The sequence below is a fragment of the Canis lupus genome, chromosome X (assembly GCF_048164855.1).
Source record: "Canis lupus baileyi chromosome X, mCanLup2.hap1, whole genome shotgun sequence".
In the NCBI taxonomy this organism is placed as follows: Eukaryota; Metazoa; Chordata; class Mammalia; order Carnivora; family Canidae; genus Canis; species Canis lupus.
The window spans coordinates 31,599,862-31,723,041 of NC_132876.1; the positions used below are offsets into that span (position 1 = coordinate 31,599,862).

At 43.2% G+C, this 123,180-nt stretch overlaps 2 protein-coding genes, 1 long non-coding RNA gene and 1 pseudogene across 7 annotated transcripts; 2 read left to right on the forward strand and 2 right to left on the reverse strand.

The window, feature by feature from the left end:
- Positions 1-8,691: 8,691 nt before the first annotated feature.
- On the reverse strand, positions 8,692-19,544 carry LOC140627748 (uncharacterized). Of its 2 annotated transcripts, none has more exons than XR_012026351.1 (3): positions 19,392-19,544; positions 16,414-16,595; positions 8,692-9,390 (listed from the first exon to the last, which is right to left on the reverse strand). It is a non-coding gene; the product is annotated as an uncharacterized lncRNA (long non-coding RNA). The 2 variants fall into 2 exon arrangements; XR_012026350.1 differs by lacking the exon at positions 8,692-9,390 and adding an exon at positions 14,841-15,285.
- A 1,645-nt stretch (positions 19,545-21,189) lies between these two features.
- On the forward strand, positions 21,190-22,164 carry LOC140627860 (eukaryotic translation initiation factor 4E type 2 pseudogene; annotated as a pseudogene).
- A 507-nt stretch (positions 22,165-22,671) lies between these two features.
- LAMP2 (lysosomal associated membrane protein 2) lies at positions 22,672-60,161 on the forward strand. Of its 3 annotated transcripts, none has more exons than XM_072816417.1 (9): positions 22,672-22,891; positions 33,664-33,782; positions 34,435-34,648; positions 38,827-38,985; positions 40,353-40,540; positions 41,717-41,839; positions 46,074-46,137; positions 46,651-46,815; positions 59,105-60,161. In XM_072816417.1, exons 1-9 carry the CDS (start codon positions 22,828-22,830, stop codon positions 59,245-59,247), a joined length of 1,239 nt encoding a protein of 412 aa, XP_072672518.1. In that variant the 5' UTR covers positions 22,672-22,827; the 3' UTR covers positions 59,248-60,161. The 3 variants fall into 3 exon arrangements, with proteins under 3 accessions (XP_072672518.1, XP_072672519.1, XP_072672520.1); XM_072816418.1 differs by lacking the exon at positions 59,105-60,161 and adding an exon at positions 56,301-56,812; XM_072816419.1 differs by lacking the exon at positions 59,105-60,161 and adding an exon at positions 49,364-51,905 and having other exon boundaries at positions 46,651-46,809.
- A 38,972-nt stretch (positions 60,162-99,133) lies between these two features.
- On the reverse strand, positions 99,134-119,989 carry ATP1B4 (ATPase Na+/K+ transporting family member beta 4). 2 transcript variants are annotated; one of them, XM_072815340.1, is made up of 8 exons: positions 119,533-119,989; positions 115,056-115,332; positions 110,456-110,584; positions 110,089-110,193; positions 106,378-106,574; positions 105,678-105,734; positions 103,130-103,225; positions 99,134-102,390 (listed from the first exon to the last, which is right to left on the reverse strand). In XM_072815340.1, exons 1-8 carry the CDS (start codon positions 119,593-119,595, stop codon positions 102,229-102,231), a joined length of 1,086 nt encoding a protein of 361 aa, XP_072671441.1. In that variant the 5' UTR covers positions 119,596-119,989; the 3' UTR covers positions 99,134-102,228. The 2 variants fall into 2 exon arrangements, with proteins under 2 accessions (XP_072671441.1, XP_072671440.1); XM_072815339.1 differs by having other exon boundaries at positions 115,044-115,332.
- Between the last annotated feature and the right edge of the window lie 3,191 nt (positions 119,990-123,180).

A 123,180-nucleotide genomic window follows, 5' to 3' on the forward strand; every position in this document is an offset into this window, starting at 1 on the left:
ACGGGCTAGTTAGTATACCAAGTAGCAGGCAGTTGGACAGTGTCAAATACTTCCTCCACTACTCTCTGAGACCTGAGCTTGTTAGGCGTCCATAGCTGCTGTTACCCGGGCACATTTTCTTTCATCATGAGCTCCCTGCCTGCTTTTCCTGATGAGGATGTTAAGAAAGATGGTGAAGAAAGAAATGCATTATCACTGGTTGTCTATCAAATTTAATCATGTGAGAACCAAAGTAAGAACTCTGTAGAAACTGGAAGTTCGGGCAGCCCCTGTGGTGCAGCGGTTTAGCTCTGCGGTTTAGATCCTGGAGACCCAGGATCAAGTCCCATGTCAGGCTCCCTGCATGGAGCCTGCTTCTCCCTTTGCCTGTGTCTCTCTGCCTCTGTGTGTGTGTGTGTGTGTGTGTCTCTATGAATAAATAAAATCTTAAAAAAAAAAAGAAACTGGAAGTTCAAAGGGGAAATCTATTAAACCCAAACCAAATTATTTGGGCACAGCTATTAATTATAATACCCAAATCAAAGATGAAAACTGTGAGACAAACCTCACACCCATCAGAATGGCTAGAATAAAATAGACAAGAAACAACAAGTGTTGGCGAGGATGTAGAGAAAAGAGAAGCCTTGTGCCCTGTGGGTGGGAATGTGAGCTGGTGCAGTCACTGTGGAACACAGTATGGAGGTTCCTCAAAAGCTTAAAAATAGAAATGCCATATGATCCAGTAGTCCCACGTCTGGGTATTTGAAGAAAATGAAAACACAAATTGGAAAAGACATATGCACCCCTAAGTTTTTGTTTTTATTATTTTAAGACTTTATTCATTCATGAGAGACATAGAGGGAGAAGTGGGCTCCATGCAAGACTTGATCCCAGGACCCCGGGATCACGCCCTGAGCCGAAGGCGATGCTCAACTGCTGAGCCATCCAGACATCTCTGATGTTTTTATTTTTTTTAAGATTTTATTTAAGAGTAATCTCTACATCCAACATGGGGCTTGAACCCACAACCCTGAGATTGAGAGTTGCATGCTCCATCAAATGAGCCAGCCAGGTGCCCTGCACCCCTATGTTTATTGAAGCATTGTTTACAGCAGCCAAGGCATGGAAGCAACCCAAGTGTCCATCAATAGATGCATGGATAAAAAAGATGTGGGACACACACACACAAACACACACACACACAAGACTATTACTCAGCCATAAAAAAAAGTGAAATCTTGCTATTTCTGACAACATGGGTGGATCTAGAGGGTATTATGCTAAGTGAAATAAGTCAGACAGAGAGGGACGCCTGGGTGGCTCAGCAGTTGAACGTCTGCCTTAGGCTCAGGGCGTGATCCCATGTCCCGGGATTGAGTCCCGCATCGGGCTCCCTGCATGGAGCCTGCTTCTCCCTCTGCCTCTGTCTCTGTCTTCTCTCTGTGTGTCTCTCATGAATAAATAAAATCTTTAAAAATAAATAAATAAATCAGACAAAGAAAGACAAATACCATATGATTTCTCTTAAATGTGGAAACAAGAAAACAAGATAAATGGACAAACAAAAAATCAGGAACACATATAAATACAGAGAACAAACTGATGGTTGCCAGAGGTGGATGGGCAAATAGATAAGAGATTAGTAGGTACAAACTTCCAGTTATAAAATAAATAAGTCACAGGGATGAAAAGTACAGCATAGGGGATATAGTCAATAATACTGTAATAACTTTGTATGGTGACAGGGCAACTACGCTTATTGTGCTAAGCATTTTGTCATGTATAGAATTGTCAAATAACTCTACTGTATCCCTGAAACTAATATAATATTGTATGTCAACTATACTTCAATTTAAAATAAGAATTTTTTTTAAAAGTATGAGACAAATGCTAAATTGGATGAGATGCAGGACAACGGGTGTAAACTAAGACCGTCCCAGACGAACTGAGAACGCGTGGTCATCCTGGTTACACTACTTCTCGGCTGATTATCCTTTCCTAAATTGGGTCCCCTTTAGTAACTCCACATGGTCTTAATCAAGGTCCTAGAGTAATAACATCATGCTGCTGTTGCTGCTGAACTTTCGACTCAGTCGATTACATGATTACACGAGCCTTAAAATGTCCTTCTCTCTCGTGGCTTCTGAGGAGTTGCATCTGAATTCTGATGTTCCTCTTTCTCCACCCAAGCTCTAAATGTTAGAGGGCTTCAGGGCTCGCTCCTGGGCCTACCTCTCTTCTCTATCTGCCCTCTCTTCCCAGGGGATCTTCATCTAGGTCCGTGGCTTTAAAAAAACAATTCTGTGCTGCTGGCTCCTGAATCTATACCTACAACTTTGAGGGTTTTCCCTCATACCCAGACTCATATCCTCACTCTCCTATTCAACATATCCATTTTTTTTTATTTATTTATTTATTTATTTATTTATTTATTTATTTATTTATATTTTTATTTATTTTTTAACATATTTTTTTAACTAGAATTCAATTTGCCAACATATAGCATAACACCCAGTGGTCATCCCATCAAGTGCTCCCCTCAGTGCCCGTCACCCAGTCACCCCCACCCCCCGCACATATCCATTTGAATGTTTTAGAGACATTTCAAAATTAACATGTCTAAAAAGGAACTGTTGCCAGGGTTTGAATCTTAGCTCTGAAATTTACTAGCTATGTATTGTTGGTTGTTTTTATGTAGCTTAAGTTCCTTATCTCTAAAATGGGGATATTAAACCTCTGGGGATCTTGTAGAGTTGTGTTAGTCAATGCAAAGCTTAGAACAGTATCTGGCACATATTAAACATTCCACTCAATAAATGCTGGCTGTGGGCAGCCCGGGTGGCTCAGCAGTTTAGTGCCGCCTTCGGCCCAGGGCCTGATCCTGGAGTCCTGGGATCGAGTCCCACGTCGGGCTCCCTGCATGGAGCCAGGTTCTTCCTCTGCCTGTGTCTCTGTGCCTCTCTCTCTGTATGTGTCTCTCATGAATAAATAAATAAAATATTAAAAAAATAAATACTGGCTGTTATTATCTCTATCCTCTGTTTTTTTCATGAAGCAATAACATTTGAGATTAGTTTGTCTTGATCTTCACTAGTCTCCCCTACTAGAATGTAAACTCCTTGAGAAAAGAGACAATATTTGTCTTATTCGTCACTGTAGCCTCAGTACCCACCATAGTTAGTCCTTGGCTCATAATAGGTGCTCAATAAATACTTGTTGGAATGAATAAGTAAATGAATGAATGAGTGAATAAAATAACTGCATGACCCAACTTAAAGGTCCTGAAGCAGAGTTTTCCGTCTCTCTCTCTTTCTAATGTGTCTTATTTGGGAAATAATGGGGAGCAATGTTGGGAGTAGTTGTTTTGTACGGGGTTGGGGGATGGCTTGCATGTAAACTACCTAATGTAAGTGACCACTAGCTATGTAGACTTTTCTACTACAGGTCTTCTTAATGTGTTTTGTGCCATGCACCTCTTTAAGAATTTGATGAAGCTTATGATCCCTGACATGGAATAATGTTTTAAATGTAATAACATTAAAAAAATAAATGAAATAAAATAACATACATAAAGATTACAAAGGAAACCAATTATATCAAAATATTTAATACTATGTGTTAAAAATGTGTGTGCTTCTCTATTAACACATTAAATATCAAGATCTAGAGATGCAAAAAGTAACAATGTTGAAATACTGATGAGCGTAAACCACGGGTCAAGATACCTACAACAATAGTGATGTGATATAAAACATATCCACGGTTTCTATTGGTGACTAAGTCAAAAGTATTGCTAATTTTACTGTGGGTTGTTTCTATATCCATGGTTTAAGGAAATCCTCAATTTCAGTAAAAGGCTGGTTCAGATAAAGACGCTATGTTTTTTCCCATCCCAGTTCATGAGCCCCTCTGAACTCTATGTACAGAACCTAGGTTAAGGACTCCTGGCTTAGAGTCAGGAAGTTCAGGGCACTGACTAGGAGGAAACCCACACTATTTCTGTAACTTAGGATCCCACTGGGATTGCCCTTTGTTTACCACATCTCCTTGGTATGTGTTACTGTTACTTGTTGGTTTACCCCCCAGTGTGGTAGTCACAGAGAATATACCATCCTGATCACCGTCGGAGGAAGGACCTGCTGCCCAACCTTGGAATGTGTGCTCGGACACCAGCTGTCAGCCACTTCACGGTCTGCCTCCACTTCATGTCATGAGGTAATGCCCCTCCTGGGACAGCCCACATCTCATGATTGAAAGACGGAGGGGGATAAAGGCCTGGTCTTGTTAGCCTGTTGTGGGACACTCTGATGGGCCATACTTGTTCCAGACCTCTCTGTGAAGTTGGCCAAGGCTTTGTTAGGCTGGCATCACTGTTCAACTTTTCCCTCTTCCCAATCCTGCTTCCCACCCATTTCCTTTACAGATATTGATCTCTAAACATCTTGCACCCAAAATTCCACTTCAGCACCTGCTTCTGGAAAACCCAATCTGTCACACCCCACTTCTTGCCCTTATAGCAACTAAAGTCCACAAATTTTAGGGCAACACTTTGGTGCAAACTGAGATGCTGCTCGTCCTGACCTCCGTGCCAGGTGACCCAACCTAGCTTTCCCACCCTGTGCTTGCCCAAGATGTGCTCCTTTGGCACACAGATTATTTCAAGCTGAAAACAAGGCCCCTAAGACTCAAGAATAAACTTTGACCTCTCTGCCTAATTGCCTAAAAGACTTTGGATAGAGGACCTGCTCCAGGAAGAGAGTGACCACCACAGATAACTACATTATACTATGAATTAGGGGCTGCAGACAAAATAATTTAGAAAAGTCTATGAAGATTCCTCTCTGTGTCCCATTGTTTCTGGATGGCCCAGCAAACATTTGTTGACCAAACACCTACTTTTTCATCTTCCTGTGAGTTGCTTTCCTTTCCTTTGTAGTCCCAGAATCCTACTCTGCTTTTCTTTAGTTCAAGAGGACAGGCCTCATTTTGCCTGTGTTTGGAATCTCATGTTTATGTGGACTCCCCATACGTACTTAATCACATTTTATTTTCTCCTCTTAGCCTGTCTGGTGTCAATTTAATTTTTAGGCCAGCCAGAAGAACTCTGAAGGCTAGAGGAAAATCCACCACCCCAACACCTACATCCTGCCCCATAGCCACAGGAAAGGCTCCCCATGTTAGGCCAGGGGACACAAAGTAGGGAAAGCTTCATGGAGTGGGCTGAGTTTGAGGTGAACATTTCAAAGTAAGGAGAGAGAAAGCGGAAGAGAACAAATACCCACTAAGTTTACCTCTAAATATCTCAGGCTGTCTGCCAGGAACTTGACTTGTTGATTTCATTAATGCTCTGCTCACAAGGATACTATGGGGTAGGTGGTTCCACCACAAACAATAACAAAATAAAAATAAGTCAATTGATCAAATGCAGTACTTACTATCTGTACGGTACTGTTCAGAGCCTTCACACTCATTATTATCTCATTTATTCCTTAAAGGTCCCCAAGGCCTGGGAAGCTTTCAGATTTTGGAGACATTCACCAACTCCCACCCCTTAATAGCAGAGTTCCATGGACTTCACTTAGGATCAACGTTTGTGATAACCATTCTACCAGCAATTCCACAAAAGTTTACTACTACCCAGCAGCCCAGATTGGAGGCCCTCCTAGAATAAGGGTCAAATGATCCCTCTTTCTGCTCCTCCTCTGTGGACCCTGATTCTCTCGGGACTCTGTGAGGAAGCTAAGGCTCAGAGAAAACACTAAGGGTATGAGTTCAGACCTGGGTGGCCCTGACTCCTTAGGCTGCTTCCTGACATTGGTGATGCATTACCTCTACTGGACAGTGATGTTTCTTTGTTTTTTTTTTAATATTTTATTTATTTATTTATTTATTTATTTATTTATTTATTTATTTATTTGAAAAAGAAAGTACAAGCTGTGAGAGGGGAAGGGCAAGGGAAGAGGAAGAAGCAGACTCCCTTCTGAGCTGGACCCTTGGCTTTCAGCTCCCAACCTGAGCTGAAAGCACAGGCTTAACCAACTGAGCCACCCAGGTGCCCCCCTTCTGTTTTTGAGGTCTGATAGCATTGTTTTCTTAGATGTCACAGCCATAGTAAATAAAGTACTAATGAAATGTCCTCATTTAGGAAAAACTTCGCAGGTAAAACCGTGTGCCTATATTTACAGAAATTCAAAACTTTAAAATAAATAACAGTTTACTCATGAAGAAAAGGCAGTAGATCATGATTTTTTTCACTACTCAGTGACAAAGATAAAAGAAATATATTTTTGTTAACTTTTTAAAGATTTTATTTGAGAGAGAGAGCCGCACAGTAGGAGAGGGAGAAGCCGACTCCCCACTGAGCAGAGAGCTTTGGTGGGGGGGCTCAATCCTAGGACCCTGAAATCATGACCTGAGCCACACAGGCGCCCTTTTTTTTTTCGTATTTTATCAGTCCCTCAATTTTGATTACCATTGATTACTTCTCTGAATGTATTTCTTTTTGAAAGGTTTGTTGAGGTATTGTTGACATTCAATACACTGTACGCATTTATTTATTTATTTTTAAAGAGTTTATTTATTCGAGAGAGAGAGAGAGACACACACACACACCCAGAGAGAGGCAGAGACACAGGCAGAGGGAGAAGCAGGCTCCATGCAGGGAGCCCGACGTGGGACTCGATCCCGGGACTCCAGGATCACACCCCGAGCCCAAGGCAGACGCTCAACCGCTGCGCCACCCGGGCGTCCCCACTACACGTATTTAAAGTGTACAATGTGATGAGCTTTGACATGTGTATATGCGCGCCACAGCCGGGCGTCGGGCGGTTCCTGCGCTCATAAAGGCTCCCCGGGGCGTGCGCACGCTGAGTAAAAGACGTCAAAGCACCCACCGCACTGAGCCCAGAAGTGGCTCCCTTGGCCACGAAGGGCCGCACTTGCCTGTGCTTTCCTCCCGGAGCCATAATCCGCCGGTAAGGACCGCACTGCACTCTCGGCGCCAGCCTCGCCCGGCAAAAACAAGCTGCATTTAGAAGCTAGGCCTCCAGGGGGAGAGCTCCCCTGCAGAAGTGCCTGGAAAGCGGCCGAGCCGCCGGAGTCACCCGCTCAAAGTGCAAGAGTCGCTCGGCCGAGCAAGGTCCCCAAACGGGCCCAACGCCGGAGACGCGCAAAGCCGCTGTCTCGGCGGGTCGGATCGACGCGCTGCGGTTCCCCACACGCGCACCCACCAGCGCCGAGGCGCGCCCGCCGCCCAGAGCCCCTCCTCCCGCCGCGCCTTGGGCTCCGGCCCGCGGGGGGCGCGGGGGGCAGCGGAGGAGCCGCAGCACGCATTACCCACGCTCCCCGCGCCTGTGACCATACTACGAGGGGGTGGGGGGGAGCTCCCCACTTTTGGTTTAGTTTCGTTTTTATTAAAAACTTCACGTGATTGCCCGACTCTTGACTCAGCGATTTCTGCAAACGGCCTCCTTTAATTTATTGGTTTGTCATCACCGCCTCCACCTCTTCTCGTACAGCCCTACCTACCAGTCTTGAGCCTTTAAGCGGAATTCTCCCGTTGGATTCAAAGAACAAATCAGCTGTGACCCCCATTGAACCAATTCCTTTCCAGCCCGCAAAATGCCAGGGGTTTGAAATAATCGCGTAAGTGATTCCCCTCATTCTCCACGGAAGCAACTGCCACGCGTTTTCTTAAAAGGATCGTCGACTTTTTTTTTTTTCCACTCTTCTGCCTTAGTTCTGGACATTACAGATCCATTCTTAAGTAAATGGGAGAATTAGATAAAGATTTAATAAGCAGTTGTCCCAGAACTTTTTCTCCCTCCCCCACATCCCCCAATAAGGACAATTCAGATAAGTTTTGTGCGAACTGAATTTTTAGGATACAAAGGTGGATTTTTGTTTTTAAAGGTTTATTTTAATCTTTATTTTTGTATTGTTTTATTTATTTATTTATTTTAGTTTATTTTAGTCATCCCTACACCCAATGTGGGGCTCGAACTCACAACCCGGAGATGAAGAGTTGCATGCTTCTCAGACTGGCACCCCTTATTTTAATCTTCATAATGAAAATGATAGTATAGAAAACGTGGGCAAACAATTCAAAAGACAAAAGATAGTATTTGCAATCTCAGTGCTCGGGAACAATTCCTGTTAATAATTTGGTTGGTGTTTTTCCAGTCTCTTTATTATGGAATTTAAAAGACCATTTTAATTGTTGAAAAGTACAGGTTTTCTCTGCCATTCAAGGATATTTTGGCTGGTCTAAGAATTAAATTGACAAGAGACAGATTTAAAGGAAAAAGTGAGACATCAGACAGGTTAACCTGAGACAGGTTAACAGGAGGGGGCTCCGCAAAAATATGAGGCTCCCAGGCAGTTATGCAGTTGAAGTTTCTATGCTGTCTAGAGGTAAGGAGAAGGGATTAGGGTTCTGGATCTTCCAAAGAAAGAAGACAATTCCTAGGAAGATGAAAAAAGAGTAAATGTTTAGCAAACAAACGTTTGCTGGATCATATAGAAACAATGGGACATAGAGAGGAATTTTAACAGATTTTGCTCACTTCCTTCTTGTCCACCAGCCCTGGTTCATATCATAATGTAGATATCCAGGGTGACTGTTTATTCCCTTCCTGAAACAGGTCCTCTAAATTCTTTTAGGCACTTAGAGAAGAGGCAGAAAAGAAAAACTTGAGTCTTCTATTTCTTAAATATAATCAGCTTAAAATAATCCACATGCCAAAGAAACACATTTTAGGTTGGCAAATATTCCTCCCCTACGTAATTATACAATTTCCTTTCTAACTCTCCCCCTCATTACAACATTACCACCTTCCCATTATATTAGGGACACAGCTTTTAATAACCGTTTAATAGTCCACCGTAGGAATGTAACATGCATCACTTAATCCTCCATTTTGTGACATTCAGGCTCAAAATTTTCAATTGAGCAAACCCTTTAAAATAACCCTGCAGTAAATTCTTTCCGTGAAGTGAAGCATCCTTTGAAATGCAAATTGCCACTCTCAGACCCAATCTGGTTTTATAAGCGTAGGAGAGAAACACTTGTCCTTTTGGCACTTCTCTGATTCTTTGGCTGGCCTAATAATCAAATTGACATGAGACAGAATAACAGGAGAAAAACAAACAAATAAAAATATGTGACTCCCAGGCAATCAGATACCAGAGGGTTCCGTGTCATCCTGGGCTGAGGAGAACAGGGTAGCGGTCTGGGGCTTCAAAGGGGAAGAGGGCAAGTCCTTCGAAGATGAGAAGAGCAAATGTTGGGTAAACAAATATTTACCATGCCAGGCAGGTACATCTTTCTGATATGAAAAGTTATCTCTCCGAGCGCCCGGGTGGTGCGGGCGGTTAAGCATCCAACTCTTGATTTCCGATCAGGTGGTGATCCTAGGGGGGTGAGATGGGGCCCCACATCAGGCTCCATGCCGAGTGCAGCACCTGCTTGAGATTCTCTCTCCTCCCCCCTGGCCCCTCCCCACCTCTTTTTCCTCTAAAAAAAAAGTGATCTCTGGCAATAGCTGTCTTCCTGGTACAGGCATCCTATCTAAATTCGTTTAAGCGGTTACGGGGGAGATAGAAAGCTTTTCCTGAGCTTGTTGGGTTTTAATTGTCTTCAGCTCAAAACATTCCACATGCCAAAGTGACACACACTTTGGGGTATTGTATTCTGCTCCCCTTCATAAGTCTTTGAGCTCTCCTGTATTGGGTTTATGGAAGGCAAAGCACACCTGAACTTTTGTTGAAGTCTGGGAGTCGTTTGAGGTTTCCCTACAAATGTATGTTGGACAACCCCCAAAACTATTGTTCTAAACATCTTCTGTGCTTTTCTCAAAGCACTTTAATGCATCTATAAGAACCTAGATCTGTGGAAAGGAGTGATTTAACTCCCTTTGCACTCATTCCTTTCCACTGAATAGAGGAGAGAAATGTGGGCGAATGGGCAACACTAGAACAGCAATGTGTTGAGGAGTGGGGGAACGGGGCTGAGTACCTGGGGACTGGCTGGAAGTAAGAAAGTGGACGTGCCCCCAAGTGTTTACAGCTTAGCCGAAGTGAAATCGAACCTGTGTGCGGTACTGGTGGGCAGATCATAAGTCATGCAAGCTCGTATTCTTCTATGGCTATTCCCCAGGACCTGGCCTAGCATGAGCACAGAGGAGAATTAATTCATTCATTCAACGGAGTATCTACTATGTTCCAGGAATTATTCTTGGTGCTTAGGCTCTATTGGGGAACATAAAAGATACAAATTCCAGCACTTTGTGTCCTTAGCATTTTAATGGGGGGAAGACAGACCCTAAACAATAAACATAATAGAGAAGTCGTATTTTATGTTAGGAGAAGACAGGTGTTGTGAAAAAATGGGCAAGAAAAGGGAGTGTGTGTGTGTGTGTGTGTGTGTGTGTGAATATTTGAGTGTGTGTGTGTGTGTGAATATTAAGTAGGGTAGTCACGGTAGGGTCCGTTAAGAAAGTGGCAGACAGGGACGCCTGGGTGGCTCAGCGGTTAAGTGTCTGCCTTTGGCTCAGGTCATGATCCCGGGGTCACGGGATCAAGGGATCAACTCTCACATTAGGGCTCCCCATGGGGAGCCTGCTTCGCCCTCTTCCTGTGTCTCTGCCTCTCTCTCTCTCTCTCATGAATAAATAAATAAATAAATAAATCTAAAAAAAAAGTAAGTGGCAGATAAGCAAAGACTTGGAGGAAATAAGAGAGTTCATCATCCGGATATCTGAGGAAAGAACGTTCTGGAGCAAACAGCCAGGATAAAGTCCTGGAGTGGGACTGTATCCAAACAGCAATCAGCTAACGTGCATGGAGAGGAGCAAAGTTTATTGCTTAAATGAGTAAATGGCTAGATACCCCATTACAAAGCAAGGTGTTAGCAAGGATGAAAAAGAACTCTACCCACGTGGCAGATCGAAGGTATGAGCAGCTGCTGAGTTAGAAAGTTATCAGATGGAGGTTCCCGGTGGGCTTCCCAGAACTTGAGGGGTGCAAGGTGTGGGGAGGGTGGACAGGGCACATGAAACAGAGCCGCGCCCTCAAACTGCCCCACGATCGTTGTCAAGACTTGCAGGTTTCTGGAGGGCCAGATAAGAAAGCTGTCTGGAGACCATCGAAAACTGGCATCTGCTCTTCTTATTCCGGGATTTTTAAGTGGCAAAGGAAGCCAATGAACCAACCCAAACCCCCAAACGACAAACTACATTTCCCCAAAAAATCTTATAAATGCCAACTTCAGTGGCCAAATGCCCAGGGACCCACCTCTCCTTCCCTAAAATCTGCTGGTCTTTCATACGGAGGTGGTTTTATTAGTTTTCTTTTTGTTGTTGGTTTTTTTTTTTTTTTTTAGATTTTTGTTTATTTATCCATGAAAGACACAGAGCCAGAGAGGCAGAGACACAGGCAGAGAGAGGAGCAGGCTCCATGCAGGGAGCCCGACGCGGGACTCCATCCCGGGTCTCCAGGATCACGCCCTGGGCCCAAGGCAGCACTAAACCGCTGAGCCACCCGCGCTGCCCTTTTATTAGTTTTCTATCGCTGCTCTGACAGATCACCACAAACTTGGCGTACAACCACACGTCTTTATTATTTTACAGATCTGGAGGCCAGAAGTCCCCAAATCAAAGCGTCAGCAGGATTGCATTGCCTCTGGGGGCTCTGCGGAAGAAGAGGTTTCCCTGCCCTTTCTAGTTCTGCAGGCTGCCCGCATTCCTTACCCTGTGGTCCCTTTCCTTTATGATACCACCGTCCTCTGCATTTCCGTTTATTCTAAGTTCCCTACCCTAACAACTCCCGAGGCACCAAGGTATTTCTGCAAGCTGCAGCATCCAGTTGATGGAGCGCTGAGAGGTCATCTTATCTAATTTTTCTTCGAGTGCTGAAACTCATTCAGCATTTTCTGGACCAATGCTCATTCAGCTTCTCTTTTTTAAACTCGGACGGCAGCTCAAAACAAGTCATTAGGAGTTGGTACTTATTAAAGTCTTACTGTTAGAAAGTCTTCCTACTGAACCGGCTCCTCGTTAACTCCAAACTAACCTTCCCATTTTCCCTCTGCAGCTCCAGAGAACCGTCTGTCTCCTCCCGTGTCTGCCCCGTAGGTATTTGAAGACTAACCCAGAAGACTTCTGTCGTCCAGCCTGAGTGCATGTGGCCATGGGATTTCCCGGTTCCTCTCCACGCTGGTCTCCCTTCGCTGGAGACTCCCTAGTGTCCTGAAACTGTGGTATCCAGAACCGAATATATGACTCTGGGCCAGGATCCACTGGGATGGGACGCCTGGGTGGCCCAGTCAGTTGGGCATCTGCCTTGAGCTCAGGTCATGATCTCGGGTTCCTGGGACGAATCCTGCATCCAGCTCCCTGCTTAGCGGGGAGCCTGCCTCTCCCTCTGCCCTGCTTGCATTGGGTGCTCTTTCTCTCTCTCATAAATAAACAAAATCTTAGAAAAAAAAAAAAGAATCCACTGGGCTATCACTTTCTTTGACTTGAGCTTTCTCTCTCCTTTTTTTTTTTAAAGATTATTTTATTTATTTGAGAGAGAGGGAGAGCAAGAGAGCATGTGCTGAGCACAAAGCCCAAGGTGGGGCTTGATCCCAGGATCCTGGGGTCCTGACCTGAGATGAAATCAAGGGTCAGATGCTCAACCGACTGAGCCATCCAGGAGCTCCTTCCCCTATCTGATTTATAACAGCTACAGATAAATATTCTGTTAAAAGTGTACTTTTAAGCAAGTAAAAAATGGGCCACAGAATTTTCTGATTATAAAATGTAGCCCACAAACCACATACATCTGACTCACCTGGCTATTTTCTCCAAATGCAGACCCCTGGGCCCAACTCAGACTCAGATTCTCCAGTTGTGAGGCTTAGGAATCCTCATTTGACATTAAACCAGAGGTCATTCTTATGGACACTAGAGTTTAAGCACCCTGCTTTAGGACTTCAACACAGCCATCTACAGCAGTGGGTCTCAACTCTTAAAACCTCTCCTGCCCAGATCACACCTCCTATGAAGTCAGAATCTCTGGGTTGGGACCCTGGTATCTGTGTGTTTAAAAAAGTTCCCCAGGTGGTTCTAATGTACAGCCATTTCAGAGAGACACCAATTTCTAGGTTCTACAGTATAGATTTGAGAGTCAAATAATCTTTAAGAACTTGTCAAATCTCAAGAAAATGCCCTGAGCTCATAAAATGTCACCCGTTTACTTTGGACTTGAGTTACTTGTCCTAGAGTAAAAGTGAACTTATCGTGAGGAGAGACACGAGGTGCCTCTTAGTGCTAAAAATTTCGATAATTATTGCCATCATTTTTATTCAGACAAAGAAGTTTGATGACTACCATATGTACAGCACAGTGTTAGGTACTGCTGGCAGTGCTGGTGATAAATAAGCTAGCAGAAGGCACATTCCTCAAGGAACTTAGTCTAGTTGGAGAGTCAAAATGAACCTGAGAGAAACTGGAGTGAAAAGTTTCACAAAACCTCATCGTAATGAAATACTGAACTGTAGGACACATGGTAAACACTAATTCAGAACCTCAACAGAAAGAGGTTGATGAGGTCTGCAGATAGGGTTTGAGCTACATCTCGAAAACATTTCAAGACCTGGATTGATGGTGAAACAGAAGGACAGTTTCCTGGATGAAGGATACTAATTTAGATGACTTCAACTCAAGCAATTAAATTCCCCAACTAAGAGTGACTTAAGCTTATATGGACATTTATTATCCCACTTAACAAGAAGTTGGGAGGAGGGCAGTCCCAGAGGGGATTGTGTAGCAACTCAACGATATTAAAAATATTTTTGTCTTGGAGCACCTGGGTGGCTCAGTGGTTGAGTGTCTGCCTTCAGCTCAGGGTGTCATCCCAGAATTTGGGATCAAGTCCTGCATCAGTCTCCTTGTGGGGATCCTGCTTCAACGTCTGCCTATGTCTCTGCCTCTCTCTGTGTGTGTCTCTCATGAATAAATAAATAAAACCTTAAAAAAACATTTTTGTCTTTTTTGCTCTGACATCCACAGTATAAGAATGTCTTCCCTCATGGTTCAGAGATGGCTGCCACTGCACCATTCATTGCTTCCTAACCCTTGTATCTCAAGGAATAGGTTGGTGCAGGCCTTTCTCATATGCGTCTCTTTTTCAGAGAGGAAAAATCTCTTTCAGAAGTTCCTTGAGGGTCCTCCTCATGTGCCGTTAGTCAAAACTAGGTCACTGGCCACCTTTATATCCATCACTAGCAAAGGCTTGCATGGCTGGCGTAAAGCAATTGTGATTCATCTCTTACAGCTGAACACACTGTCACCTGTAATGTAATCAGGTTGTGTCACTAAGGAAGTAGGGAGAATGACTCTTTGATAGGCAGCAAGCCGAGTCTGCCATAGACATAATGAACATTTGTACTAAATGAATGAAAACTTATGATAACTCAGTATAGCAATTCAAACTGACAAAGATGTGCAAGTTATTTAAACTTTCTGTGCTTCAGTTTCCTCGTCTGTAAAACAGAGATAACAGTGCTTACTCTATAGAGTTGCCATGAGAACAACACGAGATAGTAAATGTATCACACATGTTAGTACATCACAACAGTCCCTGGCATACAGGATGGGCCAGCATCCTTTGGGTGTCACCAGCTTAGAGATGATTCTAGAGGAGTGCCATGGATGTGCTCTTTGAGTGTTCTCATTTGAGCTTCTATGTTTAGAACAAAACCCACCAGAATCTTTCATTATAAGACAGGTGCATTTTGGAAACTGGGAAAGAACCTAGGATTTTATACTATTACAACTGAAAGTGAACATGACAGTTTTCTCGTCCAATGTTTCTTGTAATTTTGTAGCCACCGAGCCACAAAAATTTATGCTCTAAAACAAAGAAAACCGAAGCCATTGTCTTCCCTACTCACTCTGAGATCCTTCCCCTGAACCCAAGGACTCCATGGAACACACTTTGAGAAACACTGACGTAGTTTAAACACTCAGACAGTAAAGTGTGATTAAGTGGCCACAGAGATTAAGTGGCCCAAAAGGCCACAGAGTGAGTAGTGGCCAAACTGGGATCAGAAACCAGCTTTCCTGGTTTGTATGCTGAGCAGAGTGAGCGAAGTTTCGGTGTGAGCAGGGGGCCAGCTGTGACATTATGGTTAAACCTCAGCGGGGGCTGAAGCCCATCATTTAGGCTTTATCTGGAGGGCTGGCATCTTCATCCTGCTCTACAGGTCTTCAGGTAGACGCGTCTACCCCAGGAAGCCACCCTGGCTCACAGGAACCACTGTGTCTGGGAAGAAAGGATGGAGAAATGCAGATGGAAAGAAAGGGATGGAATCAAGTGACGCTCATTATTATTCTCGGCTTCTGTTAGAGCCCTAATGAAGGGGCTGGCCAATGGACTGTCTTCCTTAAAGCCTCACCATAAAGCCAGCCAGTGCTTAGGTGGACAGTCAGCTGGAAAACATCTGGAAGAGTGCAGTTTCTGGGAAACGCACACAGTGCAGACCCTAAGAGTGCTAAGCTCTATCTGATTAATTCCGTAGCCGCACCGACCGGCGCCCTCCGTGTGTTCCTGGCCTCTCTCACTGTCAGGACACTTTCGTGAATGGGGCCTTTTAGAGCACAGGGTGGGAGCTAACCGAGAATAGAGCCCCAGACAAGAAGAACAGAGGTGAGAGCTCTGGTGCCTGTTTGGCTGCAGACTTGGGCAAGTAACTTGAGCTCCCTGGGCAAAAAGAAAAGGTTGAAGCGGACAAGGGCTCTTTGATTTGAAAACATCCATCGTTCCAAAGCAGGAGTCTGCAGCAAGAGGCCGCCCTCTTTGCAGAAGAGCTGGCCGAGGCCTTCCCAGCTATATGGGCAGAGTCAGGCTATCAACATCACGGAGACACAAAGTGGGGTTAAGGATTTCTGAATGTGAAGCCCCTCCTCCAAACCCCTCCTGCAAAGGAAGGGAAATGTGACATGATCTGCTAAGCGATACATCATTTCACAGTTTTTTGGGTTGTTCTGTCCTGGGACTACTGGCCTGCGTGATCTGTTGGTTGAAAGAGAATGTGGAGATCACGGGAGAGATAGAAATAAGGCTGACATAAGTGTGTGTGTGTGTGTGTGTGTGTGTGTGAGAGAGAGAGAGAGAGAGAGAGAGAGACAAAGAGACAAAGAGACAAAGAGAAAGTGGTGGAAGTGGAAGCCAGACATTTGCCAATGGTCAGCAGGTCAGTCTAGGGGAAAGAAGGCACACAGCCTGTCACTTTCCCTGATGTGACTCAGATGGAAAAACCTGGGGAAATATTCTGCCGAGGAGACCATTCCTCCAGCTCAGCACTTAGATCACATAGTCTCCAAAAGCCGAAACCTATTCTTAGATCTGTCATTCATTCATTAATTCAATATACATTTTCCGAGCACTTACTATGAGAAGAGATTGATGGAAAACATGGCCTGGTCTTTGCCCTCAGGAAGCTCACAGCCACTGTGTGGCAATTGCAGCGTGGTGAAGGAAGTCCAGGGTATTGGGGGAGCACGTTGGTGACCCCCCCGCCAATTCCGCTGTGGCTGATTAAAAGAAGGTTTCTTTGGAGAAAGTCATGTCACCTGAAGGAGAAGCAGAAGCCAGCCTGATGTTGGAGGAAGTGGGAAGAGAAGGAATGTTCTCGGCAGAAGGAGGACTATAGGCTTTCTAAACGTTTTTCTTCATGCTTAGCAGTGTTGTACAGATATTCATTACTGGACATATATTACGTTTATATAAAAGGGATTTTAGGATTTGAAGGATAGCAATGGCCCTCCCTCAATCAGAGAGCACCAGTGAGAACTTCCTTAGGTCTGTGACAGCCTGACAGGGAGGGAAGGGAACACAATAATGACCACTACTAATCCCGGTATTGGAAATGTTTGTTAGTTCCTTTCTATATGTGAGCGTTTCCCACATACCTCACACTTAGTCCTTACGATGATTCTATGTAATAGATACTACTGTTATCACCCCCTTTTTATGGATGAGGAAACTGAGGCCCAGAAGTCACACGACTGGGAGGAGGGAGAAGCGGGAGTCAGAGGCAGTCCAAAGGCCAGAGCCCCGCTTCATCACCACCAATTAGGCTTTGCCGCGCTTCTCTAACAGAGTAAAGCGATACACACAGGGGATCAGCTAGTGTTCTAACCTCACCCTCTTCTAAGAAGCAACTTCTTGCCATCAGCTGACTGTGTTCTTGTCTCCTCCAAGTCGGGGTGAGGGGCACAGGGGAGATGCTTCATTTGGGCGTGGAGAGGGATAACGGGTGCGCAAAGCAAGAACTATTGTCCGAAGGTTGCATGACAATGTAATGAGTGGATGGGTCCCAAAAAACCACATCAGCATCACAGCTGCTGGACTCCACTTTGCTCTGGCCATACCAGCAATATTTACCTTGTGCTAAGTTTCCGAGTTTCAAAACAGCGACTTCAGTCTAAATGGTTTATTAAAATTCCCTTGGGACGCCTGGGTGGTTTGTCTGGTGGTTGCGCGTCTGCCTTCGGTTCAGGGCGTGATCCCAGGGTCCTCCCTCTCTCTGTGTCTCTCATGAATAAATAAATAAAATATTAAAAAAGAAAAGAAAATTCCCTTATATTGATGTTGTTCTGTGATGCAATTCCTAGGTGAACCACAAGGTGATGCTGCAGACAGATCTAGGGATTTGTTTGAAAGGAGAGGTTTAAGCATGTTTGTATTTTATGAATTACGATATAGCTACACAAATATTAAGCAGCCACTTGAAAGTATGAAGTAAAGCTGTATGGCTTTTAATAAATATCTTTTTAAAAAAGATTTTATGTATTTATTCATGATGGACACAGACATAGACCAAGGGAGAAGCAGGTTTCCTGTGGAAAGCCCCATGTGGGACCCGATTCTGGGACTCCAGGATCACACCCTGAGCCGGAGGCAGACGCTCAACCTCTGAGCCACCCAGGTGCCCCTCCCCTATATTTCATAAACGCTTATCACTTTCCCATTCTAAATCTCTATATCTTTACATCCATTTCCTTCCTCTGACCTGCACATTTCATTATCTATCATCTATCAAATCTGACAGGACCATTATTTCTCACACCATTCAGTGTTCACACGTAGGGATGTGTTTGCCAGCGATTCCCTGCTCCCTGGCCAAAAAGTCATGAGCTCTCAAAGCTGTTCAAATAAGTCATAGGGACACCTGGCTGGCTCAGTCTGAGGAGTGTGCGACTCCTGATCTCAGAGTTGTGTGTTTGAGCTCCACATTGGACATAGAGATTACTTAAAAATAAAATCTTTTATTTATTTTATTTTTTTAAGGATTTTATTTATTCACTAATGAGAGACACACAGAGAGAGACACAGAGACACAGGCAGAGGGAGAAGCAGGCTCCACGCAGGGAACACAACATGGGACTCAAACCCGGGACTCCAGGATCACGCCCTGGGCCGAAGGCAGGCGCCAAACCGCTGAGCCACCCAGGGATCCCCAAAATAAAATCTTTAAAAAAAAGTCATAGGGTGCCTGGGTGGCTCAGTCTGTTAAGTGTCTGCATTCGACTCAGGACATGATTTCAGGGTCCTGGGATCGAGCCCCACGTCAGGTTCCCTGCTCAGGAGAGGAGTCTGCTTTCTTCTTCTCCCTCTGCACCTCTCCTGCTTGCTTGCACACGTGCGCGCGCTCTCTCTCTCAAATAAATAAAAAAAAAAAAAAATCATCTTAAAAAAAAAGGAGTCATAAACAGGCTGGCTCAGTTGACAGTCAGGGTCGTGAGTTCAAGCCCCATGTTGGATGTAAAGATTACTTAATGGAATAAATAAATAAAACCTTTTTATTTTTATTTATTTATTCATCATGAGAGACAGAGAGAGAGGCAGAGGGAGAAGCAGGCTCCATGCCAGGAGCCCGACACGGGACTCGATCCTGGGACTCCAGGGTCACGCCCTGGGCCAAAGGCAGGCGCTAAACCGCTGAGCCTCCCAGGGATCCCCAATAAAAACTTTTTAAGAAGAGTCATAAACTACCTATGGGGGTAGAGGGTGGGGAGTGGGTGAGCTGAGAATTTTTGTACATGGGGGAGGTATGCAGGATGGCAGGAGAGGAAGTGCACATAAAAGTACTCTGGATGCAGCTGTAGCAACTCAAGTCACCGGATGTGAAGCTCAGAGGGGAGGGGGCCTCACAGAGTTTCTCAGACATGCATGCTAGTCCCCCATACAGATCTGCCTTCAATACAGAAGAGTTTGGGGTAAGCTCCTTCAGCTGGGCTGGGGTCCTGGGATGCTGCCTACAGAAGGGAGTCATTTTCAGTATTTCACACAAACAATTGTGAGTGTGGAAGCTCAGACCAAAGACTTGAGAATGTTTAATCTATTCATTCTAACAAGATACTCACCAATTGATTTACCACTTCAAAACATCACTCTGTCTCAGGAGTTCCAGTCAGGGAATCCGTGTTTGTTTTTGGTCAGGGGAAAAGGTTGTGATGAGGAGGTTTAGCTTATCAGGCTGTTTATGTCTCACTGTGTTCCATTTTTTTAATTTGATGACATCTGCAGAATGTTAAGGGCAACAATTGAGTAAACTGGATGTTTGACTAATTGCAACAGTTTCCTTATCTTTGAAATAAGTGAGCATTTATTCTTAGAGAATCTTAGCTGGAACCACCTTAGAGATTGTCTGTGGCCCATGAACATTGCCTTGGAGAGTTTTGAGAAAAATCCAATGCCCAGGTCCCGCATCATACCAACTGAATCAGAGTCTCCAGAGATAGGATCAAGGGGCAACACTAGTTTTAAAATCCCACAAGTTATTCTAATGCAGCCAGGACTGAGAAACAGCCGTAGTCTCACAATACAGAAGTTGAAGAGATGAAGTGACTTGTGCTCACTTTGGCAGCATATATATGAAGAGACAAAGTGATTTGCCCAAGGTCACAGTGCTAGTAAGTGGTATCTTACCCCTAACTTCCCTGACAGCCCAGCCAGTGTTCTTTCCACTATGCTCTTTTGTGTCTTCTAGAATTTAGGGTTTTGCTGAACATCATAGTTAGGTGGTTTACAGTTGAGGGAGAAGGGACAGGGTCCATCAGAAAGGGTGGGTGGGGAAACTTTTAAGGACTCAATGCAATCAAGGATTCTCCAGAACATGGTTTCCGTCAAGTCAGCCTGGTGGGAGGACAGTCAAATGACCTTTTGCTGAAAGCAGTGCCTAATACTGTAGTGTATATTTAGTTCCTCATAGAGCAAGTCAGCTGCTCATGACTCAGTTCCACCCATGAAGACATTCATGAATAAGTGTTCTCACTTTCAGGAATTAATCACATTAAAGTAAATGACATGGTATATCAGTGATTCTTAATATTTGGGGTGGGTGTTGGGGAAAACTAACAGGTTCCATTTGAGAACTAATAAAAGCTATAACTCCTCCCCCCCTGCTGAAAAATACACATACATAAATGTTGCGTGTAATTTCTGGAGATTCACAGACTGTCCCCTACTCCCCAACTGCACCCCCCTCAAATTCATCCTTTGACATCGTATTAAGATCTCCTGGATTAGATGCTTTTGGAGCTCTGTTTTTTAGTGTTTCTCAAAGTGTAGTCCAGGAACCAGAGAAATTAGAATTATCAGGGGTGTTTGTTCAAAAAACAATTTCCAAGGACAGCCATAGACCTACCGTTTCCGAATCTCTGTGGGATGAAGTATAGGAGTCTGTATGATATTAAAACTCGGGGATGCCTGAGTGGCTCAGCAGTTAAGCACCTGCCCCTGGCTCAGGATGTGACCCGTGGTCTCAGGATCGAGTCCCACATCGGGCTCCCTGCCTGGAGCCTGCTTCTCTCTCTGCCTATGTCTCTGTCTTTGTCTCTGTCTTTCTCTCTCTCTCCTCTCTCTCTCTCTCTGTGTGTGTCTTTCATAAATAAATAAAATCTTAAAAAAATATATTAAAACTCCCTAGATGATTCTTTCGGACACTAACATTTGAGAATTAGTGCTTTATCCCAACTTGAGATTTTTATAGTTTTTGAATGCTTTCATTTGTTGACTGAGGTTTCATCTGTTCACCTGTCAAGCATACCAAATAGTATGTCTAGTATGAGTTCATTAAAGCATATTCACATGTGGATATGCACAGGAAAAACAAGTGGAAGGATAGATTTTCTTTCTGTGTTTAAAGAAGATTCTGGGCAGTGGCGACGGCGGCGGTGAGAGGATGAACAACAAGTTCGACGCATTGAAAGATGATGACAGTGGGGACCATGATCAGAATGAAGAAAACAGCACACAGAAAGATGGTGAGAAGGAAAAAACGGAACGAGACCAAAGTCAGGGCAGCAGTAAGAGGAAGGCTGTTGTCCCTGGGCCAGCAGAGCATCCCCTGCAGTACAACTATACTTTCTGGTACTCCAGAAGAACCCCTGGCCGTCCCACCAGCTCACAGAGCTATGAACAGAATATCAAACAGATCGGCACCTTTGCCTCTGTGGAACAGTTCTGGAGGTTTTATAGCCACATGGTACGTCCTGGGGACCTGACAGGCCACAGTGACTTCCATCTCTTCAAAGAAGGAATTAAGCCCATGTGGGAGGATGATGCAAATAAAAATGGTGGCAAGTGGATTATTCGACTGCGGAAGGGCTTGGCATCCCGTTGCTGGGAGAATCTCATCCTGGCCATGTTGGGGGAACAGTTCATGGTTGGGGAGGAGATCTGTGGGGCTGTGGGTCTCTGTCCGGTTTCAGGAGGACATTATTTCAATATGGAATAAGACTGCCAGTGACCAAGCAACCACAGCCCGCATCCGGGATACCCTTCGGCGAGTGCTTAACCTACCTCCCAACACCATTATGGAGTACAAAACCCACACCGACAGCATCAAAATGCCAGGCAGGCTGGGCCCCCAAAGGCTCCTTTTTCAAAACCTCTGGAAGCCGCGGTTGAATGTGCCATGACCCTCTCCCTCTCTGGATGGCACCATCATTGAAGCTGGCATCATCGGAGTCTCTTGTTCTGTTGGCGTGCTACCTGGAAGATCCTTCTGTCCTGGACAAGAGGAATTGGAAGAGCATTTTATGTTTTAAGAACAGGCTGATATACAGCAGCTACAACAACAGCTGAGATCACTTAATAAATGGTGCTAAACTAAAAAAAAAAAAAAATAAAGAAGATTCTTCCTCTTTCTGAGTTGAATTCCTCCATCTGAAAAATAGGGTATTGCAATTAGGCGAACCTCAAGGCCGTCCTGCTCTGGCTGTCCGCGACACCAGGCTACCCACCCGCTCCCTTGTCCATTTAATCACATGAACTGCAGGGGCATATGAAACACGTCTTATGGAACAGGCGTTCGTAGAATAATTCCGTGTTATTAGTGTTCATATTACGTTATGATGCTTAGCAATCTTTTTAATCCAGCAGAATTATTCTCTTCTTCCTCAATGAGTTGGAACTGAAATAAACTCTACTACCTACACCCCGCGAAAAGTTAATCCTCTCTCTTATTAAGCCTTAGAAAGAGCCGTCCGCACCTATCTCTTGGGCGCAGAAGAAGGACTGTGAACCAAAAAGCCAGGGCGTGGTCGCCCCGCCCACCGACTCCTACATCACCTCCCCTCGCGCCGCTTTCCAGCGAGGCGATTGGCTAAGCGCAAGAAAGGGCCCCGCCCCAAGTCTTATGACCCGCACCGAGGCGGCGCGTCCTGGCGTTTGCAGTGCCGCGCTCGGTGGTCCGCGGTCCTCCCGCCCGGTGTCGGCGAGCCCCTTCCCGGGTGTTGCTGTGCCGTTGCCACCGCCCCCTCCCGCCCCGCCGCCGCCCCCCCGCTTGGCGGAATCATGGTGTGCTTCCGCCTGTCCCCGGCTCCGGGCTCGGGGCTCGTTCTGCTCTGCCTTGTCCTGGGTGAGTTGTCGGGCCCTCCTGCTCCGTCCGTCAGCCTGGGCCCGGGGAGCCCAGTGCCAAGGCCACAGGCCGCAAGCCTGGTCCGGGGGAAGGGAGCGTGGGGCAGGCCGCGCGGCTGACCCTGGGCGGCGGCGCTTGGCCCGGGGAGGCGAGCCGTGACCTACGGAAGGCCTGACCGAGAGATGGCGGGGAAGAAGGGCCCGTGAGAGGGGGACGGGGCAAGCCAGCCGGGTGGGCGCCCAGGGAGTAGGGGGGGAAGAGTGGGGAGTGGAGCAGCCCTGGGGAGGAAGAGTAACTTGGGGAAGAGACTAAAAAGAGTGAGTCTAGGAGGGACGTACGGGCGATTCTGGGGTGGCAGAGACCATTGGGAGACTCCTGGTTTCTTAGGATCTGGGTAGAGTTTTGAAGATGGTGGAAAATTATGGGGTGGGAGCGAAAATTGGGGAGAGAAGGGAACCGCCTTCGCCTGCGCGCAGAGCCTTGGGGGAATGGTGGGGAGTTAGGGGCGCTTATGACCGTAGAGTCTGGGGGACAGTGAGAGGGCCGGGGGGCGTTGTGTGGGTGGAAATTTGAGGCCGTGGAGGAAGGGTGATGAGAGAGATGAGGACCGCTGCCGGATTTGAGTTTGGTGGTTGGGAGTTTTGAGGGGTAGGGACCTAAGGTGACCCCGGGGCAATTAACAGGCGAGAAAACTCGGACCTAACCTCTGGAGACTAAAGGGATGAGGGGGAACTTTGGCGGGGAGTGATCTGACTTGGAGGTGCTGAAGATGTCGCTTTTCTACCAGTTTTGCTACTTCCTCCCAGCCAGATACTGATTAAGAACAAGCAGGCAAACCAACTTAAAGCCTTAAAAAACAAAAAAACAAAAAAACCAAAAACCAGAAACCTCCGGGTATTTCAGCTGGGAGGGCCTCCCAGATGTGCGGTTTTGGGGGTGGAGTATTGAGTCGTGTATACTGCCTCTGCCTTCCGAAGCTCGTTTTCTTCTCAGTGACACAACTGGCCTTTTACTTCATTTTTGGAGGAGGAGGATAGGTGACTTGCCAAAGACTGGGTTGTTACCAAGTCATAAGAAAGGCTGGATGAATGTTGGCTGATTGTATTATCCCCCCCTCCCCCAAAGATCACTGGGTCCCTGAGGGCTGTAATGCCTGAAAGGTGAACTTTGACCAGAGTGTCTCTTCCTGACCTGATTCATCCTGTGCTTGTTGCTATCCACCAGCTTGCTGTTTGTGACCAAATAAAAGAAAGGGGGAACAAACCCAGGTGGTGGGGGTGGTGGTGGAGGGAGGGGAGGGAGTAGGCTTATTAAGGGTCCGAAAGGGCAGTGAGAGGTACACAGTCTGTAATTCTCATTTCAGTAGAATAAAATCAGCACCCTAAAATAGTGGATTCTCAAACTGGGAACATTTGGCACTATCTGGAGACATTTTTGGTTGTCGCAACAGGAGATTGCTTTTGGCATCTAGCGGGTAGAGGCTGGGGATGCTGCTAAACATCCTACGGGGCATAGCATAGTGCCCCCATCCCCCAACAAAGAATTTTACACCTCAAAATGTCAGAAGTGCTAGAGTTGAGCAATCTTGCCCCAGAGTGAGAGTGCTGGAAGGGTGGGTTCTTGATGATCTAATCTAGTGCTTCTCAAGGATCTTTTTGAGGAGGTACCTGTCAGATAAAAACTTATTTCTAAAATAATACTAAGAAGTTATTTGTTTCTTTCACTCACACTCTCACCAGTGTACAGTGGAGTTTTCCAGAGGCTACACAATGTGTGATGACATCACCACCACTCTCATGGCTCTGATGTTGTATTTTAGTCACTTCTTATTTTTTATTTCGAATATGGCAAATACCGACAGATATAACGCACGTAAACCAATGTGAATAAGAGAGTAAAGGGTCCTGACACCAGACGTTTCAGACTCCCCAATCTAGTGCAGCTGTGCACATAGGGCAGGAGACACCCCTGTAGCCCTTCTGAAAGGAAGCCTTGGAGACTTTGCTCAAACACAGTTCGAAGCTGTTGTTAACACTGCTGCCAGGCACTTACTGAGGGGCCAGCGACCCTAAGAGAGGATTGTTTACAACGAAAAGCACCTTATCAGTGGCTAGAACTCATCTGACCAACGCATCTGTTAATCAGTAGTTCACTGCCAATTGAATCTGCACAAACAACCCGGTTATTGTTCAGAGAAAGTGAAAAAAAAAATAATAATTGTCCTACTTGTTGGCTTTCGTGTCATTAGATTTTTTTTGTTGTTTCTTTTTTTATGAAAGCTTTTTTGTTTTGTTTTTACAAAAGCTATGCTTGCTCATTGCAGAAAATAAACAAGCAAGAAGAAGCACATGAAAGAACCCGTCAGCTCATCTGCTAGTTTGCCATTTATTGATCTGGACTAACTAGATTCGTCTTCTTGGAAGAGTTCCAAGATCGATTTCCTCCACTTCCAGGTTTAGAACAGGGTTTGGGGGGAGTAAAAGTTCATAATGTACCTAGATTAGATTTTTAGAAGGTATCAGTGAACTAGAAATCCTCTCTTCTCCTGGGCTGCTTTTCCTGACAGTTGTTGGTTCAGTGCGGAACTCAGGTTCCTTCCATGTGGTTTTCTCTCTTAAGAATCGAGCTGGTCTTCAGTTGCCTGGTGGGGTTGGCACGTCACTTTTCATATATCAAAATACCAAGAATGGGTTTTTAAAAACTCAATAAATATTTGTAAAGTACCTGTTGTGAATCTTGTGCTGCTGTTCTGGGTACCAGTGAAGAGGGATCTGCCCTGGATTTATAGTCTCATTAGCTTGAGTGCTCAAGCTGTGCCAGTTTCACTTTGTAACTTTATAACTATCCTAGCTCCACGGAAACTTTTTAAAAATAGCTACTTTAGGGCAAGTATAGGAAAGAGTTCTTAGGAGTTATGTATTGGTCCTTTTCACAGAGATTAAGTCATGCTCCTCATTTGAATGAATTATAACTGACTAGAGAACTTTCTGAAGAAAAGCGATACGATTTTTCCAAAGCTCTACAGATGCATTATAAAGAGAGTAGTGGATAAAAACCATTTCCTAGCATCATCGTCTAAGTGTTTTTTCTTTGTGACATCATAGATTTCAGAATTCTGTGGCTATTGATTTTTACAACTAGTTTGACTTCTGGTTTTTATAGGGTTGATGTTTTTTTTTAAGATTTATTTATTTATTCATGAGAGACACACAGAGGCAGAGACACAGGCAGAGGGAGAGGCAGGCTCCCAGCGGGGAACCTGATATGGGAGACTCGATCTGGATTCCGGGATCACGCCCTGAGCCAAGGCAGATGCTCAACCGCTGAGCCACCGAGTCGTCCCTGGGTTGATGCCTTTCTGGGTGGGAGAAACCTCCTATAAATATCCTGAGTATGTACTTTACTGATAGGAAGCCCTCCCTCCCGCAGATGTTTATCGATTGCCTGGTGAGCAGAGACCCCAGCATTGCAAGGAGGGCCAGCCAGGTGACCATCTGGAGAATAGGAGTAAATCTTGTTGTTCCCAAACTCTTGGGTTATTAGGCTAGCCTGTTCTCAACTCTTTTTAAAAATACTTTTGCCAGTTAAGACTCCCCTATGGCACTAGTGTCCGAGAGCAAAGACTATTCTTATGCACTGTTATTTACCATTGCCCACTTAGCACAGCACCTGGTACAACGATCAACCCTCAGTACATTTTTGTTGAGGGTATTCATTGGTGGGCACTGGGGATATGACTGTAAATTAGACCCGCTTGGTCTCCTTTGTCTTCTGTGAACCTTAAATTACGTTTTGCAAGAAATTTTTTGTGTCTTTGGATTGAGAACTTCAAGATCAGTGCTAAGCTGTACAGATAATTATAAGACAATTAACTGATGTATAATCCCATATAATAATGCTAGTATCTTACTTGTACCCCTTCAGATACACCTCCACAGTAGGGTAGGTTAGCATGGAGAACTAGGAAGTCCTTGGTGAGAAAGAGAATAAGAGTTTCATAAAAAACCAATCTGTCTCCTTTTGGAGGTGATCTAAAAGAGAGAGAAAGTAAGCATGAGATCTTTCTGTAACCTTTCCTTAAACGGGTAACTTTGATTTCAAGGTTATGCTAAAATTATTTTTAGCTGTAATAGAGATACTTGAAAGAATAGGCTTATTATTTGTCCATTAGTCTTTGGTTATCACATCTGATAGGATTTTAGATCTTCAGATATTTCCCAGGAGTGCAGCTTTCTTCCCCTATCTCCTTGAGTGGAATTTGTGATCAACAATTATTTCACAGCACTGTAGCTGACTTAAGTGATCCTTGGTGCAGGAAGACTTCTCTTCCTCCTGTAGTGACAAAAGCATTCCCATCATAATTTCATATTAAAGTGATCAGAGATCGCCTCAGATCCAAAAGTGTACTTTATAAGTACTTGTTGGTATCTTGCTGTGCATTGCAAAAGAATTCTGGAGGTCTGCCAAACACCACTCACTCAGCAATAAGCATTTTCCATTAGTTGAATAGTGTTGAATCTTACTTCCTTACCCACTCTCTGGTCTTAAAAATAAATTATTTTGTAGCTTAGAATCATTTCATTACTTTTCTTTTTAAAAGAGATTTACCAGAAATTGAGAGTATCAGCAACTGAATGGGGTGATTGTACCTATATTAGGAAGCATAAATGAGGACTTGTAAATGAGGAACAGTTTATCTGATTTATTAAACCTACGAACAGAAAGAATAAATAGGTACTTGTATGCCTATGTCATGTGCTTTAAAAAAAACTTTATTCATTTATTTATTTAAAGATTTTATTTATTTGTTCACGAGAGAGACAGAGAGAGAGGCAGAGACACAGGCTCCCCACGGGGGAAGCCCATGCGGGACTCAAACCCAGGACCCTGGGATCATGCACTGGAGCCAAAGGCAGAGGCTTAACCACTGAACCACCCAGGCACCCCATGTTGTGTGTTTTTTTTTTTTAAACCCTTTGCCCAACATCATTCTGAACTGATGAGTTTGAGTTTAGGAGTTCATGGTTTAATATGATGAAAGTAAACAAACATACAACTAAAATTTGGGAAGGATTCCTTTAGGTGCTGTATTTATTAGGAGGGAAGCTTAGAGGTTGGGATATCTAACTTGCTTGACAAAGTTATCTTAGCTGTGAAGGTCTTGCATGCTTTCGAAGAACTTGTTCGAGAAATACTCCAATTCTTAGCAAGGATAACTTGCCTATAGTCTCACAGCTAGTAAATTGGACTGACTTGATTTGAATTCTAGCTTTTCAATGCCAGGGATGGGCCTCTTAATTGCCTCATTATATTGCTTCTTAGATCATTGTTTTTTATTGGTTTTGTTTTACCACTAGTATTATGTTCCCACCCCACCCCCCTTTCGTTTGCAAATGTTTGCAAATCTTTCAAGTACACTTGCAGTCAGATAGACTTGTAAAAACCTACCCACTTTTTGCTGCATCTCCTGCTTGGAGAACTAAATTGTGAATTCTAAAAGAACGTATAAACGAATTTTTTGGAAATAAGATTGAGAGGATAATTAAATTTGAGAAAGTTGATTTTGAGGCATGCCTTTTTTTCTTTGGAGAATAAACTCTCAGCTCTATAATTATACACTCTAGGATATGTTCAGCTGTGTGGGTTTTTTTTTTAAACATTTAACTAAATTTAATTATTTTTTTATTTGAGTATAGTTGACACAGCTGTGCTTTTTTTAAACTTTTAAAAAATATTTTATTTATTTATTCATGACAGAGAGAGAGAGAGAGAGAGAAGCAGAGACACAGGCAGACGGAGAAGCAGGCTCCATGATAGGAGCCCGATGTGGGACTCGATCCTGGGACTCCAGGATCACGCCCTGGACCAAAGGCAGGCGCCAAACCGCTGAGCCACCCAGGGATCCCTGTTTTTCTTTTTTTAATGTCATAGAGACCTTTAAACAAAAACAATTTAGCTATGCTAAAATCAAATACAGCAATAAGGATGGAAATGGTTTGCTGGAGACTTTTTAGCATATAATAAGTGTAGACGTTTTAGCTATCAACATGCTTTATGGGGAAATAGATCTTTCCTAGCTTGAAATTCATCTCAAAATTTATTGAGGCGAAAACTGACTTGGGGGTTGAGGGTGCATCCAGAGGACCAATAGGTTAGATTCATGATTTGGGGGAAACATTGGCTTTTTGTAATTAGCATAAGCTATATTTCAGGTCCTTACTGCAGGATATTTTTACCTTGATAGGCTCAGTCAGTACTTATTGAGAGACTGAGATGTATTCTACAAGATTAGGAATGATAGGAGATGGAGGACAAGTAATAGATGCAGTCTCCCCAACCATGGCACCTGTGATGGATGACATTCATATAAAAGGCACACTCCTTGGGGCTGTGACATAGATAAGATCATCTGTTGGTAAGGGAGAATTTTGGAATTCAGATGAGTGGCGGACATTATCAAAAGGGAATCTTGAATCCATATATATCAATCATTCACAGACTCAGTTCCTTTTTTTTATTAGCTAACGAATTATCAGCTGTATACCATAATTTACCATGACACAGCAGTTTGTTGTGAAGTTACAGTTGAAAACTGCTGTTTTAGAGCTTGTGACGATACAGGAGTCAGGATTTACAGGCACAACAGGCATAAAATAGCTGAATAATTTCAGATAGTATAAAATACACAGGAGGGTGGGGGTATGCACATGTATGATTGCTCCTCGAGGCTTTTACAGGTAAGGAAATCTTGGTGGAGAAATTGGCTGCTGAAAAATGGGTTAGCTTATCAGTCCAGGTTCTTAATTGTAAGCACCAGAGATAAAATCTGATTGATTTTTAAGCAGAAAAGGGGAACTTACTAGAAAGGTATCAGAGCTTCTGCGTAGGCTTCCCACCATTCCGCTCCTAGATATACTCCCAATGGAGACACATCCACATGTGTTTGCCAATGTGCCTGTTTGTAATAGGACCACACTGGAAACTATCCACATGCCATATATGATCTCCCATAGATCAGTAGAGTAGATTTAGCTTGTGAAAACTCTTTGATCTGTATGCTTAAGGTCAGATGCACTTTTCCCTTCCGTGTGTTAGTGTATACTTTTCTGTATATAAGTTGCACATCAATAAAATTGTACTGTATGAAAAAATGTGTTATCAGGTAACACAATTACCAGAGCTCCAGGCTGATGTATCTCAAGCCTGGTCCCAGTTTCCCCAGTCACGCCACTGAACCACACTAACACCACCAAGCATTAAACTGCAGTTCAAGCACTACTGGCCACTGCCACCAGCCTGCTGGCTGGCCTTGTGGCCCGAGTCCTTGATCCCACTGTAGTGACTTCCACCTGAGGGTGACAGTTCCATTCCTGGCTCCATTCCGCTGCCCTCCTATCTAAAATCTGGGGTGGATGCCTCTGTTAGGTGAAGCCTACCACAAGTGCCCACCCTTGCTGCAAGGGAGGTTGGGAAAGCGAGTAGCTGACATTTTCAGCTTTTACCCTGATATCTGCCAGAAATTATTAGGGAAAGGCAGGGTCAGTGGCATGGGGCAGAGGGTGTTGGTGTTTCAGATTTGGGGGCAGCCAAAAAGAGAAGGAAGTCCTTCCTGAAGTGAACATTTAAGTCAGTAGAAAAAAAGTAAATTTCAAATGTTAGGGACAGTAGACGCCTAAGGGTAGAGGTTGAGTAGAGCATGGCATTTGGGTCCAGTGGAACTAGTTTAACCAGATTAAAGGGTGTGTTCTGGGAAAATGGTTTGAGAGAAGTTGAAGGAATAGGGTGGGATGAGATGAAGGATTGCTTTGAAAGTCAGGTGGTAGAGTTTAAATTTAATATGGGAGTTGGGGAGCTAATAAAAGTATCTGAACAAGTGTCCTGATAGGAAGAGATATTTAAGGACCATTAATCAGGGAGCATTTCTAGGGACAGCTAGGAGGCGTCTGTAGTAATTTAGGGGTAGGGTGGTAGGTTGGGAATGGAAATAAAAGGCAAAGGTTGGATTTAAGAGAGGCCTCGAAGGGGAAAAAAATCAATAGGACTTCATGAAGGGAATGGAGTGGAAGCTTCATTCCCAAACTTTTGAGCCTGACTGACTCTACTTGGTCCTGCCTTTCCTTTAGAGCTTAGAGACGCCAAGAAGAGGACTGATGTAGAGGAAGTAGATGAGTGAATTTTAGTGTTGCAGTTGTTGAGTTTGAGGTGATAGAGACTGAGTGAAAGTGGTCCCTGGGCCGTGGGGAGAGGTGGAGGGAAGGAAGCTCTGTGGAAGGAATAGCTCTCACCGGGAGAAAGGCTGGGAAGGCACTGGAATGGAAAGTGCTGGAGCCCTCAGGGCACTTCTCAGTTCTCATTTTTTAGGTTGGTAGCTGGCCGATCTTGAATTTAATGAAGTGGTAAATTTGAACTGCAACTTGTGCCTTCTGCTTCGTGGGGTTTGAGGTCTCCCACGCGGGCACATGCTGCTGCCATTACCGCTTTACACCATTTTCTTTCTGTTGCATCAGTGTCTTTGGCAAGTAAATGAATAACACTCGCAAGGCTTTTCTCGGTTATTTCTAGCAGTTTTGAATCCTTTGGCTACAAGGAGGATATGTTAAAGCTAGGGACTTTAAATGAGACAGAGAGAGAATATATAAAAAGCAGGCCTCCAGGGATGCCTGAGTGGCTCAGTGGCTGAGCGTCAGCCTTTGACTCAGGTCATGATCCTGAGGCAGAGGATCACGACCTGAGGCTTCTCCCTCTGCCTATGTCTCTGCCTCTCTCTCTGTCTCTCACATGAATAAATAAATAAAATCTTAAAAAAAAAACCAGGCCTCCAATTGATTGGAAAAATTAGGAGCCAGAGTTCTCAGTCCTACTGCAAGGGTAGCCTTGGGTCAGGGGTGACAGCTCCTCCCTTCCACAGTGTACTGAGCAAAGACCGGCTATGAAACCTACTTAAGCCTCACGAGGTCAAGTCTTAACCAATATGTTTAGGCACTCAGTAACCACAAGCTTTAGCATAATACTCAGGCTTGAGAGGTAGCTTGGTCTCTGGAGCATCACGACGATCGGCTTTTGTGTACAACTTGAAAGCTGTTGCTGAGGGACGCCTTCTTGGTATTCCTCTTAGGACTTTATGCTCTACGGTCTATAGCATGTCCTTACTTGTAGATGGTGCTGGATTGCTCAGATATCATTAAAGGATATACATCTGTCTTAACAGGAAACAGCTTGCCCCTTGGGTAATGTGTGAGACAGTGAAGAAAATCCTTAAATGGTTGCCTGTCATTTATGCTGCTGCTGTGTTTGCTGGCACATAGTACTTTGAGTCCTTGGGCTCTTCGGTGTAATGGCAGTGTCCCTGTGTTTAGCCTAGTGTAGATCAGAGCCAAGTTAGCTCAAAAGTCCCAAGGCTTTTTTGTCCCCATAAGGTTTCTCTGCCCCTGAAGAGGTAGCAGGTTGAGAACAGAGGAAGTTGACTTTGAGTCCATGTCAAAAGGTTCATCAGCCTTCCTAATCAGTTGGATTTTAAAGTAAAACAGAGTGATGAATGTCACATCTATAAAAAATTAACCTTTTGCTTATGGACCTAACAACCTTTGAAATGAAACTCTGTTCTTTTGGTCACATGGTACAGATGCTTACAAAGAGCGATCCCACATCTTCACCTCAGAATAAAATAGTTTGCCAAGACATCCGTGTGTCATAGGTCGCGTAGCTTGTGGCAGGATTGAAAGCAACAAGACCATAGAATACCTGATCTATCATTATTTTGGCAGGGGAAGTTCCACTGGCTGGTTTGAGAGAGACAGGTTTGTTTTTTTGGTTTTTAGTTTTGATTTTTAAAAGAAATTTATTTAAAATCAATTAACATATTGGGTATTATTAGTTTCAGGGGTAGAATTTAGTGATTCATCAGTTGCCTATCACACCCAGTGCTCATTCCATCACCCAGTTACCCCATATCCCATCCCCCTCCCCTCCAGCAGCCCTCAGTTTGTTTCCTACAGTTGTTTCTTTTTAAGATTTTATTGATTTATTCATGAGGGACACAGAGAAGCAGAGACACAGGCAGAGGGAGAAGCATTTCCCCGCGGGGAGTCTGATGTAGGACTCGATCCCAGGGCCCAGGGATCACCACATGAGCTGAAGGCAGATGCTCAGCTTCTGAGCCACCCACGTGTCCCTGTTTCCTACAGTTATAAGTCTCTTATGGTTTGTCTCCCTCTCTGATTTTGTCTTATTTTCTTCCTCTCTCCCTTCCCCTATGTTCATCTGTTTTGTTTCTTAAATTCCACATATGAGTGAAATCATATGATAATTGTCTTTCTCTGACTGACTTATTTCACTCAGCATAATACCTTCTAGTTCCATCCTTATTGCAAATGAGAGAGACAGTTTAACACCTCTCCCAAGCTCCCCCTTAAACCCATTTACCTTAAAAACAAAAGTCCCAACAGCAAACTATAATTTCCTAAAACAAAACTGGCAAGGTGCAGACGAATGTGGATATGACTATTAGGAGGCAAACGGCAAATGTCACTGGTCTGTGCCATTGCATAAGCATCCTAGGTCAGGTAGCCATTCCTTCTGGAAGGAGTAATGCTAACTTTATCAATAGGATTCTACTTAAAATACAAAGAAAAACCATCACCAAGATACCATATATATTCAAAGTATTTTGTTTCATTTTAAAGCTGGTTAAACTTCAGTGGTGGATAGAGTTTGTTTTTATTTTAGATATGTTTTTGTGGTACAATTTTACAGTCTTACTCTTTTTAATCTAGGAGCTGTCTCATCTTATGCATTGGAAGTTAACGTGACAGACTCAGAAAAAGCCACTTGCCTTTATGCAAAATGGCAGATGAATTTCACAATACAGTATAACACTACAAGCAAAAATTTTGTAAGTGTTTTCCTTTTCCTTTGAGTTTTATAGTAGGAACTCAGTTCTACCCTTTATCCTTTGTATATATTTATGTAAATGAGATTTCATGTTAACTGACTTGCTTAACACTTAAATTCTGTGGGTTTTTAAAAAACATATATACTTGAAGGTATTCTGTTTAGTGTTGGAAGGAATATTTTATTTCATAGGTCCTTTGAGTTCTTGCAGTTGATTAAGGGCAAGTGATCCGAAGACTGTGGCGTTCAGGTCTAACTACATCTGTAAATGCTTTAACATGTACTAACATCAGAGCTTTCCCATTTTTAATAGTTTGCTGTTAAAATCTCCTTTTTGGGAGGGGGTGTCCTCTCAATCCTTTTGCCTTCTTATTTTCTTTTATTTAAGGTCCTGCCTGCTTATAACCTGATTTAAAAACAAATCAAGAACAGAAGTTCAGGCCACTTTCCCTTTTCCTTTTAGACATACATGAATTTGTCCAGAGGACTGGTATATAGGTGAAAAATCTGGGACTGGTTTACACAATAGGCCAGGCAAAGGGCAACCTGGCCATGGGGGCTCATGTGATGGAGATTAAATTGGCACATCCTGTATAAATGCTTGGTGCTCATTACTGTGTGTGTTACTTACCCCAAACTTCTTTTTGTTTTAGAAAACTGCAACCATTTCAGACTTTAGCACTGCAACCTATAATGGAAGCGTTTGTGGGAATGACCAGAACAATCCCAAAATAGTGGTGCAATTCGGATCTGGTTTTTCCTGGATTGTAAATTTTACGAAGAAGGAATCGGCTTACTTAATTGACAGCATCTCATTTTCCTACAACCTCAGTGATAATGCAACATTTCCTGATGCTAAAGAAAAAGGTAAATTTAAGAATTAAATTTATGTTCTCATGCTCTTTTTTAAACAAAGATTTAATTTATTTGAGAGAGTGAGAGGACAGAGGGAAAGGGCAGAGGGAGAGAGAAGAAGACCCAAGCAGACTCCCCGCTGAGCCCATGGAGCCCAACATGGGGCTCAATATCATGACCTGAGATCATGACCGGAGCTGAAACCAAGAGTCAGATACTCAACCAACCATGCCACCCAGGTGCCCCTCTTTTGTTCTATGTTAATAATAAAAATGTAGGTAATTTAAAAATCATCTGTATGCATGTCTGTCTTTCTAACTAGAATGGAAAGTTCATGTCTTTGTATTTCTCACCCCTACCCCATGTATAGCAGTGTTCAACACAGTGATGATACTTGCTGTCATTGTTTGAGTGCTTTACTTTGTACTATGGAGTACCCAAAGTGTGTGTCTAGCTGCATCTTAGTCCATAACAGCAAGCCTGGGAAGTAGATATTATTTCTACTTTACAGGTAAAGGGAATGAGGCTTGATCAAATTAAATGACTTTTCCTAGAGGTCAAATAGCCAGCAAGTGGGCGAGCTGGAGTTTGAACTAAAGTCTGTTAAGCTACAGAGTTCGTGCACTTCACTATTATTATTTATTTCATCCAGTAGCGGGTATCAACAAATGTTGAATGAATGAGAAAATCCTTTACTGATAGCTATTTTAAGCCTGTACACGGAGGATCCCTGGGTGGCTCAGCAGTTGAACACCTGCCTTCAGCCCAGGGGCGTGATCCTGGAGTCCCGGGATCGAGTCCCACGTTAGGCTCCCTGCATGGAGCCTGCTTCTCCCTCTGCCTGTGTCTCTGCCTCTCTCTCTCTCTTTCTCTCTCTGTGTGTCTCTCATGAATAAATAAATAAAATCTTTAAAAAAATTAAGTCTGTACACGTTCAGTAACCGTAGATCAGCAGAAACTTCATCTTCAATCTTTTTACTATTTATTTATTTATTTATTTAGATTTTATTTATTCATGAGAGACACAGAGAGAGAGGCAGAGACATAGGCAGAGGGAGGAGAAGCAGGCTCCATGCAAAGGGCTCAATCCTGGGACTCTGGGATCATGCCCTAAGCCAAAGGCAGATGCTCAACCACTGAGCCACCCACGCGTCCCTCTTTTTACCATTTAGATAGGATTTGGACTGAAGAGTAAATGATTAAAGGCAAAATGACTGAAGTCAACATTTGTTGCTATTTTGAGACAATTTCACGTAAAATCAAACTTGGAAAAGCATCAGCAATAAGGCGTTCTTGTCCATCTTAGAGCTGAAACATGTACTAGATTTTTTTTTTAGTACTAAAATTTTGAAGGTGCACAGATAGTGGAGATTTCAATTTTATCCAGCATATAATTCTCCTTTCTTTCCCTTCTCTTTTGATTTGGGTTAACATGGGGTTTGTAGTAGCTTAGCATTTTTCACAGGTAGATAGTATTTCATTCTTACCCCAGAAACACAGGCAGATTGGCTTCGGTTGCAAGACCTGGGATAAATGACTCATTTGGATGTATGGATATCCAAAGATATGTATGTCCAGAACCCAGAAGTGAATGAGCTCATGTAAAACTTGGTGGGTAATGTGGACTCAGACTTGGAAATCAATCCTAGCTTTCTCTTTCCTAACCTCTTAGTTTGAGAGGATAACTAAAGCAAGTCCGTTATGGGTTACTTTCTATATTTAGCCTTGTGCCCTGCATTGTCTTCTAGAATTAGTATAGGATTTGCTCCCTCACCTTCAAGTGAGGAGTTTTAAAACTAGTTTGGGAGACAAAGCAAATTTGGCTTTCTAGGTGAGATGCCAAAGTAGAAAGCATTGAGAGCAGTGTGATTTGTTTGTGGTTCTGTTTGGGGAGTAGCAACATGAGAGAGGCCATAGACACCACCCCCCCTCAGGGTACAGAGTCAATTTTGCAGATGCTGTATATTTCCCGAGCCCATCTGTTTGCACCTGATCCAAATGTGTCCTCGCAAGTGGTCTGTTTGGCAGCAGAGAGAAGGGAGAGGTCAGTGTGTGTGGAAGGAGTGAGAGATCTTGGTGTCAAGAAAGATGTTGAAGCTCGGCTAATGGTCTAATTTGAGTCAAGCGGAGAATTGGAGCAGAGGATTTCCAGCAGGGGGAAGCATAGTACTGGCAGCAGTAGCTGGAGAGCTACCTGATTCAAATAGAGGCTGTGCATGTAGCAGAAGGAAAATCAAGTTGGCTGGGCCTGGTGGGTCTAAATTATAGGGAGCCTTGGGAGCCAGGGAGAGGCATTTAACTTGATGGGGTAGGCACTGGGGAACCATTTTAGGTTTTTCAGTAGGAACATGACCTAACAAAAGCAAAGACAGTAGTTTGTAAAGAATGTTCTGTAGGATTAATTTGGAAGTGAGGAGACTGCAGGCAGAGATGCCAGCTTTAAGAGGCTGTTCTAGTAACCAAGGGATGATGTAATTGAGTGCCTAGGTCAAGGGGGTGGTAGTAAAAGGACAAATCTGACAGATTTGAATGGAAAAACTATGGACTCTAACAGTTAGCTTCCCTCCTTTTTATTTTATTTTATTTTTTTATTTTATTTTTTTTTCCTTTTTATTTTAAACAAGGGGAGGATGCAATTTTTTTTATTACTAGCATCTATGTAATAAGATATGTGAAGCTATTTGGAATTTAACATGGTCTCCTTAAATGGATTGCTGTTTTTGAAATAATTTAGTGTTTTATTTTTAGGCGTCTGAGAATTGAAGCAACTTTGAAGTTGCTGTTTTCTTAAAATTTTTTCATGATTAAAATACAGAAAAGTACAGAGAAGAATATGATAGATATACCTGTATCAGTTACCCAGAGTTTATAAATGCCGTTTTTTCATATTTGCCTCATCTTTTTATTTATTTAGAGAAGTAAAAGCTTAAGATACATTTGAGGTTTCCTTTGTACTCACTCCCCAGAGCCATCTTCCTCTCTGCCTCCCCAGAGGCAGCCACTCTTAGGAATTTCCTATCCACCTGTTTACCTTTGACTAATATGTACATGTTCATGAATAATACATTGTTTAAAAAATTATCATTTCATAGTATAACTCCAGTGTGTCTATAGATTGTTTTTGAGGTCTGTCTATATAAGACAGTTCAGATATCTATTCGCTTAATGTTAACAGTGAGAAACGGTTTTGGGGAAAAATGTTCTTCTAGTATGTTGGTTTAAAAATTGTATTTTTCCTTTGGCCATTAGGGGGTGCCAAGACAGCATTAATTGGCTGCCTTGCTGCATGATGGAGAGGCCCTGAAGGCAGCCTCTATTAAGGACCTTGCATACCTTTCTTGCTGCTTCTCCAAAAGAAACTAAGCCATTTGGGTGGATAATTGTGATCCTAGTCTTGAAGCATCCCCACAGGCATTATAATAAAACTCCGTATGGGATGGCTGTAACTTATTTCTTTAACACTTTCATATTCTGAAGATTTCCTGAAATGGAACAGTCTTTAAATGCTATCCAGGAAGGAGTTCCGAAAGCTCATTATAGTAATTGTAACTGCCTCTGAAATAGTAGCACAAAAATAAGAATTTACTCTGAAGTCCCTGATGAATCCATCTTTCTTCCTCCTTTGGTCACAAAGTCCTGTTGATTGGACCTTAGCTATGTTTTCAGTGTGGCCTCTTTGCTCTCTATTACCTTAATTTAGGCAAACCCCTCACCAAATTACCTTAACCAGAGCAGCAGCCTTTTAACTACTTCCCGTCTTTTTAATTTTTTAAGTTTTTTACTTCCCATCTTAAATGACTTTCCTTTAGAGTCTTTTCCCCTGCCTGGCCCCTACAATTTTGCCATCTCCCTTATAATAAATTATATGTGTGTTATTTATTTCCAGCTTTAAAAACTGAAGCTAACTTTTCACGACTAACAAAATAAAACCTGACCTGCCCTCAGCTTCTCCAGTTTGCTTCAACATGTGGCCACCTGCAGCTCGTCTTTCCTTCCTGACCCCCGTCACATCTTTCCTCTTTCTCCTTGTGTTTCGGCCCCAGTGAATTTGTCATTTCCTGAACATGCCATGTCCATTGTCACTTAAGGATGGGGTGAGGCAGGCAGGACGAGAAGAAGATCTACAAATAGAGTTATGTGATCGCTTTTCTCCTACCTTGGAAACAGCTGGTGTTAATCTTGTTTTATAGGAATTTTGACTGTCCATGACCTCGTGGGATTCAGAATTCCTTTGAACAACATCTTTAGATGCAATAGTTTATCAACTTTAGAAAAGAATGGTGTTGTCCAGTACTATTGGGATGTTCACGTACAAGCTTTTGTCCAGAATGGTACAGTGAGCACTAAAGGTGAGTACTTAAAGTATATATATTTGGACCTGAATTTAAGATTAGAGTATACTAGCCGGCTTTGATTGAAATTGTTAAAAAAAAAAAGAAATTGTTATCCGAAAGCATTTCTATACTAAGACTTGTTTGTAGCTTACGCTGGACTATAACATTTTTGTGAATAACAACAGTCTTGTTCTTGCAGAACTTGCAATTATAAGTTGATGATGTGCATGTTGTGCGATGGGTGGTTTTGTTTTTTTTTTGTGTGTGTGGTTTTTTTTTTTTTTACACAAATGCTGGACCTGTAGTGTTTTCAGCTGATTAAACCTAATCTTTGAACAAATCCTCAAATAGCTTGATCATCAGCACTTTAGCTTTTGACGATCCAAGACCTTGGCTCAGGAATGAGGTTTTTGTGTTCACATCTTGAATTGTATAAACTGTTTTTATCACTTCTATGTGACTTTATTGAAGTATCATAATTCTCATTTACCAGCTCTGAAAAACGACCAACACTTCCTAAGAAGAGGTTGAAATGCCTCCGATTTGTTGTAGGGGTGATACAAATAAAAGGTTCATTTGTATTCACACCCTTTAGTGATTTTTTTAAAGGATTTTTATTTATTCATAGAGACACAGAGAGAGAGAGTCAGAGACACAGGCAGAGGGAGAAGCAGGCTCCATGCAGGGAGCCTGACATGGGACTCCATCCCAGGACTCCAGTCACGCCCTGGGCTGAAGGTGGCGCTAAACTGCTGAGCCACCCAGGCTGCCCCCCCTTTAATGATTTTTTTAAAGATTTTATTTATTCATAGAGACACAGAGAGAGAGGCAGAGACACAGACAGAGGGAGAAGCAGGCTTCATGCAGGGAGCCTGATGTGGGACCGGATCCCGAGCCTCCAGGATCACACCCCAGGCTGCAGGCGGCGCTAAACCACTGCTCCACCAGGGCTGCCCCCCTTTAATGATTTTTAAACTTTTTTTCTGGTAAATCCTCTCCATCCTTATAGTGGTTGTGTGTGTGAAAGAAGAGGGGAGGCATAGGTAGGGGTGAAATGTTTTCTTACTTAAATTTCTTATTTTCACATCAGAGGCAGGTGACATTCTTTATTCTTTGGGCATAAAGGGACCTCGGGGTCTGAAGAAATGAGTGTGTGGTAAATAAAGTATAAAGTAGATAAAGCATTTGTATGCAGTGTCTGGTGTGTCATAACTCTTACAGATTGTTGGCATCTGAAGCTGCAGTTTAGGAATGAACTTCTGCCTCATTCCCTTAATAAAACCTTTTGGACTTCTATTGTAAGAAATAGTTTGCTCTTCCCTGGGCTTATGGATTAAGAAAAAGGCCAGTTAGTTTATTTTGTCTTTCGTTTGTTTCTTTAGAGTTTCTGTGTGAAAAAGATAAAACTTCAACCACTGTGGTGCCCACCATCTCCACCACCACACCATCCCCTACTACAACACCCACTCCAAAGGAAAAACCAGAGGTGGGATCCTACTCGGTTAATAATAGCAATGGTACTTGTCTTCTGGCTACCATGGGGCTGCAGCTGAACATCACTCACAATAAGGTATAGTTGTCTGTTTTTATTGATAGGTTCTTCTCGTATCTCCTGTCAAATATGGTATATCCTACCTCTGGCCCAAGAGTAGTGTTATTAGACTGATTCTGCCTTAAAGATTTTTTGAAATTTATTTATTTGAGAGAAAGAGAGAGGGAGCATGTGTGCATGAGCAGGGGGAAGGGCAGAGAAGCAGACTCCTCGCTGAGCCGGAGCCCAACACGGGGCCTCAATCCTAGGACCCTCATGACCTGAGCTGAAGGCAGACGCTTAACCAACTGAGCCACCTAAGCACCACTAGACTGATTGTGTATGTATGTATTTATTTATTATTTTAAAGATTTTATTTATTCATGAGAGACAGAGAGAGGCAGAGACAGGCAGAGACATAGGCAGAGGGAGAAGCAGGCTCCCTCTGGGGAGCCCAATGCAAGACTTGATCCTGGGATCGCGACCTGAGTCCAAGGCAGACACTCATCTGCTGAGCCACCCAGGTGTCCCCTGATTCTGTTTTAAATGGAGGTTTGATGTTGACTTGTTGAGGTCTGATTAATTTGGAGTTACTGTAACCACGAAGAGTTAATGTCACTGTCAAGGTGTTGTCTTGGCCAGCAGGAAACCTAGCCCTTTCAAGGACTCTTTGGGGTTTAGATTCAATTTACCATCAATAGATTGGAGTACAGTCGATTTTTAATTCTAGTCAGTTTAAAATATAACTCCTCATTTGTATCTGAAACACAGTGTAGGTTGATGTGCTGGGAAAGCACAGCTGTTTCTCCAGCTCCACGATGACTCAGATGGTAGAAATGCTCAAGTAGGGGAGGGCACTTCTGGTTGCAGTGTTCCACAGAGGCTACAGGGGGCGTGCTGACCAACAAATCCCATTTCCAGAGTCTTGCGACTTAAACAAGCTAGACAGATGGCTCTTGTGCTCCATAAAAATGTGTCTTCATTTGACTCATTATTGAGGAAGCTTCTCTCTTGTTTTTCTTTTTTTTTTTTTAAGTTGTCGGAGTCATAGCTTGATGGCTTGGGCCAACTTCGTTTGAAAGTAAGACACCATAAACTTAAGTATTCAGACAACAGGATTTCTTTTGCTACACTGAGGTTGCTTATTAGGGTATAAAGGTTTTGCCGTGGACTCATATGGTTGAGCTGTACCTTTCTCCCTCTTCTCCGCTAAAGGTAGCTTCGGTTATTAACATCAACCCCAATACAACTGACTTCACTGGGAGCTGCCAGCCACAGACTGCCCTGCTTAGACTGAACAGCAGCAACATAAAGTACCTTGACTTTGTCTTTGCTGTGGTGAGTAACAGATTTCTTTAAGATTAGGTCCATTTTGCTTTGAAACATCTGAAAGTCTAAATGGCTCTGTGGGGGGGGGTGTGGGGGGGTGGGTGTCTGTAGAGCATGTTTAGCCCTATTTTCCATTTCAGCACTACTTAATTATAAAGTGTAGTCCATTGATCCCACTTAATCCCTCAGAGTCACCTCAGTGGTCTATGAGCTGGACTTTTGTATTCATGTTCATGATCATCAAAAGTCACTATTCTTCCATTATATATACTTCAGGGTAGGAGCAAGAATTAGCCCACACCAAAAAAAAAAAAAAACCTCTCTCATGTATCCCATATAGAAATATTTAATAATAAAGTAGAAATATTTATGTATATTATAAAAGATAAAAAGTAATTTCCAGAATATTTTTCTCTGTTATTGGTTAGGAAACTTGTGTTTGTGTATTCTAATATTTGAGGTTTTTTTTTTGGAGGCTATGCTGTTTGTCATAGCATCAGTAATAATAATAGTTAACATTTATTGAGTACATGCCATCTATAAGGCTCTGTGTAAGTACTTAACATGCATAAGTTCATTAAATCAGGATAGTTTATAATGGCAGCATTCGAGTTTTTGTTCATGCTTGTATCAAGGGCTGAACACTAAACAGAAGGCTTAGTATACGTGCTCTACTTCTTGCTAGCATAAATTCATCCCTGAGGACTTTTATTTCTACCTTCTCAGAAGCAGTTAGTACCCTCACAATTTTTGAGGGGGCTGTGTGGGAAAGAGGGCACAGGTGTGAGTGAGGGAAAATCTTAAACTGTCAGCAGTTCTCCAACTAAGACTGATTGTTTAGGTAGATTGATTAACAAATAGTTCTGCTTTTAAATCAGATGACTCTACTAGGGATGGGGAAACACTCTCAACATCTGATACATAAAAATTTAGGTATGTGGTATTTGTTTCAATTCTGAACTTGGTATCTTTAGTCTAAAGCCTTTTTTCTCTATGGAATATATGCAGCGAAATTGAGGGTTATATTGGGCAATTATATTTCAGAAAGGTTTGTAAGAGTCTTCCCTTCACCAGTGTGGAAATCATTCCTCTGTTACAGTATGTATATGACCAGAGGATGAGTATTAAAAATGTCTGCTCAGGCTCGTCCTCTTCAATGTGGTAGGAGCAGGCCTCCCCAGACATATTCTCTTTTAAAGTCATCTCATCGGGATTGTACTATAAATAAGAATGAAGAGGGATCCCTGGGTGGCGCAGCGGTTTGGCACCTGCCTTTGGCCCAGGGCGCGATCCTGGAGACCCGGGATCGAATCCCACATCGGGCTCCCGGTGCATGGAGCCTGCTTCTCCCTCTGCCTGTGTCTCTGCGCGCGCCTCTCTCTCTCTCTCTCTCTCTCTCTCTCTCATTAAAAAAAATAAGAATGAAGAAAGGAAGATTCTAGATTCCTTCTCTTTGGAATGATTGAGTTTGGTCTTTCTAGCTGTGGTCGGGTCCTAAAAGAAACATGATTTCTTTTGACTCTTATTGGGAAATATTTAATAATTACAATATTTAATTTCCCCAACAGACTATTTTAGAATGCAGTTCAAAACAGTGACATTTTAATTGCACTACAGGCACTTTGAAGAGTCAAGAAACCCTTGTAAAACCACCAGACTTCACTGCGGCCCATCTTTAACCCTGTCCCAATAGACCCTTTTAAGGAGAATTTATTGAATTTCAGTGTGCCGTGTACAGGATACCATGGTGGGATTCAAAGAAGAAGGCCTGTTTTGATAAGGAGCCCACGGTTTAGTGGTAAAGATTGAAATACACAAATAATGGCCATTTTGGGGAAGGCCTTGAATGCTATGCTAAGGCTTTTGAGCCGGATCCTGTGGGCAATTAGAGTGGTGTGGAAGTTGCATTCTAGGTTGGATGAGTGATAGACCAGAAGAAAACACAAAGTCTGTGGGAGTATAGAAGAGGCAGTGGTTAATTCTGGGTGGAGGAGAGTCAGGAAGGTTTAACGGAAGAGATGACATTTGAGCTGGACTTTCAAGGATGGGTCAGATTTGTACCCATGGAGCTAAGGGGAGTAAGCGGAAAAGGACAGGTTATTTCTGGACAAAGGAACACAGTCAAGACCAGCTAGGAGAATGAGGCATGTGGCATGTTTAGCAAAAAAGACGTTATGGAAAAGCAGTAGGGATAAATTGTGGGGAGCCTTGAATGCTGAGCCGAGACATGGCCTCAGGGAAGGAGAGATGTGATGAAGTGGTCAAGTCTTCCTTTGTGCTTCTTCCTGATAGTTCTCTCTGCATCTGTCCCCCTCTCCGTTTTCTTTCCTTTTTTTTTTTTCAAAGGTTCTATTTGAGAGGGCGTGAGCACAAGCAGGGGGAGCAGCAGGCAGAGGGAGAGGGAGAAGCAGACTCCCCACTGAGCAGGGAGTCCAATGTGGGCTTGATCCCAGGACTCTGGGATCATGATCTGACCTGAAGGCAGATACTTAACCAGTGAAGTCACTCAGGCAGGCGCCCTATCCCCTCCGTTTTCATTCCTCACTGCCTTTGCCCTGAGTCCAGCCTGCGTGACCTCTTACCTGGATTGTTCAGCCTCCCACATCAGTTCTTCCTCCTCTTCTCCTCCCTCAACTCTGCCCCCCGCCACGACGTGTTCTTCTGCATCCGTTTAATCTTCCTGAAGCACGACTCCTCCTCAGAAAGTTTTAGCGGTTCTGTTTCACCAACAAGATAACATCTAAATTTCACGGCAGGGTGTTTTATGTCCCCCCCCCCCCCACTGCCTCCCGCACACAGCGGAACTTGCGTATCTGGCGTTATGTTTACTTCTTTCCCTTTCCATGCATCCCATGCTTCCCTCACCCTGTGCCCATTCAGTGAGGTAGGAGAGCATAGTAGCAGCCAGTGTACAGGTTCTGCAGCCAGACTTCTGGGGTTCAAATCCCACTTCCCTGACTACTAACCATATGGCCTTGGGGAAAATCACTCCGTGTCACCCTACTTTGATCACCCTGTCGCAGAATGGGGTGTTATAATTATTCGATGAGGCCCCACATGTAAAGTTTTAAGAACATCGCTTAGCACTGAATACATTTTCAAATGCTAGCATGCTTGTGATGATGCTTTCTTTCTGGCTACCTTCACTCGTGCTCTTGCCTTCCCAGATACCCTCTTTTGCTGGTTTCCTAATTGAATTCTGCCCAGTTCAAATGGTGCATCCTGGGCAGCCTCGGTGGCTCAGCGGTTTAGTCCTGCCTTCAGCTCAGGGTGTGATCCTGGAGACCCGGGATCGAGTCCCACGTCAGGCTCCCTGCATGGAACCTGCTTCTCCCTCTGCCTGTGTCTCTGCCCCCCCCCCTTCATTAATAGATAAATAAAATCTTTAGATTAAAAAAAATGGTGCATCCCTAAGCTCATATCACTTGCCTTCTCCCCTACTTGGAAGTCCACCTATCTCCTTTTAATTTTTATAATCTATTGCTGTCTATTTTTGCAATATGGTTATTTCTTTTTTTTTTAAAGATTTTGTTTATTCATGAGAGAGAGAGAGAGAGAGAGAGAGAGAGAGAGAGGCAGAGACACAGGCAGAGGGAGAAGCAGGCTCCATGCAGGGGGCCTGATGCGGGACTTGATCCTGGGACTCCAGGATCACGCCCCGAGCCAATGGCAGGAGCCAAACCGCTGAGCCCCCCAGGGATCCCCGCAATATGGTTATTTCTTTGTGTAGTTATCTTCCGTGGCAGATTGCAAACATGGTGGGGGCAGGATCCACATCTGGTTCACTCGGCTAGCTCCCCAGAGCACGCGGATATGTTGCCTTGCCCATGCTAAGCACTAACATGATTAGAATGACTGGCTGATCAGATGTGTGCTTCACAGAGAGCATAGTGGCAAAGGGAAGCTCCCAGCTGGAAAGGCTGAAAGGCAGGGAGGGAGTCCAGTTAGGAGACTGATCATGATCCAGGCGGCAGGAGGCGGGGGCTCAGCAAGTGGCAGGAGACCTAAAACGAGGGGATGGATCGTTGAGTGTCAAAGACCCCGTGACTACCCCCGGGTCCAAAAATTGGAAACAAAACGAAAAGGGAAAAGGATTCTGTTACATTTTACCTAGCTGGTCCGGGTCTCATCCGTGGTTTTATCTTCTGAGTAATAGTATTAGATTGCCTTTCATCTGTAGATATTAACTGGACCTGTAGACAGTTGTGATGTGTTGATTAACTGGAAGCTCTTTTTCTAACAGAAAAATGAAAATCGATTCTATCTGAAGGAAGTGAATGTCAGCATGTACTTGGTTAATGGCTCTGGTAAGCAAAGCATCGGCCTCGGGGAAAAGAGTGGGTTACACTGAAGGAATAGAAACCATAGTTGTTTTGTTACCAAATAGTGCCTTATTTAATGGAACAGAGGAGTCTGTGTGAAAATTGTGCTTTGACCACAATTGAAAATCAATAACTGAGAACTATAGTGTTTTATCTTTTCAGTCTCCCTCGTTTTCAAATAGGGTGGATAATAGTTAAGGATGTGACTGATTTTTAGACCACAGAAACATCTATAGAAAGATAGGAAACCTAGTGATCGTAAGAATTGCTTTTTTTGGTAGACTCTGTACCCCAAGCTCCCATACTTCACTGAAAAATTCTGAGGACTGTCCCATTTCTTATGTTCATAAAGTTACTAACAGGCACCTGACTGATTCAAGCGGTAGAGCATGGAACCCTTGGTCTCTGGGTCAAGGGCTTGAGCCTCACCTTGCGGGTAGGGCCTACTTAAAAAAAAAAAAAAGAAAGAAGTTCCTAACATCTTTGTTTTCTTTAAAGTTTTCAGCATTGCAAACAACAATCTGAGCTACTGGGATGCCCCCCTGGGAAGTTCTTATATGTGCAACAAAGAGCAGACTGTTTCAGTGTCTGGAGCATTTCAGATAAATACCTTTGATCTAAGGGTTCAGCCTTTCAATGTGATGGAAGGAAAATATTCTACAGGTAAGAACTGAGCAAGTTTTATTAATAATTTATGTTCTTATGTTGACTAATAGGTGGCTTTTCCTTTGACTCATGGAAATTTAAGCAGTGAAATAGAGAAATATGAATTCACCTCTTGTGACTCTGTTGGAGAGTTCGCATGGCCTTGAGCAAGTTCTGTAAACTCCGTATTTGGCTCATCATTTTGCTCAAAGTAGATTTTTTTGTGTGTGGACCTGAAACCCATTTGCAGCCAAGTTCTTAAAACTAAAAACTGATGGAAGCTGTCAGCGAGCCTTACTTAAGGTAGAGACACTCCCTGCCAGTTTTTAGTTTGTGGGAAGGATGGCAGCTTTGAGAAGCTAGGATCTATTTTCTTGGAGCCATCTTCTTATTGGAAATATTTTCATACCCGAATGAAAGCAGTTTGGTCTTAATTTTGTTAAGACAAAAGATTACGGTTAGCAAAGCTTCAAATACCATGAACAGTGTTTTGGCCAGCCAAAATGATTTGGAGAGTTTTAAAAGCATATGCCAAGGTGTGAGGCTTTCTGGAAGATCGAGTCAGGGCTAATATTAGGCAGTATTTGTCAGATTTTTAGTGAAACCTTTTGTGGAGGGCTCATTGTTCATACGAATATGAAAGATGTATTTGGCATTATGAGATTAAAATCTGCACATAGGTAAAAAAGTACATAAAATTCCTTAATTGACTTGTCCTTTGAAACTGATGACTTAAAATTGGGGGTTTGTGGATCACAGCTCTGCTGAGCAGAGCTATTCAAACCATCCACATCCTTTTTAACAATTAATTCTGTGGTTTAGAAGGAAATATGGCAGCTGTGTTTAAAAGTCAATATGCCATGAGCCACTCAACCACTTTTGCACTGGTGCTGGATCCCCGACCTGACTTGGTTAGGCCAAAATAAGTTGGGATCTCCACCCTACCATTCTTGTGACTAGAGAGGTTAATCACACTTAGAAATTTTTTTTCAGGAATTTATTTCCCCTTTTGTTATTTTTGCTTATGTACTATAATTATTTTGATCCTCTCATAGTTTTATTTTTGAGTCTTTATCAAGCTCCTCTACATTATTACCCTAATTTTAGGTCCAGATTTTTGTTTAGAATTGAATCATTTGCAGCGTGATACCAGCTCAAGTCTGTTTATCTAGTCAGCTGAAATAGAGATGAGCTACATTCTTTCTCGAACTTGAAACTTTGCTTTTTATGTATGTTGAATTCAAAATGGTACCCAAAGGAGTATACAACATTTAATACTGGCAATGAACGTGTCATCTATTTGTGGAGCTAGGTTCTTGACCGTGGGTACCTACAGATACAACATACCACTAGTATTTGACTGTACAGGGAGGAGGGAGTAGACTTGTATTAAGGGAAAAGAGTGTTGAATGGATTTTACTGGATCGGACTACTCTCTGAAATAGAAAAGCTCGCCCCTTGTGGGCTGCCAGCCCTGACTAGGTTGATAAATGTAGTAAACACACGCAAATTAGTTAAGAGGTCCCAGTTTCTTGACTTCTGTAGCTGCTAAGATCACATACTCTAGGTCAAGGATCCGCAGAGTGTATTTGGAAGGCATAGACAAGTAAGTGTTTTAGGTTTGGAGACCACATGGGCTCCGACACCACTATCCAGCCTCCTGTTGTAGCATGTAAATAGCCAGAGGCAATAAGTAAATGAGTGTGGCTGGGTTCCAATAGAACTTTATTTATGGATGCTGAAATTTGAATTTCATACAATGCTCATGTGTCACAAAATCTCTTCCTTTTTTTGTGTTTTTTTTTTTTTTTTGGCCATTTAAAAAATGTGGAAAAACCACTTTTAGCTCTTGGGTCAGATTTGGCCTCCAAGCTATAGTTTGTTTTCTGCTCTAAAAGATTCCAGAGCCAGCATGGTTCTAATCCCATGATTAAACCTTTCTCATCTGTTCTCAGTTTCCCAAAAGATATTCACTCTAGCACTAAGAGGCTAACCTGGCTATGTAGAAATGGATTAGAATTAGCTCTCTTCATTTCTTTCTTTCTTTTTTTTTTTAAGTTTTATTTATTTGAGAGCATGCACACATGACCTGGGGGAGGGATGGAGAGGGAGGGAGAGAGAGAATTTCAAGCACACTCTGCCCCGAGCGTGAAGCCTGATGCAGGTCTTAATCTCAGGACCCTGAGATCATGACCTGAACCAAAACCAAGAGTTGGGTGCTTAACCGACTAAGCTACCCAGATGCCCCTCTTCACTCCTCTATTTTAGAAAGGATTTGGACTATGAAACACATACACATGTGTATGTGTTTACTCATAGATATAAACGATATAATGTTCTTTTATTCATACATTCCAATTATCTATACATATATAACACAGAAGAAAAGACAAGTAAATTTTAATTCTAGAACAATCCATAATTTTCTATAGCTTTATCATTAAAATATACCTGTCTTAATTAAAGTTGACTTTGTAAGAACATTTCTGACTTTTGAAACAACATCTTTTACTTTTGGACATTCATTTTTTATTATACTCATTATTTGTTACACACTTTTTCTCACCTACAGCCCAGGAGTGTTCGCTGGATGATGACACCATTCTAATACCAATTATAGTTGGTGCTGGTCTTTCAGGCTTGATTATCGTTATAGTGATTGCTTACCTAATTGGCAGAAGAAAAAGCTATGCCGGATATCAGACTCTGTAATACTAATCTATCTGTAATCTCTGTTACAAAATAATAAAGCAAGTACAAGTTCCAATATGCAGTACTGTTCAATTTGAGGTATATCTAGTTGCAGTTCTGATCTTAGAATGGGTGGTGTGGGGGATTTCAAACTCAAATAAATAAAAACACCCTAAAAACTATAAACTACAAATTAGCCACATGATTTTGGTTTCCCCAGCCAAGGAATTTAAAACTGTTATTTCTACAGCAAAAAGCATGTGCAAAATAACCTGGATGATTGGTTCTGTTCTATTGTCTTGAGTTAGTAATGTCCATGTTTTCACTTTATGTATTCTGACCAGAAATACACAGTATAGAAAACTCAATTTGCAAAAAAAGAGATTTTTTCCTGCATATAGTTAAAACTGGGACCGCACATTCTACAGTGAATTTGTACTTGCTCCTTTTGTATTGTGTGTGTGTGTGTGTGTGTGTGTGTGTGAGTGAGTGATTTTGTTTGCAGGTTAACTTAGCTACTTTGGCATTGCTGCATATTTGACCTATGAGAGATATGCCAGTAGATTTGAACAGTCTAGTATTATGTTCTTAGCAATGAATGCTTTGCTAATGCCTTTTGAATATACTTGTATTTAATGTGGCTATAATGACAAGAGGTACAAAAGCTGTATACATTTTGGAATAGGTGTTAATCTTCTTGTTTAATCCCTTTTTGAAAAAAACCTGGATTTTTCAGTCTTTTAAATGGCAAGACACAAGACTATTCCAACTGGGCATTTCAATCAATTTTCTAGGTGCTTTAGAGATAATTGCTAGGCTGTGCCAATTTGGGGTGTTAGTCCTTTGTACCTGTAAATTGGCCTCTACATGCACTGCTAAAATGAATGTAGTTTCTCTTTAGCTTTGCAGTATCCTTGTTGGTGGTAGTATGTTGTATTCTTTTCTTGTTTTCTTTTTCTTTCCTTTCCTTTCTCTTCCTTTCTTCTCCTTTCCCTTTCTTTCTTAAAGAAGAAATGCCAGGATGTCCTAGAACCCAGATAAAGAAGTGCACTTACACTTAGCCATCAATTTGCACCTAACCCAAAAGTCTTGGTCTTCTCTTAGTCCATTAAAAAGTCATCCTTTGTTTCCAGCTTGCATTGATTGCGTCAACATTTACTAATTTGGCTTTCACATCTCAATGGTTCTATGCTAATCAAAACTTAATGTTATTATTGTTCATTATGGTAGAATCATTATTAATTCATGTATTTTGTGCTCTGGGGAGATACACCAATGGACACATTTACCATGCACCACCTAATGTTTATATGATAAAGCAACACATTTCAGCTTGATAGTTAATACATCAAGTATTTCTCACTGCTTCCAGGAGGTGTTTTTGTTGTTGTTGTTATTTTGTTTTTTGTTTGTATTGGAATGGCTGAGTAAATATTAAAAAGTTGTTAATATGCAGCCATATATAGGAAGTTCTTATGTTTTGGGAGTGGGAGATTATATGCCCCCATATACACTAGAAAATGGGATATGTGTTCCAAACAATTATTGATGTTGAATTAATTTAGTAGCCTAGCTCTATGCAGCACACACACAGAGGCAATTGCATGTTAGCATGTATATATCTGTACAAGTATCTTTCAAGTTATATTAGAGTGGTAAATATTTTCTCCCACTTAAATTTGCTCTCTGCTTAGAGTAGCCTGAAACCCTTACTGGCTCAGAATCAGATTCTTGACCAGTCCCTCCCTTACAGCTACACTGAGCTGCATTGCCAGCTTAAGGCACTTTTTAAGGACTAAATATAAATCTGATTTTTAAAACGTATTTTTACTTAAATAACATTCTAGTGTAGAATTGTTAACCTTATATGAATGGATAATGCTTATGAAAATATGGGCATCAGATACTTATGAATCAAAACAAAGCAGCCTTTTTTTTTTTAAACCTAAATTGGAAGCACAAGTGAGTGGCACTAGCTTAATGCTGTTAATGTTTCTAAAAGTTTTTACATTTAGGTTATATGCCTAATTCATATTAAAATACCTCTAATTAGCACTGTTTTATAGAAAATCTGACTTCATTGAATATTTTTGTATTTTACATGGGCCAGTTCATATACTCTCTTATTTACACTATTATTTCCTATAGCCACATGTTCTTTGTACCTTTTGTAGTTTTGTTTGTTTTACTGGGGTTTATACCTTGATGGTTTGACATGCTATTTGGTTCTGGGTGTTTTTCATGTTTTAGCATTTGTATAAAGAAACTGGTCCATGTAAATGCTTTTCATGTTTTTTTCTCAAATGTTTAAACCACTAGTTGATGTATGGTGTTTCTCTTTAGATATTTGCCTGTCCATTTGCTCAACATATTGCTTCTAAAACAAACAATAAAGATTCTTTTATTTCTTAAGGAAATTTGCTCACATTTTTTCCCGTTGGTCAAAGTAAAAATTTTGTATAACTACATGATGACAATTTCTTCCAAAAGGGAAAACGTCAGAAAAGCTTAGAAGTGGAACTAAATTATTTCCAAAATATTCTGTGTATTACCGTCTGGAAGAGTGGTCCCATACATAGATAGGTCTGTACTGATCCTGGGCTGGTGACAGAATAAGATGACCTAGGAAGCTTGATAGAAAAATTCACATGCCAGGCTCCATTCCTAGAGGATTTCACTTAGCAGGTCTGGGCGTGTGTGTGCGTGCACGTGTGTGTGGGGGCGGGGTGTGGGTGTGTCAGCTCCCCAGTGGGATCCAGTGGGTAGCCAATCAGGGAACCAGTGATCTAGAATATTTATGTGATAGGAAATGCTTTAGAGTTTCTCTTTGTTCACTTTTCTCAACCACTAAGTTAAGGCTGATATTTAATGTGTATACACAGCAGCTGTACATTACAGCCATACAAACCCAGCTATTGGTCTGAACTGAAATAGGATTGTGTGTAGTCACTCTCTCAGATCACCCTAAAATACTTGAACCTTCCAGTTTTCACATAGCTTCCCACCCACAAAAACTTGGCAACCTGGCTAGTAACTTTCCTCTGGATTACCCACTTAAGCTATGTGACTGCCAGTTAATCATCACAACTCCCAACTCTGCTGCTAGCTGCTATGTGATTTTGGCCAAGCTGCGTAACTTCTGGGGTCCCAGTTTCTTCACCTGGGAGCTGAGGGCTTTAAAATCCTATTCCTCTTAATTTCTGTAAGTGATAGTTTCCAAATGTTTCAATGAAAATTGAGTATTTTTAGAAGAAATCTGATAAGCAGTTACTAGTTATAATCAAGGACATACTTTATATACAGTGTAAAATGTGCCATTTGAAGTTTCTCGCACTTTTCACAAGGAATTCTTATAAGACTCAGATATTTTTAAGATAATAGCACTTCATCTTTGTTTCTTTAAGTAGATAAGGTTACATCGTCTTGGGCTCATTCTCTCCCCACCCATCTCTTTTATTCTGGGTCGCTAACTTTCGGCATCAATAATTACCACATCTTGTTTTTGAAACTAGTATAGACATGTTTGGGTAATACTGAATAGCTTCAGGTATCTTCAGATTCATGTGATATACTTCAAACAGTTTGTAGATCTAAAAGGTATATAATAAGATGTCACATAAGAATATGACTCTTAATACTGATTGTTCCAAAGAGAAATTTTGATACAATTGGTTTTTAGGATGAGTTCGTTTTATATTTCATTACAAATGTATATCTCAGCTTTCCAACTCACACTGAAAATTGTATTTGAAAAGTTTGAGCTAACAGATAATTGAGGATTAATAGTATTTTTAATCTACGTGAAACTTTTAATTGAAATTTCAGTGGCCACAAAACTTTATCTTTAAAAATCTTCACTGCTTCTGTAATTATTAAGCTCTTCCACAAATACACTGTTCCTTTCCCTAGAAATATTTTCAGTATGGTCTCAAGTGTACATTATGCAAATAAATCAGGTCAAAATGACTTCTATAGAATGAGATTTTTCTTTTCTTCAGGATGTGTTCCTATTAAAGTCATTGTTTTCCAAAATTTCTTTCCATTATCTAAAGAATTTTTAAAGGTTGAATTCATAAAATCAATAGTTATTATAAATTAATACTTCACATACTAATTGAGAGCATTTTAAGTAAGTGACAGCATCTAGAAAGATCTTTGTATTAGTGGAATTGCCTTTTTGATCTACTCTGGGAATATTTGTCTTACATGAAAGCCTTATTGGCAGTATTTATGAAAGTCGTTTCAGTACTAGGTCAAATACCCAATTTAGGGAAGAGAGGAGTATGAATCCGTTGCCAGAATAAGAAATTAATCTACTAATGAATTTTTTAAAAACCAAGTTAAATTAAATCCAAGGCATAATACTTTATGGTTCGTGTCACCTAATAGTTTATATGCCAGGTGGTAATTGGGGAAATTGAAGGGGAGGAGTCCGCTAACTGGGTGCTCTTCACACCGTGTATTCCCAAGTCATATCTGGCAATCTCAGCTATCTGGATTTCTAACAGAACCAAGAAGCAAGTAAAAAAGATCATTGAGCTGGCAGCCAAAGCCTGTATCATAAAGTCCATAAACTTCAGGATTGCATCTTGTTCCCAGTTATTGCCCCAGAGGCTAGCTAAAGCCTGGCACATTTCTTAAATGTGGGCACAATCAAAATTGCCTAGCAGCCTATTCATTCTTATTTTGACACAATTCTAATAAGCACAATTATCTGATTTATCAATCCCCGGTAGACTGCAAGCTAGGAGGAGAACTAGCACAAGAGACAAGGAAATGGGAAACAAGTGGTGGTTCAACATCCCGGCTGCCTTCCCTCTGTAGATATACCTCCATTTGCACGCACCACCCCTTCCTCCTCTCCACTCTCAGTGAGGTGGCTTTTCCCAGTCCATGCTTCTGAAATCCCATTTCACCAGCCTCCTGGGACACCTTGTACGTTGTCTACAGTCGTTGTTTGAGGCTCTTGCCTTCATTCCACCAATGCATTTAAGTCTCTTCCACTCCAAAGATACCCTTTCTTGACCATGTTGTTCGCCTTCTAACTCCCTCCCTCGTGTCTTCTCTTCTCCTAAACTTCTCGGAATGACTACTGAATGTTCCCCATCTCACGTTCTTGATCTCCTAACCGATCACTTTCCATTGTTCCTAAACCGGCAGCAATTTGACTCACAGCCGTACCCTCTAGTCGCTAGATCCGATAGGCTTCTGTAATATTTACTGTTCTCTGTGCTGATCGAAACTGTTTCCTTCTTTGGCTTCTGTGGCACTGTTGTCTACCTGCCTTTCCTTTTTCTTTTTCTTGCTCCTTTATTCCTCAAATCTGAGTGTTCCCGAGGGTTTTGGCTCTGATCCTTTTTAAATTGTTTGCCCTTGCTGAGAAATAAATGTGTCCCTGGTTTTCACTACCACTTAGGTTCCTCTTGGTTGGGACACAGGCATCTGAAGCCCAGAAGGCCCGAAACTGCATGCCTCCTCCCACATATCCCTCCCCACCCTTCCCCCGCCCCCAACACGCGAAAATAACTACAAACCAAAACTGAATGCAGGTGTCTTTTCTCCCGTCTTCCCTATCATGATGGGAATGGCACCTGTGTCACTGGATCACTCAAGTGGGGAATTGGAAGCCTTTTTATTACTTCCTGCCACACCCCCGATACCCATTCGCTCGGTCCTGCCTTCTCATTGGCTCTCCAGTCTGTCCCTTTCTGCATCCGCACCTCGTTCACCCAGTTCGGGACCCTGCTGTTGGTCTTCTGGCCTCTAGCAATAGAGACGCCTCCTTACTTCCAGTCTTCCATTTGCCATAACTTCTAAAACAGATACCCTGCCAAAAGTCCCACCGTCTTCATGTTTCCTTCCATTAGGATAAGGTGCAACTACCTAGAGCAGACCGTGCCTCTGTGAGGGGCCCTAGTACCCTTTCTCCCCCTCTTTTCCAGCCAGGAGTGCCTGTCGAGGCACCCTAGCTCTGCCAGCCTGCCTGCATTTCCCCTGGGGTGCTGCCTTGTCCCGTTGGCCCCCGTACATCTGTCCCCGCTGTTTCCTAGACCCTCGATGCTCTTCCCCCTTACCTGCGTGGTTAGTTCCTACTCGGCCTTCACAGCTCGGCTCCAGTGTCACCACTTTCAACGGATGTGTGTCTTGAGTAACAAGGCTGAGTTGGGTGTGCCCCTGGAAAACTGCTGTGACACTCTGTGTGTCGCCTGCCCCCTCCCCCCCACCCCGTTAAGGCACATTTCGAAATTCTGACCCCTGCTTTTCTTGTCTGACTCGCTGGATGCAAACAGTTATGCCGTCAAAGGCAAAGGCCCGCCTCTCTCTTCTTTCCACTACCGGACCCCGGCTTGCCACACCTGGAGTGTGTCTGTCTGCTTTGTATCGTTGTTCACGTGCTTCATTTCAATAGTGCCTCACAATGCGCAGGCTTCCAGGCGTGGTGCTGCTGCCACTTGATAGCAGTTTGCCCCTAGAAGCTCACAGCCTGAGCATCATGGAAAGATTAATGATATTTATCCTTCTGTTTAGGAAATCTGGGAAGTAGGGAATCAGTTTATATGTCTCTCATCCAAAATGCCTATATTTGGGGGGGGCGGGGGGAGGGAAGTCCCTGAAAGCAAGCGTATGACTTGGTTATTTGGAGGATGACTTTGGTGGAACCTCTCATTTGCTGATAAGGAATGCCAGTGATGCGTTCCCTTGGTGTAAAAGACAAACGTGTGTGAGGGAGTGGTGCCATTTTAACTTAACATTTGCGGCTTTGACATTTTGTCATTGTTTTCTGTTCTCAATTGTCCTTTCTCCACGTCTAGCTCAAGACTGCAGTGCCGATGACGACAACTTCCTCGTGCCCATAGCGGTGGGAGCGGCCTTGGCAGGAGTACTTATTCTAGTGTTGCTGGCTTACTTTATCGGCCTCAAGCGCCATCACGCTGGATATGAGCAATTTTAGGACCTGCAGTCCAATCAATTATAAAGAAATACATGCACATAAAATTTTTCTTGCCTCTCAATTTTGAAACACGTTGCTCTTTAAGATTGATATGTTGAAACTTTAATTCTTAAATCAGTCCCAGCATTTTGAGATTAAGTCTCTATTAATAAAAACCGTTCTCTTTTATCAGCTTAAAATTACTGTATTCACTGGTCCTGAAGACAGACTGGTTAAAATCATTGGTGTGTGGTGTGTTAAGGTCTAGCCTAAGAAGCCTCAGCCAAATTTTGATCCTAACTTGAGATGCCTTAAGCTTATTAATGCGGCCATTATAAGAAAAAAATATGTAGTTGCCTCTTAATGGAATTAATAAATTTTGTTTCACTACCAGTGTTCTGTTTTAATGTATAAGAGCTATCATGATTTCAACTCATCACAGTACTTTTGCATATAGTTCATTAAATAAATATCGATGTGACATAAATGCCCATCAGATACGCTCAAACTTGGTTTTCAGTTGAATGTCCTCAGGACCATCAACATTTTTTGAGGTTATGTGACTTTTGCTGCTTTCTTTTTCAATTTAAGGATGGAGTCACTGTCTCACGCTTGTGATTTTTTTTCCCTAGGTAAAAAACAGACCCAAGAGGCCACAACAGAACTTAAACTGGCTTTAGAATTAGAGTTTTAGAAAAATTGTTTCTTTTTCAGCAATAGAGACTGAAAAGACTCCAGCATATTTAACCACTTGCCTTTTTTTTCCCTTGTGTTTTTCTCTTTGGATGCCTGATTAGCATTGAAAGATAGAAATATTCTATGAACTAATTAGGACAGATTGTGTTGTGTTTCTCTACCTCATCTTGTTGATCTCTAGAGCATTAAAATCTATTTAGTGTTGTCATCAGACTGGTACTTATGAAATGTAAGCTAACAGCAATCTCAGAAGGGAGGCAGTGAAGCATAGCAAGTAGGCTCTTGCTTCTTCAAGAAGGCCCCCGTGGGGCAGAGTATAGATGGGGGGGGATGGAGTAGAGAGAAGCTGTTAGCATTAAAATGAGCTAGATAATCAGCTCCTATTGAAACATGCCCCTTGTCCTAAGTGCAGTTCAGATATTGAATGTATAGACAAATAAGAAGAAGCTTCTTCATCAGTGGACTGGGGCAGACTTTCACACTGAAGTGATTATTTTATTAATTCATTTTGTGAATATATTGGCTTGTTCAGAATTTCTATAACTCACTGATTACAGCATCTTAGTACCCAGCTATCTGTCTCTGAAGGCTTTCTGTGAAATGCACTGAATCCTTCCAATAAAGACTATGGTCATTACTGAAATTCCTATACTCGGAACCTCAGCAACTGTTTTTTGTTTTTCGTTTTGTTTTGTGTTTTTAATGAATGACTAAAGTGCAAGAGGAGCAAAAGATAAAATTAGAGGAGAAAGTGCAAAGTTATTACTCAATCATAAATCAGACCAAATATCACATCTTGATAATTGCATTAGGGCCTATACTTGGAAAGAGCGTTAAAGATTATCAACTCTAACCCTGTAATTTCACAGAAAAGGGGGTGACTTCACTGAGGTTATATATCTGGTGGGCCACAAAACCATTATTAGCATTTTGGTAACAGTTGTCCCAAGGAAGTCTACTCACTCACTAGTCAAACTAGTTTAAACATGCAATTATGAGATCAGAAGGGGGTACTTTGAGATTCTGTACTAACTACTTTCAGTACCTAACACCTGATGTCAACTTAAAGTATTTTTTGAAAGTCCTGAATATTGGCTTTTGATCTCTGCTTCTTTAAAATCTAAACCCTGGATGGGATCACAGACCTGAGAGGAAAGGAGGAAGGAATGAACACTTGTTGACCACCTGCTGTGTGTCAGATGCTTTAGAAATATAATTGTATTTAATCCTCAAATAGCTTAAGTCCAGGTATCATTATCCCCCTTTTACAGATAAGGAAAGTGAGGCCCGGTTTAAATCACTTGATGAAGGTCCTTTAGCTAGTTATGGAAGTAGCCAAGATCCCAGCTCGGTTCGATCTGAGTCCAAAGCTCAAAATCTACATGCAGACTGCCTTCCTAGTGGTCCCGGAATGGACTACGACGTGTTGGATATTATTATTCTTCCAGGGCACTGCTCAGCTACAAATAATTGTATATAACCTGACAACTACCTAATGCCCGTATGGAGAAAAAAAATTATACTGCATTTTCTTGATCCTAAGTCCTCTTTAGCTTAAATTTTATTACTCATACCGAATTCTCATTTATATTTTGATGATAGTGATGGCAAGGGAGAAAGGGAGTGGGAAAATACACAGGTGGTGTGTTAAGTGTAGATGATAGCTCTTTTCCCTGGTGCCATTAGACAATTAAACATAAAATCTTCCCATGTTAGGGGAGCACACATGTTTCCTGGTTCGTCCTTTAACTTCTGCCTTTTGTACTGAGGAATTAGGTGTGATGTGATCTGAGATTACATGATAATGAGAGATAGAGGAGGATGGGTTCTGTACATGTATTTGGGTGGATATGGAGAAAATAGGGACATGGAGGTAATGCTATTAAAGACTAATCTGTGTTCATTTTCAAAATGCTTGTTTCTTGTTGGCTTGTTTCTGCTTAATTGCATTCTTTACTAACTTCCTTGCTCTCTGTTCTTTTCTAACAGCTGAAGAATGTTCTGCTGACTCTGACCTCAACTTTCTTATTCCTGTTGCAGTGGGTGTGGCCTTGGGCTTCCTTATAATTGTTGTCTTTATCTCCTATATGATTGGAAGGAGGAAAAGTCGTACTGGTTATCAATCTGTGTAATCAATTAAACCTAGTGCTTTTTTTTTTGCCATCAGAAGTTACATTTCCATTGGCTAGATGCCAGGAATTGCTATGCGATGGATTGTTTAAGCTATGCAGACTGACCTCAGTGAATTGCTAGCTAACTTGGGCATGAGTAGCGCTTATTTAAGACAAAAATGTATTAGGACCAATTTCTTTTTTTTTTCTATTTTTTATTCCTTTGTTAAAGTGTAATTGGAAGAAAAATTGTGGCTTAGACTATGTTTTTGAGTAAATAATGATTTTAAGCCTCTGGATTCAATTATGAAAGCATTTCTACTGAAGAATAATTTTCTGTTGCTGCTACTTGTATTTTGCTACTTTATTTGACGGTATTTGCAAAATCAAAGCTGTTAGAGAATTTAACTTGCTTGGGGAAATAAATTCAAAAACATACTGAATTCCTTTTCACTAGTGGCAAGCATAAAATTTGGTTCATAATAAGACTTCCTTTCCTCGCCTCCTGATCAGAATTGTTTAAATCTGTTTAGTATTTTTCTGTTAAAAAAAAGAAAGAAATGGCTTCTCAATATTGTGCTTAATAGCAAAAGTCTGCCTGTTTTCTTCATTACTGTTAGTGGCAACTATATTTTAATAAGGATGTCTCTCATTTTATTTATTTATTTTTTGCCTTCTGGAGTTTGGAATATATTGATTATCTCAGACTTGATATTTATGCTGAAGGATGAATTAAGATCTTCAGCTTTTTTTTTTTAAGTGTTGATATAGGATCGGTTATGTTTTTTTAGGGTTATGATTTAGAATTTTTTTCCTTAGAGCCTTAACTTGTCTAGAAAGTGAATTCATCCACCAAAAAAAATGCTTCTATACTTTGTGTGCCTCCTGCACTCTCCCATTCCCTATATGAATAAATTCTAATTGACATTTTTCAATGTATTGATTTCTTCTTTCTTGCAGCAGCAAATGCTAACTAACTCTAGAGGCTAGTGGGTTCCTAAGTGTCATCAGTCAGATGGCTGCCTAGCCAAAGCTAGACTGGGATTATACTATAAATTTGTTGATCTTAATTGAAACATGTCCCTGTAGGGACTTCTAATGGCTCTGGCTTCTGGAGCAAGGTACTAGAGACCATTCATCCCAGGGCCTGCTTGGTTGGCTAGGCTGTTGAATTGCCCTTTGATTTGGAAGCACAGTGTTGTATTTCTCTAGGGCCCAAATGGCTACTTTGCATACCTGTTATTAGCATAAGGCAGATGTTTATTTTACCAGGCTATTTTCTCTCTAACTAAAAACAAAAGTCTCCAAAGATCTGCCTTTGCTTCAGAAATGTCCCATGGATTAAAAAATGGAGCCTAAACTTTAAATAAAGTTAGTTTGCTATGAAATCCAAGGATTAAGTTCCAATCTACCTCTCAGCACAATGCCAATGCTCACCACTGTGTTGCCACCGTTAACTGATGCCAGAACTCTTTGCCAATAACTGGAATTAGAAAATTTTGTTACAAGGAAGAAACTTCATCAACATCTTTCTTTACTGTCTTACCTATATGTTCATCTTGAAAGCATCTATTCCAACATGGCACATCAGATCGCTCAATTGCATCTTCCTTAGAGCTCTCTCGCTCTGACTTGCAGATTCAGGCTCTCCTCTATTTGCTAAGTATAGAAAGAAAGTTTTCTTTTAAAATGTTCTCCTGTGAAAACAATTGCTTATTTGTTATTTGGTCAAAATGATGGCACCATAAAGAACAGGGGCTTCATTTCAACAAATATTTTTTTTTCAACAAATATTTTTGAGATGATTGTCTGGAAAGCCAGATTGTGTAAACTCAGCTTGTGACCTTGTGAAGTATATGAACTGGAAATTCAGATGGATTCAAAATAGAGGTTTTGCTTAAAAGTTTTCTGCCTTCTGGGTTGGAGACTAATAGCACTATTTCTTCATTAGGTGTCATGGCTTTATCTTAGATAATTAGCAAATGTGCTTAATTCTCGTTTGAGAATAAAGATTAAAATACAAAATATTCGTAGAGGGTGAAAACAAGAGTGGCTTTAATTCCAATAAAATATGGGAAACTCCAAATCTATGAACTGAGGATTCTGTTAGCTTTGCTCACTGAGTTCATTTTTCTGTCAGTACAACAGTGAACCAGACAGCAGGACTTTGAACTCACGGGTATAAAGGATAGTTTTTCACCTAGGCTTCTTTGGAAGAAGTGATACTTGCTGCTACCTAAAGTTTTGGATATATCAATTTAGTGAACTAATCAATACCTGCAAGATAAAGCATACTGTGTTATTTCTGTTTAATCTGATATGTGTGATTTTTAGACCAGTGGATTCAAAGATAATAAAGATTATACAATCCATATCACTATGGATAACTTCATTTTTATTCCAGGTGCTCAGCCTTAAGAGCTTGGATTGATTTGTATAATCTAAGTTCCTCAAATTCTAGTCTCTTGAATTGTCAGTAGGAATCGTATGATTTCATAGGTCTGCAAATTAACCAAGCACCATTGGGAAGAAGGCATTAGGAACCTTTAGTACAGACACTTCAAATACGGGAGCCTATGTGGTCATGAAAATTCCAAGAAAAACATTAAAAATAAAATATGGAAATCTAACAAATGTAAGAGCTTCTTAATAAATGTACTTTCAGCATATGTCTGTTTTTCCTTGATGAACTGTACTCATTGTTGAAGTTCATTCCATTTCGAGCAAGATAGACCTTGGGAATATGGCAGGGGTGGATGAGGAGCTACCCATTATCTGCAAATTTCTTTAGATTCTTTATAACCCAGTCTAATGCTCAAATGTTCTATCATTGGATTAAATAACAGCACACTTCTTTTTCCATAGGGCGCATTGTGGGTGGCAGAGGGAATTGAACATTGGTTCTCTCTATAGCTCCTGAGTAATAGGGTTTCATTTTCTGATTGTTAGACATTTAATGGATATTAAGTTTTTTTTTTAAATGCCTTACTTGCATTTGAGGGACTGGCAAGAGGGTTTGTGGTAGAACCCATCTTTCTTAGCTTCTTTGGTGACTGTACTTCACAAATTTGTACCTCACCGGGCCTGGAAAAGAAGCACTTGGAGATTATTGGCAGCGACAAGAGTGGTTCTTTAGAACTGTGAGAGGAAATATTTTATTTTCTCTTTGCTTTTATTCTCTATGTATTTTGATGGCAGTGTAAACGTGAGTCCCTTTGTTTCAAGAGATATGCTTAAGAAACAGGAGACATCTTGGAATACGATGCATTTTTAGTATGAAAAAGCAGCTAGAGTTGCAGAGAGCAGTTACAGAGCTGTGCACTTTACACACATTATTTTACTTAATTTTCACAGCCCTTCTCTGAGGTTGTGTGGTATGGTTCCCAGTTCACAGATGACGTGACTAGGTTAGCTACTTAACCAAAGTTGCACAGGAAGTAAGTGACAAAACTGACATTTGAGCTCATCTCTGTCTGCCTTCAGAGATCATGCTCTTTATATATATATTGCAGTTCAATTTGCAGACATATAGCATAACACCCAGTGCTTATCCCGCCAAGTGCCCCCCTCAGTGCCTATCACCCAGTCACCGCAACCTCCCCTCCCACCTCCCTTTCCACTACCCCTTGTTCGTTTCCCAGAGTTAGGTGTCTCTCATGTTTTGTCACCCTCACTGATATTTTCACTCATTTTCTCTCCTTTCCCCTTTAATCCCTTTCACTATTTTTTACATTCCCCAAATGAATGAGACCATATAATGTTTGTCCTCTGATTGACTTACTTCACTCAGCATAATACCCTCCAGGTCCATCCACGTTGAAGCAAATGGTGGGTATTTGTCATTTCTAATGGCTGAGGAATATTCCATTGTATACATAAACCACATCTTCTTTATCCATTCATCTTTCGATGGACACCGAGGCTCCTTCCACAGTTTGGCTATTGTGGACATTGCTGCTAGAAACATCGGGGTGCAGGTGTCCCGGCGTTTCACTGCATCTGTATCTTTGGGGTAAATCCTTAGCAGTGCAATTGCTGGGTCGGAGGGTAGCTCTATTTTTAATTCTTTGAGGAACCTCCACACAGTTTTCCAGAGTGGCTGCACCAGTTTGCATTCCCACCAACAGTGCAAGAGGGTTCCCCTTTCTCCACATCCTCTCCAACATTTGTTGTTTCCTGTCTTGTTAATTTTCCCCATTCTCACTGGTGTGAGGTGGTATCTCATAGTGGTTTTGATTTGTATTTCCCTGATGGCCAGTGATGCGGTGCATTTTCTCATGTGCTTTTTGGCCATGTCTACGTCTTCCTCTGTGAGATTTCTCTTCATGTCTTTTGCCCATTTCATGATTGGATGTTTGTTTCTTTGCTATTGAGTTTAATAAGTTCTTTATAGATCTTGGATACTAGCCCTTTATCTGATAGGTCATTTGCAAACATCTTTTCCTATTCTGTAGATTGTCTTTTAGTTTTGTTGACTGTTTCTTTTGCTGTGCAGAAGCTTTTTATCTTGGTGAAGTCCCAATAATTCATTTTTGCTTTTGTTTCTCTTGCCTTCATGGATGTATCTTGCAAGAAGTTGCTGTGGCCAAGATCAAAAAGGGTGTTGCCTGTGTTCTCCTCTAGGATTTTGATGGAATCTTGTCTCACATTTAGATCTTTCATCCATTTTGAGTTTATCTTTGTGTATGGTGTAGAGAATGGTCTAGTTTCATTCTTCTGCATGTGGCTGTCCAATTTTCCCAGCACCATTTATTGAAGAAACTGTCTTTTTTCCAGTGGATAGTCTTTACTGCTTTGTCGAATATTAGTTGACCATAGAGTTGAGGGTCCACTTCTGGATTCTCTATTCTGTTCCATTGACCTATGTGTCTGTTTTTGTGCCAGTACCACACTGACTAGATGACCACAGCTTTGTAGTACAACCTGATATCTGGCATTGTGATGCCCCCGGCTCTGGTTTTCTTTTTTAATATTCCCCTGTCTATTCAGGGTCTTTTCTCATTCCACACAAATCTTAAGATGACCAATATCCCTAATGAACACAGATGCAAAAATTCTCAACAAGATACTAGCCAATAGGATCCAACAGTACATTAAGAAGATTATTCACCATGACCAAGTGGGATTTATCCCCGGGATGCAAGGGTGGTTCAACACTCATAAAGCAATCAATGTGATAGATCATATCAACAAGAGAAAAAACAAGAACCATATGATCCTCTCAATACATGCAGAGAAAGCATTTGACAAAATACAGCATCCATTCCTGATCAAAACTCTTCAGAGTGCAGGGATAGAGGGAATATTCCTCAGCATCTTAAAAGGCATCTACGAAAGCCACAGCAGATATCATTCTCAATGGGGAAGCACTGGGAGCCTTTCCCCTAAGATCAGGAACACGACAGGGATGTCCACTCTCACCACTGCTCTTCAACATAGTACTGGAAGTCATAGCCTCAGCAGTCAGGCAACAGGAAGAAATAAAAGGCATTCAAATTGGCAAAGAAGAAGTCAAACTCTCCCTCTTTGCAGATGACATGGTACTGTACATAGAAAGCCCAAAAGACTCCACCCCAAGATTGCTAGAACTCATACAGCAATTCAGCAGTGTGGCAGGATACAAAATCAATGCCCAGAAGTCAGTGGCATTTCTATACACTAACAATGAGACTGAAGAAAGAGAAATTACAGAGTCAATCCCATTTATAATTGCGCCCAAAAGCATAAGATACCTAGGAAGAAACCTAACCAAAGAGGTAAAGGATCTATACCCTAAAAACTACAGAACCTTTCTGAAAGAAATTGAGGAAGACACAAAGAGATGGAAAAATATTCCATGCTCATGAATTGGAAGAATTAATATTGTGAAAATGTCAATGTTACCCAGGGCAATTTACACATTTAATGCAATCCCTATCAAAATACCATGGACTTTCTTCAGAGATCATGCTCTTAACCACTATGCATTCTGCTTTCTAAGGTACAATAGATTTAAAAATATATGCCTTATATTAAATGGGTAGGGAAATCTGTCTTTGGTACTCTTCCATCCTGTATGCGGTCATCCTATAAATGTTCTTCAATACTCTTAAAATAACTTGAGTTTTTTCCAGCCCACTTGAGGGGCAGACGGATGCTGTGGCAACACGCCTTTTGAAAGATCAAGCCAAGGCCAGTTTGTGCTGTGCCTCATCAGTAATGGTAAGCCCTGAATGTCACTTTTTTTTTTTCAGAGGAGCCTCATCTAGTTATTCTGATCACGTATCATTATCATCCTGCCCTCAAACTGTTCTGCACCGTGAATCATTTTAACTGTGCATTAGTGTGTTTAAGAGACTAAATGGAACTGTCTCTCTCTTCACTTTGCCTAAATTAATGCCGTCCCTCCCCCCCAGCCATCTCCCAGCCTTAAGTGCAGTGTAGCCATGACACCCAGCAGTCCTCGCTAGGTGCTCCTGAGCTCCGTTATGCGGTTCCTCCTCTCAGATCTAGGGCATTTTTGAGAGGATTTCAAGAAATCTATACCCACATACTTAAAGTTTCCAGCCCTATCTGCAGTGCTCCCCCTTCTTACCGCATCCACTGCTCTTCCGTACTCTACTCCACTCCAGCCAGACCAGCCCTCCTGCTATTTATTCCTCAAGGCCCCTGAGGGCCTCTGCACCTGCTCTGCCTTAACCTGAAACAGTCTTCCCCTAGCTATCCTCAAGGCTCACTCCGTCATCCTACTCAGTTCTCTTTCCAAACGTCATACAGTCAGTGAAGCATTCCCTGACCACCCTATTTAAAATAGCACTCCACACTCCCAACCCCCGCTTTTCATTCCCCTTACTCTGCTTCACTTACCGCTTATCTCCTGTCACCATCTGACATACCACACATTTTCCGTGTGAATCTGTGTTTCAGGCATGGCTCCCCCTAGAAGGTAAACTTCATGAGAGCAGGAGTTTTTGCTCTATCTACTACTCTGTCCCAGTCCCTAGAATGATGCCCGGCACAGAGTTCACACTGAATAAAGATTTCTTGAATGTACGAGTGGTCATCTTGTGCCATAGCTAAACATTTATTAGGGGCTTAATACTTCCTTTCATCAGTTCTAAGATGCTAGCAACTGTAAGATAGATATGCCAATTAAACAGGCTGTGAGAACCCCATTGGTTTCGAAGGTATAAAAATGAACAAATATACATCTCAGAATTGATATGTGCCAGGCACTGTAGAGAGTGCTGGATGTGGATTATGCCATCTACCTTTCATCCATCGACTGCATCTGGGCTTCGGACCCAAGCGGTCAGAGCCAGAGCCTCTCAGTTCTCTGCCACAACAGCCTCCCTTTGGTACAACCTACTGGTTCTTGTGTCATTTTCAGTTCCCAAAACAGAAGTCTCTACCTCTGGTTGCTATAATTTTCACTTTTAAAGCAAACAATATTTAGCATTCACTTTCTTTTCTTTAAAATGCTATATAGTAGGGATCCCTGGGTGGCGCAGTGGTTTGGCGCCTGCCTTTGGCCCAGGGCGCGATCCTGGAGACCTGGGATAGAATCCCACGTCGGGCTCCCGGTGCATGGAGCCTGCTTCTCCCTCTGCCTGTGTCTCTGCCTCTCTCTCTCTCTCTCTGTGACTGTCATAAATAAATAAAATTTAAAAAAAAAAAATAAAAAATAAAATGCTATATAGTAGAGCATGGCAGGTGTGTGAGAACAGGATTTGAATCCTGGCCCTTACCACACAGTGGCGGTATGACCTTGGATTTAACTTCTAAGCCAAGGTTTCTCCATCTGTAAAATGGAGATGATACTGTTAACCATCTTGTAGGGTTTTAAAGAGAACTAAATAGCTTGAGGCCACCAAATACATCAGAAGGCAATCAGCGTGGGCTTTTTTAATGATACAGAGAAGAACATTCTTTCCAAAGATGATAGATGTCGAATGTTTAGACAAGATCACAGACACAGGAAATAAAGAGATTAGGGCTGAGATAAAACCTTAGGAATGGAAATCCACTCAAACTAGGTTTAAAAGAAAAAGAGAAGTGAATTATGAAGTTACAGGGTAAGTCTCACAGAATCCAAATCAAGGGAGTACATCTGGGACTCAGAGGAACAGAGAGTTAAATTATAAAGCGTCAACTGAGAGCATACACAGATGATGACGCCCTGGAAAGTTTAGAAAAAGATGAATGAGCGATAACTTGCACTGCATTATTAGAATGTGTTTGAAAGCCAGAATCAAATGTTAGATGGGAATAAGAATAGACCAGGAGGGGTTTTTTAAAAAATATTTTATTTATTTATTCATGAGAGACACAGAGAGAGAGAGAGAGGCAGAGACACAGGCAGAGGGAGAAGCAGGCTCCACGCAGGGAGCCCGACGTGGGACTCGATCCCGGGTCTCCAGGATCAGGCCCTGGGCTGAAGGCGGTGCTAAACCACTGGGCCACCGGGCTGCCCTAGACCAGCAGTTTTAACAGACAACACGCACACACACAAACATCAGTGTGTGTGTGTGTGTGTGTGTGTGTGTGTGTCTGTGTTTGATAAAGCTGTTCTTTTCAGATTGGTAGGAAAAGAATAAAATATTGAGGCTGAAATACAAGGTTAATCACATTTAAACACTTACCTCACAGTAAGTACCAAAATAAATCCAAAGTTGATTAAAGACTTAGATTTTTGAACACTATAAAAGATATAGAATCGAATATAGATGGCTGTGATCTTACTGCAAAATAAAGAAGACCTTCTGAAGAATAAAGGAAAAAGAAAAAATGCCAGTGGAAAAGATCTCAATGTATAAAAATCTAAGACTTCTTTTTTTTAAAAAAGATTTTATTTATTCATCAAGAGATAGGCAGAGACATAGGCAGAGGGAGAAACAGGTTCCCCATGGGGACCCTGACGCGGACCCTGTGATCCCAGGACCCCAGGATCACAACCTGAGCCAAAGGCAGACACCCAACCACTGAGCCACCTAGGTGCCCCAAAATCTAAGACTTCTGATCATCAAAGGGCCACCAGGCACAAATTTAAAGACAAACTCCAAACAAAGGAAGATATTTGCAATCTTAAGGATGACAAAGGGTTAGGTTAATATCCTTACTTTCAAATACAAAACAAGATAGGACGGATATTCCACAAGTGGGACATGAATAGCTAAATCATGATGGAAGTAATACAAAGTGAACAAGTACCTTGAAGAAAATGTTCCATCTTTCAGGTAAGCAAAGAAATAGAAATTAACACAAGATCGTCTTTCTTTTTTTCTTTCTAAGATTTTATTTATTTAATCATGAGAGACCTAGAGAGAGAGAGAGAGAGAGGCAGACACAGGCAGAGGGAGAAGCAGGCTCCATACAGGGAAGCCCAACGTAGGACTCGATCCGGAGACTCCACCAGGATCACACCGTGAACCGAAAGCAGACGCTCAACCTCTGAGACACCCAGGCATTCCAAGATATCTTTCAAACCAGTTAGGATACTTTTTTTAAAAAAAAGGATTTATTTATTTATTTATTCAGAAAGAGAGAGAGAGAGAGAGACTGAGAGACACAGGCAGAGGGAGAAGCAGGCTCCATGCAGGGAGCCCGACGTGAGACTTGATCCCAGGTCTCCAGGATCACACCCCCCACTGTAGGTGGCGCCAAACCGCTGCGCCACTGGGGCTGCCCCAGTTAGGATACTTTTTTTTTTTTTTTTAATTTATTTATGATAGTCACACAGAGAGAGAGAGAGAGAGAGAGAGAGAGAGAGAGAGAGAGAGAGAGAGGCAGAGACACAGGCAGAGGGAGAAGCAGGCTCCATGCACCGGGAGCCCGACGTGGGATTCTATCCCGGGTCTCCAGGATCGCGCCCTGGGCCAAAGGCAGGCGCCAAACCGCTGTGCCACTCAGGGATCCCCCAGTTAGGATACTTTTAATGGTGACATTCACTCTTGGCCCTGGTACAGAAAATTGTGTATACCAACATACTGTTGAGTGTGAAAATAAAAATTTGAAAACAATCTAAATGCCCAATAAGGTAGAACTAGTTTAGTAAATTGAAATATTGCCGTGAAAGAATATTATGCGGCCATTCAAAATCACATCCTCCGGACGCCAGGGTGGCTCAGCGATTGGGCGCCTGCCTTCGGCTCAGGGTGTGATCCCGGCATCCAGGATCGAGTCCCACCTCGGGCTCCCTGTGAGGAGCCTGCCTCTCTCTCTGCCTCTCTCTCTCTGTGTCTCTCATGAATAAATAAATAAATCTTAAAATAAATAAATAAAATCACATTCTCAATATGAATATGAGATTCCTTGTGTCTTACTGTTGTTACGTGAAAAATGTCAGAAAGAAATATGTATCATTATTTTGTTCTGGTAAATCAATTTATATCTATGTATCTGTATCAACCACTGCCCTTCTGCCACCCAAGAGGAGCTTCACCCTTTTCTTCCCCCTGCCCCCACGCGTCCACTGCAAGAGGGGTCCACACTGGAATCACTACGTCAGCAGTTGAGGAGGCTACAAAAAAAGCATGTAGCATATCCTGTTTGGTAGACATGTATGTGCAGACATTTACATATGCCTGTATGGATATAAAACAAATACATTAAAGTCTAAACAAGCAGTCACCTCCAGGTTTTGGGATCATGGGCGGTTTTAACTGCTTTTTATATTTCTGGGTTTTTTTTTAAAGATTTTATTTATTTATTCATGAGAGACACACACAGAGAGAGAGAGGCGGAGACACAGGCAGAGGGAGAAGCAGGCTCCATGCGGGGAGCCAGACGTGGGACTCAATCCCGGGTCTCCAGGATCATGCCCTGGGCCGAAGGCAGGCCTAAACCGCTGAGCCACCCGGGCTGCCCTATATTTCTGTTTTGATCAATCCAGTTTGCTTTGATACCCAGAAGGGCCTCAGGAAGATAATTTCCCAGGAGAGTGGGTCTGGAATCTCCTTGGTTCTCTCTAGCATTCTGCTCAGATGACAGCTGGCTCGTGAGAGGACAGAGCCTCCACTCCTACCAGATATCAGGGCTTTCCCCTCATTTGACGCATATTTCATTCAAAGAAAAATGCATTTATTTTACACCGTTCTTTAGTCTAGGCACCGGGCCTTTACCATGCTTCATGCACAGCTCTGCCACCCCTAAAGCAATGCAGAGGCATATTTCTCATTGGCCTGTTGTTGCTTCTGGTGACCGTGCTTCTTCCCATCTCTACACCCTTCCACATGCTGCCTGCAGAAGCCCCCCCAGGAAGGGTTGGATTGGAGCCATTCCTTCTGCAGCTGAGGCCAATGGGTGTTGTTGGCCAGGGGCTGTGTGTAGGTGGGCCTGGGAACATGTCAACCACTGCATGCTGCCCCATCTTCTGTACCTCTAGCTGCAGGTTTCACGCAGCTGTTGCCCTAGGAGATAGGTCCACAATCCTCTTCTTTTTTAAAAAAGATTTTATTTATTTATGAGCGACACACACACACACACACACACACACAGAGAGAGAGAGAGAGAGGGAGAGAGAGAGATGCAGGCTCCACGCAGGGAGCCCAATGTGGGACTCGATTCGGGACTCCAGGATCACGCCCTGGGCTGACGGCGGGCCTAAACCTCTGAGCCACCCAGGGATCCCCTACAATATCCTCTTCTTCCAGTACCTTATTTTCTATCACCAAGACTCCCCAGCCACCAAAGCCGGACTCTTGCCATTTCCACCCACTTCCCTCTCCAACGGACTGCCTCTATGATTTAGAGTCCTTTCATTATAGTCAATTCTATCAGGCAAGGCATTGACAGACCCTGTTAACTGCTAGTCACTGGGAAGGGTATAAGTTTGATGTAGTATAGTAGGGCATGGAATTTGGTGCCAGGCAGATTGGGGCTAGAACCCAGGCTTCACCAACTCCCCGCTGAATGATTTTGGGTAGGTTATAGAGTTGCCACATCTGTAAAATGGGAGGAAAATATCCTCCTTGGAGAACTATTAATAGTGGAATCTATTATACTTCACAGAGCTGTGGCAGTCACCAGTGGGATAATGGAGAAGGAAGTAACACTTTTTGGGGATCTGAGAAATTCAGTAGTTTGTTCCAGGTCACACAGCTAGTGAATGGCAGAGTAAGTACGTGAACCCGGGTCTCTCTGGCTCCAAAGCCCAGGCTCTTCCCTTAGACTAAACTTACTGGCTTTACATGCATGTGCCCACCCAGAATGAAGGGATAATTAAGAGCCAACCTTAATAATTCTGGCCAAAGACTTATGAAGGTTTTTTTTTTTTAAGACTTATTTATTTATTCCTGAGAGACACAGACCGAGAGAGAGGCAGAGACATAGGCAAAGGGAGAAGCAGGCTCCTCACAGGGAGCCTGATGTGGGACTCGATCTTGGATCCCAGGATCATGACCTGAGCTGAAGGCAGGCGCCCACTGTTGAGCCACCCAGGCGTCCCCTTATGAATGTTTTTATGAAAAAAGTCAGCCCTGAAATAATGGGTAATCACACTGAGCTATGGAAGAGCTATGCCCAGGGATGAGTCTATTTTCATATAGATCTAAAGACATTCTAGTAGACATCAGAGTGAGTTGTGAAGCCCTAAATGAACTAACCATAATGGAATCTAGGGTGATTTGTTCACACTACACTATGGATTACAAAGGCTCTTGAACTTCAGCAGGCATCAGAAACACTTGTTAGGCTCCACTGCCGGGACTTCCTGGAGTCAGGTCTGGAATGGTGCTTGAGAATTTGCATTTGTAACAAGTTCCCAGGTGATCCCGATGCTGCTGGTCCAGAAACCACACAATGAGAACCTCCAGATAAAAACCTACTATAACATTCCCGAGTTACATCTGTGCCCCATCTTCCCAAAATTCCAGGGAGCTATTGGCACTCACGAGAGTATCACAAAACCAGCCCCTAGCCCAGAAAACTTAGCTTTAGGTTGATGTCCCGGATGGTCCTCTTCCTCCCCAGAGCTCCTTTCTGGTAAGCAAGGCCTCTCGGTTACCAGGCCTGAGGGAGGAAGCTGGCGAGGCAGGGTCAGTTCCCTGCCCCATCCCTTGTCCCATACAGCAGGCAGCCAGGCTCCACCCCCTGTTGCCTAGGGGAACATTTGTCTTATTAGCAGGGCATCTAAACCTGGCTGTTGCCAGACTGGTGGTTGAGTGCCTCCCTTCGGCCCAGGGCATGATCCTGGGGTCCAAGATCGAGTCCCTCATCCTGCTTCCCATAGGGAGCCTGCTTCTCCCCCTGCCTATGTCTCTGCCTCTCTCTCTCTCATGAATAAATAAATAAAATCTTTTAAAAAATACATAGCAACTGCCCGCAGGAAGGAAAAACAGTTGCTATTAAAAAAATTAAAATAAATAATAAACCTGGCTGTTTTCCAGAATCCTGAGCCCCGTGATGGGGTTCTGTATAGGAAGGAGGGGAGCGTGCATTGCGGGGCAGAAACGCCGGAGGGACATTCCTGCTCACTGGACCTCTGGGAGACAGGGCCTCTGGGAAATGGCTTCTTGGTGCACAGAGCGGGGCTGGACACCGGGCGGTCGGGCTCCCAGCCTAGACAGAAGCCCCCTCCCCCCACCTCTCGTGCCCCGCGGGCCCAGGAGCAGCAGGGACCGCGTGGACATTGAGGGGCGCAGGGACAATCACAATGGGCCGAAGATTCCATAGAAGCTCCTCCCCCTGCCCTTCTTGGGGAGCTCGCTGGAAGAGGAGAGGCCCTCGAATAGTGAATGAGAGAACTTTCCTTCACTTCGGTGGGATGCTGGGAAGGATGGGCAGCCCGGGTGGCTCAGCGGCTTAGCGCCGCCTTCGGCCTGGGGTGTGACCCTGGAGACTGGGGATCGAGTCCCACGTCCCGCATGGAGCCTGCTTCTCCCTCTGCCTCCGTCTGTGCCCCTCTCTCTGTGGGTCTCTCATGAATAAATAAATAAAATCTTAAAAAAGAGAGAGAGATGGTGGGAAGGTGTGGGTTTAAACCGCCTCAGAGCAAACCTGCCCCGAGATGCACACCTCACAGAAGACACAGCAGGCAAGTGCACACGCTTTATTATTAGAATCAGGAACCTGTGACCGATGCTGAGCTCGGTGAGCTGGGATTTCACGGGGGAACTCAAGAACAACTTTCGTTCAGGCTGGAGACCATCTAACTTTCCACCCCCTGGACTCCACCTGCCTCGGGGGTGGTGGAGAGCCTGCAGAGAACACACCAAGTGGAAGAGAAGGGGCCCGGGGGCATTCTCCAAAGTTCTCATCCCAGTCCCGTTCTATTTTTAATCCAATTAGTCTTCCCAACAGAAGAACCATCCATAGTATGATGTCCGCCCTTGGAATCCATTTTGTTCTTCATCCATCTAAAACAGAAAGGAGCTTGGGATAGCCAAAGTCTGAGGCTGAGGGCTCAAGTGTGTAGCCAACACTCTCCTTCTTCAAGACAACCTGGTGGCCTTTCAGACAACCAGGAAACTAGCAGTCCTTTTCAAGGGAGTAAATCAGCAGGAGTCTCAGAAAAGTCCCGCCTGTACTTTTGTGAGGCTACTTCCCTCCCCCCATCTTTACCACTGCCTGTTTGTCTGAGTTGGGATTGTGTGCTGAGCAGTTCAGTCATTCAAGTCCTTCCACGAAAGTGCCTTTGACGTTGCCTCCGGAATCACAGAAATGGATCTTGATGTTATTTCAATTGAGTTCACCCAAATGCCACATTATATGCTAGGCAAAGAAGACACCCCTGGTGTATACTGAATCCCAAATTAGGATCTTCTGTCATCTAACCAAACTCCTCCAATTGGGTTATAATGTGTGCACCAGATAATAACATATAATTGTAGTTCCTAACACATACCGGGCAACCAATAACTGTTCAATGAATTAATGAACAAAATTCAACAAACGTGCTATAATCTCTAACATTTAATACTACCCTCCCAGCCCCTCTTTGAAATCTGCTGTCAATCCCTTTTCCATAACAGAAGGATCAAATTCTAACAAAATCTATCTGCTTTCCCCTATTCCAAGATGTGGCCAGAATGTCTCCCTTCCCCTGATTTCTTCACATTCCTACTAGCTCCAACCAGTTAAAGTCTCACTGAGGTGAAGCCTGCTGAGAGCCAGAGGGTATTTCATAAGGATTCATTCACACACCAGGAGCTGGAGTTTCTTCAGCTTCATACAAAGTTCCTGGAGCTTAGAGACACAAAGAACAGGCCCTTGGATATGAATGTTGTAAAAATAAATCAAGAAACAAGTATGAACACTGCTGTAAGTTGACAGCACAACGACAGCATTCTCAAGGAAAAGTGGTGCGGTGTTCCTAGGATATAATGTGTATGTGTTCTAAAAGCATGATTATTCTTAGCCAAAGACCTGCTACTGTGTGAGAGAGGCAGTTAATGAGAATACAGAAAAGAAAAAGAATGTGTCATCATGTCAGCCTCTCCAGGGTGTCAGCCAATTGGTAGCAGCCATCCGGAGTCCACCACCTGTGAACTTAAATGCAGTTGCGAGAATTTTCCTTTAAAGGATTCATTAACATATTCACTAGAATCTTTCTTTTTTCTTTTTAAAGACTTTTGTCTATTCATGAGACACACACACACACAGAGAGAGAGAGAGAGAGTGAGGCAGAGACACAGGCAGAGGGAGAAGCAGGCTCCATGCAGGGAGTCTGATGTGGGACTTGATCCTGAGTCTCCAGGACCACGCCCTGGGCCGAAGGCAGCGCTAAACCCCTGAGCCACCCGGCTGCCCGAATCTTACCTTTTTTTTTAAAGCAGTACACATGCGGGAGGAGCCTCGGTGTCCATCGCCAGATGAATGGATACAGAAGATGTGATCTATGTATACAATGGAATATTACTCAGCCATTAGAAATGACAAATACCCACCATTTGCTTCCATTGGATAGACCTGGAGGCTATTATGATGAGTGAAGTAAGTCAATCGGAGAAGGACAAACATTATAGGGTCTCATTCATTTGGGCAATATAAAAAGTAGTGAAAGGGAACAAAGGGGAAAGGAGAGAAAATGAGTGGGAAATATCAGAGAGGGTGACAGAGCATGAGAGACTCCTAACTCTGGGAAACGAACAAGGGGTAGTGGAAAGGGAGGTGGACGGGGGGGTCGGGGTGACTCAGTGACCGGCACTGAGGGGGGGCACCTGACGGGATGAGCACTGGGTGTTATGCTATATGTTGGCAAATTGAACTCCAATAAAAAAATATATGAAAAAAATAAAGCAGTACACATAAAATATAAAATAAAATAAAGCAGTACACATTACACACACACATACACGTGTAATACAAAACTGTGGAAAGAGACCCAACTGTGGAAGTAGTGATATTAATGTGTAAAAAATGGTTATTGCTTGATGGTAGGATACTGGAAATTTGGGACATTTTAAATTTTCCTATGATGTGTCTTTTATCAGAAGGGGGCCTCCAGAAATTGATTTCTTTTCAGAATCTGTATCAGTTCTTTTCCACATGCCTAAATTCACGGAGGAGCTTGTTTGGGGGTCAAAGTTAGTATCTAGATTTTCTTGCATTTATCACCAGCCACAGGAAAAGTAATCACCTCCTCCACCACAGGCGATCCCAATCCTTCCTCCCCAGGTCTGAGACAGGTTTCTCCTTTTGCTGGGATTCAAAGGCTTTCTTACCACTTGGTAGCTCCAGCATCGCTTCCTGCATTTGTTGCTTCACTCCATCTCCTTGGCTCCAGTCGTGCCCTGAAGGGTTTACTACGAAGTGAGGCATCACAGAACCTTCCTCTTGGCCTTGGCTCCTCTGGTCCCACCGTAGGACTATCTCCCGCTGGGGCCCGAATGCAGGCCACGTGGCAGGTGGGTAGATCACTCCAGCAGGCATCTGGGGTGGGAATGCTGCTCCTGCTGCTGCTTCTGAGACTACTCTGGGTTGGGGAGCTGGTGGGTAGGAGAACACTACCGGGAATGGCTTGGGAAACGACATTGGCAGAGGGAGTTGAATCTGGAGACTGGCGGCAGCGGTCCCAGCACGTAAAGCACACCTTTTGTCGTCGGGGCCATCGGGGCCATCGGGGCCTCCTCCTTCTGCGTCTGCGAATCCTGCTCACGCTCGCAACCGTGCTGCGACCAGCACCTCATTGCGCTCCGCGGCATTCAGGGGCCACACGTCGGTCGTCAGCTGCTGCACTCGAGACTCGACCTGCTGGGGCAGCGTCTGGGCCTGGTGCAGCTGCGCACGCAGCGCTTCGCGGTCATCCAGCTGTGTGGAGCGGAAATGCGAGGCGACCTGCTCACGCCCCTGGCGCAGCCGCGGCCGCGGGGAGGCCAGAGCCCAAGTGGTGGCCTCGCGCTCCCCCAGCTGCTCCCGCAGCCGCCTGACCTGGTGCGCCTGCGCGCACGCTCGAGGCCAGCGCGCTCCAGGAATAGGCCCTGTTGGTGGCGCGCGGCACCTGTGGGTCGGCCTCCAGGGCCGGCAGCTCGTGCTCTCTCTCGTTCCAGGGCTTCGAGCCTGGCCCGCCGCCATTACCGAGCACCTCTTCGTTGATAAACACGACCACCTCGTTGTGGCGGGAACCGCTCCCGGGGTCCCCGAAATCCACGGCCACGGCCTTCGCGGCCTACTCAGCCGGGCCGGCAGCGTCTGCCGCTGGAAACGACGGCGCCTTACGGATCCGCCCCTCAGCCCCTGGCTCGGTCCTTGAGTCCTTGCACAGTCCTGGACCCCCCGCCCCCCGCCCGCTTCCTCTCTCACCCACCCGTTCTCCTAACAAAGCGTGAAACCGACCCGCCACACCAACCTCGTTCCGGACGACAGAGTAGCGCGTCAGACACATGGGATGTGAGTCGCGGCCGCAAGGCCTGATGGGACCGGCCTCCCGGGGTAGAGCCCCCTACTCGGCAGGCGGGTTGGCGGCTGCACCGGGCTCTGCCCCCTTTCCTTGGCTCAACGCCTCCTACGGGGCGGCTCGGGTGGGCGACTGCGATGGAGACTGCAGGGAGCCCAGAGATGGCCTCGGGTTCCCAAGAGCTTCTGAAGGACGGCACCCAGGCGCGCGGAATTAATTTCGGACCTGAAGGTCGGGTGAGTGCGTGCTTGGGGGCTCTTTTTGGTTCAGCTCCCCCTGCCGTAAATCGCAGGTGCTATATCAGACTCCCCATAGTCTCAAGCTGTCGGCTCGGTCAGCTCATCCTAAGCAGGAGACCGTGGGAGTTCCTCCCGTCGAGAAAATCAAGTGAGTGAGTTGTGAGGTCCCTCAGCTTTCCTTGCCAAACCCTCTGTCCATGCCCCAGACCCTAGGTCCTCCTATTCCATTTCCTCAGCCACTTCAATACATCTTATCCACCCACCCACCTCGTATTTCGCTGCATCTCCACCCCTCCCCATGCTACTGGATATTTTTCTCCCATACAGTAAACCTGTTCAAGGTCCCTCTGTGCTTAGAATAATTGCCCCCCCTCTACCCTATATCCTTCCCATTAGAGAACAGTCTGCACTCTGCCCACGGCATCGTGCTTCCCGTCACCATTCAGCCGGCTGCACACTGGTCCTCCACCTTCCAAAATCTCAGTGAAAGTTCTCTATTAACATCATCGGCGGGGCAGCCCGGGTGGCTCAGCGGTTTAGCGCCGCCTTCACCCTGGGGTGTGTCCTGGAGACCCAGGATCGAGTCCCACGTCGGGCTCCCCGCATGGAGCCTGCTTCTCCCTCTGCCTGTGTCTCTGCCTCTTTCTCCTCTTTCTCTCTCTCTCTGTGTCTCTCATGAATAAATAAATACAATCTTTTTTTTGTTAATAAATACAATCTTTTAAAAAAAATCACCAGCAGTCCCTACCTCAGCACAAAATCAAGGGGATATTTTGAAAGTTGGGTTTTTTAAAAACTATTTATTTATTTATTTATTTATTTATTTATTTATTTATTTATTTGAGAGAGCGAGAACGTGTGCAAGCGCAGAAGCAGGCTGAGGGGCAGAGGGAGAAGCCAACTTCGTGTTCAGGGGGAGCCTCAGGTGGGGCTGGATCCCAGGACCCGTGGATCATGACGTCAGCCTAAGGCAGATGCTTATTTAACTGACTGAGCCACCCAGTGGGCTTCTTCCTCTCCCTCTGCCCCTGCCCCCTCCCCACTCGTGCTCTCTCAAAAATAAAAAAATAAAAATCTTTTAAAAAAGAATAATGAATTTCATTCTAGGTATGAAGGGGAAACGTAGTATTTCCTGTGATAGTGTTGTCAGGTGTAAAAAGTTTCACTCTGGATGTTATGGAATAGACATTATATGAAATTATATAAACAGGGACAACCGTTTGGAAGCTGTTGCAGTGGATTAAGCAAGAAATGATCATGATTTGGCTTAGTCTAAAGTGGTGTTAGAGGATATGGACATCGGGAGAGAGATTCAGAATGTATTTTGAAAGTAAAATTGATAGGTATTTTAGATTGTATGAGGGTTGTAAAGATTGAGATAACAGTGACCCCTGGTTTTTAGGCTTGAGCAAGTAGGTGGATGATGGTACCACTTCCAAGATGAACAGGGAAAGATGTCTCTTAGTGACCTGGGTTGAGATATCAAGTAGACCTTCTGGGGTATACAGATCCGGAGCAGAGAGGAGAAATTGTATTGGATATATAAATTTGGGGGGAAAACCCAGTGAGCTGATGGTATTTAACAACCATGGACTTGAATGAGATCCCCTAGGGAAAGAGTTGAGTAGAAAGCAGAGGACTGAGTCCTGGAGCATTCCAACATATAGAAGCGTGGCTTGAGTGTCATCAGTTATTAAAAGCACAAAACATGATTCCATGCTAATTCCTATTTAGCCTTTAAAATCAGATGATTATGACATATGCCATCTCAGCCATAGAAAAATATTAAATATTAAAATTCCCTAGATCATTTTGTATGGCCATTATAATATAATATCCAATGAGAAAAATATATAACCTCAAAAAGAATGCTATTGACACATCTCACTTATAAATATAGCTGCAAAGAGATTGTACCAACATTTCTATGTTGGTTAATATCCAAGAGCAATTCCTTGTTTCGAGATTCTTGCATAATATATGGAGTATAATAACTCTTAAAGGTATGTTATGATAAGCTAAAGATGTGTATTATAAGTTAAGGATGTGTATTCCACATCACAGAAAAAGATGGACAGCTCCCGAGTTCGTTCTGTGAAGCCAATAAAATTTAATAGCCAATCAGATAAAATAGTGTAGAAAATAATATAGTATAAAATATACTGGCCTATCTGTAAAATTCTACATTAAACATCTGAAAAAGGACTGTATCAACATTCCTGTGATGAGTGGGTGTGTTACCCTGTGCTGGTCAGTGAGACAGAAAATTTGCTGGTGGTTTCAGTGAAACATACTCCTTTGTAATAAAGGATCAATGAAATGAAAACCTTACCACAAGCCCTCATCCTTGGGATGCTGGTATGAGAATGTATTGTTGTTTAGACCTTGAGACCATGAAGAAATATGTGGCAGACATATGTTGTGATCATCATGAAGAAACAGGTGAATCCTCACCCAAAATTTGGTTTAGGTGTCTAGACTGATGTCACCACATACACACTAAGAGGGTATGAACATGTTTATTCCTTACCCAATGGGACTCCTGGGGAGAGCAGCCGGGCCTCCACAGATGGTTTAAGACAGTAAGGAAAGGAGACTGGGATTTTTTTTTAAGATTTTATTTACTCATGAGAGACATACACACACACACAGAGAGAGAGAGAGAGAGAGAGAGAGAGAGAGAGAGACAGGCAGAGACAGGCAGAGGGAGAAGCAGGCTCCATGCGGAGACCCCGATGTGGGACTCCATGCCAGGACTCCAGGATCACGCCCTAGGCCGAAGGCAGGCGCTAAACTGCTGAGCCACCCAGGGATCCCTGGTTTGGGATTTTAATGGTGTTAGGGTTAGGGCTGGGGTGACAGTTCCTAGATGGGGCAGGGGCTTGTGTGGTTTGAAACTCCTGTCAATACCAAAGGAGGAAGGACTCAGGCTTTCTTATTAACTTTCCCAGATGTAGAACACAGGGAAAGAGTGAGGGTTGAGACATAAAAGCTGTCAGCAGTCAAACATTAAAAAATGGGGTCGGGCTTTTCATTATAATTCACCCCGGATGTTTGAGTGATGACAAAAATGTACCATGCTTCATTTAATTGAATTTGAACTTGTTTGAATAAGCCACATGGCATACTCTATGAGGCCTGAAGCCTGTAGCCTGTAAAAAAAGTGAAAGTTTCACTGAATATCTTATTCAAGAGCCCAGTGTTTTATATTCTGAAAAAAAAAGTGCCTTGTTCACTACCAGTAATGTTTGGAAATCTAAAGGGGATAAAAGAGTGTCTTGGTAAGGCCATATTTTGTGATTTCAGTATATATACAGGCATATATGACCTTGATTTTATGTGGGGTATCTCTGAGGTAAGAGTTCTTTACCCCAAAGAGGAAACCTCAGACAAGGAATTATTAGCTGGACCAGAGGGCCAGATCACTGGCAACAGTCTACAAGTCTGTAAAACGGTGCAGATGGGGCTGATTCTTGGCCAGGGAAAATAGTTCTGAGATGCATGCTTGAAATTTGGCCAATTGTGTTGACCTTTGTGGCTTATCCTTTGTCAGGAATGTCCTGGTTAAAGGACGAAAATAATACCTCTCTAGTGAACTTCTGTCACATACGATGGTGACATTATCATCTGTAAAATGTATAAACTCGCATTACTGCTCACTCAGTTGATCTCAAGGGGCTCCCCAGGTAGCCAAGGGGTCTGGCAGAGGGATGGCTTCTCCCAGCACCATGCCATCTGGCAAAGAACTGAGGACATGAGAAGCCACCCCTCCTGCAGATGGGATATGCCCACGGGCCGAGGTTTGGTTCTGTCCTATAGCAAAGGAGGCCTTTGTGGTCATGGCAAACTTATGGGTGCTACTCCCATGACCCAACCATAGTAGGTGGCTGGATATGGAGTATCATGGTCTCAGAGCCTGTGGGACTTCTGTTTCCAGGGAAGTCCAGTATGTGGCCAGCAATTGCTGCTCCTACAGCGTACAATACAGGGCCGAAGAGGACAGTTTTTTGCACCAGAAGCCCATAGGTAATTCATGGCCAGGGTGAGTGGTCCAGAGACTTAGGAGGCATGAGAGAAGGTTGCTAAAACTTCTACCTTAAAAAGAGTCTGATGGAGGGATGTTAATGAGAGTGGCTGTTACAATGCAATTTTGACAGAATCTAGAGCCTCTTGTTGGAAGGTGCTCCATTCAAAGTGGACTGATTTACAAATAATGCCGAAATGGACATAAGGGAAATTTGTAAATGAGGAGTATGTTGCCTACAGAACCCAAAAGGCCTAAAAGGTATTGGACTTGTTTTCATATTGTGGGAGTTGAGAGGGCCAATAGCTGTTTCTTGACAACGTTAGGTATGGAGGGGCCCTTGGTTTGCCAAATAATTTTTAGTAATTTACAGAGATGACAGGGCCTTGCACTATGTGTGAGGCAATGGTCCATCCCCTTTGCTGAGCTGCCTGTGAGTACTTGCATGTCCTGAATCAGTGTACCAAATGAATATCCTCGGGGGAGTATGTCATGAATATAATGCTATACATGTGCCCCAGGAAAAAACTAGATGCATCTAAGATCATGTCTACGAAGACTGTGTGCAATGGCCAGGCTATTGTGGTACTCCATAGATAGCCAGGCAAAGGTGTATCATGTCCATTAGGAGGTAAAGGAAAACTTCTGGTAGAATAGACACAAACAAAACATACGAGCCAAATCTATTATGGAAAAATATTTACCAGTTGCTGATCAGATAGAGTCAGCAATTTCAATAATTTTGAATATGGGAGCCTTAATGAGTGAGACCACAGTGCTGAGGCTGCAGCAATCTACTGTGAGGCACCACCGTTCATTTGAAGTTTAAGAAATTGGTCAGGGGCGCCTGGGTGGCTCAGTGGTTGACTGTCTGCCTTTGGCCCAGGGTGTGATCCTGGAGACCGGGGATCGAGTCCCACATCAGGCTCCCTGCATGGAGCCTGCTTCTCCCTCTGCCTGTGTCTCTGCCTCTCTCTGTGTGTGTCTCTCATGAGTAAATAAATAAAATCTTAAAAAAAAAGAACTTGGTCAAATTGGGTTGTTAAATGGAAGAGTAGTGGTTAACAATCACTCTTTTTTTCTAAATAGGTCTTATATAATGGGTTTCAATCCTTAAAGGTTCTATTTAAATTTACATTGGACCTTATTAGCTTTTTTAACAGGTATATGGTGGGGAGAAGGTCCACATGGTCTCATTTTTAAAAGCCAATTTGTAAGTTCCAAAGATTTAATTTTAATTTATTGCCCACTGTGTTGGAGTGTCCATGTCCTTATTATAGGATATTTTAGGGCAATGGGTGCTACCATCACAGGGAATTTAGGCAAGGCTATTGTCTGGATAGTTAAGATGAGGTATAACTGGGCAGCCCGGGTGGCTCAGCGGTTAAGTGTCTGCCTTCAGCCCAGGGTGTGATCCTGCAGTCCCGAGATCGAGTCCTATGTCGGGCTCCCTGCATGGAGCCTGCTTCTCCCTCTGCCTGTGTCTCTGCCTCTCTCTCTCTCTCTCTCTCTCTCTCTCTCTCTGTCTCATGAATAAATAAAATCTTAAAAAAAAAAGATGAGGCATAACTGTCCTCTATTTTGTGTTACAATAATTTCCCTAAGACTATAGGGGTTGTGTTGTTCAAATTTAGAAAGATCCTCAGGTATCACTATAATTTGAGCACAAGTGTTGATTAAGGCCATCAAGTTTTGCCAGTTGATGCATTTCAGCAGAAATTAAAGTTAATTCAGGGAATGTCTGGGTGGCTCAGCGGTTACACGCATCTGCCTTTGGCTCAAGTCGTGATCCTGGAGTCCCGGGATCAAGTCCCACATTCGGGCTCCCTGAGTGGAGCCTGGTTATCCCTCTTCCTATGTCTCTGCCTCTCTTTCTCTGTCTCTCATGAATAAATAAATAAAATATTAAAAAAATAAAGTTAATTCATAAGCTATGTTGTTAGAGGTCCTAAAACAAATCAGCACACTTTTGTCTTTTTGTTTTATAAATTCTTTTGATAAATTTTGGATCTTCAATTGGGTCAAACTATGGGTCTGTTTCTTTTCTTTTTAAAGATTTTATTTATTTATTCATGAGAGACACACAGAGAGAAGCAGAGACACAGGCAGAGGAAGAAGCAGGCTTCATGCTGGAGCCCAATGTGGGACTCAATCCCGGGACTCCAGGATCACACCCTGAGCCAAAGACAGACACTTCAACCACTGAGCCACCCAGGTGCCCCTGTGGACCTGTTTCATTATTTTCTTTCCTCCCTTGTATCCAGATTTCTCCCTCCCTCCCTCTCTCCTTTCCTTCTCTTCCTTCCTTCCTTCCTTCCTTCCTTCCTTCCTTCCTGCCTGCCTGCCTTCCTTCCTTCCTTCCTAGTTTTCTGCTTGCTTGCTTGATTTCTTTTCAGCTACATTTCCCAGAACTTAAAAATTTTTAATTTAAAATTCAATTTAATGACAATATAGTGTATTATTAGTTTCGGAGGTAGAGTTAGTAATGACTCATCAGTTGAACATAACATTCGGTGCTCATTACATCAAATGTCCTCCTTAATGCCCATCACCCAGTTACCCTCCACCCACCTCCTCTCCAGGAACCCTCAATTTGTTTCCTATAATTAAGAGTCTCTTATGATTTGTCTCCCTCTCTGATTTCATCTTATTTTATTTTTCCTTCCATTCCCCTATGTTCATTTGTTTTGTTTCTTAAATTCCACATGAGTGGAATCATATAATATTTGTCTTTCTCTGACTGACTTATTTCACTTAGCATAATACCCTCTAGTTCCATCCACGTCGTTGTAAATGGCAAGATTTCATTCTTTTTTTATTTTTTAAAGATTTCATTTATTTATTCATGAGAGACACAGAGAGAGAGGGAGAGACATAGGCAGAAGGAGAAGCAGGCTCCCCACGGGGAGCCCAATTCAGGATTCAATCCAAAGACCCTGGGATCACACCCTGAGCCAAAGGCAGACCCTCAGCCACTGAGCCACCCAGGCATCCCAAGATTTCATTCTTTTTGATTAGTGAGTAATATTCCTGTGTGTGTGTGTGTGTGTGTGTGTGTGTGTATCACATCTTTATCCATTCATTTGTCAGTGGATATCTGGGCTCTTTCCATATTTTGACTATTGTCGAGATTGCTGCTATAAACACTAGGGGAACTCTCTTTCCATTGTTTCCAGTTAGGGTGGGACACAAGAGAGTTTATTATGGGAGATTTGGAGGAAAAAGTGAAGTAGTAGCCATGAGAGAGCAAGCATGGGCGCACAGGCGGGGGCAGTGAGGGAGAAGCAGACTCCTCGCTGAGCAGGGAACCCAGTGTGGGGCTCGATCCCAGGACCCTGAGATCAGGAACTGAGCCGAAGGCAGATGCTTAACTGACTGAGCCACCCAGGCACCCCACATTGTAGCTTTTCTGTTAATTCACCTTAATGACAAGGCAGCAGCTGGGTTTGGAACTATTCCACCTTCTGCTGGATCTTCCTTTGGCTCCTCTGACTCCTGGGCCAGGTGTGTGAATTTAGTTCTGTGATGAAGTGCCTTGGCCTCTCTGCAGGATACCCATTCCATCAAGGTCAAATGAAATAAGAACTGACAAAGGTTTCAGTTCATGCTTGGGGGTGCCAGCTCATGCTTGTGGGTTCCAGTTTGTTTTTGTTCTCTCCCATTTTACGTTTATGTCCATCTTGCCTTCCTGACTACCTGTACTGTGGACTTCAGGTTTCATCATTAGATGTGAAGATAACAGCCTTAAAAGACTCCTTAACCAGTTCCCACAATTGTATAAGAGAAAATCTCTGTAGCAAATCCCTTATAAATTACATGCATACACACACACACACAGTAGTTCTACTACTTTGATTGAAGCCTGACTGACACACTTTGAAGTAAAATTTAACAAAAAAGGAGGTAGATTTTCACTACTGGTCAAGATGATATAATAGGCACTGGACTTACAAACTTTAAAAAATGGACAAAAGATATGAAATAACAGTTGAAATAGCAGTTTTAAAGTCATTTAATATTAAGTGATGAAGGACAGTGATCCCTGAGAAATGAGGTGAACCCCATGTTTGTGTAGCATACTGTCTGGCATGAGTTTCCAGGTCATGTCCTGAGGAGAGGGAACCCAGGGGGAACCTGAAAAACTGACATGAGTGGAGAATCTGGGGAGACTATGGTGGCTAGTGTTTGCAAGACAAAGTACTAAATAGGAGAGATGTATATATAGAGAGGACTCCACAGACCTGCAGAGGGTCCCCTTGCCAAGTACTAATGTGCGCATACATCTGAGGAAACTACCAAGGCCAAGGAATTAACCACACAAAAGGATCAGAACACAAACAGAGCTGGAAATAGTGCCTGGTCCCTTAGACGAGTAAAACTTCATAATTCATGGAACATTGGGTAGAGTATTGAGGTTCTTGTCTTAGTAGTGCAGGATATTTAGACTCAGACTGAACACTGCTCTCAATCCATCTAAAATATCATAAAATCCATATCCTAAAGGATCCAACTGTTTCCATGTAACTTGTGTCTGAAAATGCTCAATAATATTTGTGGGATAACAAAAAAACAACCAATACCCAACAAGTTAAAATTTATAATCTTGGGCATCCAGTAAAAAATTGTGAAGCATGAAAGAAGGAGGAAAATATAACTCATAATGAAATGAAAAAAATCAAGCAACCAAAAGCAACCCCAAAGTAACACAGTTGTTGGAAATAGAAGACAGGGACATTAAAACAGTTATTATAACTAGATTCCATATGTTCACAAAATTAAATAAAGACATGGATAATATAAAAGACAAAAATCAAATCTCTAGAGATAAGAACTATGCAATTTGAAATAAAAATGTACTGGATGGAATTAACAACAAATTAGATATTGCAGAAGAAAAAATAGTAAACTTGAATATGTAGCAATAGAAATTATCCCAAATGACACATTCAGAAGAAAAGGCATCCAAAGAAATGAATAAAGCAAATCCTGTCACATACTACAACATGGATGAAACTTGAGGTCATTACACTAAGTGAAATAAGCCAGCCACAAAAAGACAAATACCATATGGTTCCACTTATGTGAAGTACCTAAATTCACAGAAACAAAGTAGAATGGTTTGTTGCCAGGGACAGGGGGAGGGAGGGAAAGAAGATTTGTTTAATGGGTATAAAGTTTCAGATGAAAAAGTTCTGGAGATCTGTTTCACAACAATGTAAAGATACTGAGCATTATTAACTATAAACTTAAAAATGGTTAGGATGGGCAGTCCGGGTTGGTTCAGCAGTTTAGTGCTGCCTTCGGCCCAGGGTGTGATCCTGGAGAACCAGGATCCAGTCCCACGTCAGGCTCCTTGCATGGAGCCTGCTTCTCCCTCTGCCTGTGTCTCTGCCTCTCTCTCTCTCTCTCTCTCTGTCTGTCTCTTATGAATAAATGAATGTAAAAAATGGTTAGGATGTTAAATTTTATGTTGTGTGTATTTTTTACCACAACAGAAAACTATTCTAAAGAAATAATCAGAAATGTACAAAGAGGGATGCCTGGGTGCTCAGCGGTTTAGCTCCTACCTTCGGCCCAGGGCATGATCCTGGATTCCTGGGATCAAGTCCCACATCAGGCTCCCTGCATGGAGCCTGCTTCTCCCTCTACCTGTGTCTCTGCCTCCCTCCCTCTCTCTCTCTCTCTCTGTGTCTCTCATGAATAAATAAATACAATCTTAAAACAACTTTTTAAAAAAGAAATGTACAAAGAGATTTTTTGTGCAAGAATGTTGATTTCTATATAATTTGTAGTATCAACCAAAAAAAAAAGGTAACAACCTTAATGCACAATTTGGAATTGGCTAAATACATTTTGATGTGCCCATACTCTGAATAGTACATAATACTATTTAGTTATTAAAAGTCATGTTGCAAAAAAAAAGAGGTAATTAAGGCAAACAATAGCGATGTAGTGTGGTGTTTATAACATATGTAGAAGAAAATTGTATGATAGCACAAAGATAAAAATGGAAGTATAGGGCATCCCCGGTGGCTCAGTGGTTTAGCGCCACGTTCAGCCCAGGGCGTGATCCTGGAGACCCAGGATTGAGTCCCACGTCGGGCTTCCTGCATGGAGCCTACTTCTCCCTCTGCCTGTGTCTCTGCCTCTCTCTCTCTATCGCTGTGTCTCTCATGAATAAATAAATAATAAAAAAAATGGAAGTATATTGTAAATTTCCTATACTATATGAGAAGTAGTATAATATGACTTCAAGGTAGACAGTGATATGTTAAAAATATCTACTATGAACCCTAAAGCAATGTCTAAAAAAAGGAACCCAAACAAATAAACCAAGCAATACAGCTAATAAATCAATAAAGAGGATAAAATGGAATCATTTTTAAAACTCAATTAGTTCAATTAGAAAGCAGAAAAAGGAAGAAGGGGAACAATGAACAAACAAGACCAACAGAAAACAAATAGCAAGGTGGTAGATTTAAATACAGCCCATATAAATAATCACATTATTTATAAATGGTCTGAACGACTCAAGTAAATGGTAGAGATTGTCAGGATAAGAAAAAATGCAAGACCCAATCACGTGTAGTCTATAATAAACCCACCCTAGATGTAAAGACACAAATAGGCTAAAGTATAAGAAGGGAAAAAATACATTCTCCTTTTAAAAAATATTTTATGTATTTATTCATGAGAGACAGAGAGAGAGAGAGAGAGAGAGAGAGAGAGAGAGGCAGAGACACAGGCAGAGGGAGAAGCAGGCTCCATGCAGGGAGCCTGACGTGGGACTCCATCCTGGGTCTCCAGGATCAGCTCCTGTGCCGAAGGTGGCGCTAAACCGCTGAGCCACCCGGGCTGCCCAACAATACATCCTCCTAACACTAATCAAAATAAAGCTGAAATGGTGGCTTTAATTTCAAACAAAGTAGGTAGCAGAGCAGCAAACACAAAGAAGACTTGAAAACTGTGATTAATAAAAAAAAAAGTATGATTAATCAACTTGCCTTAATTGATATTTATAGAACACTATACCCACAAACATCAGAATACATATTTCAGGTGATCATTTGCCAAGATAAACAATATCCAGAGTTATAAAACAATTCAATATATTTAAAATCATTTAGATAATATGAAGTATATTGTCTCACCACAATGGAATTAAATCAGAAATCAATAACAGAAAGATATCATAAATCCCCAAATATTTAGAAACTAAATAATGCTACTTCCAAATATTTCATGAGTTAAGGAAGAAATCAAACAGGAAACTAGAAAGTGTTTTGAAGGGAATTAAAATAAAAGCACAATATATCAAAATGATTGAGGTGTAAAGCATAAGCTTACTTAGAGGAAAATTTAAACATGTTTAAATGTGTTATGTTTAAATTTAAACATACTTGGAAATTTATAGAACTAAATGCTTACATTAGAAAAGGAAAAAAGGTCCAATTCAATGATGGAGTTTCTACTTTAAGAAACCAAAAATATAAGAGCTAATTAAATGCAAAATAATTTTAAAAAATCAAAACAGAAATCAACGAGGTAGAAAACAGTAAAACAATAGAGGAAAATCAGTGAAATCTAAAGCTGGTCTTTAAGAAAATCAATGAAATTGATAAACCTCCAGGCAGACTCATTAGGGAAAAGAAAGTGAAGACACAAATTACTAATAAGGAATGAGAGACAGTACATCACTGCAGATTCATACAGGCATTAAAAGTATTATAAGGGAATATTATGAACAACTTTATGCCACAAAAAATGCCAATGCAGAGTATATTTTGACATATCAAGATATATTACTTCCTCTAAATCTGGATCTGAACATTGTCATTGGTGCTCCAATTTGGGTTCTTCAGAAACAGATGCTGAAATGGAGTTAGGATGTCAGATGTTTGTCAGGGATCAACACCCACGACAGGCGGATGAAGTAGGATTGGGCCAGTGGAGAAGCTGAAATGTGATACAGGCCAAAGACTTCGGTGACCCAGCAAAGAGCTTTGGAATGAATATTGCCAATCAGTGTGGCCCCATGTCAGACTCACTCAATTCCTAGATGTGGGCTGCCACAGGAAGCGTGTAACTTGCGCAAAGAGAGACTGCAGCTGAGGCAGGCCCTGAAAACACTGATAGCTACCTAGGGTCTGCTGACTGCCCTTCCCAAGAGCCAAGCAGTAAGTTCTCCCCCAAAAGGCAGCTATGTAGTATATGTCTTTGTCTACCACAATATACCACTCATGCCACTGGGATACATTTCTTTCTGAATATTTGGGGGGAGATTCTGCAGGACTCTATAAGGTATTTCCTCCTGAGGGGAAACTTAGAAGAAGGAGGTCAGTGTTACAAACTACAAGCAACACTACAGACATTGGTCTTGGGTTCACAATCGATAGTCATCATCTCCTTCCTCTACTATCCATTTTAAATTCCTTTCATCCCCAGTTACTACCTCTGTTGTCTCAATGGCATACCAAGTGGTATGACTCAGACCTTCGTCCTTGAGTGGCCTCAATCTCCTTACCACATCCTTCTCAGTCCAAGGTTGCTGTACCTGTCCATTTATAGTCATGACTGGGAAAGGTTGTACCTAGAAAATATTCAAGTGGATCACCTGGATTCCACACACATACCTGTAGGGAAATGGGTCAAGCATGGCACCCTGGCAACCTTCATATGTCTGTGTAGGCCACATAGGCAAGGCTTAATTGGTTTGACCTAAGTCTTAGCAGAACACCCTGGTGATCCTCCCAGGAACACGGCAAGATAGCAATCTTTTGACGAGCTGTCACAAGGCTATTTCTCATAAGCTTCCCTATCTTGCAGGAGGATGCCACAAATCTGGTTTTTTACTACCTCCCTGCTTCCAGTGAGGCATGGACTATCTACCTTGGCTTCCTTAGTGTATAGATAAGGGCTCAAATACTTCTTAGCTGCAGTCTAGAATTGGTTTCTGCACAACAGAGTGATCTATCAGTCTATTATCTGACCCCTGTGATTCAGGTGTCATCCTGTGAGATTAGGGATGTGGGGAGCTGACACTGTGCTGATCTTGCTTATGCTATCCATGAAAGTAACAAAGCATGTATATCTATTTGGGCTTTTCTCCTTACTGGACAGATCTCTGACAGAATAGTAATCCAATCTAGCAGCTGCTTCTGCTTAGAGACTACTTGATCATCCAGTCATTCCTTCCTATTCCCATTGTATAACAGTAGCCCTATCTCCTGATAGCCAGGGTCAATTGATCAAGTTAAGATGGTGACTCCTCTTCTTGCCTGCTGGACCCTGGACATGAGGAGATCAAAATGCCCAGGTGCAGCCACAAATTATAATTCAATGTGAATCTTTTTTTCTTCTTTGGATAGAGCAGTGATTCTCAACTTGGGGCATTTCAGTCTCCCAGGAAACATTTGGAAATATCTGGAGACATTCTTTTTTTCATCACAGCTGGGAAGAGTGTGCTACTGGTGTCTAGCCAGGGATGCTGTTAAATATCCTAAAATGTACAGGACAGCCCCTACAATGAATTGTCTGGCCCCAAATGTCATTGGTGGCAAGGTTGAAAACCCTGGGTTAGAGTGAGCTCCCTTCAGGGCTAGCACCTCTAACCTTAGAAAGTTCAGAACCCACCATTTGCTTTGATGGAGATAGAACTGGAGGGTATGTATTATGCTGAGTGAAGTCAGTCAATCGGAGAAGGACAAACATCATATGGTTTCATTCATTCGGGGAATATAAAAAATAGTGAAAGGGATTAGAGGGGAAAGGAGAGAAAATGAGTGGGAAATATCAGAGAGGGTGACAGAACATGAGAGACTCCTAACTCTGGGAAATGAACAAGGGATGGTAGAAGGGCAGTGGGCGGGGGGTGGGGTGACTGGGTGATGGGCACTGAGGGGGGCACTTGACCGGATGAGAACTGGGTGTTATACTATATGTTGGCAAATCAAACTCCAGGGAAGGGGATCCCTGGGTGGCGCAGCGGTTTGGCGCCTGCCTTTGGCCCAGGGCGCGATCCTGGAGACCCGGGATCGAGTCCCACATCGGGCTCCCGGTGCATGGAGCCTGCTTCTCCCTCTGCCTGTGTCTCTGCCTCTGTCTCTCTCTCTGTGATTATCATGAATAAATAAAAAATTAAAAAAAAAAAAAAAAAAAACAAACTCCAGGGAAGAAAGAAAGAAAGAAGGAAGGAAAGAAAGAAAGAAAGAAAGAAAGAAAGAAAGAAAGAAAGAAAGAGAGAAAGAGAGAAAGGAAAGGAAGGAAAGGAAGGAAAGGAAGGAAGGAAGGAAGGAAGGAGAAAGAAAGAAGAAAGAAAAGTTCAGAATTGTGGGGATCACAAACATAAAGTCACCCAAATGTGTCATTGGAAGTGATGCTAAGTGTGGCTATTCCTGCTTCCACTCCCTGGCTCCTGAACCCATATATCCTTCTAATTGAAGATATGCACCATGTAAAAATGTTTGACTCAATGAATTTAATGTATTCTGGAAAATAGCATTCTGTTCTCACAAAGTATTTACTTTGTGTTGGCGCTTCAGCTGTTTTTCAGCAGGCAATTCCATTACTTTGTCAGGATATCAGCTTTCTGGAGGGTATCATATGTTATGGAGCCAGTAGATTCCATCATCATAGGCCCATTCTTGCATCTCCTTTGCTGTAAAATGCATCTCCTAGTTTAGTGCAATGTTATGTAATATCACATACCGATTGATCAAATACTCTATAAGATCTCAGATAGCAGTGTTGACTGGGACCTTGTGATTAAGAAAGGCAAACCCATACCAGGAATATACATCTATTGCCATGAAAACAAACTGGTGGTACATCCAGGAGTGAAGCCGATCATTGTAGTCAACTTGTCACCAAAGGTCAGTTGGACACATAAAGTGATGGTGCCATACCAGATGATCCCTATTGGCCTATTTTGCTGGCAGGTTAGAAAGTCAGAGGTAGCAATAGCTAGACTAGTCTTGGTAAGTATGAATCCATGCTGTTGGGCCCATGTTTAGTCTCCACCTCTGCCATTAAGGCCACCTAAATGTGCTCAACATGCTAGCACTGAAGTCAACTGACTAAGTAATTTGTTTACTTGGTTTTCTAGTACCTCTTCCATGGTAGACATTGTCTGGTGAGCATTAACAAGTGATATAAAGATCTTCACACTTTGTAAGCATTGCTGTATGTTGATCCACATCCTGAACTCTTTTGCTTGCAATCTCCCAATCATTTTCCTTCCAGGTTCCCAATCAGTGGACCAGGTCATGTACAACTGCCCATAAACCTGTGATCACCTAATCTTAAAAAAAAAACAAAAACCAAACTCATTGGGTCACCTGGGTGGCTCAGTCAGTTGAGTGTCTGACTCTTGGTCTTGGCTCAGGTCATGATATCTGGGTCGTGAGATCAAGCCCCATGTGGGGTTCTGGGCTCAGCACAGAATCTGCTTGAGATTCTCTCTCTCCCTTTCCCTTGGCCCCTCCTCCTGCCCTCTTGCTCTCTCTCTCAAATAAATAAACAAACCTTTTAAAAGGTCATTATAAATGTATTTAATATCCTCAATAAACTACAGAAAGACTGAACATAATAAGTAGAGACATGGGAACTATAAAAAGGACCCAAATCAAACTTGTGGAAATTAAAACCACAATACCTGAGATGAAATAGCACTGTATTGGATTAATGATAGATTACCAGTTGTGAGGAAAATATTAGTGTATCTGAAGATGTAACAATAGAAAATAGTTGAAATGAAATGCAGATAGAAAATGAAAAAAAGATCAGTGTATCAGTGAATTATGGGAAAATTTCAAGCAATCCTATATACAGATATAGGTGGGAGATGCAGCCAAAAGAATATTTGAAGAAGAAATAATGTCTGAGATATTTCCAGATTTTAGGAAAACTATAAGCCCACAGATCCAAGAAGATCAATGAACTCCCAGCACTAGGAGCATGAAAACTGTGCCAAGCGCATAATATCAAATTGCTTAGAAACAGTGATAAAGAGAAAATCTTACAAACAGTAAGGGGAAAAAAACATATGTACAAAGGTTAACATCAGATTTCTTGGAGAAACAAGCCAGAAGAGAATGAAGCAACATCTTTGAAGTAGTGAAAGAAAACACTCTCAATGAAGAATTTTTTTTAGAGTAGGTTCCATACCCAGTGTGGAGCCCAGTATGGACCTTGAACTCACAACTCTGAGATTAAGACCTGAGCTGAGATCAATAGTTGGATGCTTACCCAACTGAACCACCCAGACGCCCCTCTTAATCAAGAATTACATACTCGTTAACATATTTTTCAAAAACAAAGGCAAAAATGAAGACTTTCAGGCATACAAAAGCTGAAAAAAAAAAAACATCACCAGCAGTTCTGCATCACTGAACAAGTTAAGGGACATTTTTCAAGCAGAATGAAAATGATGCTATTTGGAAACTTGGATCTGCACAAAAGGATAAAGAGCCTTGGAAATGGTAACTACATGATTAAATATATAAGATTCTCTTTCTCATTATTTAAATCTTTTTAAAACAATTAATTGTTTATTTTTAAAAAGATTTTATTTATTTATTCATGAGAAACACAGAGGCAGAGACATAGGCAGAGGGAGAAGCAGGCTCTCCACAGGGAGCCTGATATGGGACTCGATCCCGGGACCCCGGGATCATGACCCAAGCTGAAGGCAGATGCTCAACCACTGAGCCATGCAGGTGTCCCAACAATTAATTGTTTAAATAAAAATAATGTGTTGTGGGGCTTATAATGTATGAGTAAGTAAAATATAAAATGACAGTAGCCAAAAGGTCTGGATGGGGAAAATGGAAGTATATTATGGTAAGGTTTATATATAATACTTGAAATGGTATAACTTGAAGGTAGGTTGTGATGTTAAAGAGATAAACTCTAAACCAGTGGTTCTCAGTCTGGGGTGATTTTTGATCCCTGGAGGACATTCAACAATGTCTGGAGACATGTTTGGTTTCCAAAACGTATTTATTGGATAGAGGCCAGGGATGCTGCAAAATGCATATAACAGTCCCCAAAACAATTGCCTGGCCCCAAATGTCAACAATGCTGAGGTTGAAGAAAAACCTGCTATAAACCCTAAAGCAACCATTGAAATAGAGCTTTTCTTGCAGAAATTAACAAGCAGATCCAAAAATTTAAATAGAGGTTGAAAGGATGCAACCTTAAAAAGGTCTTTTTTTTTTTCTTAAAAAGGTCTTTAAAAAGAAGAACAAAGTTGGAAGATTCATACTTTCCAATCACAACTTGCTACAAAGCTATAGTAATTAAAAGACTGTGGTAACTCAAAATGGTCATAGATCTAAATGTACCAGCAAAAGCTCTAAAAACACTTAGAAGAAAATGTAGAAGCAAACTTTATGACCCCGAGTTTGGAAAGAACTTCTTAGATATGAGACCAAAAGCACAAGCAACAAAAGAAAAAAAATATAAATTAGACCACATCCAAATTAAAAATGTTTTTACTTAAAAGTATTCTATCAGGAAGCCCGGGTGGCTCAGTGGTTTAGTGCTGCCTTCGGCCCAGGGTGTGATCCTGGGGACCCGGGAGCTTCCTGGGTGGAGCCTGCTTCTCCCTTTGCCTGTTCTCTGCCTCTGTCTCTGTGTCTCTCATGAATAAATAAATAAAATCTTTAAAAAAATAAATAAATTATTCTATCAAGAGCTTGAAAAGACAACCCATAAAATGGGAGAAAAGTTATGTAAACATTATACTTGATAAAGGTCTACTATCCAGAATCCATAAATAGCTCTAACAAAAATAGTAAAAAAGACAACTGAACTAAAAATGAGCACAGAATCTGAATAGATATCTCTCCAAAGAAAATATACAAATGGTCAATGAGCACATGAAAGAAAATGCTCAACATCATCAGTCATCAGGAAAATACAAAATTCAAATCAAAACCACAATTAGATGCCACATCCCACTCGGTGAGATGACTGTAATTTAAAAAATGGGCAGCAACAAGTGTAGGCAAGGATATAGAGAGATTAGAACCCTCATATATTGCTAGTGGGACTGTAAAATGGTGCAGCTTCTTTGGAAAACAGTCTAGCAGTTCCACTAAAAGTTAAACAAGAAGTTGCCATATGACCCAGAAATTTCTCTGTCTATAGATAGACAGATAGATAGATGGATAGACAGTTGGATGGATGGATAGGTGGATAGATAGATAGATAGATAGATAGACAGATAGTCTCATTCCCATTAGCAGTCACTCTCTTTTCCACTTCCCTCCAGCCCCTCCCTGGCAACCACTGATCTGTTTTGTGTCTTTATGGATTTACCTATTTCTATGACATGTCATAGAAATGGAATCATAGATGTGGCCTTTTTGTTTCTGGCTTCTTTCACTTAACGTAATGTTTTGAGGTTCATCCATCCTATAGCATGGATCCATATTTCATAGCTTTTATAGCTGAATAATATTCCATTATATGGTTATGCCACATTTTGTTTATTCATTCATCAGTTGAGGGATATTGGGTTATTTCCACTTTTTGGTTATTATGAATAATGCTGCTATGAACATTCGAGTACACGCTTTTGGGAAGACTTATGTTTTCAATGATCTTTGGTGTGTATCTAGGAGTGGAATTTCTGGGCCATATGGTAAACTCTGTGATTAATCTTTTGAAGAACTAACTGCCAAACTGTTTTTCCAAAGTGGCTTCACCGTTTTGCATTCTCTCCTGCAGCTTATGAAGGTTTTAATTTTTCCACATCCTCAACGCTTGTTATTGTCCTTTCTTTTAATAGCCATTGTAGTGGATGTGAAATGGTATCTTATTGTGCTTTTGATTTGCATTTTCCTAATGTCTAATAGTGTTTAACACCTTTACATATGCTTATTACTCATTTGTATATCTCTTTTGGAGAAATATCTCTTTAGACTCTGCACTGAAGTTGTGTGTTTAAGAAACCATTGTTTAAGAAACAAAGATTTATGTCTATATTTCTTCTAAGAGTTTTATAATTTTAGCTCTTGCATTTAGATCTTTGATCCATTTAGGGTTAATTTTTGTATATGGTATGAGGTAAGGGTCCAAATTAATTTTTTTGCATGCAGATTATCCTAGAACCATTTGTTGAAGAGACTATTCTTTGACTATTAATGGATGTAGCACTGTTTTCAAAAATCAACTGGCCATAGAAGTATGGGTTTATTTCTGGACTCTCAATTATATTCCATTTTTCTGTATGTCTATCCTTATGGCAGTACCACACTGTTTTAATTACTCTAGCGTTATTTTTTTAAAAGATTTTTATTTATTTATTCATGAGAGACACACAGGGAGAGAGAGAGAGGCAGAGACACAGGCAGAGGGAGAAGTAGGCTCCATTCAGGGAGCCTGACATGGGACTCGACCCCAGGTCTCCAGGATCATGCCCTGAGCTGAAGGCGGCACTAAACCGCTGAGCCACTGGGGCTGCTATAATTACTCTAATGTTATAGACGTTTTGAAATTGGAATGTATGAGTCTTCCAGATTTGTTCTTTTTTGAAATTATTTTGGCTTTTCCTGGGTCCCTTACATTTCTATATGAATTTTTGGATTGCCATATCAGTTTCTGGGGTGAAAAAAGGAAGTTGGATTTTGAAAGGATTGTATTGAATATGTAGACCAATTTGGAAAGTATTGCCATTTTAGCTATATTAATCTTCTAATCCATGAACATGGGTGTCTTTTCATTTATGTAGCTCTTTTATTTCAACAATGCTATGTAGTTTTCAGTGCACAAGTCTTGCATTTCTTTTTGTTACTCTTTTCCTAAGTATTTTTTATGCAATTGTAAATGGAATTGTTTTGTTAATTTCTTTTTTTTTAATTACTTACTACTAGTGTATAGAAAGACAACCAATTTTTGTATACTGACCTTTTATCTTACAATGTTGGTGAACTTGTTTATTAGCTGTAATAGTCTTTTAGTAGATTCCTTAGGATTTTCTATATACAAGATGATATATCATCAGCTGGGGGATTGGAGAGGGAAAGGATGTCACCATTATCCTGATTCTCATTTATGAACATGTTTGTCCTTAATGGAAGACAAATACTTTTCTGATTCAAGTTAACTGTATTATGAAGGTTGTATCATTCTGTTCTGGAAAGAAAATGTTTTATGCAAGCTAGACATTTCATTTAATGCAGAGTTGAATTATAGAATGTTTTTTGGTAAAGATAAAGCAGAATAAATCAAGATGGTTTGTTTCTCTCTTCACCCTCCCTTTCTTTCAAGTGAAAGATGTCAACAAAATGCTAGGGTAGACTGAAAGGACTGTTCTTTGGAGATCTTAATTTAAAATTTTTTTAAAGTTCAGATACAACCATAAATAAATGTATGATTACCTCCCTACAAGATCACCTTGGGCTAGCTTAGGCCTTCAACAAGGTCACCACTCCTCTCAGGGCAGTTAGCTGTACATGACTTGGCCCTTCTGGGTTGTGGGAGCCACTTCCTATGCCTGTCCCTTGGGGTCTAGGGAAGGTAAGAGTTCAGCTTATACTAGTCTGGGTTATTGTGCTATTCTCCGTGGTTCCCTGCATCTACACATTTATCAGTAATCTCTTTGTAAATAACGCCCCCTGCCAATTACTCCATTTTGTCAAGTGTGCTATCTATTGTTAGAACGCTGATTGAGGGGCAGCCCTGGTGGCGCAGCACTTTGGCTCCGCCTGCAGCCTGGGGTGTGATCCTGGAGACCCTGGATCAAGTCCCACGTCGGGCTCCCTGCATGGAGCCTGCTTCTCCCTCTGCCTGTGTCTCTGCCTCTCTCTGTGTGTCTATGAATAAATAAATAAAATCTTAAAAAAAAAACCCTGATTGATGTTATGGCCATACAGGAGCCTGCACAGAAGTATATCCTGGCGACTAAGCTGCCAGACTGAGAGCCTATCATATCTTTCTTAAGCCTTTTAGATCCTCCTATCAGTGTTTCTTCCCTTCTAGCTTGCAACTAAAGAACTTTGTGAAGTAAGCAGGGCTATTCAGCCTTTCAACTCCTTTCTCTCACTCTTTGCCTCCATCCATCCTGTTCTTCCTCCCCATCACCACACACATCCAAACCTCTGTTTTCTGCCTAGATAAAATCACAGTGGAAATCATGTTTCTGTTTGATTTGGTTAAATTCCTTTATCATGTTTGAATACTTTAAGAGGAAATCAGTAAGGAAAATGACTCTAACCAAGAACCTAGATTGGGGAAAAGTATTGGGATCACAGATCTCGCCTCAATCAAACCATATAAGCCTAGTAGACCTTAGGCCAGGGCAGCTCCCAAAGAAAGAAGGGATTCCTACAGCAGCTTAGTTTCTGAGTCAGACAAGGGAGTGGAAATATTTGTCTTTAATTGCAGTTACCATTAGAGATTTGCTCTGGGAGACCATTTGTGGCCAGATGTGCCTTAAAATCACTTAGCCAGGCTTTCATCAAGCAATTGCAGCTTCTCTTTGGATATTGGTTCCTTCTCTCCACCTCAAAGTTTCTCTTGGTGTTCTTTTTCTATACAAACAAATGGAACAATTTACACGAGGACTCGATGAAGAAAGGAAGTTTGCTCTGACAAAGTAGTCTTCCGTGAAACCAGAGCATAGAGACTACAAAAGGAAAAATGCTCAGAAACGAAACAACTTTTAGTTTCATCCTTCTGTGGTTAAACCCCAAGAGTCAAAAAAAAAATAGAGGGAAGAAGAAGAAAAAAGTTTTAAACTAATAGGCTGTCAGTTGTCAAGTTTTCCACCCACATGGCTGCCCAGTATTCCTGTGGGAAAATCAGTGGTACTGTCTAGAGAGAGGAAACCATACACTTCTTTTTTATTTCAATTTATTGTTGTCAACAATTCCTCAATACAATAATAATGTTTTCTACATGAAGATTCCCAGCAAATAGATGCCTAAGGAAAGTTACTTTAGGATAATGATTTCGGAGGGGGTGTGAAATCATAAGTCTAGCATGGACAAAACCACGAAGGCATTTGGAAGTAGTAATTCTCATTGACAATAAAGTAAAGCCAAGTGCATTGCAACAGATGGTATGCAAATCAAATCTTGGTATGATACAGTATGGGGGATGATTTTAATTAATCCACTGGAAGTTTATTGAACTGTTAGAATTCCATTTTAGTGAGTATATATTATAATATCCAGTTCTGTGTGATAAAGCTATTTTTTTCATGTCCCAGCTGACAACCCAAACCATCCTAGTACTATTCAATACTGCTTGGAAACTGTGGATACAATGGATTCCACTGAATGAGAAATACTGTATGACAAAAGATTCATAATTCCTTGTCTGTGTAATAGTCAACGCATTTAACAGGATAATGTATTATGTATAAAATATAGCACCAGTAATTGAATTCCTGTGAAATGTTAACTATTCTAACCCAAATTTGACATATGTTTCAAAATGTTTGGGATATCATCCATTGATTTTTAAAAAGATGGTACTTCCTGGTAAGCAGCAGCTCAGAGTAGAAAGAGCACTGGACCTGGAGTCAGATGCAATGCAGGTTGTTTTCTCTAAACACTCTAATATCCTTTCCAGATCTAATGTTCTATTATCTTTTACTACTGAATCTTGAGAGTTTGATTACTTGAAGTAATCTTGAAATGGTTTTAAAGTTATCATCTTCAGGTATTTTGTTCTTTTTCAAGATTAGTTTTGAAAATTGAATTTGATAAGGACAGGGGTTGGGAGGAGACAGTTTTGTTGTTTGTATTTTTCACATATCTGCTGTCGAATATTTTATCACTTGTTAATAGAGGTCAGCTCCCTTCTACTCTGTTGACAAGAGTTGGAAAGTGGGAAGGAGATTCCAAAGAGCAGCCACAGTGCTTTCTGCCACAAATGAAGAGAAAAACACTATCTGAGAGACTAGATTGGTGTGGTGTGTTTAAATAACTGGCTCAAATTCCCCGAGATCAAATAGCTTAGAATTTCTTAAGAGAGTTCACTTAAGCAAATGTTGCTTTTGTTCTCAGATTTCCTTCTCCCCAACTCCACTTATGTTTACATCTCCACATGGGTGTCTGACCAATAGGAATCACAAGCTTTAAATTGATCACATCTTGCTCTCCAATCTTGCTTCTCTCTTGTATTCCCAGTCTTGATCAACAATATCACCATCACACCTGTTCTAGCCAAGTTCAAAACCTTGGTTCCATTCTTGACTCCTTCTTCTCCCTCATTGCCCACTCCCCAGTCTTGCCCTCTTCAACCCATTTTTCACACTGTGGCTGCCAAAGTGCTCTTTCTAAAGTGTAAATATGATCACAGAGCTTCCCTGCTTAAAATACCTTGATGACACCTTTTCACCTACTGGATTAAATTCAAAGTCCTCTTTCAGTACCTGTACACCTTTCTAGCTCAATCCCCTGCCACTCCTGGCCATTCCTTTGAGCTCCTTACACTCCAGTTACATGAACTGCTCCCAGTTACCCAAACACACCATGGTATTTCGTATTTGTGACTTTGCATGTGAAATTTCCTCTGCTACTTTCTCAGCTCAAGTTACGTTTCCTCATGTTCCCATGGCATTACCACATACTAGTTTTATAACTTGTCATACTAGTTCATAGTTACTTCTTTGCTTGTTTGTCTTCACTACCAGACTGCCAGTTCCCTGTTTTGGGAGAAGATAAACATTGTAGAGGAGATTCAGACTCTGGATGCTTCTAGGTGGCATTTAAGCTTACTTTGGACCCTGAGACACTATGCAATGCTCTAATGCTCACTTTTTCTCCTTGTCCCAGCCCTCCCCCTGGTGGAGGTGTTAAGAAGCAGTGGAATGGTCGCATGGCCAAAGATAAGACAAAGCAGCCTGGCTGATCCACAACCTGGATCTCTATAGTGCTTAATTACTATCTGCCTCCTATCGTTTTCTAGGCAAATGAAACGCTGGCAGTGGGCCTTGGGTTTTGGGTGGCCTGGCAGGAGCTTTCTGTCTTACGATGGATCAGTAGGAAGAGACTGAGATTTCAATCCCCAGAGCTGTAGCTGGGGACCAACATGCCCATCCCTGATGATCTCAATGAACATTATACTGCTGTCAAGCAAATAGCCCAAGAATAATTAACAGGTGAAGATCTTCCTTGCTTTCTCCTTTGCCTGAAGTTGAAAGAAACCTGTGTGCAGGAATGTTTGCTTTTGGATGACCACACCTCAGAGCAAGGAATCAAATGCCAATCACATCCACATGGTAGGTATTCTCCCCAATTGCTGTGGACCCCACCTCCCAGAAAAGTCATAGGAAAGGTCTTCATTTCTATTCCAGAACGATATCCAGTTAGCACTGCTTTCTGGCCCAGTTGAAGATAACCTAGTCTTCAAATCAGTATTATTTAGTTGCCCATTTGAGGCAGCCAGTTCCTCAAGCACCCTTAGATATAGAGTTCTCTAGGTATGGTAGCCCTGAGTGTATTCCAAGTTGATATGATTGGTGGTTCCCAGGGAAGGAACTTGCCAGGCAGGTTGAGAAAAGAAAAAAAACTTATCGGCCTGATTGGGAGGACTCTCACCTCTAAAAACAACAAAATTTTACAAAACACGATGAGTTTAAAATTATCATAGCAATTCTCCTTCATGGCTCTTGTGAATTTTATCAGATACTATGTTTACACTATGGTGAGACTTCTAGCAGCAAGAACGGGTTTTAGTTTTAAGTCGCGGGGAAAGGAAATTAACATCATCTATTTGTCATCAGGAGAGACTACCTTTGAAAAATCAATCCCACAGTATCATTTTATACATATGTCAAAGGCAAGGAAAGATGATCTGCTGTCTTAGGTGTCCATCTGGCTGTGTCCTGATCGAAGAAAAAGAATCCAGGTACTACCAGGGGTACATGAAATAAACAGAAACAGAACAAGCAGGAGGCCCCCGCACAGTTCTTAGGTTTCTATGTTCAGAGTAAAGATCACCCTCCCCACAAAACGATCATTGATGACATCATTTATGATGCCTTTGCCCTTCAGCTGGCACTGTACAGGCACTGCTTGGTTCTTCACCACGTCTGTAAAGTGCATTGCCACCAGCGGGGAGGTGTAGTTAACCTGTAGGTGGAAGAACAATGAATCCTAAGTGGGAAGAGGGGAGGGGGTGGAGTGGGTAACAGGATAGAAGCGATCAGATATTCAGTGCAAGATGGGATAATCCTCACACAGGGAACTGAGTGAGTCCTATGAGGCCAAGTCGCAAATGGCTAAAGCCACTGACATGCTCTCTCTCTGCTCTGGGACAGTGGGGAAATGGCATGTTTCTCCTGTAAGTCACTGTCAGATGTCTGATTGTCCTCTGGGGAAAACCAGTTCTAAGTCTATGTGATATGATTTTCTGGATATCAAACCACGAATGAAACCAGAACTAGTATCTTTCAAATGTTTCTGCTAAAGATGAAGCCTCACTCTATGACCCACCACCACTGCCCCAAGGCTTCACCTGGGAGAAACAGGCAGGTGTGATTATTTGGGTGTAATGGAGTGCAATGACAGTGATTTGTCTGCTCCTGGCTCTGCCGCTAATTAGCTATGTGTTTTGGGCAAGTCACTTTCTCTGAAGCCTAAAATCTCCGTCTGTAAACTGAAGGAGTGAGGCCAGACCATATCTGGGATTCCTTCAGATATGGAAAGGAGCGTTTAAACTAGGAATTGGTAGAGGTAGCACCTGGTCTTGGCCAGCTGCTATTCATCCTGCTGTCTAATGCTGCTCCCTAATTCTCAGAGATTCCAGACAGCCCTTCCTCTGTCTCTGAGCCCTTTCTGACAGCAAAGACTGAAAAGGATACAGGCTTACGTGAGTCAGTTTGCCGTAGTAAGGGTAGTAGCGAAGGTCAAAAGAAGCCGACTCTGGGTAGTAATTGATGGATCGGATGTCATTTTCATCGCCTCTCTGTAAGTAAAAGCAGGTGTATGTGGGATGCTGGGTCCCTCCGTGGGTTGAAGCCTGAGCTCAAGGGGCCTGTGCCCCAGGTGAACTCACCATGTGACCCACAACCAACTGTCCCAGGAAGACCCATGAAAGCAGAATGGGGCATAGCTTACCCCACACCTATATCCCCAGAGCATTTCCAGAGGGAGACTGTGCCTTGGTTTTCAGTTCCAAGAATATTGAATGGAAGGCCTAGACTGAGGAGGCCAAACAGGCTCAATATAGTTCTGTACTGCTCCTAGGGGACCTAGACAGAAGGGCTCCAGAGGGCTTGCAGTAGCTGGTGCTGCTCTAGCAAGAGGGCCTACCATGCCAGCCCCTCTCCAAGAAAATCATCCTGGGGCTGGCACCCAGTCTTGGACTTTGAGGCAGGTATAAGTTAGAACATGTTTAGTAGGGGTACCTGAGTGGCTCAGTTGATTAAGTGCCTGCCTTTGGCTTAGATGGTGATCCCGGGGTCCTGGGATGGAGCCTCACATTGGGCTCCCTGCCCATTGGGAAGTCTGCTTCCCCCTCTCCTTCTGCCCCTCCACAACCCTTGCTTGTGCACACACGCAATCCTTCTCTCAAATAAATATATAAAATCTTAAGAAAAAGAACATGTTTAATAAATTCCATGCCACAACAACCTTCACATTGTGGGCTCAGTTCTGTTGGAAGTCAGACAGTCAGACCGATGCACAGGAATCTGATGTATAGGGACACATCCCATAAGTTTGGCCCACCAAAACTCATGTCTCTGACCACGTTCTCTATAGTGCTTAATTACTATAGAGGCAATCAGGGGGATGAGCAAGAGGGAACCAGGGCTGGAAAGATGAAATAAATAAGTCTAGCTTCATCATATCATGTCAGGTAGGGGACGGACCTTTCTGCCTATGAATTAGGCTTGCCTTATATGGCGGAGGTCTGGGGGCTGATAAGGGACAGACAGTGCATCACTACTAGCAAATCACTCACTGGGGTCATGTGATTACTTCTTTCAACACAGTGTAATCGTTCCTAGTATAATTGGAGCTCTCCTTAATTTATTCTAGTGATTACCTTATCCTGCTTTATTTCCACAAGTGGGTGTTGATTTTGACCAGTTGATTATTATAGAATGTATAAAGACTCTTAATATTTCTTGTTTTCGTTTTAAAGGACAGTTCTCAGCAAGGTTCTATGTCAGCTGAAAAATGAATGGCTTCTACTAGAGAACTATAAGCAGGACTCAAGCTAATTAATATACTAGTTTAAGATTGTGTTGGTCTTTATGATTTACTTACATATTCTTCTAGAAAGCGATGCAGTTCACGTTTGTGAATAATCCGTGGAATCAGTTCCACTAATTTGTAGTCACACCTCACATGTGTGTATATTTACACATACTCATGTACATGTGAACAGAATGAATGTCCTTCGATCTTGTTCACAGGGCAAACCATATCCTGACCTTTCAACATTCATCTTCAGCGTCAGCACCTCCCATGTGGAACTAACCTTTCCCTCCTCAGTGTCCCCACTGCACTTTTCATAGCAGCTGTAATATTTGATTGCCCTGATTTCAGAGACAGAGTCGTATTTATCTTGGCACCCCCAACACCTAGCAAAGTACCTGGTATATCATAAGTGATCAATAAATGCTTGCTGAATGAATGTTGCCTCTTGCTGCTTTCTGATCTAGCACCATCAAGACTGGAGTTTTGAGCTGTATTTCTAGAACTAAGAATGGGATTACCTGGCTTCACACATTAGTGAGACAACTGTCCAGGGCTGGGGGTACAGTGGATGTTATGAAACAGGAGGGAGCTACCACTTCCAGTTTGAGAAGCAAACCCAAGATCTAGGGCTTCTTCCTACAAAGGAGCTAATTGGTGCAGATGAGATAGGAGTTAATGGCCCCTCGAAGGGCAGTTAATTAGCATATTAATGGAGTTCTGTTTATACTTCCCTTGTAGTCATTTGTTATTGCAACACGCAGTGCCACTGGTCATTGCTGCAAAAAGTGAAATTCTGTTTTAAAAGCAGGGACTAATGGCTCTAATGAAATCTGTTTGTTTAGTTCAAAGAAAAAAGTAATTAGAGCTAAAAGCAAAAGTGTAAACAGAATCCCAATTAATGACGTGGCACATTATCATTCCCTGCTGTGGCCCCTAACAGGTTCATTGTTTGGCTTTCACAGGTATAAACTGGCGCGCACACGCAGACACACTACACACACACACACACACACACACACACACACGAATTGAATGCTTTCTGGCAAGAAGAAGGCCTGAAGGTACTAAAGGGACTTGTAGTTATGAAAAAATGAACCCTTTCCCTAACCCATAGCCAGTCAGTCATCCATAGTGAAGCCCTTGGAAGGGATGAACCACCTTTTTGCATAAAACCAATGTGCTAGCCATACTCACTCAAAAAGGCACCTTACCTGAACTTTGCAGGACACTTTCACAGGATCCCCAAGCTCAGGACGAAAGCCTACAATCTAGCAAAGGAAAACCAGCATTGTTGTTACTGTCTTCACATCATAAAACAAAACGGATTGGACAGTGAAAATGGGACTTTTCTAAATCCCCCTGAAGCCACCACTTCCTTAGGCATAAACGTAATCTATTTTGCCCTCATAGGAATATCACAAAAAGCAAAATATGCAAAATATCTTCAGAGTTGCGCAGCTCAGCTTACTCATTACACTGTTACCTGATGTTCATACAGAGAACCCTGAAGATGTAAAGAACTTTCTGGTTTGAAGAGGTATGTACTTGGGAAGGCTCTACCACACCTCAGGCATGGCAAGAGAGGAAGAAAATGTATTTCTTATAAGAATTGCCCCTCCCTACTGCCACCATGTCAGTCCCTTGTTGCAAACAGCTCAGGACCTCATTGCTGACAGAGGGCATCAAGGGCTGGTTTGGGATGGGGGAGAAGAGTGGACATAGGAAGTACTCAGGGAGAAAAAGGTATTATTGTTTGATAGGTTTGTCCCATTGTTTGTATTACTGATGCTGTCAGTAAAAGTGACCACACTTGCAGTGTGTGGAGACAGAGCCCAAGAGAAATGGAGTGGCCAGAGCCCTCCTACCCAGCTCATCCACCTATTATCACCGGAGTATCAAAGGCCAGTATACCCGGTTCATCTTTAGAAGGATGCAGGGCTGTCCCGTAGAGTAGCCAAAAGTAGGGTCCTCCAAGCCAGAGCAGTTCTTGAGGAAGGAGCGCTTAAACTGGCAGGCCTTCTTGTCTTCATCCTCATCGCCATCTTGGATGAAGTACTGCCCCGGGGGACAATCTACATTCATCTCCTCTTGAAGACTGTCATTGTAACCTAAGGTGAGCGTGTGGGTGGCAAAAGGGTACGTTAGACAGGTGCTACAGAGGAAGGCCACGTTTCCAGTAGTCCTCCTCCCTAGTTTCCTGTCTGCAGCTTGCTTGTACTCCTCTGAAAGCCCACTTGGCCTGGCCTAGGCTCTGTGACCCGGATCGGTGCCCAAGGCCCTCCATCAATCAGCCTCTCTCCTGGAAACCTTTTGGGCTCATCCCCCTTGGCCCACTTTGATTGCTTCTCCTTCCTTCTGCACTTGGGAATATCTATCGCCGGGTCATGTGCTGGCCACTTTATAACTGCCATTTTCCCTTATTTCTTTTCAGCTATGGCACATCGTAATCTTGGAGGGCTGCTCCTTCTACTCTTGGAAGAGGAATAGGCACGTAGCAGACAGATTTTGGAAGAGGGACTGAATCGTGTCACAGTGGGGCTTATATAAGGAAGTGAAGCTCTTGGGTGAAATCTCTTTAAGGTCAGTCTAGGACACATCTCCTGTGAGGTCCACAAGAGACACCTGATGCAAGAAAATGAGAAGTGTGTGCTGTGGGGCAGGAGGAAGGGAGAGGAAGAGAAAGAGGGAGAAAGAGAAGAAAAACCAGCTTCTGGTCCTTTACAGAGGGAAGTTAGCACCGCAAAATAGAAGCTTAGATTGAGAGACAGAAACCAACGACAAGATGTAGGGTCTCCCCCAAGAAGGTGAGAAGGTGAGATCTTGTCTGTCGAGACCCGAGGCACTCAGAGTTCACGTCACATGTGTCCAAGGTATACACATCGGGAAAGAGAGTTGAAGAGGGCTATCTGGGATCCCTGGGTGGCGCAGCGGTTTGGCGCCTGCCTTTGGCCCAGGGCGCGATCCTGGAGACCCGGGATCGAATCCCACGTCGGGCTCCCGGTGCATGGAGCCTGCTTCTCTCTCTGCCTGTGTCTCTGCCTCTCTCTCTCTCTCTCTCTCTCTCTCTCTCTCTCTCTCTCTGTGTGTGTGTGTGACTGTCATAAATAAATAAAAAAATAAAAAAAGAAGGGGGCTATCTGTGAGCTCACTCTTTGGACTACCAGATAGATGCCATGGAACTGGGCTTTGGAAATTACTACATTATTTCCAATCTGGTGTTAAACGACGGAGTCCAGTTAGTCCTGTTAGGTCCAGCCCTCCTGCACTCATGTTCTTAGCCACTTAGTTTATCGGAGGAGATTGTGTACCTATACGATTTACCAGTGGTGAAACTCCAAATGTACTGCTGGGTCTGCATCTAGACAGGTTGTGACTCCAGTTTAATATTATTAAGAAGCAACTGGGAATTTTAAATCAATTCTGATTATGGTTAAGTCTTTATTTTTCCTTCAACAAAGCTACATTTGATTCAAGGCTTTGTTTTAATCTTTTTTTTTTTTAGCACAAGAACTATGTTCAAATAATAAGTTTCTAAATAGAAGCTCTAATCACGTGCTCGTTGTTTCTCTTGAGGTAGTTCCATTAAAAATAATGTGACATGGGCATGACCCTTATTGCAAAATCCCAGTCCTCCTGGGAATGAAATTGATACTCTGGGATGCTATTTCAGAGATGTGTTCCTTTTAAATAGGGCATGCTATCTACACGTAGCAACTAAAAACCCACTGCTTTCCCTAATGTTTTCCATCTCTGTCATTAGGTCAGAATTGGTATTTCTCTAGCTTCTCAGACGGATTTCCTCCGCAGAGATTCTGGCAACATGCTTGTAATAGTTCACAAACAGTTTGAAAGAAAAGAAGATATTGTGCTGGCTATGATGCCCAAAACATTTTTTGAGCTCAAAAAGGAACAACATGGACTCAGAAAGGACCCAGCTCCCCTCATTTCACAGGTTAGGAATCTGAAACTCAGACTTACCCAAAAGGACACTGAGCATAACTGATAATAAAGCTGAGTTTCTAACTCCTGGTCATAGGGCAGCAAGCAATTACAAAAAGCAGTGTATTTCTCAAGCTTTAAAGTTTATACAGATCACCTGTGGCTGTTGTTCAAGTGCCAGTCCTGATTCCACAGGCCTTGGGGTGGGGCCTGAGAGCCTGCCTTTTTAATAAACTCCCAGGGGATGCTGTTGCTGCAGATCCTGGACTACACTTCCAGTAGCAAGGGTGTCAAAACCACGGATGTGGGTTTAAACACTGGTTCGGCTGCTGGGAGACTTTTATCATGTTACTTCCCCTTTCTGAGCCTCAGTCGCCTCGTTTGTAGAATAGAGATGGTAGATATTTTTTAATGTAGGCTCCACACCCAGTGTGGAGTCCAATGCGGGGCTTGAATTCACAGCCCTAGGATGGAGACCTGAACTGAGATCAGAGGTCAGACACTTAATCGACTGAGCCACTCAGGCGCCCTGATGGTGGATTTTTCTATGCATGAAATGACAAGGGACGCCTGGGTGGCTCGGTGGTTGAACGTTTGCCTTCAGCTCAGGGCATGATCCCGGAGTCTCGGGATCAAGTCTCGCATTGGGCTTCCTGCATGGAGCCTGCTTCTCCCTCTGCCTATGTCTCTGCCTCTCTCTCTGTGTCTCTCATGAATAAATAAAATCTTTTTTAAAAAAGACAAAATTTATGCATTTACATAGCGCTTCCCATCACATAAGAGATTGTTTTTCTCTTAATTCAGTGCACATTCTACTGCCCCCTATGCCCCTCCTCCACTCCCCCACCCCCCAACGCCCCACCAATTCAGCCAGGAAGGGACAACCAAACCAATCCAACTGGCTTTTTTCCACAAATAATTGGTGCAGCAATGTTAATACACTGGGGCTCTTCTCTGATAGCTGGATCGATACAGAGCCTGTGTGCTCCGTGTCGAACCTTAACCAAACTGCTCCCTGGTTTTTAGTCTGTGGAAGGGCTTCTCAAAAAACCACTCATTTGTCCTCAAGAGTGTGTCTGATGACCCTACAGAGATAGGCATCTTGCAAACATTTGTTATCAAAATATTGGAGTGACGGTCACCCAGAGATTCTTCCTCTAACTCCCTGCCGGGATGCTATTAAATCAAGACCCCTGTTCTCTTCCATCAAGATGGCCCATCTCTGAGAAAGGAGAAAGGAATTCTCTTACCTTGAAAGAGTATAGGAAGCAGGAATCTTCCCATGCTGGAGAACACTCTTCTTTTCTCATCACTACCCACTCCCATGGAATGATCTTTTATAATTGATCATCATTGAGCCATCTGGATGTGCCCGGAACATAACTAGGTGCCCGCGAATGTTTAAGAAAAGGAAACAAGTTCTCTGCCCTGATGAACTAAGCATCTTAATGGAGAGTTGGCTTATGTGCTTTCAAGACAACATACGATCACAAGCTAGAACAGTTTTGATTGTGTATACAGGTGCTGAGAGGGATGCATAGTAGGGAAAGACCAGGATGGGCTGGGGTTAGTAAGAGTGGGATTTCTGGTGAACTGTGAATTTTGATCCCTCCCACCCCAACCCGTGCACCCAACCCATCACCTTTCCAAAGAGATTTCCCCCACTCAGAAGCACTTACTTACCCTGGAGAAAGCCATTTAGACTAATGACATAATGCTGCCAAGTGTCAGGTTCAGAAACGTTGAAGTTGAAGTTAAGGCTATGGGCGAAGGGTCTAATCATAACTCCTGGCAATGAAAACAAGTCTTGGATATATTAACCCATTCTTGGGATAATTTTTTTGTATCGATTCCCATGAAATCACTACCCGCCCCAGGCAATCAAAATAAAAAGGACCATAATTTGCCAAATACCATTTTACTTTTACTCTTAATGATTGAATCCCTAAGTCATTACTGGGAAGAGCCAAAGTTAATTGAGGCTGAACATGCGGTGCAAGCAGATTTCTCTCCAGCAAATTTGGGCAGCACAGGGCACTTGGGCACTCACCAGGAGGCTTCACCCTCTCGGTGAAGGGCGGCATGTAAGGACTGATGGTCAGGAAGAGCGTGTACATGCAGAGGGTAATCACAGCGGCCAGGGAGGCATAGAAGAAGAAGTAAATGACTAAGATCAGGCCTGCAGAATAATCAGAGATGAGAGTGGTCAGCGCTTGCCGACAAGCTCTGCCTGCCTCCTCACTCGAACTCATGAACCAGAATCCACCCCAACAAATGAGACAGCTTTTATTTTGTTTTTGTTTTTTCACACTCCCCAGATTCAGTATGTCCTTGCTTGTTCCAATTTCACCAATTTGGAATTCATGAGAATTTTCGTGTCGGAGGTCTGATTGCAGTGTGTACCTTTACAGCATCTCCGATGGAAGGGCTTGTGGAACAGATGATGGCCATGAGCAAGATTACCGGGGAGTGGAGTTGAACATACTGCAGAGGGCACATTGCTTGGGAGTCCTCATTAAAGCAGGTGCCCTGAAGAGTCCTAGCGGCTTGGCTCCAGTGATTATATGTGTTTGCAGGTGATGAAAACAGCATTTCTTTTTGCATAGCTTATAATTCAAACTTTTGATTAATTTCCGCTGGACTTGCCTCTACTCTAATCAAGGCAAAGTGAGTCCTCACCCTACTTATTTCAAGTCATATTCATCTTTAGCAAAAGTTTGAGTGGCTCATGCTTTCCATAAAGAACACATGACAGGGAAGGAAGGAGGAAGAAAGTGTACTTCATTATTGGTGCTTGCTACCTGTGAGCTCTGCCTGTGAGCTTGGGCCAGTTCCAGAACCTCTCTATACCCCACCAAGTCCTCACAGGCAAAATGGGAACAAGTCTAGTACTTAACCTCATAACACTGAAATACATCCCTAACAATATCTGAAATTCCGCTTCTGCTTGCATCCTATCCTGACCTTACCATTGCTTTGCTGTTTCATCTTGGACATGCTGCTTGCCTCTCTGGGCCTCAGTTTCCTCATCTGTAAAATGAGGACGACAGTAGGACTTCCTTCTTAGCATTGGACGATGCATCTAAATAGCATAGCACAGAGCCTGGCAGATACCAAGTGCTCTTTAAACGGCAGGACCTCACCACTGTTCTTATTAATATGATTACTGCTGTGGGACCAGAAGCACAGCAGTGTGAATCCCTCCTCCGTGGGCTGTATTGGAATCATGTTTGCCCCAAGATGAGGCAGTGCTGAGTAAGGTGAATGAGCACGAGGCAGCTGCTGAGGACTTTTCAAGTCCTCCTTGGGGCCTTCTCAGGCAACAATATCTGGCTCCACTCACAGCACTAACATGATGTTGGAACGACAGATTTGAACTGCATCACGAACCAAAAACCGGAACAAACTACATAACTTTGCTGTACCCAAAACTGAATCCAAATATTAATTTTTAAATCGAACCATGAACCAAATAAAATTAACCAAAACGGGGGAGGGGAGAGGAGGGACGGAGGAAGGGAGAAAAAAGATCCTCAGGCATCCAACTGAAAATGGAGCCTTGATGTTTTATAAGGTGAACTGAGGCAGAACTGGGACATGGACACATGAACTCAGCTGGAATCCCTGGAGAAGAAACCGCGCCTGTGTGCCTGCGATACTTGGCTACTGCCCACCAGCTGCCCCAATGTGCTGTGTCCTGGGCCTCCTCCTCCTTCCTAAACCCCCATCCCTGTTCCTGGGGACAGGTCAATGGCTGGAACCCATCCTCGGGGACTAGAAGACTCAGTTTCAGGGATGAAAGGAAAGCAATAGAATACAGGTACATTCCATTGGGGATATCTTCCATCTTGCCTAGGATGTGTGGCTAGGAAGTGTAGAGGAGAGAATGGCACTAGCGGGGAGGGCCCTGAGCCTTACCCAGGAATCTGTGCCCTGAAGTCTGTGATAGGCTAACAAACACAGCTTCCCGACCCCCATCCCCACCAAGAAAGATCAAGCACCATACCTTTCGGAACCCATTGATCCCTCCAACTTTTTCTGCTCTGGATGTTCAGGTTTTACTTGGGCCACTCCTCTAGGTAATCCAGGGGTCTCTCCTGAATACTTTACCCAAGCTTGGATAGACCAGGGTATCTTAGCTATAGTAGGTACCCACAATCCACATTCTTTATTCCTCCCACCGAAACATCCCATCAGGTTCTGAGACGCTACCCATCAGGGCCTCGCTCATCACTACGGTTCACGAAGACAGTGTGGTCTGGCAAGAGAACAAACCCCGGTGTTCATCTGACCTGGGCTTGAATCCCAGTGCTGCCACTTAATAACTGTGTGACTTTAGATAAATTACTTACCCTCTCTAAGCCTCAGTTTCTGCATCTGTAAAATGGGGATAATAATATTACTACCTCATATGGTTCTTGTCAGTATCCAATAAAATAACAGATAGTTCCTAAAAATAGAAGTTGCCCAGCTACCAAAGGAAAAACCCAGAATATAATCATAGGCTGGGTGAATATGTTGGTCATGTTTATGTGCAGGCTGGGATAGGGTTAGTAAATGCTCAAGTGGGCACCTAAGTTTCAAGCAAGAGGGCGGCAAAGCATATGCTCGGTGGCCTAGGCATTAACATCACCACATGACCCTTGCCCAGGCATAGCCCAATAGCAGAAGCCTGAGTTCCTAGACTCTCCTGAGACCTGCCATCCAGAGGCCTGGATATGGCCTACCATGCAGTGTCCCCACTGTCATATCTTCCCCAGGCACTTGAACCTTTCTCCTCCATCACTCTCTTTTGGCCTATGGATGATTCTCCACAGGGACAGTGTGGATCAGATCATCTGGTGAAGTTCTAATGGCTGGCTATTTAGGGGTTAAAGTATAGCTTTCTCTCTCTCTCCCAGAATCACACTTGCATTTCACAAGGCCTGTTTTCCCAGTCTTCTTTAGGCAAGGGAGAAACAGCTGTGCCCCCCTTTGGAGCCTCAGTGAGTGTCCAGCGTTTGCAGCTTCCAGAACGTTGGAATGTTCCTTGAATGGTACATTTGTTCCAGTTGAGAGCTTGAAGGATAGGCAGGGGTGGGGCTGGGAACTGGGGAGGGGTGAAGGGAGGTGGGTGTTGCTCAGAGCCCCACACCTGCTATTCCTAATTCCAGGAAGGGAGGGCTGGCCGTTTCACCCTGATGGAGCTGAATTAGAAACATAAACTAGGAGGGAGAGAATTCTCAGCCAAAGGAGCCTTTGGAAGGCATGACCATCAACTTTAGCAGCCTAGACCGTGGACACTAGAGGACTCTTATTTCATCCATAGAGTCATCTATTTTGTCCTTCTCCTGTGGGCTAACTGAATGCCAAACCAGCAGCTGCTCCTTTTCTGAGCCTCGTAGAGTGTGGCAAGTGTGAATTTTACCACAGGCTAAATCTCCTGAGGAGAAGGCTCAGCATTAATTGTTCAGGAGGTGAGTAGGACCCAGGGAGTGGGATGCTGGGGAAGTGGTGAAGTTGAAGTGGTGGCAGTGTGTGGTACAAGGTGGCACAGCTAGGGGTGCCATTCTGCCATTGATGGAGCACTACGGGGGGCTCAGCCGTAATCACCAGAAACAACCGCTTTAAACCTAATTTCTCTGTGTACACCGTGGGAGCCTAAAACACACACAAGCCAGCCAGGGCCAAGGGCAGCCCTCCTGGCTTTCCTTTTCTGACATTACTGGGTGAAACGATGAGATTTTGTAAACCCCACCCCCTACCCCCAGTCAAGTTAGCGGGGACTGGGGTCTCACATCCTAGAAATAGTCTCTTGCATAGTACAGTTGACCCTGGAACAGTGCGGGGCTTAGGAGTGCTAACCCCCGTGCAGTCGAAAATCTGTGTCTAATTCTTGACTCCTCCAAAACTTAACTAGTAATAGCCAACTATTGACCAGAAGCCTTCCCAGTTACAGAAATAGTCAATTAACTCGTATTTGGTACGTTGCATGCATGATATATGGTCTTCTTACAATTAAGTAAGCTACAGAAAAGGAAATCTTGTGGAAGAGAAAATATATTTACAGCACTATGCTGTGTTTGTGGGAAGAAAACAAACAAACCAACCGCCTGTGTGGAGCAGTGCCATTCAAACCTGTGTCGTTCAAGGGTCAACTGTGCTTTCAACTTGACAATTGGAGCATCTGACGGGGGACCTCAGGCTGATCATATGGGGAGAGACAAGGTAGGGACTGTTGCCCTCATTTGGCAGGTGAGGAAAACCGAGGCTCAGAGAGGGTCAATGATGAGCCCAAGGTCACACAGATAGAAAGTGAAGGGGGTGGGACTTAAGACACCAAAAATAAATAAACACATAACGAAACAAAACAAAAAAAACCCTGTGCTCTTTCAACTCATTCTTACTGTCTCTCTGCATCGCAAATGAAGTTGAGCCCAGTGGCTTTCAGCTCCATAATCCAGTTTGTTTACCTATTTTGGAGTTTCTTCCAAAGGGATCTGCCCGCAGTCCAGGCATTTCCCGAGGCACTGAGCCCTTCACGTGAAATCTAAGAGAAGTTTGCAGACAAGCCCATCCAACGTATGGTAAAGGAGTCCTGGACACCAAGCCAAAAGCAAAGGACACCCGACTGGGGCATTGGGACAACTGGGACTTACTCCAACTCTGACCTGTTCGGGCCAGAGACATCCTTTTCTCCGGGTCCCACAGGTATTCGTTCACGATCTGCCATTTCTGCCACCAGGCATTGCCTGTTGGCTGACCCTGACCCTTTTCCTCCTCCTTTTCCTCCTCTTCTATCTCCTCTTCCTCCTCCTCCTCTTCCTCCTCCTCCTCCTCCTCCTCCTCCTCCTCCTCCAAATCGGGTACCACCATCACCCGAGCCTCTTCTTCAGCTTCTTCCTCTTCATCTGCTAAGTAGTTCTGGTTCACTTCATCTTGATCGTCCTGGAATGGTGACAAAACACAGTCCTCCTTTTGAGAAAAATTTCCAATGGCACATCCCACCAGCGAAAATCAATGAAAAACGACTCAATATTCGGAGATGCTTCAAATTTCCGCTTCCCTGTATACACACCCATTGTTACAAGAGGCACATTTTCTTTCTCTCCACTCTTGGAGGAAATAGCCTCTCTAGGACCCATTTTGACCCAATATTCTTTCCACAGAGGTGTAAGTTTTATTCTCAGCTGCAGGCCTTTGGGCTCTTCCCCTAGGACTGCCTATGTCACCACTCCATCCTGGGGCCTCGACCTCCTGCTTAACTTTGGCTTGTCAGGGCGGAGCTGAGCCCAGCAGGGAGGACGGGGTTGTTTCAGACTCGAGTCCACCATGGCAAATTCTGAGTCCAAGCCAGCTCTTTCGTCTGTCCTGTTTACTTGCAGGAGCTCAACCTGACCATCCCAAGTTGTAGCCAAAAGTAGCCTGGGACAGACAGCAGGAGGAGAGGCCAGAGGCTGTACCCCTCCTCGAAATTTAGACTCTTTTCCTAGCAGAAGCAAATCATAGGGGTTTATTTGCTGCTTCTCTGACTGCTGCCTGAGCTGGCACCTCTGCCTGCCTTAAGCTGGTTGAACAGACTACCTGAGGTCTGGAACCTCAACTGATACTTCCTGAGTCTCCCTCACCCCCACCCCCACCCTATACCCTAGGCAAAAATCCAGGCACGCAGTTAGTGCTCAGCACATATTTGTTGATTGACTGATTGCAGCCCTTGAGATCTGAAACAGTAATCTTCTCTGAGTGGTTCTAAGAAAATTAAGCAAAAAAAGAGAAACCCAGACTTCACCGACGGTATTTCAAATGCGTCCTAGCCCCAGGCAGGAGAGTTGGAGCTTTGCTCTTTGTGGATCTGCCAAGGCTCACTGCAGCAGCAGAAAATGAGGCCACCCTCCCTTCTCTCTGCTGTCCAAATGTGAAGAGTGGCGGGGCCTATGCACCTGTTGGGGTTGGATGTGTCCAGTGCCAGAGGCCAGGGGCTCCATGCTGCCCCCTCCCTGCCTGATTCCTCAAAGGCCGTTTAGAGGACACTCAGCTAAAAATGCTGCCATTAATGGAGGAGGGGGGTGCTCAGAAAATTGGATTGTTCAGGATCAGTAAAAGTGACACAGAATGACAAGGCTCTGCTCTCGGCGTTCAGTCTGCCCAGCACTCTCTCGCTCTGGATCATCAGCACTCTTGAATTGCTCTCAAATTTGTATCAATGTACATCTTTCTTTTTTTTAAGACTTTATTTATTTATTTGGCAGAGAGAGAGCACAAGCAGGGGGAGCAGGAGAGAGAGAAGCGGGCTCCCTGCTCCTTGCTCAGCCCCACCCTGATGCAGGGCTCCATCCCAGGACCCCAGGACCATGACCTGAACCAAAGGCAGACGCCTCACTGACTGAACCACCGGGAGCCCCTCAATGTATGGCTCTCTATCACACACCGTATTAGAACTGACAGGAACCTTGGAGATTCCCTTGTCCATCTGAGGCCCAGAGAGAGGACAGGCCGTAGCTACAGCCACACCGCAGGTTTGTGATCAAGTTGACAGCCTCAGAACCTGTGTGTCTTGTTACCCCGGACCGTGATATTTCTCCTCTGTCACACTGAGCACAAGTGCCTCGAGGTGGTTAACAGATTTATGGAGCACAACACTGTTCGATTCTGTGTTGCTGAGAGATTGCAGGTGTTCATAATCAAGGATTTCTGACCCTGACGTGGACTCACGGTACCAGGCTCAAGAGGATAACCCGTATCACTCAGTGTTGAATGGACTAATAAATGCTCTTCAATCTCTTTCACTCATGTGCGAACACAGGTACACATTTGACCTCCCAGGCTGCACTCTGAGCACCCAGGGGGCAGAGCTGATCTTCCCTAACCCCCCAGCATGGGGACCCACAGCTAGCTAACCAGTGGAGACTGAACAAGCCCCGGTGATAACTGCCAAACTTAAAACCTGAACCCGGGCACCAGGGAAATTGCTCTCACAAAGCTGGGCGTCCTAACTCCAACAGTCTTGTGCACTGTGGTGGGTAATCCTCACGGCCCCCAAACAATCTACTGCAACTGGGGAGCTCGGAGAATTTGAGGTGGAACGGTTTTATAGTCCTTTTATATCTTCTGGACAACTTCCTTTTCTCTCCCTGTCGCCTGCGTGCCTGCCCTGCACCTCTGCTCCACAGGGGAGGCAGCTGGCCTCGGCCTCAACCTGATCTTATTTGTAGATATGAGCTTTCATGATAATCCCATTAAAGATGGCTTGTCATTAAAGCCTTACCCTCCCGGGAAGAATTAACCTTCTCCGAGCTAATTTCCCCATGGCTCTCACACTGCCTGAGCTTCAGGAACCTCAAATATTCTTTTCCCCTCTCCTCTGATTCCAGAGATAGGAGAACGTCATATTGTACAAGAGAGGCACTTTTGTGCAACTATTTAACAGAATCCTGTAGGGAATCCTCTGGTAATGAGAGGGTCTGTTTTTGCCCGTTTCCTAAAGTGGCAGTGCCCTCATGTGATAGCATGTGTGAATGTGCTGGAATATAGTAGTGGGTGTGTGCTGGGGCCATCATGTTGCCCTAAAAGGGAAGAGTCTGAAGGGCAGAGGGTGGCTCCATTTTGAGCACTCTAAATATACAAACATATAAACATATAAACAAACAGTATGACCCAAAGGATAAATTTGTGTCCTGCATTGAGTAACGCTCTGTAAACATTTGAATGGTTGGTTAATTTTAAAAGAGAAATTAGCATACAATTAATCACTGCATTAAATAATTTTTAAAATTTGATCAGGTATTCCCTATAAAGGGCAAGATCACCTCCCACGCATTAAAAATCAAGTATTTCCCATAAAGGGCAAGCTCCTCTGATGCACTTGACAAATAACTGAAATGGAACACAACGCTTTAGCAACATTACAAAGAAAAGAAGCCAAGGAAGGAATAGTTCTATGTGTCCTACAGGTTGTGACTGCTCTGAAAACTGGGAGGGACTCTGGGAATGTGGGGAGAAAAAAAAAAAGACTCTACACGGTGTGGCTGAGAAGTTAAGAGAAGCCCACTGTAGGTTGATGTGGGGTTAGAAGGATTGTGTTTTCCTCTGCTGGCTGTTGACAGTCTCTACTTAACTCCCTGGTTATATAAGCAGCCATTTCCAGAGAAGAGTGTATTAAGCTTTGTTTCCTCCTGGGGCTCAGATCACAGCCCTCTCTGGGGGAGATTTCAAACTACACTCCCTCCCCCACCCCACAACAGGACTGCATGTGGCATATATTAACGATTTAGAGCAAAGTAAATGCAAAGAAACTGTGGGTTCAGAGAAATCTGTAATGCACCCTGGAGATAAATGGCGACAGCAGAGGGGCGTGTGTGTGCACGTGTGCAGGCGTGTGTGTGCCCGTGTGCATGTGTGTGGGGGGGTCAGAGTGGGGTGGCCGGCGGGCTGGCAACGGGTGGTGGAGGATCAGAGGGCTAGGGAGTTGCCTACTGCACATATAATAGAAAGAGCACAGGATTAGAAGTGAGGAAACTTGGCGTTCTCGCTGTGGCTCTTTACTAACTTGCAAGTCACTCCTGCGCTCTGAGCCCCAGCCGCCTCCTTTACATAATGAGGGCTTCTGGAGAGATGATGCCTAAGATTCCTCCCAGCTTCTATGATTCTATGATTTTCGCCATAGTTTGGAATTTCTGCTTTAGAAAAAGAGCAGCTGGGTTCCAAAGACGCTCCCACCCCAAGGGATTGAGACAGCTGGGTGGGCAGTGTCTTTCGCTCCTTCTTCCCCTTCCCTTGGCTCCTGGCAAAATCTCCTGCTATCCGACTGAAACCTCTACTCCCAGACTCCAAAAGGTCTGTTTGTTGAGATTCCAGACACCGCCCCCCACCCCACCCTCATCCCCCAAATTTTAGAAGGCGCATATTCTTTGGCATCTTCCCCTTTCCTGTCTTTGTTCCCTGGGAAGAGGGGCTTCCTCCTTCAGTGCAGCAGTTTGGAGTCCAATGGGGATGCCAGGAGCCACTGCTCGATCTTGAAATGATAGGCTTCCTTTAACCTTGCTGTTCCTGCCCAGGCTAAGGAGAAGTGGCCATCAGCCAAGACCTATGCAACCCCCGACCCACCCCACTCAAAAGGGGCAGCAGGATAGTCTGCTCCCCGGGACTCACAAGTCTGTAGCGATAACCGTAAGGAGAGGCCGGAGCCCTTCTGGACCGGAGCTGCCTTCTCATGGCTGTTCAGTGGGCAACGCCTTGGCAGCAGGCGAGGGGTGAGAGTTCTGGAGCTTCTGCTGGTACAGGAGACACTGGTTGCTGGGGACACTTGGCGCCTAGTAAAAGTGAACCCTCCTGGCATGAGCCCTTCCCCAAAATAATCTAACATGCCCCTTTCTCATTGGTTGGCCCATTCCCTGAATCAAAGGAAAGCCCTTATGGAAAAGCAAGCTCATCATTAGAGGGAGGGGGGAGATATTCTGGGTCACGAGGGTGAGAGGGTGAGCGACTCACCACCCCCCTCACCTCATGTCTCCACCCGCCCTCTGCCCTCCTCTAGCGCCCGAGGTACTATGGGCCCAATGGAAATCTTAGGTTGTGTTCTTTTCCATTAAGAGCTGAGTGTCAGCGTGTGCAGGAGGTGGGGTGTGGGTGGGCGTTGGGGGTGAGGGGACATGGCTGGGAATAACTTTCTTTTTTCATAAGACTGATCTCATGCAAAAGGATCTAGGGTGTCGGGAAAGATTCCCTTTGCTCTCCCCCCCCCCCACACACACACCGAACCACCTACAATATTCCTTATTTGTGTCAATGTAGGAGCCCCTTGAAATGTGGATTATGCATTCTGATTTTAGAGGCCAGGCTCCCGCTTTACCCCTCCCCTCCCCAAAGAGGGTCTTGGACATAAAGAAGCCTTTTGCTAGCCCACGTGACAGAATGGCTCCATCAGTCACTGCCCCTCATGCACACACCCCTTGGAATCCTGGCCACATTTCTGTAGTGGTTGAGATCTATATTTATCCCTTAGCATCAGGGCAGGGAACAGGCCAGAATTTTGCAGTGTCAGTTTCCCAGACATATATAACTCCTGAAGTCAAAGTGGGATCCAACAAAAGAAAAATTAGTAGAAAGAGCCAAAACAGCATATAGCATTTTCGGTCTGTTTGGCCCACCCCACCAGAGCCTGGGTGGATAAAAAGCTTGAATGGAATTTGTGAACAAATCACCCCACCACCACTACCATTATACCCAGGTGGCTGAGAATGTTGCAAATAATGAGATTCTGGGCATATACATAACCAAGAAAACCAGCACAATAGCTTAGATAGATTGACTTATTCATAATTCCAAACCTAGGCTATTCTGATGAAGACAGCTTCAATAGTGGTTAATTTAAAATAAAGACTCCATTTACTAGAACGTTACTAATTAGGCCTGTTCCCTAACAGAGTCCCTCCCCCTCACCATACCCTTATTTGAAGAGAAAGAGGCCACTGATAAAAGAGAGAAAGAGAGAGAGACAGAGAAAGCTCATTCCTCTTTTCAGATTTTAATAAAAGCAAAATACATTCCAGGGGTTAACCTGATCTCAGTAGATATTGAGCTCTCTCTTTCTCCAATTAAGTCTTTTGTGTGACTCCTAATGTTAAATATGAGAATCCCGAGGCCCTTTGCAAGCCTCAAAAACCAGATGATAGATTAACTGGTCTTATCTCCCTAAAGTAGAAAAGAGCACAGTCATGTAAGCAAGATTTCAAAAAACAAGAAGGGGGAATAGCATTATTCACAATGGGCAAGGCCTGGAAGCAACCTAAGTGTCTGTCTGTAGATGAACGGATAAGGAAAGTGTGAGATACACACACACAAACACACACACACACACAGGAATATCATTTAGCCATGAGAAAGAAGGAAATCCTGCCATTATCGACAACATGGATGAACCTTGAGGGCGTTTTATGCCAAGTGAAGTAAGTCGGACAGCAAAAGGCAAATACTGTATGCTCTCACTTATGTGGACTCTAAAAAAGCCAAATTCATAGAAACAGAGTAGCATGGTGATTGCCAGGGGCTGGGCAGTGGGGAATTGGGGAGATGTTGGTAAAAGGGTATAAACTTCCAGGTGTAAGATGAATAATTTCTGGGAGAGCTAATGTACAGCATGGTGACTACAGTTAACAGTCCTGCCTTAGACACTTGAGAGTTGCTAAGAGAGTTGACTTTAAGTGTTCTTACCATAAAAAGGAAATGGCACATATGTGACGTGATGAAGGGTTTTGTTAGCTAACGCTCTGGTGATCATCATTTTGCAGTGTAGAAGTGAATCAAATCACCTTGTACACCTAAACTTGGACAATGTTATATGTCAATATGTCTCAATAAAGCTAAAGGGGAAACCCCAATAGGGGGAAGACGAAAGGAGATTTGGAGTAAAGTGATCTCAGGTAACAAAATATTCCTTTCTCCAGAATCTCCCACGCCCGAGCCTTCTGGATAACTTGGGGTCTTGCTATACACTTAGTATAGTTGCAATGTATTTTGACTATAACTCAGGCTGCCTTCTGGAATGCCAGCTGTTGGGTGGGGTAAAATAACAAAATCCCATAGGACCTCAAAGACAGAAATCTGTATGAATTCATACTCAAAAGACTCTAGCTACAGGAGAAACCATTCCTGCCTATTCTAGGGGGTGTGGAAAGCAATCTGCTAAACAGTGCAGCAGGCTGGAGCCAGAAGTGGCCAGCAGATCGGCAAATGAACGGGGCTATGGAGGCAAGGAGAGGCTTTGACAGCAGATTCAACGACAAATGACTCCAGTCTCTCAAACTGTGCCCAGTCCTTGGGTGCAGGTGTGAGCAGCTGCTTCTATTAAGCCTCCTCTCCTGATTGCCTGCGCTGGTAAAACCACACGGTTACTGGGGTGCTGACGGGCACTATAAAACTATGGACTGGGTCCTCCTGTTCCCAAAGGAGGGAAGTGATGGTAGCATTCTTCAGAGAATCTTTGCCTTCACCACGAAGATGGGCTAGTGTCTGACATCTGTTCTGGTGGGTCACTTCCGCAGTGGTGTGTATGTACGGCGGGAGGTGGGGTGCGGAGGGGGAGGGTGTCCCAGAGCCATCAAAGGGCAGCTGTGTGCTTTCCTTACCTAGGGATTCGCTAAATGTTCATGGAGTCTCTGGGAGGTCACGTGCAGTGGGGCTTAAGAGTTTTTTGCCCCTGGAGTCACTCGGGCAGTGCTGGGCACCCTCAAGAACCCCAGACCCTTCCAGCATTAGGGACCTATGGACTCTGGAATCCTGGGTGCCGAAACTCCAGGCCAGCCGAGGGCCTGAGGCTGCCCGTGAATACTGCCCAGTGTAGGGTGTCATCTTCAAAGTGTATGGAGAGGAGGGGGAACTTATTTGGGGCTGCAGAGATCAGAAAAGGCTTCCCGGAATAGGCAGGGTGCGGGTTGGACCTCGAAGGGCTGTCCTTCAGGCTGGAACAGCTACTGCCCGACTTTGCTGATGCCAGTATGGTCCTGGGTGCCCAAGGCTCCCCCTCCCGAACAGCTAGCCTCTGAGTAGTGGCCAGCAGGCATAGCCAACAGGCTCACTGGCTAAGGCCAGAGGCTTTCCTTGACCTGAATGGTCCAGATAATGGCCCCGGATCCCTACTTCGCTGGGTTCCAGGAAGAACCCTTAGCGTATCACATTCCTGAGCAGAGTTTCCATCTGTCGAGTACAGTTGTACAGTGAGAGATGCTTTCATTTCGAGGGACTGAGGGCCATGGGTTTGTGACTCTATAAGCCTAGACCCCTAGGGGGTAAAAATGAAGG

Coding starts and splice junctions, on each gene's coding strand:
- LAMP2 (XM_072816417.1), top strand. CDS start 22,828: ATGGTGTGCTTCCGCCTGTCCCCGGCTCCGGGCTCGGGGCTCGTTCTG. Junction 22,892..33,663: donor TCTGCTCTGCCTTGTCCTGG/GTGAGTTGTCGG, acceptor TTTTTAATCTAG/GAGCTGTCTCATCTTATGCA. Junction 33,783..34,434: donor ACACTACAAGCAAAAATTTT/GTAAGTGTTTTC, acceptor TTTTTGTTTTAG/AAAACTGCAACCATTTCAGA.
- ATP1B4 (XM_072815339.1), bottom strand. CDS start 119,595: ATGAGAAGGCAGCTCCGGTCCAGAAGGGCTCCGGCCTCTCCTTACGGT. Junction 110,194..110,455: donor CGAGAGGGTGAAGCCTCCTG/GTGAGTGCCCAA, acceptor TTTCATTGCCAG/GAGTTATGATTAGACCCTTC. Junction 103,226..105,677: donor AAGTGTCCTGCAAAGTTCAG/GTAAGGTGCCTT, acceptor TTTTACTTACAG/AGAGGCGATGAAAATGACAT.